Source organism: Lepidothrix coronata, unplaced genomic scaffold (genome assembly GCF_001604755.1).
Source record: "Lepidothrix coronata isolate B3197 unplaced genomic scaffold, Lepidothrix_coronata-1.0 Scaffold1, whole genome shotgun sequence".
Taxonomy (NCBI): Eukaryota; Metazoa; Chordata; class Aves; order Passeriformes; family Pipridae; genus Lepidothrix; species Lepidothrix coronata.
Window position 1 is genome coordinate 9275386 of NW_016690181.1, and position 133983 is coordinate 9409368.

A 133983-nucleotide genomic window follows, 5' to 3' on the forward strand; every position below is an offset into this window, starting at 1 on the left:
GTGATCCCTTGCACACGTGGTGTTGTAAAAGATATGTGTAATCTTCTGTGTCATGAGATCAAAAAGACTGTGTCTACATGGAGATATCTCGTTCACTTTAGCAGCCTGAAATGTGAGAGTGATAGGCCCACGCAGAGAGAGAAGCTGAATATAATCGTGGAGTTGAATGACTGTTGTAGTATCATATGTGACAGGTTTTGGAAGGAAGCTCTTTGAGGATAGCAAAGATATGTTTATCTTGTATTTTGAATAATGCTGTTTCCCACAGACAATCTTGAAAATTATAAGGAGAACTGTAAGCTTTTCATTTACTGACATTGTCTCATGCATAATGTAAGGAGAAAAAAAGATGAACCATATTAGCAAGCCTTCAGCTTTCATAACTTTCAGATGTAACTTTAATGAGATAAAATGAATATTCATCTTGAAACAAACTGATTTAACACTTTCTGGTCTTTAAGGACACTTATGCTGTCATATTTCCAGTAGTTACATTCAGTTGACTTTTTTTAGCATGAGGAGAGGTTTGCAGCATCTTATTATAATGTTTTTTGTTTTTATTTATTTAGGCTTTAGAGTAAAAAACCTGAGTTGAACACCAATGAACATTCTGAACATTGTAATAAGATGCACAAAATACATATATCAGCTGCTTCTAATAAAACAAAGCTTTACTGCTGTTTGCTGCAAACCTCTCTCCATGAGAGGCACATATAAAATAAGAATGTATGTCAATAAAGTATTATGACATAAATATAAAAAAAAATCTGCTAGAAACAATTTATACATAATACAAATATGCTTACAAGAACTTTCTTATAGCCATTCCATAACAGAATATATTGATTTGCATAATTTCATTTAGCACACTTGTCATATCATAAGCAATTTTATTAACATGCTTTGATTTTCTATGATAGTTTAAATATCTATTAATGTTTTTAATGTCTTCATCTAAGTAAGCATATATTTTTATTGTTCAGAGGAGAAACTTTTGGATAGGCACAACACAGAAGTTGATTAAATGTCAAGCATTCTAAGAGGTGGTGCAAACGTGTAACCTTCCTATTTGGTCCTGTGTTTTACTACAACAAAAAAGGACTATAAGAAGATTTAAAAACCTCTGAGTGAGAACACATCAGTTCTTTGAAAAATTTGTGTTGTTTACTGAGGATTAGATCATACACATTATGTTTAATGTTTTGATCAAGTGTTTTGTTTGAGGGGATAAGTTAAAAATTCTGGTTTAGGACATAGCTGAGATAACTTGTTGCAACAGAGGGGTCCCCCAGGTAAGCAGACTACTAAATATTGCACTTGTTACGGAGTATAGAGGGGTACTGTTGTCCTGAACCGAGTTCTTTCACCCACTGTGCAAGAAGCCGATCCACGCACAGAGCCGAGGTGTTTGATTTATTTACAGTTCTGCACAGAAAGGGGAGCTAGGTGGCAAATCCACAAAGCTACACACAGGGCACACAAAAGCAGGTATACTTACAGGGTTACAGCCTTAGGCTATTTGCATATCTCGGTTAAGTCAATGGGCTAAGTTGCTCTTGGCTCATCCTTCCCTCACTTCAATTTGCAGACATTATGTCCCAAGGAGTCATGGCACGTGCTCGGTGAGTAGTGGTCTTCTTGTGGTCAGGGAGTGCCTGAGTGAGGAGTGTGTTTTTTACTATTATAATGAGCAAAAGTTCATTGCTAGGGTAAGTTTTCACCACAGAAGCTGTCAGAACTGTGGGTTTGTTAGCTCATCATTAAACATCCCGGATAAGAAGGGAGTTACTTATTTTTGTTTACGCACCCCACCTCACCCACCCCCCCCAACTCCCATCAAGAACCTAGGCCATCAATTTTGTCTTCTACATGCCTATGGTTATTGTTTCCATTGCTTAACCTCTTTGTTCTTTATCTTGTTATTTGGAACATTGCTCCTGGTACAGCATCTCTCCCTGAAGCGGTTACCTTTAGCTATCCCTTTATTTACAGAAACCTGTGCTGCACTAATGTGAATCATACTGACAGTGCAGTGTAATCACCTATTTCCCATGTGTTTCAGGGATAATGTATGCTGATATACAAAGTGTCACTGGGTGCCGTGATGTCTTAGCTGCTGCATGTGAAATTCAGCATAGATTACATTTTTATTTCTCTGTTAGCAGATCTGCCAAGAGAGAAAAAATAACATGATGAGGAAAACACAGGAATATCTTCCAAATTTTCCACAGAAGTGTTGTCTAGCTGAAGTTCTGAAAATGAAGAAATGAACTTTTTTTCCCAAAGATTGTCTGCCCATGCTTAGTGGTAGTAGTAATTCAAAATTTTTTTAAGAGAAACATATCATATCCCCAAGGGAAACAGCTTCACTTTAACTAACATGAACACTATTTTCCTAGGATCATTTTCTGTTCAGTTGTGCCAACTCTGAAGCAGCATATGACTCGCTACCCTGCTTGAGGAAGTTGTAGACTGTGATGAGGTCTCCCTTCAGACTTGTCTTCTCTAAGCTGAACAAACCAAGTGACCTCAGCCACTCCTCACAACTTTTGCCCTTGAGACTGTTCACTATCTTGGTTGCCCTCCTCTAGACACACTATAATAGTCTGATGTCCTTATAGTGAGGCACCTAAAACTGCACATAGTTTTTCAGGTGGGGTCACAGCAGTGCAGCATAGAGTGAGACAATCAGGTCCCTCAACCACCAAGCTATTCTGTGCTCGATGTACCCCATAACACGGTTGGCCTTTTTGGCTGCCAGTGCACACTGCTGACTTGAATTCAACTTACCTTTGACCCCAGATCTGATTCTGGGGGACTGCTCTCAAGCTTGTCATCCCCCAGTCTGTATAACCTCCATGTCCTGGAGCAGTCATTCCCTTGCAGTCTAAGATGAAGACTAGGGTGATGCAGATTGTCCCCTGCAGCCTATGGAGCATCCCACGCCAGAGCAGATAGCTGTGTCCTGAAGAAACCTGCAGCCTATGGACAGCCCCTGCTGGAGAATTCTCCTGGCAGGAACTGTGTCCCTATGGGATATCCTTGCTGGAACAGCCCATTCCTGCAGGAGTGCACCCCATGGAAAAGCCCTATGTTGAAGAGCATGAGGTAGAAGGACCAGCAGAGACAAAGCATTATCCAATGGGATCTTGTCCTGTATCAAAAATAGCATGGCCAGCAGGACCAGGGAAGTGATCCTTCCCCTGTACTCTGCGTTGGTGAGGCCACACCTTGAGTATTGTGTTCAGTTCTGGGCCCCTCAGTTCAGGAAGGATATCGAGGTGCTGGAGCAGGTCCAGAGAAGAGCAACAAGGCTGGTGAAGGGACTGGAGCATAAGTCCTATGAGGAGAGGTTGAGGGAGCTGGGGTTGTTTAGCCTGGAGAAGAGGAGGCTCAGAGGTGACCTCATCACCGTCTATAAATACCTGAAGGGAAGTTCTAGCCAGGTGGGGGTCGGTCTCTTCTCTCAGGCACTCAGCAATAGGACAAGGGGGCACGGGCTTAAGCTCCGCCAGGGGAAATTTAAGTTGGATATCAGGAGAAAATTCTTTACAGAGAGAGTCATCAGGCATTGGAATGGGCTGCCCAGAGAGGTGGTGGATTCACCATCCCTGGAGATTTTTAAACGCAGATTGGACGTGGCACTGAGTGCCATGATCTAGTAAATGGACTGGATTTGGACCAAGGGTTGGACTCGATGATCTCGGAGGTCTTTTCCAACCCAATCGATTCTATGATTCTATGAATTGTCTGCAACCCACACTCCTCATGCCTCTGCACTGCTGGTGGGGAGAGGAGATAGAAGACTTGAGAGTGAAGTAGAGTCTGGGAAGACAGGAAGGGCAGGGGGAAGGTGTTTTTAGATTTGTTCTTATTTCCCACCATCCTACTCTGATTAATTGACAGCAAATTAAATTAATTTCCTGACATACATTCTGTTTTGCCTGTGATGGTAAGTGATATTCCTGTCCTTATCTCGACCAACAAGCTTTTCATTCTGTTTTTCTCCCTCTGTCTATGAGAAGAGAGAAGGATAGAGAAACTTGGTGTGCACCTGGCAGCCAGCCAAGGACAACCCACCACACTGTTACTGCAAAAAGCCTCATTTCAAAGAGCAAGAGTTTTTGAATAATATATCACTTCTTGTTTTATCTTTCTGTGCATGATTTAAAGAAGTTTTCCACTCATCTCCTCCTGAGTTTCGGGACAGAACAGATACCCTGTTGTCACAAACACTCCAAAACCTCCTTTTTTCTTTCCTATCTTTTCTTAAGCAAACTGCAGTGATCTGTAACAACTTCTCCAAGCAAGCTCCCATAATGTCATTTCAGTCACATCTTTGATAATTTATTAAAAATTTAATCTCATTTACATCCACCCCACACACTAATGATAACACAATTATTAAAGGAAATTGGTAGGATTTTTCTCAGTACCCACTCATAAATTCTTTTCTGCCTTGTTTAGGTTAGTCCTCTTTTGATACTCTTAATGCTGTATTGAAAAGGTTTTTATTGTATTAGTCTGATGAATACAAAAGGAACATCAGAAGAGTTATAACAAAGGAAGACATAACTTTTTAAATTGGTTTCTGTGAACTAGCTATTTCAGAGCATCTCTATTGGGATGACTGTTTCAGGACAATAAGAGCTCTATTAGCATAATGTAACACAATATCCAATTTATTCACTGGACAGAAGAAAAATGTGGCATTTACCTATACAGAATGTGTTTTTATAAAGAAAGAGCTGAACGCACCCACATCTCCTTTAATCTGTCAGAAATCTTGTATCTCGAATGAACTCTGCAGAGCTGTTGTTTGATTTAACCTTTTCCAGGTAGCCTAACGTGAGTATGTATAGGCACAGTGAGGAATAACATTTATGTTAAAGGAGAAGCCACTGCTTGAGCATTGTCCCACCCTTCGAGGAGTCACACACACACCACCACAGACTATAACTTCTGGGACCAGAGTCCCTTTGCAGTGGACAGCTCCATTGAGCCAGGGGTGCCTCTTTCAACTCCTTGCTCACGCATTCACTCTCTGGTGCACTTCCTCCTTCTACAGATTTGACCCTGGGTTCCCAGCAGCAGAATCTCAGGCACTGGATTTATAAAAATAAATAATTTAATAGTGTGGTACAGCAGCAGATCAGCTTGAGCTGAGTGCCTCTATAGAGGGATCCAGAACAAAGAATCTCTGGCAACTGTTATACCCTTACAACTTATGTATCCCCCCCCAAGCACTTGTATGCACTTCTTGGTCAAATGGTATTTTTTGGTCTGGGTTCTTCTAAACCTTATTGGAATTTTTTCTCTCTGTTCATGCAGGCAGGTCATTCACTGTCCTTATCTTGCCAGGTTGCAGCTTCTGATGATGGTTATAGCTCTTGTTTGTGCTTCTGGTGCACCTGCTCGCTGGTAGAGCATGGGAAAGTAAAAGAGCCCTAGACTCAGGATAAACATTACTTATCAACAACCAAAATATAAGTGTGTTGTCAGTATCCTTCTCATACTAAAGACAAAACACAGCACTATACCAGCAAGCAGAAAAATTACTAACAAAATTAACTCTATGCCAGCTGAAAAAAAAATCTATGTGTGAGTTCACGGTTTGCAACCTAAGGTTTGACCAAATTCAGCTACTCATGCTGACAAAGTTAAGCAAATGAGGTACTAAATCACATTGTATTACAAATCTATGTAACTCATTTTACTTAAAACTTTCTTATGCTAAACATTTATTATCTCTCAACCTGTGGGCAGCTCCATCCATTTAGTTTCCACGTTCATCTGTTCACCCTACCCTTGCTGTTTCCTGTCATACAGCTGTTTGAAAATAAATAATTTTGCAACATGACAAGACTGAAGATTTTACCCACTCTGATAGTGTCTACATATGCTAGGAAAGAAATCATCTTATTTAACAAGACAAGGGATATATAAACTGGTTGTCAATAATACCAAAGGGCTGAACTTAGTGGGCCAAGTAGTTTGTGTTTTCTACCATCCCTGAAAGTAACTTCATGCTGTGAAATTCTGCATTCTCATTGTCCAGTACTAATGTCTGACTCTGCCTTGGTTTATCTAAAAGCTGTTTATTTTTGCTGCAGATGGTTCTGGTGAGAACTAGAGGGCCCTGTTCCAAGAAGCAGTCATGGAGATCAAATTCAAGTGTTGGACGCCCCACAGGCAGTCTAGTTTCTCCCTGTTCACATGCTTAAAGGCCACTGCATTTTTACCTCTTTTACAGGAAGAGGTACCGTAAACCTTAGAGTGGTTAAAACCAAGATCTTTAAATGGGTCAATGAGGTTAGAAGGGAAGAAACAAAGTTACATAATGATAATTACAGCTTTAGAAAGAAAAAACTATTGAAGACAAACAGCATATGTGAGCCCTTTTTAAGGAGAAAAGGGAAAAAAAGAAAGCCTTGAGACAAAGTAAATTAAATGCTGTCCTGTTACATATGAGAATCTCTTTGTACCAAGCCAAAAGAAAATTGCTGTGGGGCAAGGTAGTGTGATTTATTTATTTTTTCCACTGACTTGCTACCTTCTGAAGAGATGAGAAGCATAAAAGTCACATCTTTGCATAGTCTGTTTTTTCAGACTAAATGAACTCCCACATGAATGGACAGCAATTTATGAGTTGAGTCCTTTTGGTGAAGAGTGCATGAAGAGCATTCATTAACTGTGAATTAGACAGCTAGAAGATGAATGAACTATTACTCACATGATTCAATCATGTAAGTATTACAGACAATTGATGCAATCATCTTCTTCATTTGGTCAAGGAGAAAAGGCCTAATTCTGATACTTTTAGTGGAGCTAATGTCTAGTTGTGGAAGTAGTGCCTTGACTTTACATGGGATGGTTTAAAAGTCTGGACTCAGAAGTGACATGGTAAAACTTAAATTCATACTTTTCACTTTGTTCCACACAGCCTATGTAGAACACTGTGTGCTGTAAAGTCTGCCATGGCAAGCAGCGTTCAAGTGGAACATGAAAAGAATTACAGAGTGAAATTCCCATATGGTTGCTTCCATTGATGTGAAATAAATTTTAAATAGCATTGCAATACTGTTCTTCAAGTATCAGCTTATAGTAAGTAAAACCTAGTAATAAAATTGCTTGCTTACATAATAATTGCTGAGTGGCATGATTAGAAATGAAGTGTCACTTTGCATGTGACATAGCCTTTATTCTGCCTGAATATACCACACCTCCATTTTCTGGAAATTCTTTTACTTCATGCTTTAACTTTAACACCAATATGTTCTTTGGAGCCCACAGACATATGTAATGTTGTAAAAACATGCTTCTGATGATTTATATGATTGATCAGACAATTGACTTATTCCCAGGACTGATAGCTGTCTCCAAGCCCAAGTATCCAAATTTATGACTCTCTAAATTTTCCTTATAGGAAATAAATATATATTAATAAATAAATATAAATATATATCTATTTTATATATACTGGATTTTTTCTTGTGCTTTTAAGCACTGAAGATATGCCTTTTTTCTCTTGTGACCACTCAGATTACACGATTTTAGCATTTATTATGAAAGGATGAAATTCTCAAATTGTCATATGACTTCAGAACACAAATCTTTAAACAGACTTCTAGAGACAACAAAACTAATGATAGCATCCAAAGATCTGGAAAAACTGATGAATCAAAGGGTGCTACTTAATACTATATCACTTGGATGAGTAAATATAACAGGTGTAAAACTGATGGATTGGTTCTCCCTCAAATGAAAGAAAGTGGTGAAGGGCCTTGATGAGAAGCCATACAAGGAACAGCTGAGGTTACTTGGTCTGTTCAGCCTGGAGAAGAGGAGCCTGAGGGGAGACCTCACTGCACTCTTCAGTATTCTCACGAGGGAAGATGAGTGACAGGCACTGAGGTTTGCCCTCTGGGGACCAGTGGCAGCATTTAAGGGAATGGCATGAAATTGTGTCAGGGGAGGGTTAGGCTGGATATTATAAAAAGGTTCTTCACCCAGAGGGTGGTTGGGCACTGGAACAGGCTCCCCAGAGAAGCAAGTCACAGCACCAAGCCTGACAGAGTTCAAGAGGAATTTGGACAATGCTTTCAGGTACATGGTGTGGTTCTCGTGGTGGTCCCATGTAGGGCCAGGAGTCAGACTTCAGTGATCTTTCTGTTACCCTTCCAACTCAGGATATTCTATGATTCTATGAAAATAATTTTGCATTAATGATGTCACTCAATGACAATTAATTTCTCTTTTCTTTTGATGGTTTGCACTAGAAACTAGAATGAAATCTTATAGTCAGGAACAATAAGATTTTAAACTGACCTTTCAAAGAAACCCACCTTTAAATAGGCAATTGTCACAAAAGTAACTGGCACTTACAGGTGCAAGTTGTTGCAACCATGTCAATAATGATCACAGTCACTTGGGATAACACAGATATTGTTATCAGAAATAATTTGTTAACAGGAATCATTTTTATTTTCCCTACATAATTTGTTGTTCTGTATTTAAGCTGGTGTTCTGACTAGCTAGATATTATAACTCTCTCAAATAACTAAAATTAAAGGAAATATTCTCATGCAGTCACTCGATGACAGATTTACAAGAAATCTTCTTTTCAAGGTGAGACTATCACTAACAGAAAAATATACTTCAAAAGCTGCCCTATTACTTCTCAACACAATTGTTTTCCAAAGAGGGGACTATTGATGTGGTTTAACTCCAGCCAGCCACCAAGTCCCACACAGCTGCTACCTCACTTCCCCACCAGTGGGATCAGAGAGAGAATCAGAAAAGTAAAAGTGAGAAAAATCATGGGCTGAGAAAAAGACAGTTTAATAAGGAAAGCAAAAGCTGCACACACAAGCAAGACAAAATAAGAAATTAATTCACTGCTTCCCATGGGCAGGCAGGTGTTCATCCATGTCCAGGAGAGCAGGGCCCCATCACACATAATGGTGACTTGGGAATTCAAATGCTGTCATTCTAAACATCCCCCCTTTCTTCCTTCTTCCCCTACTTCACATGCTGAGCATGATGTCCTGTGGTCTGCAATATCCCTTTGGTCAGTTTGGGTCACCTGTCCCAGCTGTGTCTTCTCTCAGTGTCCCATGCATTTCCTGCCCCCCTGCCAGCATGGCAGTACGAGAAGCAGAAAAGGCCTTGGCTCTGTGTAAACCCTGCTCAGCAATAACAAAAAACATCTCTGTATTATCAACCATGAGTTCAGCACAAATCCAAAACACAACTCGATACCAGCCACTGTGAAGAAAACTAACTCTACCTCAGCACAAATCAGGACAGCTATAATCTTCCCTGTTTATAATGCAAAAATTATGAGGGTTTTTTCCTGCATTATTTCTCACTGAAGCATTGGTGAAGTACCCAGACAACCACTGCACGACTCTTGTGGGTTTTATTACCTAACTTTACTTCAACGATGTTCTTAATTTTTGCCATGCTAACACAGTGTTCTATTAGAGGTTTTCACTTCCTTATTTCTAAAGGCATTATTGTTCTTTGTAATTACAATTCTTAGTAAATCAGATATCTGTATAGAGTTAAACCTGTTCTGCTAAACACAGCTGAGCTTTTCCAAGAAGAGCACTATTACCACCTTGTGGTTATTTAGGCCATCTATTACACCCAGAAGAATAGTGCTCCAGTACACTGCAGCCTTCTAAATTGTCAGCCTTCTCTGCTTTATCCTTTGCTTCCACCTGGATGCACAAAAATTAGAGAATTAAAACGTCAAGAACAAACAGCTCCAACATCCAAAAAAAAAAAATCCGGAAGGGTTGTGAGAGAGGGCATAGTAACTCTCTTGAAACATATCAGTTTAGTAACAGCAAAGGGAAAAATTATTCCCATGTCCGTGGTCAATAAAATAAGTGCTTGGAAGAAAAGGCGGGAAGGAAATTTCAGCTCTGCATCCAGAAATGTTTTCTAATAGTAAAGGACAGTGAACTACTCACTGACTAGTTTCTTGGAGGGGTTGTGGAGACTTTAATACTGGAGGTATTAAAAACAAGCACTCTTCTGACATAGTTTATGAGCAGCTGATCTAGTAGTGAACTAGGGAATAATTTAAATGACCTCTTGCATTTTTTTCCTGTCCACCAAATTTATGACCTGGGAAAAGAAGTCCCTCTGTGAGAAATTCCAGGAATTTCCTTGGTAAATTGGTTGACCTGACTGTTGTTTATTTATTTATGTTGGGAAAGGATATGATGATTGAATAATTTCTTGTCATGCATGAATTGGCTTCTGAATAAAAGCAAGTTTTGTTTAGATTTTTTCCATAGATTTCTTCTGTCTCTTTTTGTGTATAAATCAGTAAAGCTACATCTACCAAAGCTATGAGAAAGAGTTCCAGAAGCCATTTTCTTGCTTGTATTAGAAGTCACCACAGAAATCATCTCTTAACACCACTTTAGTAACTGCACTATATATCTCTCTCTAACACGAGCTTAAGTCCCTGCTGATATACATTTACTTCCAAATACTGCCATTTAAAGGCTATATCTAGATTTGTCATTTGAAAGAATAACCAGGAACTACGGGTATGACATCTACTTCTGTCACTTTCCAAAATCTTGGCAGTACAGTGTAGCTTCCAATTTCAGTTAATGGGGCTTGTCTCTGTTGAGAATAAAACCCCAAAGAAACGCATAATCCAGGTAACAACATGAAGTCATCCTGTTTAACAAACATCTGCTCCTACATTATCTCTCAAAGATGACTTTTCAACTGGTGTAAATCCATGTTGCTTCCCAGAAATCAACAAAATGTTTAAGTTTGTATAATTCCACCTTCAGCATTCTAATTTAGTAGCAGTAAGCTACCAAGCATATGTTTCTATTCTATCAAGCTTCTTTACAGTTCACATTTCCAGATTTGGAAAGGCAACAAAACCCATGGAGTCATCAAAACTTGTAAAGCTCTGTCCGTTGCAATGCTATTCAGATGTTTTTGCAATTTATGCCTGAATTACCACCCTAATTGCTAATATTGCTTCAGAACTGGCACAACTGAACAGAAAATAAGCCTAAGAATATAATGTATCTGTCCCCTCTGGTTGTGATTTTGCTGGGAAATGGCAGTAGGGAGCTCAGAAGGAAAGTGTCATAATACCAGGTAATGAAGAAAGATTGTGCATACAGGGCTTTCTGGCTTTTGTCAGAACATATACATATATTCAGTGTTCATCTTTTTTTTTATCCTTTCCTTCTTCTAAAGGAGGGTCCTTCCTGCTGCAAGCCATAGTTTTAGAGGTTTATGTGATTATAGAATTATTAATCTTAACCTGAAGTGAAGGTTCTGCAAAATTTTTTTCCCAGACTGGACAGCATAAGGGTAAGATTTTCAGAAGGTGATGCAAGTCTCAATTTCTAGCACAGTTTTAAGTGTTATGGTGCCAAAGTCTCATAATATTTCAGAGGAGGTTCAGGTGATGTCTGCATCATCCAGTCAAGCTTCTCTCAGGTGTGGGGACCCAGGCACTGCCACAGCACAAGCACACTTGACTGACCTGCCAGTGCAGGGTGTTCTGTGCTGTATGGCCCATGTTACACACTGGCTCAGAGCTTGTAATTACTTTGCTGTGGAGCTACCTTGACATTTTCCTAGCAGTTCTTTTAGCCTTGAGATGTTGGTGAGTTCATTTTATTTGCTGGCTAACATCACATTTGTGCTGAGAAATATGTAAACCAATAATAACAAATACAAAACTTTGATAGCATAAGTTAGTAGTGTTCTCCAGGCTTTCACCTATAAAGGGAATTTATTTTGGCATCCTGAGACTGATAAAGTTGGATTTATAAGAGCACATAAGTTCTTGCTTTAGAAATGGTTCATATTGCATATAAATAATTAAATTTTCAAATCTTGTTGGCAATTCAACACCCAACTTCCTCACATGGTCCCATAAATCCAGTCAAGTGTGTTTCTGCATCTCAGAATTAATTAACACCTCAAAAAAAGTCCTCAAATCACTTTTCAAAATAAGGGATTAAAATCCGTTATTGCTTTGATTCTTCTGAAAAATATATCTCAAGTCTGTCAACAGATTTGATTCCACTGCAAATTCACAAAAGGTAATGTGGTAAAAAATATTAGGTGTTTTTCCCCACAAAGGAAAGTATCTTTTCTATCTGACTGAGGTAAAGAATAATCACTAGAAGGAAAAAATACGTTACATCTTCCCTTTATCTGGTTAACAATATCTGGTTTATCAGCACTGTCACATACATTAATTATTTGTAACTAGTATGTTTTATGATAATAGATAGCTAGGGTGGAGAGAAGAATATCAAAATTATGATTAACATGAAACTATTATGTCTAATTAAACAGATGTTTGAGGGCTGTGGTGAACAATAAAATACTGTCTATAATGTACACTGTAAAAGGAATGCAGACAGAATGGTCTAAAAGGAAAAGAAATTTAAATATTCTGGGAAAAAAAGGTGTTACATAGTTTGAACTACATAAAATGAAATAAAATTTCACAGATATGGGGGTGCTTCTAAATAATACACAGATAGAGTATCATTTCTTTACTGGCTAGAATTAGTAGATGGTTCCAAAGGCACCAAGTGACAGAAGGAATTAATAAACACCATGCTTTGCAGCAGATGGGAAGGACGAGTATTGTTTATGGAATAAGGATGATTATAGCTTTTACTTCTGAAATTATTTTTTGCATACGATCTGGTATTTGTTAATTTGTTTTAATAATGTTTCTCCACTGAATAAGGTCCAATCTTAACTGATATAATAAAGTGTACTTTTAAGGTTAACGGTACCACTACACTTAGTTTCACAGGTCAGGATTTGGGCCTCAGATGTTGTGTTTGATGAGCTGTGTTTTAAAACTGTGACTAAGTAGGTAACCAGCATGAAAGCTAAGCAGGCACACTTTGCAAAACTGTGTTTCAAAAAGTGGTACAAAAATGTGACATTAGCTGTAAAAACATGGTTATTTTTCCTGTCTGCTTCTACTGGTTCTCTGAGTCTCAGGGCCTGGGTTAATTCTGCTTGATTTGAAGAAGGAAATCAAAATGCCTAATTTAAAAGGTTGCTCTGTTTTCAGAGCCAGCACTCACACCGTAGATAGAAGAGAGGAGATTCAGATCTTCTCTTTGCAGAACTGCCCTCTTCAGTTCCAGTGCCTAGAGTGCCTGTGAAAAGTCCTAGAAGTTACTCAATATAAGTGTCCCTAAACACTGGTTTGCAGAAGGGGTGCTTAAAACTCTCACACAAATCTTCGGAGATTATGCTGAGTAGGGGTTTAATGGCTGCAGGGAACAGGAGATGTGAAAACCATCAGATAACTAATGATTCCTAAAACTACTATCTTTTAGATTAGAAGCCCAAGAAGAATAGGATAACCTTATCAAATTGCAGAAGGAGCTTGGCGAAGCACAGCGTGATTCCCCTATACTGTCATCTGAATAAATAGCAAGCAAAGAATACTCATTCTGAAAATACGACATAGGAACTCATACTGATGTAAATAGTCAGAGCATCAGTTTTAAATCTCATCAAGAAATGCTACCTCTAATATTGATAAATGTAAATAGTAGCCATAATGTTCATAAATCCGATCAATAATTTTCTAATAAAATGATTTTTAACGGAATAGAATAATTTCAAGGAAATATATTATCTCATTAACATTTTGAAGGGGGAGTTATAGAAGCAATCCATTCTGAATTAATCATGTGTTTATGTGTGATACCTAGTCAACATTTATATTAGAAACTGTAAAAAAGAAAAAAAATGCAATCCAAATGGTAACAGATGTTTTAGATTTCCCCTCAGACAGACATTCCATATGAGACTCATGTCTCCCAGCACTCAGGATGTATGATTTATGTATACTTAATTAGCAGGAAATCGGTGGAGATCAATTAAATTAGAAATACACAAGTTGAATCCCAAGGGAATTTGATAAAGTTTTGGAGAATAATGTAGTGCTTTACAAGCAAGGAGATAAAATAGTTCTCATCTGCATCTTAACTCTGACTTTTTAAAGCTCATTTCTGGGAGGTTTGAGCGTGGCATTTGCACTGACAAATGTCCAGTGCTCTGAGGTATTAAAAATCTTCACAAATTGACATTTGTATACCCAGCTACTGAATCTGAGTAGTAGAGTGATCTGCGAGTCAGTTTTCTATGGTTGGCTGATGCTCTGTCCTCACAAAATTAACTATCAGAATTATTATTTGCATTTATTTAAAAATAAGTGATAGAACACAAAATAGTGACGGAACTACTGCACTGTTAAAGTACTTTGTGAATTGGTGAAAAATCATTTGTTCTGCTAATAAAACTCAGCTCTAAACTTTCTTTCAACCCTCATATCTGCCTTAGACATCTCCTGAGGTAATTTGCATTTTGGACACATTGCAAAGTACTCCTGGTGTCCATTTCTAAGCTGTTGCAAATTTGTGTCATATTCTGAAATAATGTGAGAATACTTTTGCCATTTTTTCTGGGAGTTATTAATGAGTCTTTACACATACTATCTCATATCTCCTTGTCTTTTTTGAAATATAAAAGAACAGCTAAAGCCATGTTGGAGTCTCTTGTAAACTAACTCCCACCAAGCTTCTCTATGTTAGGAAGTTGGTGCATTAGTCAGGCAAAAGGGGCTGTAGTTTGAACCATGGTAACATTAAACCTGAAAGAAGGATTATGTCAACCCCAGTATCAAGCCCCCTCAAACATCCTCAGTAATCTGAGTCCTATCTAATTTTTCTATGCTAATGTTGCAGTCTGACCTTTACATGAGTAGACAGGTGGGAAAATACATGTGCCCTGTCAGGTTCCTAATGACTTCCTAATCTGAACAGACTGTTCAATGCCAGCTGTGCCACCAGAAATTCCCTCTTTGATGCTGAACTGATTTGCATTTAAACAAGTTGTAATGAGACTACCTGACAGGTGAAACGCTGTATAAAAATATACCTTTTTTTACTTTGTTATGGGTACTATTCAGAATTCACTTTACCTGCAGAATTTTTAGCCAAAAATATGCGATTTCCAAATTTCTTTTGTAAGCTGGCATCAAATGTTATGCAGCTGAAGAAGCCCTGTTTAATTAATCCCTGGATCAAGTTGTAAGGGTCGTTTTATAACTCTGTGCACAAGAGTCCAAAATTTGTTCTAAGAAACAATTTAATTAGACTTTTTGAGCAGTAGATCTTGGAGGACTTTTCTTCCATGAATGTGACTGTTTCCTTTCAGAGCATATGGCCTCCACAAAGTCCTGTGCCTGTCAGTGCCGCAATTTCATCATGAGATCTACGGAAAAGACCTTTTTTTTCTGGATGTGGGGTTTAAAAATTACTTGATCATTTTATCATCATTTATCATTTAATCATTAAATCTTGGGTTACAGGAATAAGTGAATTTGCTAAGCACTTCTAGCACAACATTTAAGACTCATCTCTCATCTGTTTAGTCTCTCTGTGTATGGAAATGATTGTAAAAATATTTGTCCGTTTTCTCTATAGTTTTCCTGGTTGTACAGTGGTTTTTAATTTGTAGTGAGCTGCCCAGAACTGCTGCTGGTGTCAAAGATGGGAATGGTATAATTTCATTATGATTCCTAACATTCCTTTTGCCTTTCTAACCACTGTTGAGGTTTAAAATAGCGTTTTTATAGGACTGTGTGCAATGGATCTTTTTCCAGACACAATTTAGTAGCATCAGTATGCGCAGGTAAAATTAGAATTGTTTTTCTCTGCGTATATAATTTTCTTGCATCAGCATTTAATCTCATCTTCCATTTTATTGTCCAGTCATTCAGCATCACGCAAGCCTTCTGTTCATTGTCAGAGTTAAATTTGCATGATGGGTAATTTCATAGCACTGGCAAACATTACAACAAAGTTTTACTCTGTATTTTTTTAATTTGGCTTTTGTCTTTAGTGTGCACGTATGTGTTTGAGCTAATCCTACAGAAAAGTGGGACATAATGTATGCAAAGGAGCAAAGAAATTACACAATTAGATGGAAATTATTAGGGATTTTAATTATTATTTTCTACTAAAACATCTTTTTATTGTCTATTTGCCCCATTGAAACTGATTGCTTCCAAATTATGGTTTAAGGGCCATTTTTTATGAGGTGTTTGTCCAAGAGGTTGATTAAAGAGATGTCATTCCAAATATTTGCAGAACTTACGTCTGAGATGAAGTGACGTAAGACATACTTTAAATAAAATGAATGTGTGGCTGTTTACTTTGGCTGAATGCCAGGTTAATAAAACAATAACATTACTGAAATTGTGTAATTGATCCAGAAGAATGCCTCTTTATTGTTTTTTTTCCCTTTGTTTTTGCAAAGATAAGATATGTTAGAGGGTGAAGAAACAAGCTGAAAATTTTACCTGTCTCTGTATATTGGAATATTACCAATATGTGTTTGAATGCAGAAATTAAGTGAAAGTATGTGGACTGCTTTTGGTTAAGTCGGTAATAATATTCTGGTTTCTATAGCATTTTCATATAACAGTGCAGCACAGTGCAAAAGCTTGTGGGCCTCCCTGCTTAGACAGTGCTGTAAATCTTCCTGCTCCCATGAGTTTTTCATTATTTCAAATAATCTCAAATTTCAGAATTTCAAATAAACATTCTAACAGGACCATTCCAACTCTAATGAGCTGACAGTATGGTAATTTTATTAAAGTAATAACTGTTTTCTACTTTTATTCTATTATTTCTAATTTCTTATCCTATTTCAAAAGAAAAGAAATTCAATGCTAATGTGATGTTCCTTTTATTTGATCATAGATTGGGGTGCTCTGCCATAGAAAGATGGCTTGATACTGAGTTCTTCAAATAGATACTGGGTTTTACAGTCAATCAAAGTCCATGGAAGTCAATGAAAATAATGGTCTTGATTTTAGTGAACTCTGCTTCAAGGTTACGGTAGGAAATATGGACATTACTAGTGAAAACGAAAGTTTGGACTTACTGAACTGTATTAATGTACAGAGGTTAAATTTCACTCTATCCTTATTTGACATTTTTGGAAGCCCATAAATTTACCAAATAACGTTGGACTAGCAGCATACATACACTTTGTACAGCAGCACTGTACACTTTTATTACTCTTATAAAAACAAAAAGTGTAATCCAGTGTAACATTGTTGGAAGGGCTTGCTCAGAAGCTCTCTGGATCTGATGAAAAGTGTAGTTTGCACACTTTGGAAAGTGAACATCAGATATGAGATCAGAGGCTGAGTTATTATCAGAGGAAGAGCAAAGCCTGACAAGGTGGGATAGCCATCCAGGTTCAAACTAGACACTAGTGGATTGGCATTTAGAATGTATTTTGCTACGCTAAGAGTGAAAGATGATAAGGTAATAAAGGTCTGCAATATTTCTGTCAGTCGGTGCACTCCAGTGCACTTCAGCATTTTGAAAGGATGATATTTCATTGCACCTTGCAGAGAGGGAAAGTCACCTGAATGTGAAAAACCTTTCCATGGTTCTGTATCCTCTCAAACCTTTCTTCAGTCTTAATATGACATTTATTGTGTACAGGCCTAGCATTCTGGTCCATCAAAGCACTTTTGTGTGGCTTAAGCATGGATTCAAGTGCTTTGCTAGACTCAGAATAAAGCATCTCATAAAATAATTTTTTAATCTTGGAGCAGACAGAAGCATTTCTTCATTAAGGAGTACAGACCCAGTATTCTTGATGCAGGAATCCTACACATATGATTTGTATAAACTTGTACAGAACAGTTAAATTTGTATTGCATCAAGGTATGCTTCAGTCAATGGGCTGGTGTATCACAGGTGAATAATATGGAATTTCTTATGAACATGAGTTTATTTCACGTCTGTGAAAACATGAACGGGAAGTAATGCTTCTTGAAGTACAGAAGTACAGACAGATCTGTGACCTAAAAAGATTCTGCATGGCAGCACCTTGAAGTCATTCTTTTTGTGTTATCTAAAGTACCCAATATATAGTATTTATGTTTTATTTTGCTCTAATATTGCAGAGTATTGGTGCAGTGTAATCTTACAATTTAACCTGGGCTTTGTATATGGTACATTGTGTGCTGGTAGATACTTAATTTTAAAATGAAACAATTTAGTTGCTCTTATTTTTATTTTATCATTTACCTACAGAAAAATTTTACCAAGGCAAAATTATACACTATAACATTGCAGGAGAAGGGGGGAAAAAAAAGCAAAAAAAATTCAACAAACAAACCAGAGGGGAGAATGCCATTTACCATTTATCAGATTAATGCAAACAATACTTCTCAACGTCAGCTCATTTCCATCTTTTGTTTAGAATTCAGTCTAAATTTACACTGCAACAAAATAAAAATACATTCTTCAAGACTGGTTTGTTTCCTCTGGTGTAGGTAGCTTGTCAAGTGCTCCCAACTCTGCAAAAAATTTTAAAAAAAGTTAATTAGCACATATTTATCCTAGCAATTAAGTAATGAAATCCAGTTACAGTAGTATACATTTTTATTACATTTTTGTGCTCTCAACTATAAGAGCAAAATCTTTGAACTTTTCATATTTTAATTCATAAACTCTTGGGTTTTTTCTTTTGAATGTTAATAATATCTTCCTGTTTTAATTTCACCTGTTCTAGAAACAGCAGTGACAGAACAACAATTAAATTATACCTGTTTTATTATGTCAATTGATATTGCTGGATCCCAGTATCTCGAAATATTTAATACTATTTAATTATGGCTGCCATCCTACAGACTGCTCTGTATGGAAGCATTTAAAGCTGGAGGGAAAAATTTTCAAGAAAAAGCGCTGAAGGCCACTTTTAGATCTTGTCAAGATATTTCTTAGCAGTTAAAATATTGCCTTTAGCTTGCAGGTTAAAATTTATGTCTAATCTAACTAACTATTCCCTGAATCTGAATCCTATGAGTGCAAGTTTTCCCCCCACCAAGGAACACTCTAAACCAATATACTTACTGTAGTAAAGTTTCATTTGAGAAAAAATGTTAAAGCATCTCTACCATTAAAAAAATATGTTTTTTACCTGCTAAATCTACAGTTCTGATTTTGTATGAGTTTGTACTAAACCTTGCCAATAAATATTGTTAATATAATGCAATAACACTTTGTGTCTTCTGAAACCTGGGAACATAAGAACTATCTCATGGAAAAGCCATTTTATATGATCTGAAGATTCTTTTTTTTTTTAGTAAGGACAGATAATACCACCATCTTTTCTGAATAAAAGCAGGTGTTTGTCATTACTATCCTAAACAGGGAACCTTGTTTGCTCATTCATTGCAGGGAAGAAGTAACTTGTATTTCTGTGAGATGCATTTTTTTTTCTTGTCCAATTTAGCAGCTTTTTGCCTACTCAGAGCTCATGTGCTTGAGCTCTACTTGTTTTACAACCTTTTTGTTGTGTTCAGATATTGATTTTACTTCCTAGGCTCACAGAGTAGAGTAACAGAATGTTTGGGGCTCTTTCTGCACAGTGGCACAAGAAACAAGCTACTGCATTGTCCACAGTAAACATACAGGCTAATAATCTACTTTACATATATATATATATTTATATATGAATTATTTCAGGCCCTTATTACTAACCATAAAGAGGTTTTGTTTCCGATACAAATTTGATGCAAAAAATACTGGGTTCATACTTTCAGTAAGGAGAATTATTTTGCCTGGGTAGCTACAAATAATTCAGACAACAATGCCAAAAACTGATCCTAGATATGCAAAAAATGAACAGATCTCTTGAAAGTCTCTTTTAATAATGAAATTAAAACACATATGTAACACACAGTTCCACAGCATACACTTGCCCCAAAAATTGCTTATAATTTGTTGTACACAAAAGTAAGAATACAGAAGTTACTGATTTATTGAATTGGTCAACTTTCTGAGACAGAAAAATGCTCAGACATTTTCATTAGAATAATTGTTTTCTACCCATTTTCTTTGCAACTATATATCATATTTGTATACATTTTGCAGACAATTTTAGAAGCCCTGAAGAGGTTTTTGAAAGCTAAAAGTTGTGTATGTTTGCATTTTTTTAAAGCAAAACTAATGAAAACTCAGAAACATACAAGTTTCTTCTTCACTGAATTCTATAATAAAGTTACCATTCTTACAGAATCAGCTGCAAGCCCAACATTACAATTCTTGTCACAATTTTGAGACTTTACAGATATTTTACTAGCAGCATTTTGAGCTATTTGCCAACGTTCATCTTAGTGTTGTTGCAATTTTATGATACACCTTTATTGTGGAATACATGCAAAAAGGGAGAGGTATTTCTTGTGCCACTAACAAGCGACCGAATGGTATAAGAATTCTGCTACATCAGATATTCATTGACCTGTAGTTTTGCATACTAGCTGTGTGTGTTCCCAAGGTGCTGTTCAAAATCTTGCACACTCAAATCTGCAGCAGACTGGTACACTCAGGGATACTCTTGTGTTCTCAGTACCAGAAGCTGTGAAAGGTTAAAGGGCATTCACTAACCTTTAAGATGCAAGTAAGTCAAAAATTCGATTACTGTACGCATAATGTTTTCATCAGACAGTGGTCTTCCAAGATTCCCTATAAAACAAGTTGGTTGTCACTTAGTGTTACATGGTATGAAGATACATTTTATGTGACATCTCAGCTAAGTTTGTAAGTACTCTGAAAATAAGCTACCTGAAATGCCTTCTTCCTTAAAATCTTTAATGGAAAACCTCATTTCAGGGAAGAGTGAAGCCCCTTTAAGGGTGGTAACTGCACTTCTCAGAATCAAAATTGCCCAGCTCCATATGCCATTGCTGCATATCAGCTGCTTTGACACCTTAATGGTCACAGTGTTCAGAGTTCTGATGCAGAAAAGTTTTCCTCAGTCCTCAACTCTCTCGTGTCCACTAACCTGAGACTGAAGGGATAAGGTTAAATTTAATTGACAAATTCGTCACCTTCACAAAACAGTTAAAAGTTCTTCACATAGCCTGATTTTGTTCCAAATAAGCCTCTTGAGTGATATAGAAGTGATTTGTAGCCCAAAAGCTGGGCCTGGGTGTCTTTCTAAAAGCCCAGAGAGGTATGTTTTTACACAGGTATCTAAACCAATATACTCGTCTCTGATCTAGTGAAAATAGGCCTTTTGATGCTATTTTAATGGCCTAATGGAGTCCTGGGAGCTTGTTATTGCACTTTAGGAGGCTGAGAAGGATGCTTTCTGTATCTGTTAATGCAGAAAAAAAAAAAAAAAAAAAAAAAGAGAGGGAGAGGGGGGAAGGGAAGACATCTTGCTTTTTTCCAACCGGATGGAGAATTGTCCTGTATTAGAGAACAAATGGCAAGTAATTGCCCCAAGATTTTTAGTTCTCTGCATAGAGATGGGTGCCAGTACCAACAGCCCATTATCACATCACTGACAATACTGTCCTACCAGATAGAAGGCAGATGGAGCTCTGCAAAACAAATTAAAAAAACATTGATGAGAGTTGAAGGGACACAAAAGTTTTTGGTATCTTGAGAATAAGCATTTGAGAATGTATTTAACGTGCTTGCAGCTAGAAGTCTTGTCTTCCAGTCTTTGAACTGACACAAAGATGTTGCTATTATTTACATTAGTAATACTTGCATTATTTGAATTTTTCCTTAACTTTTTTCCCCCACCTAATCTGTTATAGAATTTTGTTATGGTTATTATATTAGTCACTTTCTGACCCAAATTTTATTACCAATGTGATATTCATTGGATAAATATTTTTCTTAAGTGGCTTGGGCATATTGTACTTGTGTATTTCTCTATACTCTGTGACTGACCTTATTTCTGTATAAAATAAGTTAAATAAGTAAAAAAAAAAAATTATGATCTTGTAATTTGAAGATTTGACTAATTATGCTCATTGAAGGCTGTTTTGTAGTGATCTTTTATTTTTCTGGACCTAGTGTTAAGTCCCTAATACAGCTTGCAAGTTCTTCTAGGTTATCTGGAGAGCTTACGAATTTTGCAGCATTCCTTCAGGGAGAGAGCACAGTCCTTTGCATTAATTCTTTTACAGCAATAATGTGTGTATATTGCCATTTTAAAGTGCCTATGTAAATAATCAGAAAAAATTAACTAAAAAAAAAAAAAAAATCTTCCTTTTCAATTAAAATAAGATTCTGACTACCTTTTGCCTTTTTTTTGTTTGTTTTTGTATTTAAATCTCCTTTGGGTAGGAACTCTGTAATAAACTTCAGCTTCAAAGAAAACTTTTCATAAGAGAAAAGCATGAGGTTCATAGCAGAGGCAGCAATATGAGTTTCCAGTCTAATCCTGACATGTTTGGTTGGGTTTACCTGTAATTGTGGAGGCACAACAGTATCTGGCAAAAGAGTTCCATAAATCTAAGAGTTCATATTCCTGCAAAGGATCCAATATATCCACTAATGGCAACATGTTGCAATGCGAACTCCATTGTTAGATTACAACCACCTTCCTTTCACATTGTTTCTGACTGGCAAAATATTATTTTTACACCAGCGTTTGAAAAAGTGGGTGCTTCCTCTTTTTTTTTTTTTTTCCTTAAAAACAAACAAACAAACAAAAAAAAACAAAACCAAAACAAAACAAACAAAGCACAGCACCAAAAAACCACCACACACAAAACCACACTATGTAACTATGTACCAGAACTAAAAAGTCATTCAGAAAATGGAAACAACTAAGAAATGTATTGATGTTACTCTTTTCTTTAGAAAGTAAGTAAGTCTATGAGATAGCAATCAAGTATATTACCTATATTTATGAAGTTATTTAGTGTTAACTACACTTGCATTGTGCTGGGTATATTTAAAATAGCCTCCAAAAGCTCTGTCCTCCCCCACTAGTGCAGTGATGAATGCAATAGTACTCAAGTAAGTACTGTGGTCACTCTTTAACAGTCTAAAGATGAGATTCATACCAGCTCACTTTAGATGTTTGCAGCAGGTTTAGTTTCTCCTCAGGAGAAAGAAATAGGCTTTTCTAGAAGTTTCTGCAACTTATCCTGAAATAGGTGTTTAAAATAAAGCTAAAAATTGTCAGCTTCTCTTCATAAAGGAAATCTAGACATACATTAGAGGCCTGGCTTTGTATGAAAAATCCAGAACTAAGCTGCATCCTTTTCATTGATATTTACTAAATTCTGACACATGCAATATCAAAACATTATGTTGACTTGACTTCAGTTGCAACCAGATCCTCAGTCTTTTGTGATGATAATCCACTTTGCTTAAACAGTGGAAATATTGAGACTTTATATTTTTTTGAGCTTTTGTTACTGAAAAATGCCTTTGTCAACTCACTTCTTTGCTGAGAAAAAAAAACCCTTGAGTGTCTAAGGTGACATTTGAAATACTTATTTGAACATATGAAAAGAAAAAAAAAGATTTTTTCAAAGCAATATGACCTATCATACCTTTAAAGCAACAATATTATCTAAGTGCCTAGGAAAACGCACCATGTTTTAAACTATGACCATACAAAGAACACACCAAATGGCCAAAAGTCACTTTTCTTCCTTTCACGTGTTTATTGGGATTTCTGTTAAAGTGCAGGAATAGCCTTGTATCTAGGTAGTCAGTTAATAGTAAATAAATTGCAAATCATTAAAAACAAATCAACAATAGTGGCTTTCAGATTTTTGTTACCTGCTTTAATATCCTCATCAAGCTGTATTTCACGTTTACCAGTGAAACCATGCTTATCATTAAAAGATCTGTGGTTATCTACTGCATCTGATAAATTAAAAAACAAAACAAAAAAAAAATCAGAGGAGTTAATTGACTTAACAACCGCTTTTATTACATTTTTTGCTTTTCATGAATTTCAGTGAAAAGATCATGATGGGCAGTTTTGATGTACAAAATTACAGAGAAGCAGTTAATGTGTCATTAAATAAAATAACCTTTCTTGTAAATTTGTTCTTATGATTTATCTTGTTTACAGACCCAGACCTGTGCTACATACTTGCTGAAGCTATTACTGAATTTAGAAGAAGTTGTAAAGAAAATGTAAGCCTGTACATCTGCATGTAAACTGGGAAGTTGCTTTTACTATTCTCTCCCTTATCTGTAAGAAAATGTTGCTGATGAGTTTGCTCAAAAGAAAACTGCAGGTAGTTTACATGAATAACCTTCAGAAACTATCTTACATGCCCCTGGTGCCTCTTCTCTCCCCCTTGCAATGGGCATTTCCTTTATCAGTAAAAGCTGATCAATACGACCTGAAACAAAGGATGATTCCTATTATCCAGTCTTAGATAAATGGCACTTAGATAAATGGCACATTTCCCCGCAGTATTTTTTTCCCATTTGCTTAGACCTGCTTCGAAGTAAATATACTTCCAGACATTTACAGTACCAGTTAATATATTTAAGATGCATAAAGCTTTTCTTTTTTTTTTAGGTATCCTTAGGGTTAGCTGAAGAGAATGAAGAAAGTCATAGTAAGTGTCCGTAGTATTTGTCTATGTATTACTGAGACTGAAGATAGAGAAACATTGGTAATGACTGTTATTACATTGACAAGAACAGGTAAAAAGATAAATATTTGAGACTAGCCCTGCATTACTTTTCTTATAATCTGCATTTGTAATCCAGTGTTCCTGTATTTTGAACACTTTTATCTTAATTTTTCACAGTCATAAGTTTGCATGTTATTGTTTTATTTTATCGTGCTTTAATTAAAAAAAAAAATGTAGTATAATAAAGCCAAGTGGTGAAACAATTTTAGAAAAGATTTAAAGGTGAAATCTGAAATACATAGGAAAGTGCCAAATGTCACATCTTGTCATTCTTCCCTTGACATAAGATGATATAAGATGATACAAGATTTTGTAACACTTCCTGTGGTGAAGAATTTGTCATATGAAAATTACAGTCCAGAAGCACAGAGTGAGCACAAATGTTTCTGGACATAAAGCCTCAGGTCACGACTCTGCTTTAGAAAAGAACAGCTGTTGTTTAAGACAATTCTATCATAGGCATGTAACAAGCATCTAAACAAATATTTTCCCAAATGAGTTTCTTCATCCTTGAAGGTTTAGACAAAATTGCTGTACACAGAAAAGTGAATAGCACACTACAGGAAACAGATTATAAGAAAAACCCCACAACTTTTGCATTTTGATATAAAGAAAAAAAGAGTGCCTTACTTACGTGGCCCGAGTAAATAACCAGCACTATTCAAAGTCCAACCCCTTTTTTCTTTTGCCTTAAAAAAAAAAAAGCAAGTATGTTATTACATGACCTACACAGTGTCAAATGTCAAAAGGACATTCTGTTAGCAGAGTCTTCCAAAGGCTCAAAATCAAGAAAAAATTGTAAAAAAAAAAAAAAGTAAAACAAACAAAAAAGCCAAACATATTGAAGTAAATATTAATGGTGAACTCTTGCCCCCTCCCCATCTAAGTCTACAGTTTTGCTATTGACATCCATGTCTATATGAAGATATGAACTCAGTATGAAGATTTCACACCATGTAAGTGAAACTGCAAATCAGACTTCAGAGGCAGAAATTTTGCCTTTATGCTTCAAGTTTTTATTACCATCTTAACAGACAGCAACGCTTTCTTTTAATTGCTTAGATTTACATGACAGCCTCTTTATAAAAAGAACCCCTATGTACAACCACCTTTTCTGAGTCAGATGGGATGTCCATTCAATTTTGGTCTACAAACTAGACACCCTTTTATTCATAGTATTTACTACAAGGGAGCTAGTACTTAAAATCTCCAAATTCTTAGCTAAGAAAACACCTAGTTTATAGCCAAACGGGTTTGAGTGCTGCATCTTTTGCAACTGCTGTCTAAATACAGCGTATATACCTGGGAGGTTTATAGCTACTTTGGCACCTGAGACACGGATACTTACTGAGAAAACCAGCCCAAATGTTTCCGAGAGGGTGGCACCAAGGATTAAAGACAGAAACAGGAAACTAGCGCACCTCTGCATCTGGAAAGAAACCGCACGAGGGTAAACGCTCTGCCTTCCCCAGCGCACAGGAGACTCCTCGCCGCGGGTAGGAAGTGCGGGTGAACCTTCCTGGCTCTGGTTACCCAGGCTCGGCACCCAAATTCCCACTGGGAGAAGGGTCGAGAGGGGAGTACCTTGAGCTGGGGCGCGGCGCTCTGCCTCTCGCAGTGCTCTTCCTGACGTGTCCCACGGCGGGCACTCACTGCATGGCCACAGCCCGAGTGCGAAGCTGCGCCCACGCTCCGCTCCCGACGCCCTTTATGGGCTGCGGCACCGCCGCGCCGGGGGAGCCAGAGCCGCCCACTCCCCGCTCCCCCGCCTCCCCCGGGTCATTTCCCCCTCGCCACCCACTGCATTAGGAAGGGCAGAAATTACAGCAATCCAATTAGAGGTACTTGGAAGCACGACGCAGGCTGCCGGGAGCTGACAGCGCGGACAATTATCTCTTGTTACCGCGGATTTGGGAAGGCTGGTGGGCAGCGAGGGGAGCTCTGAGCTGGGCAGGGAGAGGGGTCAGATCTGGGTAGCCTGGCCTGCGCCTGTCGCCCGCTGCAGCTGCTCGAGGGCTCGGGAGTGGAGGGGGGTGAAGAAAGTGTAAAGTGAATACAAATCGCTTTACAGATCACTTTAAAGTGATCACAGACAGGTACAGGAGCAGCGCTAAATACAAATGCCTGCGTGTGATGCTGGTGAGCAAGATTCACCGTGTTTGGGGTTTGCGTTTGGGAATACTGAGGACTTCAAGCAGTTTTGCCCTGCTTGCGATCCCCGGAGCTCCCTGTGGTCCAGGCCACTCGTGGCCTCTGAAAATCCCTTTGACTCATGCCCCGTGCTCTAGCATCAGAATAAAAGGAACTGCCAAAACTCTTACTGTAGTTCCTTGTTGCTCTCTTATCTGAGATTGCACTTTTTTAAGATTATATGAGAAAGGCTAGGGATTCAGCTCTCTCCAGTGATTAGACTAGCCCTGGCCTGTTAATTTACAACCAGTGGAGTTTCACCAATTTGCTTATCTTAGTTGTAGTTACAGCTGGCATTGAGATGTGCAAAATTGAATTACAAGACAGAGATTCCAATATTAGTTCCTTTTTTTCCCCCCAGCCAAATTGTATTTGCTCTACAACAAATTAGTTTATTCACTAAAAGTCCCTCAAATTCATCTTTGAGTAAGAAGAGCGTCACAGATGTTGCATAGAATAAGTTATACTTACAGTTCCTTTTTCTGAAGCTCCTTTTACAAAGTGTATACATGAATTTGAATGTGGAGCCAAGACAGCTATTGAACAATGCAATACACTTATCATTCACCACTTTAAAAGCAAACTTCTTTTTACTTCAGTGTAGCATAATATTCATAATCCAAGCAAGAAGCAGAAGCTGTGTCTTTTATTTCTATTTCCTACCCTCTTTTGTCAGGTGCAGTAGAGTTATAATAGTCTAGCCTCGTCTTTGGGTGTCTGATCAAAAACTGCTTGGATAAAGTCTATTTTATGCAATTCTTAAATGTTAATGGAGCTAAATGGGGAAGCTCAACTTCGTAGATTTTATTTGATACTTTTTATCATTTGCTAAGGACATTCAGCCATTACATGATCTTCACAATTCAGATTAGATAGATCTGGAAAATAACAATATGATTTTTGCAAAGTGTTCTTTACCTTATCAAAAGTGCACTTTTGTCTGAAATTCTCTAGCTTTCAGCTGTTAACTCCCACAAGGTAATTTTTGAAACTTGAAGCTTCTTTGTGAGACAAAATGTTTTCTTGTGTTATTTGAATAAAACCCCAGAAGTTATATGAAAAGATGTCAAATTTTACATTCAAACAGTGTTACAAAAACGTGTTAATTCTCTTATCTTTGACTACAGTTTTGTGCTTCGTGTCCTGTAAAAGGTATTTGAAACAATTTATTTGAACCTGCGGGTTTTATTCTGATTTTTCACCACAGTACTTGCACCTTCCTGTGAAATTACAGAGTAAAATGATCTCTTTATCTCCAATAGAGTCAGATGCAAAATAAAACCTCTCTGTATACTGAAAGGCTTAATCCATCACTTGCCCATCATACTTTTTGTCTAAATGTATCTTTATGCTAGTGTCGATTAAATAATTTTATCACTCATTCCTACAATTGATGTTCTCATTCCCTCAATTTTCCTTGTCAAGAATGCTATTAGTCTTTTTTTATTCCATAGGAATTTTAAATCTCACTATTCAGACAAAAGCATTAGTCTGAAGCCTGCCTCTTCTAGCTTAGCTTGACAAATGGCCACCTCTGTGACTACACAGTTTGTTTTTATTGAGGAGACCCTTCAATGTACTAGTTCTTCCACTGATTTATTTCTTGTTTGGTTAATTGCAAAAGCTTAATGCAATTTGCAGTACCTGTTAGGTTATGCCCAGTCCTTCCAGAGATTCACTGTCATATAAACTCTCAATGAAGCTTATCTAAAATTTACTCAAGCCAATAGAACAATAAACATTGATAACAAAACTGTCTCTGATGTCTCTAAATTGATACAGGAAAGACAGGAGTACCATTGCTTGTCTCACACAACATGTACTCTCTACATGTAACTGTATATACATGATTGTAACTGCATTTCAAAATTAAAAAAAAATCAACAGTGGAAAATACTGGTTTCAGCCAGAGACAAAAACTTTGAATTTTTAAGGAAAATATAATATGGATTAAGTAAGTGACCATATTGAAACATTGGACTTGGGAAATAAAACAATTTCCTTTTTGTCATTGGAGATTTTATTTTGAGAACAAACAATAAATCCTAATGATTTTACCACGCATTTAATGGTAAAAAATTCTCCTTTATACAATTGCTGAGGTAGGATGTCCCATTTAAATTTACATTAACAAAAAACATAAACTATCCAGAATGGCTACCTTGTATAGTATTCAGGAAAAACACTGAATAAAAGTGGATTTTGCATTATATTTTCAAAGGGTCTGGTGTTGCAGTGGCTCTCTTCACTGTTAAGCTTATTGAGAGATAATGAATGAAGCAGGAAAAGTGTGTCTGCTATTTCTGTTTTGAAGTTATATAGCCAGGTTTGTTTTCACCAACTCACCAATGAATAATAAACCCAAATATTAGAAACTACTGCAGTCACAGTGATGTCCATCTGCACAAAAGATGAGTCAGATTTTTTCTACTTCCCAGGCAACATCAAGTGTGACTGTATGGTTCAAGACCTTTTTCCAGTATGTACATGAAACCTCTAACATAACATGAACAATGGCAATGGATTCTAGGCTTGGGAGATAAGTTACCAGAAAAATTTGTCTCCCCTACACTGGAGTAATTCCAATGAAATACCAACATTACAGAAGGTAAGGGCTTTATTGGAGGAGTGTCATCATCTAGCTAACTAGAAATGATTCTTTGCAGAAGTTTGAAGATGTCTATCTTTGAATCCTATTCAATATTTACCAGTGATCACTAACACATAGTGACACCAATAATTTTGTTACTGTCTTTTCTGCATTGGAAACAATTTTAGCTTTTTGAGATCAGTGTTTGAACCCTGAATACAGAAATTTATCAAAACTGAGCATGGGAGAACACAAATGCAGGACTTTCTGTGGCTAAATCTGAGTGGGAAAGGCACAAATGTCTTTCTAACAGAGCATGGACGCTGACAGATCTGAATATCCAAAAGCAACAAGGCATTCCAGTTGCCACCAAGGCTGTGAATTGCTTCACTGATGTAAAGATTTAATGCCATTTTGGTGGTAAATGAGGGTATTGTCACAAAGCCGAAAAGTTATTTAAAGGGATTTTTTCTGTTCAACAACATTACACCACTCCTCAGTATTTGCATCTCAGCCTCTCATTGTCAGCCTAAGCAGAGATAAGTTGAAGATGATACTGTTTGCATTTATCTGAAGATGACATAGAACTTCAATATGCAACTATAATTTTGAAAGTAGTTTGCTCTTTAAGTCTTCAAGAAACCTCTTGATTATGTTTTCCCTCATATGTATAGAACTACTTTTTTCTTTAATGGATGTAGAGCAGAGAACATGTTGTTGTGTTTGGGGGGCTTTTTTAAAAATAAATGTAGTAATAAGAAAAGGGTCATTTCCTTCATCCTTCCAAATCCTTTGCTATTGTTTTTTCCCATTTTCCCATTTTGTAGTTTCTATGAAATGTAGGCAATTTTCACTGAGTGAATCTGTTGCACCTTTTACCACCTCAGTGTCAAATAGAACTAAATCTTATAGATACCTTCTCAATTAAAGGCTGTTTTCTGTTCTGAATTACACTGATATCAGCCAATAATTTCCTATTATTACATCGATCAGTGTGCTGCCAGATCTATTATTCACAAATATATATAATTGCATCAAAAGCGTGACTATCATGTATTAGATCATTTCGTGTTTTTTAAAGATGATTTTTGGTTCAAGAAGCATGGTGATTTTAGACTAAATGTGTATATATATGAAAAAGAAACCACAGAATAAAAACTTCAGGGAAAAATTCTGGAATTTAATTACTGTAAACATCAATAATATTGTGAGAAATAAGAAAAAAGCCCACTTAATCTTGATGCCTGCTCCATAAAACTTACAGGAGAATAATGTATCCATTTGGTTAAAATTAGCCAGTAGGTTCAAACCTATCAAGGACAGATTTCTAGCCAGCACAAAGACATAAGCTTCATTTCCTAAAGAAGTCACAGGCTCTCTTGATGACACTGTATATGCAAAAAGAAATGAGAATTTGAAATATTATAAGAAACACCATTTTCAAGGGTTTCCAGTACTAACAGTGGTAGATCAATAGATTGCACACCCTACTACCATTCCTAGCCTGTGTCTCCCCAGAACACTTCTATTTGAGCAAAGTGGTTCTGTGCAGAAGCCTCACTGAAACTCCAGAAACCCACTGCTTCAGCTATTTTCTTTGTAGGCCAAATAGAAGGATGGTACAGAGCCATTGCCCCTCTCAGAAGTAAACACAGGATCTCAACTCTGTAAGAGGCTGAGTTAGGCTCTCAGCTCCTGCTAATATTAGAGCTCAGCCTCTTTGGAGGCAGTAAATCTGTCTGAGTCCTGCAACAGCTGGGAACCTCTGACTCAAAGGGCAGATTCAGGATTTATAGTTGCAGAGGCTCCTTTACCAAGTTCTGAATTCCAAAGCTTACCTGAAGGAAGTTGGTTCTTGGCTAAGGTTTCCATTTAATTCCTCACTCACCAGTGACCCTCCTTTGAACAGTAAATTCAGTGGAAGCTCACTCCTAACTTTTCTCAGTAAAATTAATGCCTACCCCACTGATGAAAATCATGCGAGCAACTACTAAGGTCACCAAAAGTTGAGAAGCTCTTCTTATTTAAAGGCAACAAAGATCTGAAGCAGCTTGTCTGCGCCTCTTGCTCAATGTGAAACCATGTGCCTATTATCATTTTAGTTACTGAGGTACCTATGTGAATAGCTCTGTGCAGATGCATCAAACCAATATGATTTTTTCCATCACGTGAAATAATCTCTTATATTTTGTGCATTTTAATGTTAAACAACCTGAAGATTCACTGCTTTTAAAAAATCTTGTCTATGTTAAAAATTGTATTCGTTACTTATTTGAAAACAATATCATCATGATTCAATTAGAATTTCTGTAGTGGCTTTGAAAGCTCTTATAATGTGCTTAAAAAGCATAATGCAAAAGGTTCCTATTATTAAATTGTAGTTTTGCATTTAAATCACAATGAAAACAACATTCTGCAAATATTGAAATATTTGTATGGGACTTTATTTCAGCATCACTAGATGAGTTAATTCTGCAAAATATAAATAATTACCACACATTTTCTTAAACTGTATTTTAGACTGGAAATTAAAATGGATTAACCAACACAGGGTGAGGCAGTTCCTACAGAAAGGCACACAGGAAGGGCTGTGCACACTGCCAGTTATTGGGTTGCTGCCTGCTCTGCTCAACCACAGGTTTAAGCTGCAAGCTCATGGTCACCCCAGCTCGCTGCTGGCTGTGCAAGCCTACCCAGCAGTTTGAGGTCTCCAGGTAATTAGAAGGGTTATTAGGCAATGCTTTGCAGTTGTCAGAAGCATGGTGGTCGAGACCAGGCAGGGACTGCACTACTGCAGCAGACAGCAATCAGCTACCTAGGTCAGACTAGTCTGGAAGGAGTGAAGGGCAGCCACCCAGACAGATCTTTGCTTCGTATAAGAGGAGCTGCTGTCCAGGTGAAGGGCTGCAAAGATTGCACCTCTCCTCCTGGGGGGGAAGGGTGGAAGCAAAAGCTGTGCTCCAGTGGAGTCCCTCAGGAAGGAGGTGTAGGAACGCAAAAAGAAGTTAACAGGCTGTACGGTGTGAGGGAGTGGGAACCAGAGTATTATTTGAAACTTTGGAAGAAGAAATAGTAGTGCTCTTTGGCACTGACATCTAAGGACTACCAGACAAACAGTTTCCACACTGAATAAGCAATACTTTGGAGAATGAGGCCCCATGGTCTTTGGTGCCCCGTAGGAACAAGCTACCACTTCACACTCCTTCCTCGTATGTACCAAGCAACAACAGACATGAAGCCTTGGTGGTGGACAATGACAATGAGCAAGAGTCACAGGGAGAAATGGCACCAGCAGCACACATGAGAAGCTGCAAAAGGAAGCAGCGAGTGCGTGACTGCTGAGAGGCACAGAGGCTCCCATCTGTCAGCCTGCTAAACAGGGAGGAGCTGTTTGCTGCTTGCCAGGAGCCAAGACACAGAATATCACAGAGAGACTGCCACAAAGGCTTTAAAGCACAGACTGCTCTCCACTGCTTCTTTTCTGTGTGGGCACCAATGATAAAGCAAAACCTGGGCAAGATTAATCAGAACTTCAGAGCCCTGGGGGCACAAGTGAAGCAGACAGGTGCCCAAGGGATCTTCTCCTCTGTCCTGCCAGTCAGAGACGGGGTGCAGGCAAAGGTCTACACATCATGCAGATCAACAACTTGTTTCAACACCAAAAAGGGCTTTGGTTTCTATGATCACAAGACATTCTTTGATGAATACAACCTATTGGAGAGAGAGAATCCATCTCTCTAGAAAAGGGAGACGAATCTTTGTTAGCAGGTTGGCTGCTTAAGTGAATCACAATTTAAACTAATGAACTTGCAGGATTGTGTCCACAGCTGTGACACTTGCACGTTCATAATCATGTTGGATGTCTGCACCTACCAGGGTAGTGAGAAATACTCCCTCAGCTATCTCTAAGTACAAAAACCCTAAGACCAGCCATCTCAAGTGAATGTATACCACTGCACACAGTCTGGGTAATAAACAGGAGAAACTGAAGCTCCATGCTCAGTCAGAGTTATGATGTCATGGGAATCACAGAAATTTTGTGGGAAAAGTCAAATGACAAAGACCACAATGGATGGCTGCAAACTCTTTCAGAAAAATAGGAAAGGAAGAAGAAGAGGTGGCGTTGCACTTTCTATAAAATAGAAATGTGAGTGTATGGTACTGAGGTATGGAGACCACAAAAATTCTATAGAATGCCTTTGGATCAAAATTAGAGGGATTGTCATCAAAGAGAATCTTAATTAGGTAGCCTCCCAATCAGGATGATGAGTCAAATGAAAGCTTACTTTGTCTGCCTAAGGTAGTGATGGGCCAACAAATTCTGGTCCTCATGGCTGGCTTCAATTACCTGAATATTTGTTGGGAAAACAAATGGTGGTGCACAAGTCACCCACTGGGTTCCTGGAATGCACTGGGGACTCCTTAGTGGTGGACATGCCAACTGAGAACAGTGCATTGCTACATTTACTGCTCACAAACCAGGAAGTTTTACTTGACAGCTTAACTACTCGTGGTAGCCTTGAATACAGTGATCATAACATTGTGAAGTGTTGAGCACATGAAAATTCAGTAGTAGGATAAAGACCCTGGATTTTAGGAGAGCCAACGTCAATACTCTCTGAGCCAAGCTGTGAGGGATTTCATTGGAAGCATCCATGAAGGGGAAAGGAGCTTGGAGTTCTTTAAGAAGACAAGGAGCAAAAAGTATAAGCTGTGCTGGGAGAAGTTTCATTTTGATACAAGAAAGAAATTTTTTATGGTGAAAACAATCAATATCCCAGAGCCTTAGTGGAGTCCCTATCACTGAAGTCAAGTGGTCAGGATGCTAGATAATAGATGATTTTTTGAGATCCCTTCCAACCTGGACTAAATTAAAACAAGTGAGTCATCAAATTATATGTACTAAAATGAAGATCCCTAAGAAAACAGGTCAGTGCTTTCAGGGCTTTTACTTTTTAACAGGACACAATGCCAACTGCTTCATTAACAAGGATGTTGCAACATTATAATACAAAAAGCCTCACAAGTAAGGATTTCAGACATAAAACACATTCACAGTTATGCAAAAAAGAGCTTTAAAATGATACTTAGATATCGAATATTTTCAAAAAATATTTTTATATTACATTCATTTAAATGTAAAAAGAAAATAGCATGTTAAAAGATAGATATTGAGCTACAAAATACAATTTTGTAGCTTGGTTGTTACTGGGTTTTATTTTATTAAAGGACAAAATAGAATTAGCATGATGATATTACACAGCCTTCATTATCCTACTATAAATGCACCCAATTAGTCTTTTTCTGCTTTGATAAGAGATAACCCATTCCATCTTACAGGCTTACCGTGTAATTTGAAAACGGGTTAGGGAAATTTTGGTGAAAAAGCCCTTCTTGTTGTCCTTGACATTCCCTACGAGGTTTAATTCCAAGTGGACTTTAGCTTTCCTCATCACATCCCTGCATACTCTGACAACCTTCCCATATTCCTCCCAAATAGCCTGTCTCTTTTTCCACATTCTGTAAACTTCCTTCTTCCTTTCAAGTTTTGCGAGAAACTCCTTATTCATCCATGCACATCTCCTGCCCTCCTTTGCTTGATTTCTTATTCATAGGGAAGCATCAATCTTCAGCTTGGAGGAGGTGATGCTTGAGCATCACTTGGAGCAGCTCACTTGGACCCCTCTACCTTCTATATCCTTAACCCATGGGATTGCTCCAAGTAGGTCCTTGAGGGGGCCACAGTTAGCTGTCCTGAAGTCAAGGGTTGTAATCCCACTTATCTCCCAGCTTCCTCCATGCCGTATCCTGTACTCCACCATTTCATGGTCACTGCAGCCAAGGCTGCCCCCAGCCTTCACATGGCTAATGACTGGACTTGATGATCTTGAAAGGCTCTTCCAACCTTAGTGATTCCATGATTTTATGATTCTGTGTTTCCCCAACCAGTCCTCCTTTGTCAGTACAAAGTCCAGCAACACACCTCTCTGCGTTGGCTCCTCCACCACATGTGTCAAAGCATTGTCATCAGTGCTCTGCAGGACCTTCCTGGGCTTCTGTGTGCCCATCTGAGCTGTTCTTCCAGCAGAGGTCAGGCTGATTTTAAGTCCCCCATGAGAACCAGGCCCTGTGACTGTGAGACTCCTTCCAGCTGATTGTAAAAGTCTTCATTGACTTCTCCTGATGAGGTGGCCTGTAGCAAACACCCACAGCAGTGTCACCCACATTGGCCTGACCCTGAATTCTTACCCATAAACTCTTCACTCGTTCTTCACCCACCCCTAGACAGAGCTCAATACATCCCTGTTGCTCTCTCACATAAAGAGCAGCTCCACCACCTCCCCTTGCTGGCCTGTCTTTCCTAAAAAGTAGGTAGCCATCCACGACACCATTCCAGTCATGACAGCTATCCCACCATGTCTGTAACTCCAATGTTACACATGGATCTATAATTCCACCTGTTTATTCTCCACAATGTTGGTGTTGGTGTACAGGTGTTTCAGAGAGGTAATTGATCCTGCAGGTTTCCCGGGGGGGGGGGGGGTGCAAGAGGATCCACCACAGCCATAGGCACCCTTGTGATGGTTTGCCTTCTGGATCTCATCTTGGGAGGCAGATAAGAAACATTTGTCATTTCTCTGGTTGGCCTGTCTTATTCCCAGTTGAGTGTGACGTAGTGAGTGTTGCACTTTGGACTTTGCCCTTCATTTAAAGCCTGCTCACAGAGTTGGCCAGCCTCTGCCAAAGAAAGATCCCCTGGCCTCTTTTAGACAGCTGGATCCCATCCCTTCTGAACAGACTATAGTCATTGAAGAATGTCCTGTTGTCACAAAATCCAAAACCGTCATGAAGTCACAAAGCTGTAATATGTCTATTTTTTGCATTAAATGTCTATTTTTGGCTTCACTCTTTCCTCTGATGGGTAAAATGGAGAAAAAGACAACTTAGGCACCAATACTTTTCACTTGTCCCACCAGTGCCTTATAGTCTTCCTTGATGGGAATCAAAAATGTCAAAGATGTCATGCACAAGATAGGTTAAATAATATCCCTGTGTAACAGTGTTTTATTGATGAAAAGGGAAAGTTTATGAACAATTAAAAGACAGAGAAAAGTTTACATGCTGTTTGCATGCAGACTTTTGCATTGTAAAGTGCCTAGTGTTTCTATCAGCTGCAGAGGGAGACCATGCTTTTAATTTAGAACAGGATTTAGAGGATGTTTCCAGTTTAAGTGCATTTTGAGGCAATAAGAGAAGGCCGAAGGTTTCTTGGAAAGCTTTGACTCCAGTCAAATCCATTGATGGCTGCTGAAGCTTTGACATGTAGCTCACCTGTAGGGATCTAAATTAATGGCAAATAATTCCAATCATTATGATAATTTTTCGAACAATAAAAAAATGTCAGAAAACAGTGATCAATTTTTATCAGTGCTTAATGAGGGTTGAAGAAGGTAGTGCTGGATTAACCTGCAAGAAAAAATGTTGAGGTTAGTTATTAGGAAAAATTTTCTAACTGTACAGTTAGAAAAAGAATGTCATAAGAAATATAATGGTAGAGGAATTACGTGCAGGCTTCTCTAGAGAACAGGTTTGGTGAATGTGTCTAAAAATGTGGGAGAAAAAGCTTAAAATGAAGCATCCCATCAATCATAAGGCATAATCTGCAGTAAACCGTGTTTCATTACCTTTAATAATAGCTGAAAGACTGAATTTCTTTTTCTTTTCATGTACTCATACAGTAATTAAATTGGAAAAATCCTCTAGAGGTCATGTAGTTTAGCCTTGGGCTGGTAGCACATCTAACTAGATCTGGTTCCTTAACCAGCTGAGGTCTGAATATCTCCAAAGCTGGATATATTCCCCCACCTCTGTGGGGCCCTGCTCCCATGTTTGCCTATCTTCAAGGTGATTTTTGTCTCTTCCTGTTATCTAGTTGGAATATCCTGTGTTGGAACTTGTGTCTGCTGCCTTTCATCCTACCATTGTGCATATCTTAAACTGGGTACAGCTGTAGAACAGAGAAAAATATAACTGTTGCTAGTACTTTCTGTGACTCAGAGTTTGTATGAAACAGAGCACATAGCCTTCATTAAACTCCTATTTTCCTAAGGGGAACATAAAAAAAAAAATCACAATTTTTGTATAATCAAGATGTTGCAAAAACAATAACCATTGGGATTTTTTTGTCTTAACTGAAACCTGAATCTGGATGATAAGAAGCCCTTTGATTTAACTCTTGGGTACTCTTGAGTACTTGAGCTCATTTGAATGTTAGCAATTATTTTTTCCCAGTGTAACAAAAAGTAAAATTTAAAAGGTCACCAAAAGCAAGGCACTATTAAAAACTATCTGTTTACAGACATTGGTCGTGGTTTACCAGAAGTCTCACTGCTTTGTGCACAGCTCAATTATCTGTATTAGCAACTTAGATTATTTTTTTTGTTTTTTGCTTATCATCACTAATAAAATTACAGGAGGTATACTTTAAACCCCTGCTAATGATATATTTAATGGGAAGAAATTATCTTTTTTTTCTAAACTTCTCTTCACTGGAGTCGATCTATTGTTCTCTTCAACACAGAATATTGACAATCTCTTTTACTTACAACACTAATCCACCTACCTGTTTAAAAAAAAAATTCCACGTGTTGTTTTTCTTTCCGAGAAATGTTGTTTTCTTACCATCAACCCATGCATCATGAAGATGACCCCAGACTATCGGGAGCACAGACCGTGAGGGTATAAAAGCCCGGGGATTCCTTCTCTTGGGGTCCCTCCCCAGAGGCAGCAGCTCAATCTACTTGAGCTGTTTCTGTGTTACTGTGCCACAATTAAATTACTTGAAGGAATAGGTGTCTGGGACTCTGCTGTGGGAAAATCAGGGCTGAGCCAGTGAGGGAAACTTGTCTGACTGTGAGTGTGGGGTGTGCAGGGAGTCAAGCGGGGCACCCATGGGGTCACTGGAGCTGCCCGATGTGAAGGGACTTCAGTCCCAGCAGTGAAAGTCTGGGGTGGTGGAGTGTGGCTGACAGTGGGTGGTCAGACAAGGAAGTTTTCCTAACAGAGCAACCCAGTTGGATAATCATAGAAACTTGGGAGTTTACTGTACTTGAGGGATAAAATACACAAAGTACTTGCACCCTGCTTTGGATCAGGGACATTTAGAATGGCTGGTTAAAGTTCATGTTTTGGGGCAGTCCTTTTATAACGACCATGCTAAGTCATGGATTTGTCTCAGTACATTTCCTGCATTTTCCTAATGAAGTTGCATGAAAATAAAGAAAAGCTTCCTTTTTAGGTCACAGAAAAGTATTGATATTGCATGTATTATTAAAAACCTTCCAGTGTCCTTTTATCTTCTAAACTTAATGGCTTATTCTGTTCAAGATAACATTTGTAGGTTGTGGTTGACACATTGTGCACCTGATTCCATACAGCCCCTCTTTCTCTAGGCTTTTACTTTTCACTCCACTTTATTAACTTTTCTTCTAATTGTTTTGGTCAGATAGGTTATATAAGTGACTGCTGTAAGTATCTGAGGTTTAAGAAGCAGTAAAAAAGTCAAGATAAATGTTGAGATCATGTTGAGATTTTTTTTTACACATTGTTCAGAAAATTATCCCTGTGACTGTTTTTTTTTCCTTTTTCAAATTCTCCAAAAGAAGTATTGACTATGATAACAGACCAGATTTTTTTTTTTTTTTGCTAACTGTAATAGTCTCAAAAGTTTGTATAGGTAACTAGGTGGATTAAATTCCATAATTCCACAAACTTTCTATATTTAAAACTGCTAGATTTTCTCTCTTGGCTATCCTCAAACTAGGCAATGAAAAAAGGCCCTTGAAAAAAGGGTGTTCAGCCAAAGAGTTATGAAGGACTATATTTATGAGAAGGCACAACTTCTCTGACCTTTAAGTCTCAATAGATGTGTTTTAACAGGTGATACAGTTCACTGTCACTCTTTAAAGATTAGATTTCTCCCAAGATATGGGAGTGACCCGGTCTTTAAAGGATTCTTGTTAAAATTGTTTAAACGATAAGAACAGAAAAAGCAATGCTTTATAGAGGAAGGTATTTCTGGAATTTTTCACACCGATATGTAAGTTCAGTCATGAGAAGAACAACTGTTTGTCCAGATTGTTGAATACATTATTGTGTTTATTCAAAGGAATGTCTTCTGATTTTATGATTATTTAAATTCTGAAATAGAAAGGTATTTCTGTTAAAAAGTGCTGTAGGAGCACAATGCACTCTTTGTGTTGCAATTAAAGTTTGTAAGAACTAATTCTAATACAGATAAATGGGTCAAAATACAACAGGAATCTACTAAAATATGTCTTCCAAACTCACATATGATGTCTATAAAACATAGTAAAAAAGGTAAGTGTTTTGCCTTAATAGTGGATAATTTCAACAAAAAATATTTTTAAATATTTGGCATAAATGTTGTCAAATTGGCAAATATATTCTATTGTTCACAAAACATGAACGGTGTGGGCACCAGTACTGCACACCTTGACCAAGGAGGAGGAATGAAAAACATGAACACATTTCTGTGACTGGAAAGAACCAAAGTGGTAGAATGGTGTTGAGCATTTGGTTTCCATTGGCATTTTGGGTCTGGTTTCTCAAATTCTCTCTCCTTACTACAAAATAACAATTATTTTTACAGATAAGAGAGAGAGAAATGGCCTGTAAAATAATTGTTACTAACCATCGTTTGGAAGATATGGAAATCACCTGTTGCATTTAAGATTCAGTAAGGCAAGCTTTGTTTCTAGCAAAAAATTCAACCTGCTGGGCTATCACAAGGCTATTCCTTAAAGATCAGATTCCAGAGACTGCGTAGCTACTTGAAACTTGAGGTAGAGAGAGTTAGGAATGTGCTGCTCCAAATTTCAGGTTTTTCCAAATTCAAATTTTTTAATCCCATGCCCAGCAATTATCTAATTTTGGAGATGTCTGGACTGTTTTTATCCTTAAGTTACCTTACCTTGTTGAATTTGATGGCTTTGCCAGTTCACGTCTTCTTCACAGCTTGTGAAAACAGAACTTTTGGGAAGCTAAGCTTGTACTAGGTTTTTGGATGTCCATGGAGCTGTGTTTTGTTCGGAAAAGCACAACACTGTGGGTACTACCAGTTTCATTAGCAAGAGAAGATAGTTTAAAATTATTGATCATACAGCTCATACTCCTACAATTAACAATTTTTTTTGCTTATTGAGATTATTTTTTGGGGAGCATTTGCTTTTTCAATACAATTAGTAACAATTTTCACTTGCTTACAATTGTTTATTGTGATTTTTCTGTTCTCAAAATAGTGCCCTTATACATTCTTGTTTCTATGAGGCATATGGTTGAAATAGAGTTCTTTCAGGAGCACTTTCTTTTTTCCTCAACACCTTTATTCTTAATTGTCATCACAGATTTATCCATTTTCAGAGAATCTCATGTCTAATAGCTGTTTGCTGAGTTTTTTTGTTTGTTTCGGTTTGGTTTGGTTTTCTTGTCTAACTTGAATTTTTTGCAAATAGGATCTTGTTCTGATGAGACAGTTTGCAGCTTCTGAAGCAGAGGAGAGGTGGTTGCTGTTGCTTTAAGCTGGACATGGCCAACCTACAGAACACTTCCTGAAGAGATGGCTACCTTTGGAGTTACTTGGGGATTTTTTGGTTTTACATGAGAGAAAGAAATATTTATTTTATTTGTCAAGTAGAGAAAATCATTACTTGGTTGAACACTTCTGCAGGATTGTAAAGTTTAGAAGTACTGTTATATGGGTATATTTTAATCAAGTTTCACCTCTTTATTATCAGTGTAAGAAGGCCATCAAAAGGTTTTGGGATTCATGTTTTTGCAGAGTTTGAACCAGCAGTTCATTTTTTATTTATTCTGCTTATACATGTGAACAGGAAAAAATATTGAATTTAGTACTTTGCAACTCCTGTATCACTCCTGTATGTTGTAACTCAGAGTAAAATGATTACCATCTAAGTCTACAATATTATATTAATTTGCAATAAAACTAAAATAAGAACACTTCATAACTCTTTTGGAACTGTTATTTCAAGCTATTTATAGTTTCAAGAAGACATCATTGCACATTTCTTGATGGCTGTATTCAGAACCTAACATTGCATTTTTCAGAAAGGGAGTTTCACACCATCTACCTTCAGGTGTGTAAGTACCTACATTAGGGATCTGTGAGGTCTCAAGAGAATGATTCTGAATATTTTTCAGCAATTTCACACTCTCTGCTGAAAATGTGAGCGGGTAAGAACTTGTGTTAAGAGTCTTAGATTATAAAGGTAGATAGTGTGAATGCCTGTTTATTTAAAAAAAATACATTTGCCCATGTTACTTAGAAGCCTTTAAAAATAGATTTAATTTTTTTACTAAAGTAAAGGTTTGTTCTTCAGAACTTCAGCTGCAAATGCCTGATTTTATAGGCCAATCTTCACTGTAAGATTTTACTTCTTCTGTTTTTACAAAGGATAGGAAAATGTTCATTTTTCACCCAAAAATTTAATTCTCTAAATGTACAAATGCTGAGGTAAAACAAATGGGTAGTTTTTCTTCAGATTATTTCAATGGTTAGAAACTTCCCTGTGTGTTTATTTTTTATTTATTTCTTTCCTTCTTTCAGCACAGCAGTTCAGTTATTACTGAAAATTTACAGGCTCCATTTTTCCTAAATAACTGAATAAAGCAAATTAAATGAACCAAAAAAAACCCCTAAAAAATAACAGAAATACGCCTGTCAGACAGCTAGCTTACTAGTTTTCTTGTAAAAGTGAATAATATTTATCAAATAAGCTTTGTATACACTGAAAAAAACCCAAGAAGTATTATAAACTGGGAAAACACCTATGGCCGTTTTTATAATATATCTACAGAAATTTCATAAAGGTTTCTGTAATAAACACTTGTATCAATGTAGACTTTGCTAGCATGATAAAAATAGGAATAATAATACTTATTCTGTTTCCAGTTGGTTTTCCTTTATATGTCCTGGATATCATTAATATGTCTTTGCAAAAAGAATTAATATCAGTAGCTGCAGAATCTGGCCTGACACACATGTCAACAAATAAATGAAATACTACGGATGGTCTAAAGATTTGCCTCCACTATTGGATAAAGATACACACACATGCATAAAATAGACCCTTGCTTGTCCATCTGTCCTTTGCTAACCTTAATGGCTTTTTCTAGTCCTTGAAAGTTAGTAAACACAGAAGCTTAAAAGGAAGTGTTTCATAATCAAAGTCCTAATAAAATATTGAAGAACTACACATTTTGACTTCAGCTGCAAGATTATATTCTATGGCTAGAAAAGTGCTTTCCCAACTGGAGCTTTTAAATTACTGAGGATTTTAAAGATTGTATCTGGTATTTTGAATTAGGAACAACAAGTAGCTGAGGAAAGGTAGATTAGGATAGGGTAAGAAGGGGAAAAGTTGTCTTTTTACTTGCAAACATCTCTCCAGGCTAAAGAAAAATACATTTAAAATTTTTCTTTGTTAAGACACATGGAAAAAATGGTGGCAACATTTATTTTGCCTACCTACTTTTATGCAAATGCAATGAGCTAGTCAGTTATCTTAGCACCACTAGAGCTGAGAGACCTCTTCAGCATGGCCATTGGAACTCAGTGCAAATACATTTAACTATAGAGAACTGTGTACTTTAGGATGAGATATATAATTTTCTGAATTCCACTGGCTAGTTGTCTTTCAAATGTAATCATCATGGCGAGGCTTCGCGAACGAAGATTTGGGAAGGCTCTATCCACATTTGCTACAGGCACGTCTTTCAAATGTAATGACACCTTGAACAACTAGTTCTTTTGTAAATACCTACATACATTGTGGACATGGAAAGTTAGTTACTTACTGAGTGGTGAAAACAACATGCCAAATCTAATTACTTAATGCAAAATGAGAATATAATGCTTGTTTTTAAGGGCAGGTCTTTGGTGCTTCATCAGCTTTCAAATGTCTACTCTGACTTACTGTCACCTTTATAGGTGTACTGGTTTTGTCTGGAATATATTTAATTTCCTTCACCGCAGCTTGTATGGTTGATACATCAGTGTTTCAGCTATTGCTGAATAGTGTCTGCACAGCATCAAGGCTTTCTCCATTTCCCCTGGGAGAGTATGAGAAGTCAGGAGAGGACCCATCCAGGATAGCAGTCCCCAGCTTCAATACATGTTCAGTGTATTTCAGTATTAATATTTGGCTGGTGTGGCAGACTGTCTGCTCTGACTTCCTCAATGACTTTGTCAGAAAGTTTGTTTAGTTCATGTAAATGTAGCCTCCTTTCAAAAATTTGTGCTAGTTACTGATATTCTGGACCCTTGTAAACAGAATTAGTACAGCAGTAAACTGTGATAAGAAATACACTCTATGTTTTTGAAGTAGGCATTTATTCTCACTGATAAATTCAAGACTGAGGTGAAATTGGACTTCAGCTGAATGTGGAGAAATAAGATAAAATAAGAAATCTGAAAAGAATGTTGTCACAATTAATCTTATAATCTTTCAAGGTTTTTGTATTAACATTTAAGCAGTATCTTTGAGTCCCATTGGCAAATAGCTGGCTGAAACTTGTTGAAATCCTTCATATTTTAAGAGCTAAACTTGGAGCATAAGTGGCTAGAAGATTTCATTGTATGCTGTGGGGAAACAATACAAATGCTTTTGCTGCCTTATTTAGCAGCAGACAGCTCCAGAGTCTATTGGAGAAATTCCTTTGACCTTGCTGCAAGGTAAAAATGAGGCACCCACTTTTCCTTTGCTTCCCTCAGATAAACCTAGATGTCTCAGTTTTGAATTAGGTCACTCCAGCTTTCCACTGGGAAAAATAAACAGTTAAAGAGGAGGAATGGAATGGAAGAACGATCACTGTCTCATCTGTTAAGTGTCTTGGGTGTCTTTGATATGACACTACGTGTGATCATGCTTTCCTTACTTTATTCATTTACAATGCAAGTGAACTGAATATGCAACAATAAGGAATACCTTTGCAAAGTGATTGTGAAGAATATTACTGTTGATATTCTCTGTTACAGAATTCAACATGAAGAAAACTGGCTTGTTAGCAAAAAAAATAAACAACTAACCATGAAGCTGAAAAAACTCATTTTGTGTTGTCTTAAGGTTTCATTTAATTGTTTCTATTTATGAATGTGGTGCCAAATTTCAAATTATCCTTGTTAAAATGTGATATTTTCCTTTTTTGCTTGTAACGAAGGTAAGAAAAAGTCAGCAAATGAAAAAAAAATGCTGGAAGATTGTGCATGAAAGAGCACAACACATATTAGAGCTAGTTTCTTTTATTGCAAGGGTCCTATAGATACTGTGTGCATAATACTAGTATTTACTGCAGTTTTTGAAAACTAAGAAAAAAACCCTTTGAAGTGGCAGTTCTCTTTTTTTCTCACATGAACCCAAGATATTAGAAATAGCTAGATAATTTTCTTTTCCATGATTTCTGTCACCACAGAGATCTTGCTCTTTAAAGTGCATCACATTTTTCTGTCAGCTTTCACTGTATGGCCTACAGTTAGAAAATGACATTCATAGTTTATATAAATGAAATTTACTCATTTTGTGTATATTTATGGTTAGCTTGCTTATTTTATTAGCATTTTATTCCTGCATTAACTCCTATTTGAAAAATATATGTGATATTTAGGGAAATTTTAATGCTTTGAAAGACATTTCAATATATAGAGTTGTCTAAAATATTTTTTATTAGACTTTTGTAAACTAAGACCTTTGAAATGCAGTTGGTGTCAACCATGAAGCCTTGTGAGTCATTCTGGGCTATTAAGAAGCAGACTCATCTTTCCTCAAGACAGCATTTTTAAAACAAAGTACTAATTCATAGCATATTCAGAAAATATTAAATAGCAAAATAGTCCTCTCATCTGCAAAATAATCCCACTGTAAGCAATGTGATTACATTTGTTTTTGTGCACTTCCATGTATCCTTGTCATTCTGTTTTCTAGATACCGTTTTACTGCTCTGTCTGATTCATTGGTTATTCTCCATATTGAATTTTGCTGAAATAGTTCTCAACCTTTGCCTTTTTCTTCCCTTTTGTTTTTTCTGAACCTCTCCCTCTCCACTCCACTACCCCACCCGCCAATGAAACTTCAAAGAGCTTCAGGGAACTGAGCAGGGCTTAGCTTAAGAATGTATTAACACTGGTTAGGGGTGTGGGGTATAGAAATCTTGTCCCAGTCACACATCAGTTCTTTTTGAATAAGTATTACCTTTACACCAAATGCAGTATAGGGAGGTGTTAACCTCCAACCCTCCTCATTAAGCAGTGTTTAAACAGATTTTAAAAAATAGATCCCTAAATTTAGGGTTCTAACTCTGTATTTGGAAACCTTAATATATTATTTGATTACCTGTGAAATATTATGTCTTTGTAAATTTGTGCTGCTTATTCTTTGTGGTTCCATGTTTAGTTCGGATCAGACTAAAAAGTCCAAACTGTCAACCTATATCCAACCTTATTTAGGAAACATCTCCAAGCAGTTTTACCGTGTAACACTCAATGAGCGTTTCTAATTCATGTAATTTAAAACTGTTACAGTCAGATTTAAGCAAAACCATCAGATTAGTGTTCCTCCCCTAAATATTACTTTGGAAGGAAATCCATCATAACATCTCCTGTTCTTCCTCACTTTCCCCTCCCTCATAGATTTTTAAGAAGACAAATCAGGAAGGGATTCAGTTCCCCTATGTGTTGGGGTGCTGGAGTGTGTCCAAAGAAGAGCAAGGGAGCTGGTGACGGGTCTGGAACCCAAGTCTTATGAGGAGTGTCTGAGAGGACTAGGATTTTTCAACCTGAAGAAAAGGTGGCTCAGGGGAGACCTTATTCTCTCTACAACTACCTGAACAGAGTTTGTAGCAAGGTGGGGCTCAGCCTGTAGCCAGGAGGGGTCCTCTCAGGTAACAAGTGACAGGGTGAGAGGAAATGGCCTCAAGTTGCGCCAGAGGAGGTTTAGATTGGATACTAGAAAAAATGTCTCCACTGAAAGAGTGGTCAGACATTGGAGCAAGCTGGCAGCTGGGCTTTGATTCTGAGTGACAACCAATGAAACATTAAGCAACAGAAATGCAAAGCCAAGTGACACTTTAAGTCTGGTCACGTTCAGTAAGAACTACCACCATTACAGGTTCACAAATAGTACGAGACACTACAAGTCTGGTCACACCCAATGAACTATCGTGGCTGGACTAGAAAGTTCAGTCATGGTCAATGACTCTCATACCCAGATACAAAACAGCATCATTTATTGAGCAAAGAGATGCAGGTTCTTACTGGATTGTCAATGATAAATACACTGCCCACAGAAGCACACGTGGATACTTAAAATATGGATAATGCAGCTGGCAACAAATACATTAAATTGCAAGATGACTATATAGCGCTAAAAGTACAATCACAACACATGCCAGCACTCTAAATTTCCCAAGGAAGCACTCTGCGTAGCTGAGTGTTCAGGTCTTACCCAATAGGCATCCCTATGAGGGGAGGAGATAGGTACAACCTGTCAGCTGTCCCAGGATACAAAGGCAGAATCTCCTCTGAACTCCCTCCCCACTTATGCTATGTTTGTATGTTTTCTCTGAGGGAGGGAAAATGGTAAAGTTTCAGTTGATGTAGTTTCATGTTTAGGTGGAGCTTGGGTACCTTTAGTCACTAGCATATATAGAGGCATGAAAACTAATACATATTTTCCTGTTAATGAAGCAAAGCTCAGCTTTCAGTAACTGAAAGCTGAGCTTTGCTTCATTAACACCACTTCCCTGGGCAGCTGTGGGCAAAATACTGAAAAACAGAGTTCAGCAAGAGGGAGTGCATGTGTTGGCCACAGTTCATCAGGGACAAACTGTCTGCACACCTCAGGAGCAGAAACACTGAGGGAGCTTGGGGTACCACTCCAAGGGAGACATGAAACGAAGAATGGAGCAGCACTCTGGTGTTGTGGTCATGCTCTGTTGCAAGCAATGCAGTTAATGGGAACTAAGGCGAAGGTATTTTGCCCACAGCCACCCAGGGAAGTGGTGGAAACACCATCTGTGGAAACATTAAAAAAATGTGTGAATGTGGCAGTTGGGGACATGGTTTATTGGTGCTGGGTAAACAGTTGGACCTGGAAATCTCAGGGGTCTTTTCCAATCTTAACAATTCTGTGTTATAAATTGCATTCACTGGTGTTGCTTTTTCAACTATGACATTCTCAGTGATGCAGCATATGCATAAAACCACATAATATCATAGTATATCTTTGTTAGGCTACCAACAACCACATGTGAGTAGAAACTGCACAGGAAAATTGGGATAAACTATAACTACTCAAACTGGCCCCTGAACACAACACAGAAATCTGTGGTGTATTCATGTGATGAGTATTATGAGATGTTGATGAGTGCAGGCACACAGAACAGCTCATCTGGGAATCCAGACACATGAGCTACTCCTCTTTAAGCGTCTGCTCACTGCTTATCCACCCCTAGCAAGCATTCAAGCTGTAGCCTTTTCACCTTGCAGTGAGTGTTGGGTATGAAGCTACACCACTCCATGTACCTTGAACACACACACTGTGCAGGCTATATGGTCCTGAGTTCCCTCCAGTCATTCAGCTGTGTGGCAGCCTTTCCCTTAAAACTGCTGTTACCCTACACCTGTCATTTTTTGCTGGATATATTTCCTTTTCCTCAATTTTTCATTTGTTCTTTTGCTTGGTTTTTCCATTATTTATAAGTCTTCAAAGTTTCCCTGTTGTGGACATATTCCTATTATAGAGGTTCATTTTTACTCTTCATATTGAAAAAGTGAGGATTGGGATCCAGGTCCCCTTCAGGTGCTGTAAATCCCAGAAAATTAAAATGTCTTTGGTACAGATGAAGAAATACCTTTTTTAGCAATATCTTGGGATGTAAAGGTCAACAATCTTGGCACCAGTACTGAACCGTCCTTCATTTTTATCTGAGTGAATTCCTGCAATTTATAATCCAAAATGGGCTGACATTCCTCATGGCTATGACTTATAAGAGGCAGTATTTTCCATCCACATTAGCCTGTAATAGATACTACCAGTCAAGGTGATGGTTTATGACAAGATCTTGCTCTGCATTTTCCATGAGTAAGCTTCATCACAAAAAAACATCTACAGTCTTGGTACTGTTCCATGATGAATGTCTGCCATTTGGGTACATAAAAAGTAACAGATGACAGCTTTAAGGATTAGCTTTGTTATCTCCAGTCCCCAACATTGTTGTACCTATTCCCAGACCTGATCACACAGAAATCTGGAAATGCAATTGTTCCATCCTCAGTGTCATTCATTCATTTCATGGCATGCCTGTTGGGTGGCTTATGCAATTAGAGAAAATGCTTGTGGCTCTGATCCTGAGTTACTTCTTGTATCCCATGATGAATAACTGCCCAGTGAAGGATCAGCTGTGATCATTTCCTTTCTATTGATGGCTTAAAGGGTAGATCCTTTAGGCTGAGAATCATCTGATTAGTCTAATGGTTTATAACAAAGGGTAGCAGCATACACAGTCTGAGTGCTCTACCAGCAAAGTTCTTCTGTGAACACAGGTATATCATCAGAGTTAAATGTTCATCCAAGTGTAATAAAACCATTGACATTACTGAAAAGAAACTTGGGCTGGCAAATTCAGTTTTGTCAGAAGTCAGTGGAAATTCTGAGTTGCAGATGTCCCGGGACTGAAAGCAGACATGGAGCTGATGCAGTGGAAAACACAGTCTGAATGTATGCTCTCATTTTAAGGACAATTCACAGGAGGTTTGTGGACACAGACCACAGGAAAACCAAAGCATAAGTCACCCAACCTTCCTTTATGCAACATTGTACTTAGAATCATAGAATCACTCAGGTAGGAAAAAGTGTCCAAGATCACACAGTCCAGCCATTAACCCAGCACATCCATGTTCCCTGCTAAACCAGGTCACCAACTGCCACGTTCACACATTTTTTGAACACTTCCAGGGATGGTGATTTCACCACTTCCATGCAGAAGGAGACAGTGGGTCCTGAGGAGTTCCTCCACATCACTGCAGGATGAAAGCGACACACACAATCACAGAATGGTTTGGGTTGGAAGGGACCTTTAATAAACACATTGCTCCAACCCCCCAGTCATGGGCATGGACATCTCCCACTAGATCAGATGGAGCTCAAAGCTCCATCCAGACTGACACTTCCACATCTCAGTGCAACGTTTCCCAGTGTCTCACTAGCCTTACCTGGTTTATGCCACCAAGGGCAAGCCAGCTTATTAGCCTTGCTGGCCTGTACTAACTTACTCTGTTTTCATCCCACAGCAGGAATTCACCAGCAGCCTGCATATAGCAGAGTCCACAGCTGATTATGAGACGTGCCTGTGCCACAGAAGCCCACACAGCATAAGCCACAGGCTCACTACTTTCTTTAGCAGTACTGCTTCTACAAGAACTGTTGATGAACAGAAGAATAACAACAGCACAGAAGTCAACATCTGCTAAGGACTTTCTTTAAGACCTCTCAAAATTCAGCTTTGAACAGTGAAAATATCTTGTCCAAAACAGGATTTGTAACAGAAGGTTTTAAAGAAAAATTGCAAATAGTTATTGTAAAACATGGAGAATATTATTTCCGATTCAAGCTCAAAATATCTACAGATGTAAATATAGGAGAGGTAAGTTTTGTCTTGAATCTGTTACTTTTCAAATTAAGAACTATAAATTTCTGAGATATTATAAAGTCTTAAGAGAAAACTACAAAAGGGAAAAAAAAATATTATTTTGAATTCTTGTTTCTAAAACGTCAACATGATTTTCATTTCTGTAATAGTTTTGTGAACCAGTGTGGTGGTGCAAATGCAATCAGCTCATAGTGCAGCTCTGTTTCATTTGCTATAGCGATTCTGAGTAACGTAATTGCAAGATGACTCTTTTTGCATTTTGCTAATGAAATTGTGCATACTCCACCCGTTGAAGATTGTAGTCTGATATGCAAATTTTTACCTACGTCACAGACCAACAAACATATCTTCATATGACATAAAAAGGAGAAAATAAGTTTCTTGTGCAGATTAGAGTCTCGGGTTTTTTTGTTTCCTAGATACCTTTAGCCTTATTTTTGCTGTACTCTTTCACAAGATTTCTTTTTGCATTGCTACCACCTAATGGTCATAATGTCTTGCCTTATCTCTAATGGTAGTAATTTTGTCTCACTCATGTCCAGCTTTCAGACAGAAATCATACAATAGCTTTTGTCTTTTTATCAAAAAATAAAATAGTAGTAAAATACTAAAATTACTGCCAGACTTTATCACTCATTTTTTCTATTTGCATGGTAAAGTCTTTTCTCCTCAGTGTTCCTGAATTTCTCATGATAAAGAGGTTTGTGATTAATTTGCAGATAGAATAACCCTTTTCTAAATGCATGCTACTCAATAAATGAACAAGCTGCTTACAGTAATTAAAGTAATGTCATGCTGTGTTCAAATTGCTTGTGCTAATAAAGCTAATTGGCAACAGCAAGCATTAACTGTGATTAGTCATATGCATCTAATGTCATCACCAGTGCCTATAATTTTCTACACAGAGGGAATTTCACATCTGTTTTAAATCACTTGTCTGTTGTCTGCATCGGTGTTCTTTCCAATATTATTGAATCAAAGATTGTTTTACTACAATAGATGATAAAAAGTTGATTTTCTTTTTTCAAACAAAGAACTGCATAGTAGAGAACAAGATATGAAGCATTTCCAATTCACTTATTCTAAAATAAGTACCTGATTTCAGTTAAATTAACAAATCTGCATTTTCCATCATTTGCATATAGTCTGATATTCCCTTCTACAGAACCTAGATTATTTGCAACAGAACATTCATTTACCCAATTTAGACTGCACACTGTATTTCCCAATAAAATGGATGAGTCAAAAGATCCATTTCGTATTTGTTTTGGAAATTTGCAAGGAATCATTATCAGGAAGAGAAGCTTTTGCACCATAAACAAACTCTTAGCTGTAAGTAGAACAATATTTATTTGTTCTATCAACCCAAAAAGGTAAAGGTTAAATTAACAAGGATCAGGGGGCTGAAAATGAAGCATTAGAGACCAAAATTTAACCAATAATTCTTACAAGTGACATTTACTGGACCCCTCCAATTCACATAGCTTTCTAAGTTCTCTGTCCAAATGGGTACATTTTCCTAAAAACACAAAGTGTTCTCAAGTTCTTCAGCTGAGGTTTTTACCTATGCTGAATGGAGTAACTCTTTCATGTGTTAATATGTTTGCTACAGTTTTCAGTTTGCTTTATCCAGCTGCTTCGATTTACTGATCTATGTTCAGTTGATGTTTGGCCTTATGGCTCACAGCTTCATTGACTGTGTAAAAATGTAGAGCTATCACATAACTGCAGGATCAGTAAAGGCAAACAAACCAACTTACACAAAGAGATGTCTTGATAAAAATAAAAAGGGAACATTCACTCCTTGAATAGCTCTGGTGAACTCTTTTTTTTTTTTTTTAACAGCAACTTATCTTACTTTTTCTACTTCAGATTTCAGGTTTATAGCCATTACTCAAAATGTTCCCGAGCTGATTGCAAGTTCTTTTCTTTTTATCCCATTTCAGAGTATGTTCAGGTCATGACTTTTTTTCATCATTCGTCATTTTCTAAGACTAAGTTCCAGATATACTCATAAATATCCTCATAATTTGGGAATTTGACATGATACTACTCATATGCATTATATGCACCACTATGTTCCGACTCAATAGTTAATATGTTGGTAATATCAGTACTCTCACTCTTTCACATGGGAGTCTTAAGTTTCACAAACTAGCTTATTTGTAAAATAAGTTAATCAGGAGCCTGATCCTTACCATATCATATCAAAACATCAAATTCTTTATCAGCTTCAATTTCTTGGGTTGTTTCTGCTCAGATAGACCACAAATGGTTTAATTTTGTTGGGTTTTTTGAGAGATCCAGTATAAATCAAAGATCTGAAATCACATCTAGAAGTGCAGGTATTAACTTCCATATTATCAGATGACAACATAAACCTCATGGTATCTTGTTCAAAAGATCTGAGTGACTTGTTTGTGAGCTCAGAGGACAGTTATCATATGGCTCACTTTTACCTATGCTTCTAAATTACAGAAAGTATTATTTAAGTTTTAAATGGCTTAGTTAGCAGTCTTCCCATTGCTGAGAAGCCAAAGTGGACCTGTCCTGATTTTGGCTGGGATAGAGTTAATTTTCTTCGTAGCAGCTGATACTGTGCTGTGTTTTGGATTTAGGATGAGAACACTGTTGAGGACACTCTGATATGTTAGTTGCTTCTAAGTCCTGCTCACTCTAAATCAAGGACTTTTCAGTTTCTCATGTTCTGCCAGTGAATGAGGAAATGCACAAAATGCTGGGTGGGAGCATGAGGCCAGGACAGCTGATCCAAACTGGCCAAAGGGATGTTCCCTACCACAGAACATCAGGCTCAGTATATAAACTGGGGGACGGGATTGGCATCGGTCAGCAAGGGCTGAGTAATTGTGCTGTGCATCACTTGTGTTTCTTGGGAGTTTTTTTCCTCTCTCTCTCTTTTTCCTTGTCATTAGAGTTATTATTATTGTTGTTATTATTATTATTAACTTTATTTCAATTATTAACTGTTCTTATCTCAACCCATGAGTTTTACTTTTCTTTTTCTGATTCTCCTCCCCATCCCCCCTGGGGTCAATGGGGAAGTGAGCAAGCAGCTCCATGGTACTTAATTGCTATCTGGGGTTAAACCATGACAAGTCCAAACAGACTCTGGAGATTTTTCATTTTTGACAGCTTAGATATCTTGACAAGTTCCCAATGCCTTTGTAATGGCAGCAGAACTTGTATTTTAGGAAATAGTCATCCTGTTTCTTGGGCACATAAAATCAGTAATCTATCTCTGTGAAATCTCTAAAAAAATGCCCCAAGCTTTTACTGGTGAATACCCAAGAGTACTCTGTATTTGGTTTTAGAGCTCGTCATCATCATTAAAAAAGAGTTCACTCTTTCTATCCAACATGGTCAACTCAGATATTTACAAACCCTGTCCAGGGTGCACAGTTAGGGCTCCTAGTCTTGTGGATGACTGGGCATATAAGCTTAAAGAGAATGTTTTTCAACTGAAGATGTCAGGACCCAGGTTTAGATGCTCTTTGAAGTCAGTTACAGAAATGTACTACAATTGAAAAGAGACAGAGTGCGTATGATCAAATATGATGCAACCACAAAAAAATCCAATATTGAGACTGATTAAGAAGAGAAAACATTCAGTTTGTAACCAAAGGAGAGATGGCAACGACAGGAAAAAGTATAAGTTGCTTATGTTTGCTCTCAGGGGTTTTGGGTGGATACTCTCCATCAGTTAATGTAGTAATGTACTTGTTGTAATCTGCCTTCAGGAGGGTCACACAAGGAAGAAGTCCTCTGACTTCAGTGCTGCCTATACAGAGCAGAATGGAGAGTAACTGGTTTTGTTACAAGATGATAAATGCTACTTTGTACTACAGGAGTGAAAAACCATAAAAATAGGGTCTATTTTCATGTTAATAACAAGCAAGCATAGATTGTACTAAGGAATAAAATTAGAAAGTAAGTAGATAAATGTGATCTTTTTGGCAAACATGAAAAGTAGTGCCTCACAACTCTGAGATTCAGTATTACAAATGGGGCTGTGCCCTGTAAAGCCAATCCTAACAACAGAAATGGAACACACTTTTAAATTCAGATTTTTTAAATTACTGCTCAGAATTGTTATGCATCTGAGGCACTTGATTTGTTTGGTACTACTTTAAGATGTCATAGGACAGTTACTTAATTCCTTATAACTTTTCTAGTCACTGCTTCTCTGCTTCTTCACATTATCCTTCTCAGTTGGAATGCTTTATGGTTCTTGCCCTCACTATCCTACAAAGGTGCTTACCAGTTTAACAGGTAAGCAGAGCAGTAAGGGGCAAGTTAACCTGGCTGAGAAAGAAATGCAACACACTGCTACTTATGTAATTGCTGTTCAGTGTCAAAGAACATCACCCAAATTTTATTTGTATTTAATGTTCTTCTGACTAGTAAGCAAGAAATCTGAAAGTATAACTCTGAAGGTGACCTTTCCCTGGCATTCCGCAACACAGACACTAAGTCACTCTGTCACAAGGATGGAGGAATGGGAGTAAGGAGTATTCTAGGGAAAGAAAAGCCAAACTGTTTTTGTTAAAGGACTATCTATATAGTTCAGTTTTAGTTAATGAAATTACATGGTTACATGTGCCAGCTATTTCCCTAGGCTTTCTTGCTCTCACTGAAGAGGCAGATTCCTCTAGAGTATCACTTAAGATTTACCTAGCACAGCTCAGGAATGCTGCCTTCTCAAATATAAAAAACAATTAAGTCACTTCTTTCAGACTAAATAAATATGAGAAGGTACTAACAGATGGGTACAGGCAATCCAGCTTTTAGATGCTAAAAATGCAAGTTAGTCTTACACAGACTAATAAGGCTAGACTTAATGCCAACAATACAATACCAGTCAATTACAGAAAGTGTTATCCTGGTCATTGTTAAAATGTGTTTTCTGCAGCAAATGTTTCACCAATAAGAAAGTGCCCAGTTCTGACTAAATCTCAGTTTAATGACTTGTTAGACATTTTTAAGTGCATGGGGAGCATTACAAATTCCCTGGCAGTATTTCAGCACTACAGCCAAGACTGATGATTTTTTTTTTATTATGGAGTTAGTCTGCAGTAGTATGATGATTCTGGTGTACTTCATTAAGAATTTTAAAACTTTTCTTGTAAGATAAAATTGTCCAGCTTTTCCTTCCTTATTCTTTTCTTCCTTATTCTTTCTACTCAGTCAGATTTATGTTAGTGATTGCAGTGTGGTAAATGTGCAACTGAGGAGTTATACTGCGCTGTTTATTGTGTGTGCTCAAACTGTGCAAAAAGGGCATTTTATCCCTCTACTAGTTTTGAAAGGGGAGCTATGCCTTGTAATATCACATTAACAGCTGTCTGAGAACATGCCACTACTGCTGATTCTCTGAAGTTGTAAACAGTTGTAAAACTTGATTAAAATAACAAAAGCTTTAATCTCAAACCCATTTAAGCATTCATATTTTTATTTAACAGCTGTAATCTGTTACAAATAAGTTTGTATCTTTTAACTAAACAAATGTCTTCCTTTAAAGATAGTGACAGTAGTAAAATATATTATAGGAAATGCTTTAAAATCTTTTAAGCCCCTATAAAGTGGGTAGAAATGCATAGTGGGGAAAAAAATTACATGGATGGGGTGAGTGGTCATGTTTTCCCTTCTGATTATGATGCAACTTGGCTGTGCAGCTCAGAAGGTTCTGAAGTGTTGCCTTCTACTATCAAAGCCAATTGAACTTTGCTAAGGCTCAACTTCTGCAGGGCATGAGGACCTTGCAAATAAAGTCTCATGGACAGACATAGGGACTGGAAATTTGGGGACTTGGCTGCCCCTTCAGTGTTGTGCATCATCTTGAGCAAGATTCTTCTCACTGCCCAGGACAGCACTGTTCTCTTGCAGCAAGACAGGCCCTTTTGCAATCTTAGAACAGGTAGGCTTCACTGTCCCAGAGAGGAAAAATAAATCTTATTTGGGTTTTTACCGTTTGGTCAGTTCTCGAGAAGTGAGCAAGGAAGGGAGCAGGGGGCCAGTGGTGGTGGGGGGAGGAGAACTAGAACAAAAATTTAGGCATCGATGTTCTGGAATTATGCTGTAATAAGTTAAACTGAGCTATTCACACAGCATGTGACAGACTCAGAGTTCAAGCCGATCTAGCACACTCAAGTGGGTTAGAGAGGGTAAAAGCAAAACAAACAAACAAACAAACAAACAAACAAAAACACCAACCAAAAACATAAAACACCACAACCAAATACACCAAGGGAAACTAGGCTACAAGAAGTTTGGATCTAAAAGCTCAGCATTAGATGAGTTTTGGGGTGCTAAACGACTTCAGAACCAGTGCTTTGAAGTTATTTATATTTCACATTACTACTAGAAATAAACGAAGCTGTTCTGATCTAGTTCCTTGTTGTGGCCAACAAAACAATTAAAACTGCAGTATGCTAAGTGATACCCAAAGAAAAGCTAAGTAAGTGTGGTTAATCATACTGTAGATGTGGTGATTTACTTAATCTTTGTTTTTTCAAAAATCTGATTTGCAGTACTGGTACCTACTAAGCTAAGACAGAAGATGTAAAATCTTTTTTCTGCATCATTTAACTCTTCAGATATGGGGAAAGTTTTTTTTATTTCAGTTAGATCTATTGCCTTGATTTATATAATATGTGGCATTTCTGAATTTTACACCTTTATCAGTTACAAACGAGACTACTAAATCAGTGTGCTTTTTTGATTGCCTCTAGTAAGTTACTTTATCCACATTTATTAAAAGCTGTCAACTAATATAACTAACATTCACCAGTAAGAGGCCAATTACTGTAAAAAAGCAATAGCAGTAGGAATGAAGTGAAATTCTAGTCTTTGTTACACAGATTTGCAGAGGTGTTTTTAATTACCTCTTACAGCTTTAGACATATGTGCTTTTACTTATCAGCCTTCATCTCTATTTAACTTCTAACTTCTATGAAAAAGGAACTTTTACTTAATAAACACCTATGTCTTGAGTATGTGATTTTTGCAGTTCATTCTATCTTTGCACAGTCCCAAATCTTAGTTCTATGAAATCTTCCATAAGACATCAAGAGAGACTGCCAAATGCAAGGCTGGCAGGATTCTTAATGCATAGCAAGCAAGAGCTTCTTGTACTGTAAAATAATTCAAAAGCTTCAAGCATTTATCTGTCACCCTGTTTGTTAATGTCATCTCTTGACCATAGGAAAAAAAAAATCTCATCTCTAGCACTGTTACGTTTCCTTTATTTCTGAAAGAAATTATCCTGATAAAGAACTTGGACAAAAAGGATGGAGGCCACTTAAAATGAAGAGTATTAGGCAGTATTGATATAGATTGTGCTCCCTCATCGCTTCTTAGAGTAAGAGTGGTTTGTTTCAAAGTTCAAGTACTACACTGCAGTACAGTTACTGCAGTATTTCATTGATTCCACCCTCAGCCACTACAGAAGCTGCTGTGGCAGCAGTAAGGCAGAGTGATCCTTACACATATATTCAGCAAGCTGAAGGTCTAATAAACGCATGTCAGCTTAGCAGTAAGCCTTGTTCCCTTTATTTCTACTCAACAGAAAAGCTGTAGCTAATAGAAAAGCTTATGCTTATTTTTGAGTTTCTAAGACATTCTTAGATGTTTGTAGCGCACATCAAGGCCATACATTGCTTATAAAAAAAGTTATTCTTGCACCATTACCCTTTGTGCTCCGAGGTCAAAAAAGCTTTTCTGTTATGAAATCATATAGTGATTCATACAGTGAAGATTGTCAAAAGTGGCAGTATTCAAGGAGAGAAATACTAGTCTAGATCAAAACTCGAGCAAATCAGAAGTCCAGAGGCCATATTAAGTCCTACAGTCAGATAAGAGCCTGTGGAATACCTTGAAAATACACATGGTTGGGTGTTATGGTAGTCTCAAAAATGATCTTTAAAATTAACTAATTACTTTTTCAAACATGCAGTATTGTCAGTCATATCTTTTATGTGTAAATGAAGACTAACTCCACAGTCCTCCTAACAAGTCTAGACAGAGGAATGTTTCTTAAGACAACTGATGTTAATAGAAAACTAATAACCTTATAATTTTTGTCTAGCAGCTTCAATCATTTGAGCTTCTGAATCTTCACATTCTAAAGGGTCAGATTTCAGTATGTAATACTCAGTCCACACCATCAGTATAAATTCTGACTTCATATTAACAAACTTCATATTCAGAGGATTCCATCATGTGTATTTGCTTCTTCTATTGCAACTCACAACTTAAATCCTTTCCCCTCATGAATAACCTGACACAGCCATCATGGCCATGAAACTATGGAAAGAATTGTCCCAGGAGCACAAGGCCATTCAGAGGTTCTTGTTTACAGCAGTCCACTGGAAAGACTTAACCTTCTTCTAGCTCACTGAAGTGCTGCAGTGACTAAGAAGAAATTAAGAGCTTGCTTAAGAACTTCCAATTGCCTTCCCCTGCCTTCAAAGCTTAATTTCATCATTTACCTGCTTTCTTTCAAGCCAGTATTCTGATACTTGCAAGTGATTATTTTTCATCTACCCATAACCTTTTTGCATATTTGTGAACATGAAGAATTTCTTGCTCCTAATAAATATGTTCCAGTGTAACTAGGTAATCTAGTTTCTATACACTACCCCAACATCGCTTTCTTTATTCCTTTCCAAACACTTGGCACAAAAACGCATTTGGAAGTAGCAGCTACTCCTCTCACTGAAGGAACAGGTTAGTCATTTAGCACATAGTCCATATTTCCTCATATGACAGAAAAGGATGTTGGAGAATAGCTCAAATGGAAGAGCACCAAGCACCCACATGTGCAAATCACAGCTGAACATAACCACTGACCTGAGCCTAGTTTTACAATGGAAGTCCTTTTCTGAGTCACTCCATTCCAGATCACAACTGAAGACTCCCACTTGGATATACCTTACCATACAAAGAACACTCCCTTCAGAGCTGGGTCATCTGCAAAACCCTTTCTGTGCAGGTGCAGCCTGTTCAGGTGACACTGGGATGGCTGGCGACAGGTCCTGCATGCACATCTATAGTCACTGTTCTCCGAACTTAATGCAAAAACAAGGGCAACTTGCTCCTCCAGCAGAGACCAGGAAGCTCCTAAAGAATAACAGGTAACCACTCAGGTGAATTTATTTCCTTTGGACTGTTTTCTGGATGCATTAGGCCACTCCTTAGAGCAGCTGAAGGCTTGTTCCACCACAGCCAAGAGACCCTACCTTTCTCAACCAGGGTGTTACAATGGTTTACACTTGGGCAACACCAGATGCAAAGCTGCAGTCAACCTGTGAGTGTTCTCGATGACAGTACTGGTGACAGTTGCTGAAGCAGATGGACCTCACCACTTTATCAGAAAGAATTTAATGTAGTATGCAGAACAGATTAACGGCACCAGTACAAGCTTACACTTTGGTTTATGTTTTTGGGTGGACTGGACAGCAGTGATTCAATGATGACAAATATAAATTCTTGCCTGGGAAGCCATAAACATGTTAGCAAAAAGGCTTGATATATCAAGTAGCTGGACTATGAGAAAATCAGAGAAATCATCTGACAAAAGCTAAGTTTGCCTCAGAAACCAAAGGCAAACTGGTTTCCATCAAGATACACTCACCCTGGCCAGAGGCCACTGACAAGTGTCTACACTTGCAGAGACAGGAGCCTGAAATGCTTCAGAATGGGCTGTACCATAAGCAAAAGTATCTCTTTCTTCTTCCTGATATTCTACAATTCAGTGCACTGAGGAAAAGCCCCACAGGCACTGCAGCTAGCCATGTTAAGAGAATATATCCTATACACTGATATGTATGCACACAGGTGGGAATCCATATAATTTATAATTTAGTTAAAGATTGTGTTAAGTGCTTGGACACAGCAACCACTATGAATTACACATGAATCATGTAACTAACACTTGAAACAATTTAGTTATTAGGAAGTCACCCACCCAGACGCGCGGTACCAGCATTCAAAAGAAAAGTGGCACACTTCCTCAGCCCTTCTAGCTTTTCAAGCTACTTCATTCTGAAGGGACTACAGAGAAACAACAGCACCCCACAGTCCCATGAATATCTTGCAGTTCCTGATCACTACCTTTTCTCATCAATATGCACTCTCTCAACATGGCTCACTCCAAAGCAGAGCCCTGCTCACCTGAAAGCGCACATCAGGATAGTTTAGCACTGACTACAGAAGAACGACCCTTTTTAACAAGTACAGCATTAAGAACAACTATTTCTATAAAGATATAGGAGGAAAGGTGCTGTGGAGAACTCCCAACAACAAAAGTAACAAGGTCGCTTGAGTTTTAGCAGAATCAATTGGCTTATCTTTGCAAACTTGTGCCTCTGTCTGATAAAATAACCAGTAGAAGACAGTCAACTCTTTGTATCTTTCATTGGAAAATATTGCAAAGAAGGATTTTCCCAACACTTAATTCTGTTTGGTGTAAGGAAAAGCAGGTTTTATTTGGAATGTATGCAGTGTCCTGGCAAAAGAACCAGGTTAGTGTATTACCCAAGGTGAAACTGTGACAACCTTAGACAGCTAATTGGTGCAAAGAAGAGGGGAATGGAAGCACCCCACCAGTTAAAAAAGATAGGAAGAGTAGCAAACAGTGGAGTTCAAAACCAGACCCAACAGATACGTAACAGGTCCTGATTCCATCTGGAAAAATGAAGTATGCCTCCCTTTAGAATAAATCATCAATCTACCTAATTATCATCCACAGATCAAAGCAATGAGACAAACAGATAAACCTTCCCTGTGCAAATGGGCAAGCTGAACCTCATGAGACACGAGTGACAAAATCTACTCAGCCACAGTTAGGCAAGATTTAGTTTTCTTACTCTGGATGGCTGTATGCCAACAGACAATCATGGCCTAAATTACAGTCTTCAGAATTCATGTTTTGAGACACAGGGAACACAGATCACAGGAAAGCATTCACATCACACACAGCTCTGAGATTCAGAACGAGAAGGGAGAATGCCCCTTCTGAAGAACGCCCTAGAATCTGAATTACAGCATTTAAGCAATGGCCAGAAAGATAAACTAAAGGGAATCCTACCTCATTTTGTAAGGTACTTACTGATTTAGAGAAGATAAAAGGATGCAAGAAGTTCCCCTCTCCAATCAAAAAAACGCAAACACTAAGGCCAGACTCGTCTAACACAGACATTCTGAAAGATACTACTAGCAAAACAGAAGGTAAAGTTCAGGTCTCGTTATTGCTTCAGCTCGTGGCAGAAGAATAAGCAGCACAGATTTCCCTGCAATATCATCAGGAGAAGTGTGATTACACACAAGTCATTAACCAAGACTAAACACAGGGTAAAGCACACGCTTGGAACAATTTGAAACAAACAGCCAAGCAAGGTCTGAGCAAGTCCAAAAAATTTTGTGCACTGTCCTAGCTAAAGCAGACAGGAAGCTACCTCTGTTTTTACGCTGAGCATATATTGTTTTTAAATTTTATTGCCTTAGTCTCCCTCCATGCTGTAACCATATATATTCAAACCATAATGGAACAGAAGGATGCCAAATCCTTACCTGTTAGCAAGTAAAATGCAAAACCTAAAAGATAAACATTAAAAACATTACCAAAAAAGGCATGTTGCTGCTGCAATAACTGCTATTTTCCATCATGGTTTGGGAAACAATCAAGACACTTTTATAATGAAACTCAAAACACTTATACTACACTCGAGAGAGCACTATTTATTCTGAGACAGTCAGAAGTGATTAAGTCTATTAATAGAGCCAGTTATATACAGTAAATACTTCCTGATATAACTGTATAAGACGTATGTCACAAAACAAAATAATCTCCAAGGATATTAATGCTAATTTAAACAGGAAGGTAAGTTTATAATGAATGACAGCAACAACCTGATTCATCTTCCTCACAAATCTTTTATAACTCCTCAGTGGATTTCACACACAAAGAATGAATGTCACAGTAAGTTTCCACAGAAGTATGTGGATGACAATACAGAACTCACTGTTTTCAAGAGGTAGATACAAGGCTCAATTGGTGCAAAAATGTAGACTTCACTCAAGAGCATGGTCACACTGGATTGCATGTGCAATGACATAATGAAATTGTTTTAACTACCCTGCTGTCTTTTCAGTGACTGCCTGTCAACTCACTGAACGGGGGAATGCTTGCTTAATTAATAGCAATGCTAGTCTAGATGATGGCTTATGCTTTTACTTAAATAGAATAATCTTGCTATAAATCTAGTACAGGGCTTACACTTAAAAATAATGCTTAGCTGGTCAAGAAGGCATGATTCATCCACTCTGGCAGGTGTGAAGAGACAATGAGCTACTGCATATATTACTGGTCTAGCCACTTTCAAAACACACTCCTGCTTGAGTGGAAGTCTTTTACCAGAGAGGTCCTGAGGGTTAAATCCACTGCCCTTTGATATCAACTGACATCACTATTCCTCAGTTTTAAGTGACTGCGCTTTCAGCCATTTTGAAGAGCACTGTGGAATGTGGCAGTGTCCAAGCCCTTCAAAATAAACTTAATTCACATCAACTGCTGCTAAATACACTGTAGGAACTCAAACCTGTATGAAGGTATTACACTTTAGTCCATGTTGCAAATGCACTAAAATACCTTTACATAAAGAAGACTCAAATTCCATTGCATGCAAGTCAAACTTGATTAAACAGGTTGGGTAACAGCCTTTCAGAAGGATTCCAGTACGCTCAAACATCCGTAAGGCCACGTGAGCAGCATATCAACAGCAGCATTGATAAAAGATGGCAAAAGGGTGCATGTGTATGTACACACACCCACAAATCCCCCCCCCCGCCAAACACACCTCCAAAGCTTTCCCTTCATGTTCAGGATTCCTTGTACAACCAATACAGTTAGTGGGTAAAACGCACCCTACACCTCCTCAAAACAAGCTCACACTACATCAAATCTCACCTCCCACGGAAGCTGTTAAAATAAACAATAAATGCAACAGTAAGGAAGAACCCTCAAATCAGCTTTAGGTAAGCCAGCCTAGTTTGTCTCTAATGCACCCTTTAGTTAGACAGCAAACTACAATGAAGGGTGAATTCCACTCACCACTTCCCACATCTCCACTCAACTCATATTACTCATCAGAAATGGAGTGGAACACAAAATATTCCTCTTTTTCAATTTTTGAGCTCAGTATGAACTGGATAGTGGACTGGTATGACAGCTGACTAACAGAAGGACAAACACTAGAAGACAACTGCAGGAAACAGGGCTGAAATACAATTTCAACTACTGTGTTCTCCAGTTTTCATGGCTAGGTAGAGCTAGATAAATCAACTTGTTAGCAAGGGACAAATAGCTCCATTGGAAAGTACAGAAGTTTTACTCCTTAAAAGCATCAAACTTACATCAACCAACCTGTTGCTAGCCTGTATTTGGCATTTCCACTTGACTGCAATTGATGTGTTGAAGTGAGCAGTTTTGTTTCCTAAACTGCTTGTTCAGTAACAGATCAGAAGGTGACAACAGGACAGCTGCCAACCTTAGAGCTAACATACAAAATGATTTTGGTCAAGCTGATCTGGAAGTAATTCCGAACTGAAGAAGAAACAACTTAGAAACTAACTGGATTCCATCAATAAAGTACAGATAAAAGGGCAACCATAGCTACCAAGTCCACCTATGATAATGTGGGGTTTGGCCCTCAATTTTCACACAAGTGATCAGTTTGTAAGAATTTCCAACGACGAGTGCACTGAACTTTGCAGAAAATCCAAGCGAGAAAGCAATAAGGGCAATGACATACATGTGGGTTTTTTTATTTCTGTATGCAATGTAATGTTTAGGCACGTTGCTTGGGACGCCTTCTAAAATAAATCATTGGCCATCGTTTAGAGTATCATTTTGGCTTTAAATACTGGTCAGGAAAACAAATGATGTAAAAAATAAATGAATATTACAGAAACAAAAATGGATTTGCATCTAAAAGTGCAGGAGTATTTTAACCCTTTCACCAGACAATGTGGCAATATACAGTATATTGCTTCTGTTTGTTTGAGAAGGCTGTTGGAATTTTACACTGACATAGAAAATTATAAATTACACAGAATTAGTTTCCATAATCACTATATATATACACAAACCAGCTGTGAAAAAACTGGTTTAGAACATACAAATGAAAGCCTCACACAGATCAGTACAGTGAAATTAACAATTAACATGCTCTGCTGCCAAAATTTGTATTAAAAACACTATTTACTTTTAAAATGCATGTACTGTAATTACATTAGCAGCACGGGCATTTCATTTACTTGACTTGTCTAAAAGGATTATAGCGTTTTAAATACGCAGATTGTTCTGAAATGTTCCATTGTATAATGCTTGGTATTGAAACTAAATCTTGGTGAACTGTTTAAAAGGCAGGTGAACCACTTAAACACAACAAGCCATGTGCACTCCAAATATTCTAGTGTTTCACCTGTAAGGTATTGTTTCAAGCAAACTAGACTTAACAGAACATATGGCTTTACAGTAACATCAATTTGTCAACTAAGCTGTTGCAATAAATACTTAAAATCTCTACCAATAGACTTACATTTTTTGATCTGTTTTGAACAATACAGAAAACAATTACCAATTAAAAAACCTGTTGTAAAATGTTGAACACCAAAAAATTCTTATTTAAATCACTTTTGTAAGCTAAAACAACCAAAATAACATTTATAGGGCATTTCAGTTTCAGAAAAAACATGAATTTTCTTTTTCTTTTTTACAAGGTGAAAAATGTAAGAAAACTGCTAAATACTTTGGTCACACTAATCGTCAAATAGTTATGTCTCAAATACATTAGATTTTTGTATTCACTTTTTTTATAAAACTATTCTTACAGCCATTTTAACTATAGTAACACTACTGTCATTACATGGGTAGCAAGATCTTATTTCACAGGCCCCCCGTTATTTAGAACAATACAATATAAACATACGCAAAAATTATTGGTATTTTTCAATGTGCAATATTTTTACACTTATGAATTTCTGTACAATGTCTTAAAATCTAGAATATAAATGTTGCTGGTCCTGATTCCTTGCGAAATTAGTGCAGCAGTGACTGGCTTCAACAGGGTCTAGATGAAATCCTCAAGAAATACTTAAACACCTGGACATCAGTTCTTCCTCTTCAGCCAAGGTAGCAGACATCACATATCATACAGGGCCATTAACGGATGCCTCTCCTAAATGGGTGTGTTGATCAGTCCTAAGAGGCCAAAAAATGATGTAAGTATACAAGACAGGTTCAAAACAAATTCAGGCAGATACAATAAAAACGAAACCAAAAAGCAATCCCAGATCATGTGTAGCATAACTCATGAACTGAAGAGAGGAAACATGTGCTAATAACATCCTAATCCCATTTATCTTCTGCAGTCCAGCATTTCTGGAGTCTTTATTGCCTAATTAAGCACAGCACTCAATTAACCGAGCACACCACTGAAGTGTTTGATCTTCATTAACAGGGATACAAAGTAATCTCTAGAGAGGAGATATCTCTGAGAGAATCACTAATAAAAAGCACATTTCTGATACTTATCCAAATCTTATTCTGTAGGGCAAAATGTGATACCAGGAGTATTTAAGGTTGCACTGGAAAGTAAGCAGCTAAGACTAAAAACTGCTTTAGTTACTAATCTAATCTACAAACATCCATTTTACAAACACTTTGAATGTCAGTCCATTAGGACGAAAAGTTCAGGAAGTATGAAGGAAAAAAAGGAGCAAACCCACAAAAGTGAAAACAATAACAGTATATATATTTCTAGATAAAGAAGTTTATTAGTGTAAACATGGGCTCAATTGCTCTGGACTAGCACAAAGATCAAATCAGTGTATGAGAACATTAAAAATATGCAAGCAACAAAGGCAAAAAATTTTAACTTTCATTCAGTGCAAGTCTACGGAATACATTTGAAGATTCCCTAAAAGAATGCAAATAGTGCTTGAAACTACAGAGGAGAAAAGTTACCTGTAACTCCTGTTCTCTGATGGTGGACATCACAGAGAAGCCACTCTGGGGTCCGTGCTCTACATGCACGTGACCAGCAGGAGCCCCCTAGCTAAGTCTTTGGCTGCTAAGCTATAAAAACACTTTTTAAAAAACATATGTACACATTAGAGAAGAGACAGCACTAGACAAAATCAAACACTTTAGAGAAACCTGGAAGGTAAGAAATAAGTGCTGCATGGACAGGAAGTGTGACAGTCTGCATGGCAGTCACTGGTCCATGACAGTAAGGGCTCCTAGCAGAGATTACTCTTGCCAGCCACCAGCCAGAGACCTAGCTAGGGGACGCCTTCCACTAGTCATACATACATGGAGCCCCAAAAGCACAACTGTGTTTGATATTTATATTGTGCTTACGAGGATCTACTGCGACAGCCACCTTTAGAGAAAGTACTGAGCTTTGCTGAAGCCAGCTGGATTCAATGAAAGGGGTTCCTTGAGACTTCCTGCAAGCCAAAAGCAATCCAACAAACTGCTAGCTCTGAGAGCCCTCTGTTGGTTTAGACAGGCATCTTTGCTTAAAAGGCAAAATCACCTAGTACCCAAAGACTTCTTCCCTATAATTTAATACTTATCAGCATTAAAAAGTAGTCTTGATAAAGACAGTACCTCCAGAAGAGGCTGTGAAAGAATTTTCCGGTTTCCCACTTTAAGTATACAGGGTTGGGTTTTTTTCTGATTAGAATTCACTTCTTGATCAAGTTCAAGATTTATGCAGAGCAGAAAGTTAGTAGAAAGGAGCTAGTTACATACTAGCTCACAAACAAGTCTATAAAAACAGAATCTAAATTTTTCAAACATGCTTACATCTTTTTTTAGTCTGCATACAGTATAATCAGAACATGTAGTAGAGTTCTGCATATCAATTCACTACTCTAACTTGATAACATTGTCACAAAACATAATTGTGGATATTTACGACTCCTTGCAAGACAAATACATTTTGATGACTCAAGAGTCTTAGAATCAACAGAAAATATAACTTGTGAGAATTTAATAAAATAGATGCAAGCGTACATTTAGACTGAGCTAAACTCAATCTCTTTAGACCAATCCTATTAGAAAAAACAAACAAACTGCTATTTAGAGGATTGAAAGTATCCTTGAATGCAGTTACCTCTGTTCTGGACTGCTGTTAGTAGGCTGAAGAGCTGAAGGGACCTCTTCTGCAACCTCTGTATTCTCTTCTACTACATATTTACAAGAAGGATCCTGCGAGGTAGACAATTTTCCTTCCTCACTTAAAGAAAAAAGAAAAAAAAGTTATTTAATTTGTTTACTTTTTAAGTTTACTTATAGGGAATTTCAGGCAACAGGAGAAAACAGAGACGGGTCTGTATTTCACATGCAAATGGATTTTAAGTTATGATTGCAACATGAAGGTCAAGCACATGGCTCTAGACTTTACAAACACCTAATGATGCACTGGTGTTTACATCCATTAAAATTTGACTGGATAAAAGGGCAGGGAATACAGTGATTGCAAATAAGATCAGAAAGGAAATAAGGAATGTGTGTGATGCCTGAAGTGATAACAAATCACAGTCACGATCCTTTACTATACATACCGATAGGATTTCAACACTCTGAAGCCAGAAGTATGCAAAAATGGAAGAAAGTATAAAAGAAATTCAAGATTCCCTCAGAAACTGGCATTAATAAAATCTGTCCATGAAACACATCAGCAGAATTATTACCATCTTACATCTTAAACTCCCTAGTAACTCCACAGTGAATACGATATATGGGTTACATGGTACTAAGACTGCAGCCCAATCTATTTCACAAATTTCCTCTTGGAGACAAAAATCAAAGTTCGGTGAAAAAGCAGTACACTCACACTATATAAGACATTACCATGTAACCAGGCAGCCTCAAAAGTCATTAGCAAACAAATCTTCTGTTTTGCCTCAAAACCAAAGCTTTTCTGCCTCTCTATTCCACCCTCTTCCACCGCAGTCACACCATTATGAGTGCACTAAAATAGAAATTTGACCATATATACCTGCAAGAGATAGTTATAAAGTAGCTCTGAAGTAGACACAAACATCAATCTTATACCTCTGTGACAACAAATCTATTTATGCAAGAAATGCCAATCTCCTCTGCTGGTTTTCCTCCTATTCTCACAGTTTTCCATGGATCCTTTAAATTTCAATGAATCCTTCCCTTTCCTCCTTCTACCTGCAGAGCCTGCAAAAATACTGTCTTTTGTATTGCAATATCTCATCAAATTTCCCCATCTAATCTTCCCATCTCATTTGCCTTGATACTCTTTGTATTAATTCCAAACAAAATACTTGTCACCATCACAAGGGGAGTCCTAATTTTTTTATTTTCTAAAGAGGTAGTCTCTTCTAGCATTCTTCCTTCTCATTCTCTATTCTGAACTAAGTTCACAAATCACATTTTTGTCCTTTGCAGCTTTCCACAAATTAACTACTGTGCTTATAATGCTCCTCCTCCCCTCAACATTGACTTCAACATCATAAATTTTCTACTGACAGAAATCTAGATGAAGCTGAAGTCTGGAAGCATCCACTTTGCAAGGTAAACAGGCCAGAATAGGACCTCCTCTCGCTACTCTAATTGTCCCTTAATCTAGACTTTTTCCTAGCAAGGTGATTTAAAAAAGAGCCACTTGAGCACTGACTCAGTATGAGGCCACACTTCTCTATCAGAGTAGAACAGTCTCTATAGTTTAGACCTCATCTTTGAGCCTCCTTCTACGTTTCTTTAACATTTCCTTTCCAAATCAAGATCCCAGAGTCCCCATTGCTAGAAGTTTTCAAGATGCAATTGGACAGAGTGCCAGATAATATTATCTGGGCTCCCCTTCCCACCCAGATAATCTTTCAAGGTCCCTTCTGACCTGGGTAATTTTATAATATCGCCTCCCTTTGCACCTTTATGTCCTTTTAACTATGGTTCAAGCAGATAATTCCATGAAGGTAGGCAGGAACTGCCACCACATACTGCCTCCTTATGTTACTTTTTGCATCAGTATAAGAAGTCACAGAACTTCAAAGTGCACATGAGCTAAAGCAGTTTAAGGAGAAGTTTAAAGACACCATGGATAACTAAATCAAATTGAAAACATCTAAGAGTGAAGACCATATAAAAACACTCTCCAAAAGACAGAATAAACTGGAGAGCAGATGCATAATTTACTAAATCAGCAAGGCATGTCACATCAGTCTGTGCGCTGTCCCAATACTTCTCTAAACTGTTTCGGTTCAATTCCTCTATCAATGCCATTTGATTTATAAGGACTGTACAGTTAAAAATGCTCCCTCCTCTATACTGAAAAACATCAGAATTTAAGTCAATCAGACAATCAAAGGGATGGAAGCAAGAGTGACTGAAAGCTGCTATGTTTCAAGTTCTATTCATTTTGGATGGTTCAGGAATTATCTACTATCACTAGCAGGACAAAGTAAAATTAATTTAATTGACAGGCAGTGCTAAGGACTAACACTGGAAAAGCTTTTTCTACTGAAATCAACTGAGTTTAGTGGTTTTTTTAAGCAACTTCCAAGACATATAGACAATTTCTTTTCAATATTTAAAGCTAGAATAGGGACAGATACTAGGAAGCTATTCTAACAATGAGAAGAGGGTTGCAGGCCAAAATGCTAGTACTATGTTCCAATTTGTTAAGATCAGGGTGGAGGCAGGACATACCAGCTTCAATTAATGAAGGCAAAATTTTTGCAGGTCAGACTGTTTGTAGTCTGTTTCCCTACATAAATATTTGCTACTAAATAAAAAACATTTGATCACTAAATCTAAGATCACAAGATCTTAGTAGATGGGATTAAGTAGACAAAACTGAAATGTGCTTTATTCTCGTAAAAGGATCAAAATGTTGATATATATAATATAGAATTTAACCATATTGTAAGACAGTTATTCTTAAATCACGCACTTCGTATCAGAAGACACTAAAATTAAGGAGTTTCTCTTCTGGTTATTCTAGAATTCCATGTGTCGTTGTAGCCCAGAACAGATTTAACACCTCGTGCATACCACCAACAGTGATCACCCCAAGTGTCTGACAAGCTGCTCTCAAGAGCAGTGCCTGGCTGGCCTTCCACTTCTGTCCTCCATCCTTCTGGATGAGAAGAATGAAATTCCAATCCAAATCTAAGAGTTCTGTGCAAAATTTAAAAAGCTTCGTTTTGATGTGCAATTAACCGTATGTTAAAAGAACTGTATAGGAAAATTGCACAATAATGTGCACCAGGGTCAAAAGTTGATTCAGTCTTCCACTAATAACCTGCCACTGAAACTAAGGCTTGATAAGTGAAGTCGTATGTTACAGTAACTAAGTAGAAGTAAAATTTCAAAACAATTATATTGAATAGTTTCTAGTTAAAGCCTCAGGAATTATCACTTAAAAGAACTCTTTTTAATGACAGTATTCCATCAACAGTGTCTACTTTACAAGGTGGGAAGACAATAAATAGGTATTGTTACCTTTTGAAAACAGCCGTTTCAGTTTTAGCATCTACAGTTAGGCTCAGTGTCTCCTTCATGCTGCCATTCATGACTGTTTCTGTTACCTTATCTGCATTTTCTACATCATCCTCTCCATCTGAGCTGGCCTCCATAGCAACACTTCCTGGGGCTAGAAGTAAAAACAGAAGTAATTTAGTACATGGTTGGTTATGTTTGTATTTCATGAGCAAGCATATAAGCCAATATAACCAGAACAATATTTTTGCAGTTTTGTACACTTCTTGAATTCTTCCTTGCAGAGAGAGTCACCTTTTTTTGCAAGTGCCACACAGATGATATAGAGAGCTCATAAGTACTACTTACAGATGGCTTAAGAAAAAGCCACAGTCTGTTACTTCTTTTTTCATTTTACAGGCCACTTAGTGATTTAGACTGACAATTACTACAAGTTTGCCTAAACAAGACTTAAATAGGATTACAGTGAAGAATTATGTTTCTGTACAGCCAAATTCACAACTCAAGTCCACACAGTTTAAATTTGACACTAGTTTCTGAGTGCAGACAAGCCTTTGGGAAGTCCAGTCTCCATGAACTTATCTGCACTTCTTGCTCTGTCTGTTAGTGATATACATAAAAAAAGTTCATTAAAATATTTTTGTCCTTTAACCAGTTCATACATGTAGAGTAAAAAATCAGTGCGTGCATAATGAACGTGGCTTGGAAAGGAATGAGTAGGAAGGAGAAATCTGAACACACTGAGGCTACTGGCCTGTTGTAACATTGGACAAGACTGGAAGCTACCACTCTTCTTGGGCATCAGCTCAGCTAAGCACTGATGAGAGGATTCTCTAACACTTGGTTTCTGCAAGGCTTTTCTGTTCATGATGTGCAGGCTTTTCAGAGGTAACAGTAACACTGGCTCACGCTTTGAATTGGAAACTATTGTAAATAGTTCAGAAATTTTTTGAAAAGTCATTTTCATTACCTGGCAGAACAGCAGCAGAACCAAAAAAGAGGTCTCTGGAAATCTAAAATTTTAAAGTTCAGGAAGATCTTTCTCAGGTACAACTCCTACAATCAAGCATTTGTGAATGCAGTATACTTACTCTCTAGCTGTGTTGCAAGAGCAGTTACATTTGCACTCAAGGGATCACCTGGATCTGTGTTTGTTTCCATTTCCACAGGAGAATTACTTCTTAAGGAATCTTTTGAGCTTCAAATACAGTAAAAAAAGCTTTAGAAACATTTCTGAACAGCAGAACGAAGTGTTCTTAAAACAGTATTAGTTCTCTATCAAAGCTCACTATAAAGTTCACTAGACCCCTAGCAAAACCTAAAGACAGCAAGTTCGTAGGAGTCTTGGAAAGACATGCTAAACAGAAGTTCAGTATTGCAAAATCCAGCAGGATTGAGCTGAGGATGTTTGATGGTCATTTTATTCTGACTTGTTTGATTTGGTTAGTTTTCTAAATGCACTCTTCGCAACTTGAAAGATGGTTCTCTGAGACTGCCAATGTAGTCATCATCCACTACAAAAGTGATTTCACCACTTAATTGTACATGCAGTATAGCTACAAGTTTTTCATTCTGAAGAAACTCAAAAGACAAGATTTGGCCACTTGAAAAACTTCTCACCATTTACAGAATAATGGCTTTTCTATCCAGTAATGTGGCAACACCAAGTCTTCATTTCTAAACCCTTAATTTGGTTATCAATTTACCCGCCTCAAGCATGAAACAATGCACTGTTTCACATTGAAAAAAAGTCAAACTTTTATATCTGAGCTGTTTTAATGCCCAGAGAGAAAAACCAAAAGCCAGATGTATAAAAGTAAAGTCTTTTGATTCGAGAAGGAATCAGTTCTTGATTGCTAATATTTGGCAACTCAAGATTTACATCTATGTGATTAGGTACATACACAAGACTTCAGTTACTTTCTGTGTAGAGTCCCATCAAAGACAGAACAGCGTTATCTCAAGTGTTCTCAAAATAGTGCAGAACTGCCTAACCTAGTTATTAGAGCTGCACAACTACATGAGTTGCCAAAACAAACAAACAAAAAAACCAGAAAACCCCTAACAAACCAAACAAAAAACCCAACCTATTTGTTTTATAACATCCATAGAACGAAATCATCATAGACATTTTGTGACCTTTACATTCAACAGTTCACGTTCAACCCTTCACTGAGTTCAGTCTACACTAAAAAATAAGCAATTAAAAATATTACAGTCCAAATTTTGGTCAGAAACCAATATTAAAGGACACAAATGTTCATAAAACCCCTTTAAAACAATGACATTAGTATCCACTCGTTCTAGAAAAGCCTGCAATGAAGTAGATCATACAAAGATACGCTGTTAGAACACATGGGACCGTTTGGACACTTTCCATACACTTCGTATTCCACCAGAACTTCACTAACACAGGCTGGTGTAGAGATGGACACCCCAAGGAAACCAAACTTACTCTGAATAACTAACTTTCTTACCTCAAAGAGGATGTGAAGTCAGAAAATGAAGCCCAGCCAGTTTCTTTTGCTGGCATAGGTGCTTCAGTACTCCACACACCAGACCCAACAGAATCCAGACTGGCAGCATGTGCAGTCTCCATGGGTACATCAAAGTTCGCTGACCAGTTAGGTGCTGAAAAACCACCAAGAAGTTCATTAGGAAAAAAATTTAAATAAAGAACATGAATGCACATATGCCTAACACACTGATTCTCTCTATGCACATTCCAAAAAGAGAAAGCAAAATTCCTAACGAGACTTCAAAGCACATGCAGAAAAATCTTCTATATCCTGTTAAAAAATGGATGTATTCCCTAAAAGGAAAATTCTGCTAGTAAGGCAGAATTTTAAGATCAGTAACTCAAGAGTACTCTGCCAAAAAAAGGCTATGTCTATCTGAAGAACAAAACTAATAAATCATACTAGATCACAAGTATAATTCCACTTTATTCTTTAAATTAGCATCAACATTTGTTAACAGTTTTCAGAACTTATTTCTATAATAATGAAAATCTTAAGAGTTTTCATCCCTTTTTCAATTTCTTTAAATAATTTCTCATGCACTAACACCACTGCTAAGTTTCAGAAAAGTTTAAGGCTTTTTACAACTTAAAATATTTATTGGTATTCTAAATTTTGGAGTAATTGTGACTTAATAGCATCTAATTTAGGATAGGTCAATTCAAAATACTTCACCTACCCAAGGGAAACATGTTTTTCATTAACACTTACATACAAAAAAACAGGCTGAAAAGGAAGCTCTGACTAGCAATTAGAAATTCCAACCCAGGCAGATATGGGAGGAGACCCACATGGATCAAAACTTGTTTGACACACAGATGCCAACGACACCAATCTGACAAAAGAAAAGAAAACCCTTAACTTTTCCTTCTATTTTAATTTAATTCCTTACAGTCTAGATAAACACAGGGCTTTTACCTATAGACATTGCCAATTTAACTAAAGCCAGTTTAATCTTGACTTGAATGTGAAAACTTTTCAACCAATTACATCAGTTAAGATTTCACATGATAGTCTCCTGATGCGCACCGTTTGTTCGCACATGAAAACAGAACAATGCAAATTCACTTAGCTTCTGTAGGAAGTCTTTCAAAAGAGCATTGTTAGATGAAAAGTTGGTCTGAAAGGCTTCCAGTAAAAATACCATCTTTCAGGTTTGGAGATTAACAACCTATTAGTTTTGCAGGCATTCAATATTTATAACTGAGTACAGTTAGTCCTTCCCTTTCTGATACTCCTCCTTTTTTTCCCCTCTTGAAGAGTGATAATATGAATTTTAGAAACAAAAAGTAATTCAAGACGTGTAAGGAATTCGAACTTCCCAACATTTGCATGCTCTGTTGTGAGTGGAAAAGACTACTTTAAGACAGTTGGAATAAAAACAGTAAACGAGAAAAATCCTACAACATCAGTCTGCTAGATCTAACAATTTCCTATAACCAAAGCAGTAGGGAAAAAAGCTACGTACGTTCACTTAAGTCTACTTCCATTTTGTCTTCTGTATTGGTGTGCGACTCAAACAAGTCTTGTTTCGTTCCATCCTCTTCTTCAGAATCTGTACTTTCTTCACTGTCTGTACTGCCCGAACTTCAAAGACAAAGAGATAGTTTAAATTTTGCTTTTAGTGTCAGACCCTGGGCACTAAGAAATACTGGAGAATTTGAGGCTAAAAAGAATTACAACAACCATTATTTCTGATAGATAACTGAGATATAATTTTTACATATTAGTACTCCCCTCATTTTTCTCTCAAAAAACCAAGGTTTAAGGTTTTTCACTTGATCAGGTGAAGAGGCTTTCAGCAGATACTGAGGGAGGCTGCAAAGCCCTGAGCTTTGGGGACTAGATGCTCCTTCCCCTCAGTGCATCTTCCTATGTCCACAACCACACTGGTACTGTAGATAAGACAGCGAGGTGTACAAAGGCAGATGGGCTGCCTTGTCCAAGGCAAGAATGGCTGAGCAGGTTTAAAGCAGAGGGAAAGAATAAGCAGCAGGAAAAAAACCCCGAAAAACCCAAAACAACAAACTACAAAAGTTAAAGTGCATCTTCTGCAAATTATGGCTGGAAAATAAAACACTAGAACCATTACCCCATAAAATGGAAATGCTGGACAATCTGTACTAACAGCCAGTCTGAACCAGAGGACAGGTACATTATTACAGGCTCACTATACTGCTACTTGGATGAAAAACACATTTCTTACCTGGAACGCCTCTGGGACTCTGGTGTAAAGGCAATATGTTTTTCTTCCCAAATGTCTTCTTCATCAGAGCCACCATCATCAAACTGCTGTATCCGTTCCTTACAGCATGCCTCAAACAAGGCTATATTGCCCTAAATATAGCAAAAGTATAAAATACATATTTATGATTGATCATTTTACTTACATTAGTAAACATCTTGAAAATATATGACTATTCCGAAGACAATCTTAAACAGTTCTCTAAAAGCAGCAGAAAACCAGAATGTCTTAATAATTTAAAGCTTCTCAAAAAAATATCCAGTGCTGCTTGTTTTACTTGGTTACTAACAAGCTGAGTGAACCAAAGAACAGCTGGGAGTTTCCATCATGTTTAAGAACGGGATAGATCAATGACACCAAAGACCTTTCCAGATAACCTGACCACCAAGTATTCCAGCTTTATTTTCTGTAGGTGATGTCATTTCAGCTCAACCAACAAATAATATCTAGGTTTAGAGTCTCTATTCTTACTTTCCTGTCATTACAATCTCACTGGAAGATTGAAATAGCTTCTAGTCATAAAACACAAGTGTGCAATATGCACAAATTAGATCAAAGCCTGGTCTCAAACTCAGCCATACAAATTTAGAAGCAATTCTGCTTAATACTGACCACAAAGAACAATAACAGTGCCTTCCAATTAGAAAATCTCATGATACAAGAATAAGGTAGGGTAATTATTTTCCAACAATTACACATAAAAGGAGTAAATATAACCACCACCAAAACTTTGAGGTCCCACATAAGTCTAAGCCAGTAATTTTTCTGACAGTACTGGAAACACATACTTACACTTTCATTTGTATTGAGGGTAAAGTTGATGTCCGAGACCCGATCAAAAGAAACACTACAAGAAAAAAGCAGATGTATTCAATAAAACAAGATTTTCTATTATGACATGAAAACATTTCTCTTTGGTTTCTTATTTTCCAATAATCTAAAGACCAAAGACAGTAGTTTCCAACACAAAACAGTCAAATTTCACATGAAGGAGGCCTTGCATTCATGAGATTTTTCTAACTGTAAAATATTTTAAACAGAAGCACAAAACAATGTTACCTCTACGCTACAGTTAACCATAGAGATGCAACAAGTCTAAACAAGTATAACTGAAATTACATACACAAATCTCAAATACAGTACTGTTATGCACTGGAAAAAGCCTAGACCTAAAAAATGCCTAACCTGACTATGGTCTACCATGATACAGCTCAAAGTCCTGCAAATATCTGCATTAGCAGTTCTTACATATTCTAACTGATTTCACCGCTCTATCTAAGGACCTTCTCAACTGGAAGGGGCAAAATAAAAAATGTAATACCAAGTTCTGTTTCCTAACAAAAAGGTATTTTTCAACCAATCACTGAAATATTTTTCCAAACATAAGACTACATCTTCACTTATTAAGCTATCAATCACTTTCACTAAAGTAAATAAAAAAACGTCTGACTAAAAATTATGTTAGGCAACCTAAATCTCTAGGGGACGCAAAAAGAAATAGAGGAGGAAAAGATACAAAACATTACCAGACTTGCAGAAGAGCCAATACATTCTTTGCCTAGCCACATACAGCAGTGCATTCAGCAGAGCATGTTACTACTCTTCCTCTAATCTTCAATGCATTACATAGTAAGGAGAAAAGTAAGTGGTCTAAAGGAACCTAAGTTTCAAGTGTGATTGAATTACTATGCAAGCTACCATCTGAATTATTGTGCAACAGTATGCAGGTAACTTAAAGTGTAATTGATTCTTGCAAAAAAGGCATAACTTTAAAATAACTTTTTCTACAGCTTAATTCAAGTCATGAGTATATAACAGTGTATCTATCACAAATCTCAAGAGACCTCCTTACACAAGCAGTCATCTTTCTACCAACACAAGAGACTTCCAAGGGTATGAACTGAAAGGAATTCCAACTCCTAGCTTTGCCAAAATCCACTTGCTTCTAAAAAAGTTAAGGAGTACCCTGAGTTACTTCCTCTACCATTGTATCTTAATCTATAATCTCAGCATATTATGTGGTGTAAAAAAGCAGCAATGCTTCTTAGATGGCACATACAACCTTTAGTTAGCCACCACTTACTCAACATGTCTTACAGAAGAGCATTGAGATTATTATAAAAATACCCTTCTAAAAACCATCTTGAAGTAATGCTTTTTACTGTTATCTGCATGTTCTTGCATCCCAAACCAAGAGGTATTACAACAATCACAACTGACTCTACTATCAGCAAGAACGTCCATTGTTCACTTTTCCCTTTCTGGTATCAGTTTGCTTAGAACTGAAGAAAGATACCAGTTTTTTTGGGGGGTGTTTTTTGTTGTGTGCTGGTTTTTGCTTCGCTTGTTTGGGGTTTTTTTAACCTGACTAAGACTGTTCTCATTTCCTCATCTTTTACCATATTTGTAGAAGTAAGTCTTAACTGCCTTGACCTTATAAACAAAGGTAGATTTACAATGTCCTTCCTTACTGTCCCCTAAAGTATTCAGAGACATGTTGTTCCTGTAATTTTTTCCAGGAAAACTTAAAAGTAGAGATATTCATCTGGTCCGGTACATAGATTCAGCAAGGGAAAAAAAAAACCACTTTGAGACACAGAGAAAGTGAAAATGCCCCAAAGCAATGCCAGGTCAATGCAGAGCCACAGCTTCCAAAAGCAGAGTTATAATTTAGTTTTTTATTCCCAAGCACTGTGTTCTCAATGTTGACACAACTAGGACATCAGAAAGGAAGATAAGCTGTTACTTTCCTCTGTAAACTGTTCAGAGATGCTTCCATCAATGCACACGGATGGTACAAAAAGACAGGACTGACTGGTAACTGCCTCACATCAGTAAATGCTTCTGTTCACCATCAGCAAAACCACAGCCAAAAACACAGTAAGAAAGAAAATTCACAAGACTATAGCCAAAGCCAGTATAATGTTATACTCACTTGCCGATGTCATCTTGATCAGCAAACTTCTCATCGTTGAAGCCAAACTGGTCAATAAAATTGGACGTCATTTGTTGCATCTGATAATCAGAAAAGGCCTGGCAACCCCAGGACCAACGACAGTGATATAATGATTCTAATAATATTCTAAAATCTATTTGCCCATTTTGCTCCAAAGAAATAAAAGTCTATCTAAACTAAACATAAAAGGACAGGAGAAGGATTTGTCTTAACCTTTAAATTTTGAATGGCAACATCAACTACAACTCTTCTTACATTTACTGACTTGAAAGCCAGTCTAATAGCAGCTTTCAATAAAAAAGTTAAATCTGTAGTTTAATCATATTAATCAGCACCTTTCCAAATGCACCCCGAAGAAACAGTGAAACAACACAGCATACTCTATAATAAAGAAAAAGCTGTCTTTGTTCAAAATAACATGAAGTTATAAGTAGCAAGAACCCAAAAAGTAGATTATATATAGATACTAAAGCACAGTTCCTTATTTATCATGTAGTTCACTAGCAGTATTAGTCTCAGGCACACATACCAGCAGCACCTATTAAATATCTAGAAGACCTAAACCACTGAATATTTTCCATCTCAATGCAGCGTCACTGACACAACCGTACACTTTTTTTTTTAAATAAAGATGCCAGTGTCAACTGCCAAGAGATAGGAATATACACATTAAGGTACATGAGGCCATCTTCTCCTATCCATAACAATAGTTTGTCTCTTATTTCCCAGGACTATAAATTACAAATTATTACACATTCTCTAGGGACTTTTCATAATGTTATTTCCATGTGTAAAGACAGTCAATGCTAAGATATTCTAGGGAATAAAGCTGTCATGTCATCGCTCAGCTACTTGTCCCAGTAACTGAAGGGACACAGTATGGTGGCAAAGTTGAATACAGTGAATATAAAAATAAAACAAAAGAACAGTCAGAAACCCCCAAGTTTAGATTAAGGCATTATGAAAACTGAAGGAAAAAGAAAATATATATAAAAGGAGGAGGTATACAGCAAGACAAACTTGAAAGAAGCAGCACTGGACCATCTGCATTTCTCCAGTTTAACTACCTGGAACTGCTGGGATTGCCTAGGCACAGCAGGTCACTAAGGGGATGCATGAAAAGCACAGAGATATTAGAAGATCTTACTTTCTCACTAAAGCTGCTACAGATAGCACCCAACTTATCAAGTTTTTATTCAGGTGCACCTTACATGTACAAAAGCACTTAATTAGATAAAAATGCATCAGATTTTAAAGCTTGAGCCACCACCCACAATTCAAACTTAGACAAGCAATTACTTATTATAAAAACTATAGAAGATGCATACAATACTAAAGCCAGTCCTAGACTAGGCAGTTACTACACAGCTGTCAGTGTGAGCTGAAAGATTTATTAGTAACCCAGCCAAGGAACGTGTTCCACCTAAGGGATCTATTGGCAATCTTGTGCCACATGGCTCCCACTCTTTCACCATCAGTGAAAGAATTCAGAGATGCATATTATGAGTTCAGTAAGACACAGTTGTGTGCACGCACACATGTCATTTATCTTAAACTTTCTAGATTTATACTTGCTGGCAAGATAAATACAAGTTCCTTTGCTTTTTTAAAAACACCTTAATTTACTTGTACAGAAAGAGCAACTTAAACTGTTAAAAGAATTCAACTCACCTGCTGCAAGGAAGAATCCTGTGAGAAGCCAGTTTCCTTAAAGTCAATTTCATCATCGCTGGAGGAGTGGATGTGGCAGGTAGTGACCTACACAAAGAAAGGGGCTCACTTGGACAGCGTATGACAGACACTCAGCTACACTCACACCATCTGGCTGAATCTGCAGTTCCGTATCAAAACAAGAAACTGAACTATTGATTTTTACCAACTGTAATACCACATAAAACAGACCCTGAAATATCTCCATGGCATTATCACATACATGAAGCCAAAGATTCTGACTACTTCAAAATGACTATTTAACATAAAAAAGCCAGTCTTACAGCTGACAGTTATCTAAAACTAAATGAGACAAAGCCTGAACCTTGTCTTCGGAGTTGATGCCACAGTAGCCACTGTTTTAAACAACAGTAATGAAAGAAAATATGTCATATCATCAAAAAAAATATAACTAGTGGGAATAGTTTGTTGGGTGACACTGCTAGTTAAGCAACATGTTCTTAGAAGTACTCATTTTCAATCAGAACAGCACTCCAAAAGTAGTTTTAGGCTGGGACAGCAATTAACTGAAGTAACAGTAGCAGCAGCTGACCTTTAAGACACACTCTATGAGGGATAACTAGTAAAAAGCAAATCTACAGAAGACAAAGTTTATACTGCACTATAATAAACTGCATTATTTTTCACACTCCTAGAATTTCATGCTACAGATTCTCAAGTGATGTCAGGTGGCTCACGGATTCTTCTTATTTCTTTTAAATACAAGTCTATTCAAAAAAGATAATACAAGTCTATTCAAAGGGAGTACTGAAACACATATAAAGCTTCATACGAGACAAGTCTGTATACTTCAAGGCACTTATATAGCATTCCATACCACGACATGAGCTGCCCTAGATACTGCCACCCTCATGTGGAACATTTTGAGAGGACAAAAGTTAATACACTATCCCTTCTACAATCACAACTTACAAATCCAAGTAAGAAGCTGTTTATTTAGTATTAGTTACTACTAATGAACATTTTCATCTCCAGTAAAAATCTTGCCCTTACTGCTGTAAAAGAAGCAAGCTCAGGACTCTTGGCTAGACAGTACTTTCTCCTCAAAAATCTCCCTTTGGCAATCAAGGGGACATAAGAGCTTAGATTATAGAATCATAGAATGCTAAGGGTTGGAATGGACCTTAAAGATCATTTGGTCCCAACTCCCCTGACAGGTTATTTATTGAAGAATAAATATGAAAAGAAACTAACATTACTCCACTCTAATAACTAAATGGTAGAATGATGCCAGGGAAAGGAGTGGGAATGTTCACTTGCAAAGTGCAGCAGGTAACTCTTGGAGCTCCTCACTGTTCAGCCCAGTCACTTTGTAACACTAACACAGCACCAGTACTTCCCACAAATAATTCATTCTTATGCATGACTTTTTTTGCTTCATTTCCTGGTAACGCTGAGAAGGATTTCCTTAAGTGAAAGGAACTACATGGCAATTCTTCAGGCAAACATGAACAGTTTGTCCTGGAGACTGTTACTTTTAGGCTTGGGCAGGTATATTTTCCTCACCTAGTCTTTAGGTATACCTCAGAAACTTTCAGTACCATGAGTAATACTGGAAGGATGCCACAGAGACACATGGAAAGTTACACAAAGTCTCTAGTACAAACCTAGCATTACAAGCTGTATGTCATTCCTTACTGTACCAGCATCATTAATGCACCTTGTCTAAACTGAAAATCAACATTTACTCTATATTTGTTTAATCTTCAGCTAGGTAAGTGTAAGTAGGAAAGCCTAGGGAAATACTGCTACCTTCTACCAGAAGGACAATTAGCACTGAAAAAACAAAAGTAAACTTCCTGTAAATTCTGCAAAGTGTTTTGGAGAAACTCTGAGACAGTTCTGCATGCTCACTTCTAAGTCTGCAATTACTGTTGTTACAGAAAATGTAACAAGAACTTGTCTGAAAGACAGTAAAACCTAAAGAGGGAGAAAGGGAGTAAAACTGATAAAGTGTTGATAGATTTTCAATATAACAACTGAAAAAGAATAGTTTCATGACTGCAGAAGCAGTTCATTATACATGGAACCCCAGATGACATACCTTGTTCCATTATAGTGAAATAGCTCTCGCTAATCACCAAGTAACCGAAGCACTGAGTACTCACAAGATCAGTTATTTCCAGAGCATTCACACAGCCAACTCAGTGACATATTTTTTAGTTAACCTTACACTATAAGGCTATGTCAGAGCATTGTAAATTCAGTCAGTTGACTGAAGATCAAGTTGAACAGTAAATCAAAGTTCTATCATTCAGGTCAGGAATCAGTGTCTGATATATTTTGCTCAACGTCTTGCTTACCACAGAAAAACTCTGAACCAAGTAAAGAAGTCCACTCATCTACCCAACAATAAGTATAAGCCTAATTCATAGAAAATTAAGAAATGTGTGGTTAAAATCTTGCTCTGGGGACATTGAAAAAATCTGCACTTTACATCAAGTGTATGATTTTTCAGGTATAAACATTAGTTCTGCTAAGTTGCTGTTTGAACCTGAAAAGGATATTTTCATCAACTTGCAGAAGAGCTTGAACTCTCAGACATACCAAATTGTCCAGGTTTATTTGTCTATGGACAAACCCATAGAGACCAAATCACAGATCGAAAGTATGGGGGACAGTAGGGAACAGTATGACTGGGAAGAAATACTGTGGAACTGTGCTTTCAGGATACACTAAAACAATAACCATACTTAAACTTCACTCGGCCAAACAATAAGCTGAGTTTCTATGAGATGTGTCTTTTTATATCTCCTACACATTGTACTGTCCATTACTGATTATCTTTGAACTAAATGCTAATCCTAGGTTCATGGGAATCAATCACACAAGCAGAAACAAAGCCTGACTTCAGAAATTCCAAGACCAAGTTTTCCAGATGGCATTTCAGACAAAAGAAATTGTTTTAATGCTTTGTATTTCTATTATACTGAAAATTGTGGAGTTTGGAAATAAGTTTTCAATTAAGTTTTACTGTTGTTACACCAAGTACATCTAAGCAAATGATTACAAATCTCAAGAGCTCATTAGTGTTATTTATTGTAAATCAGCCTAAAATTCTTCTTCTTCACATAATCCTTCTCTTGGTCTTGACCAAGTAGTTTCCAAACAGAGAAAAATAACAATAATCTACAAGCACTGTGCATTTCTTCGCATTCACAGGATCAAGAAAAATTGCTTTATGTACATCATTTGGTCCTGTCCACAAGTGGCACAGTTTCAGATGAATTTTCTATTGCTTCTACTGAGACCTGCTAGCATTATGCTCCAGTTACTATATTGAAATAGCAAATATAACAAACTATTAGTTTTATAGCCCAATTAATTTAGGACCAGCATAAGTTAATTAATGAAGGCACATGGAATGCACTGCATTCATGGAGAAGTCAGGTATATTAAAATTCAAGGATTGATCTGTTGACATTGGAAACAGCCTCTGCTTATTAAAGTCTCCAAGTGACTACTCTTAAACTGTATGTTTAACATGACTACACAAAACCTCTTCATACCTCTACTTAAGTTTAGCACTTTTCTAAAAGTGTAATCACTACAGCTGCATGCAGAAGGAATGTGGCAGGTGCACAGGAGTATGCAAAGCTATGTGACTTAAGCAAAGTCAGTAACATGCAGTGGAACACAGGTAGTGTTTTCCCATTAAACTTACATAAGGTCATTTACATCCTGTAGATAAAGCAATTAACACTAGCTCCTACACTTTTAGTTTGTACTCTTCAAGCAGACAGGAGCTTTCAAGGACACTAACTTGAAGCTGTAAAGAAGTCCTCATTCTTGGAGATTGTCAGGGATTAGCTATTACAAAGTAAACTTCTGCATTATTCCCATACAAAATATTAATGATATGGCTTTAGTTGAAAAGTATACTAAAGAATTATCAGTTCCATAGCTCAGCAACTAGATAGATTTCTCATAAGTACATAGTATTTTGGAAGACTGACCATGCTGTTGACAAAAAGAAACCGGAGCCCAAGTAAAGTAGCAGCAATTTTCCTACTTTATCCATCACTACTTACCAGGTCCACTGTATTCCTCTTGTTAGTTTCTCCTAAAGAGCTTGTGCAGAATGTCTCCCATCGCTCTCTGACATCTTCTGGAAGCTCTAGCACAGGAAACAAAAAACCCCAAACCAATTTGATACTATCAACAATGAAGCAACACTTAATTTTCAAATGTTTTCTTCCGCTCTACCGAAAATACTCGTAAGAACAGATACATCCTCCTAAATCCATAAAGATTACTCCACCTAGCAAACAAGTCCAAATCAAGCAGGTCAGCATCTCTTTGCATCTACTTCAGGGACCTTTGATACCATTTGAAAAAAAAAAAACAAACAAACTTAAGCATATGCTTCAGGACAGCTGGTTTTAAATTGAATGTTTCAGAAGTAATCAATCTTTTCTTATTTTATCCAATAGTTACCTTTTAATTTAAGTTTGATTAATTTCCTCAGCACTTGATAATGAAAGCTATGAAAATAAATGTTAAGACCATTAATCAATACCTTTAATGAGCTGCTGGACTAGTGTACTGTTTGGCCCCTTATCTGTACTATGCACAATGCAGTTTGCTATCCTTGTCAGGTGACCCATGTAGCCATGCCGTCTTCCTCCTTCAGCCCTGCAAGAGACAAAAGGAATTCAACTGCCCACACTCAGAGCAACTGTGCTGCTATATTCTGTTATAAAACACTCTACCAGAGTCAAGATGCCACACATGACTAATAGCACAGGTGTTCTTAAGCTAAAGAGTTGCATTTTAAAACCAAAGGTTCACAAAAATACTCCAGAATTTAAGGTATCAACTGGTGTCACTACCCTGAGCCAGTTTAAGATACTTAACAACCACTTAAAGTACCAAGAAGGAAATGCAAATACTTCAATATTTGTGTGTGTATGTAGAAAGAAAAACCTACAGCACTATCAAAATAATGACAAAATTAGCAACAGATCCACAGTTTTTAGGAAATTTCTGTTGCTGAGAGTATTTTGCAAAACCACAGTACACCAAACATTCCCTCAGAGCTTTGAGCCCATGATCAAAAGGGAAAAGAACTCTTATGTGTGCTTTAGTATTTCAGAGCTTCTTAACATTACATTGAGCATATCAATTTAAGTTAGGACCATTGCTATCCTGAAATTTAGGAACAACATTTACATGTTTACCAAAGATAAAATTACAAAGCTATTTGAATATTTATTTATGACAGAACTGCTTTGCAGAAACAGGAATTACCAATGTTAGAACAGTGCTCTGAATACCTATTATCAGTTGGAACCATTCTACATCTGACCAAATAGCGATAATGAGAGGTCCAACTTGAACTGATTTTCTAGCATTTAGCTGCAAGGCAACCAGACTTCTGCTGCATCAGTTTAAGGTTTTGTGTTTTAAACAAAAACCAAGACAGACCCACTCAACTGGCTAGACAAACCTCCCATGAACTTGACTGAAACCTTTATAAGGTGACGGCAGTTCAGGAGTAGCTTATGTTATGCAAACACAAATCACATGATTTGATTTCCCACCATCACCTAACACATGAGATAACTGAAATTATGTCAATGCAAAATATCATGAATCAAACTATTACACTGTTTACAGGAACACCTTGAGAGAGATTCTTGTCTTTTTCCCTTGACTACACTTAGGTAACAAATACATTCAAAACAAGCAGCACATGATGATGGCAAAGGTTATAATTTCTAATAAAGGATATGCCACAAAGACTGTTTGTATTTGACAAACTGGACTGATTTGTCATTGCCTAGCCAAAAAGTCTGGAATACAATTGTATCTTCTGTTACTACATGCTTACTTGTAGTAACAGAATCAAACAACTTTTTACTACATCAGATTTTTACCAGCAGAAAGAGTCTAACTGCTGATGAAGTTGGCAGTTCTCTATAACCTCAGGAGAATCGATATAAAATAGAAGACATCAGGGAGAGTATGTCTCCTACAGTTACTTAAAGTCACATTGCTTTTTTTTCTATCCTCCTCTTCAGCATCCTTATTTCCAGGTCAGTTACATTAGCCATATATTTACTATCTGATTCACATAAGACAGGAACAGGAATGTTTTGGGAAGTGGAACTGTCTCAAATAACACACTAGTAAACCTGCAGCACTACCCTAGTTAGCTAATTCAGTATGTTGACAAGTCAGAACTAACATCTACTGTTCAATATCTCCTGAGCTGAACTTATGAGCCTTCAGAGAACTGTTTTACCACCTCAGGTGATGACTTGGGATTTTTTCACCTGCTATAAAAAGTGTTTCAGATAACGTTAGCTACTTGAAACTTATATCCTTTTCAATGCATACTTTTAGAAGGTATTCCATTGCTGAGGACTTGACTTGTACTACTTAGGCATCTGAATGTTGCCCAGTATGTCATATCATAAATAATTCTCAATTGCTTACTCAGGAAAAGTATTTCCTGTCCTCTCAAAACTTACAATATGAAAAAAAAAAAACAAACAAACTGCACTTGAACATGGGTAAACTTTAAAGATCATAGCAATATCTTATACATGACAAGAATGACGACTATTGTATTCTCAGATGGTCAGACAGAAAAGTATTAGAATGCTACAAAAAGTATGAGAGAAAGCTTTAATTCAAATACAAACATGTAAGTCATTTCAGAACTGGCCAGGTCACTTCTGAATTGGTTATACCTTCATTTCACAATTCAAGTCTTATGTAGACAATTGCAGGGAATGAGAAAACTAATTACTCACTGTTTCTTCTCATTCATCTCCCACGCTTCAAGTATTCTTTCTATTAATTGGCACTTAAGGAAGAGCTGTCAAAAAAGCAAAATATGCTTAGTTGCAGTAAAATGGAACACTATTATGCATTTACAGTTGATACTAAAGTCCAAAAGACAACTAAACTTATACTTCCATTAGAAGATTTAAAGTTCAGAAGCAACAGTCAGACTGCAGACAGAAACCTAAAAGCTAAACCCATAGTATTTCTACTCCTCTCTGTAAGTGCTGAGTTGTAGTAGCACAAAGCTATTGAAATAACTACTTTAATTCTTAAAAATAGGAGGAATTTCAAGGAAAATAAATAGCTGCAGCTCTGCACATGTGCTCACTTTGGGGCAGCAAAAAATCTACTCTATGGCAGTTTCAGGTTTGACACCCTGAACTGATATTTTAAGTAAAAACAGAAAAATATTCTTGTTTGCTCTATGCATAAAATAAAACTGGGGTATATTTATGTAAAAGTAGCTGCTACAATAGCCTGGAAACAGGAAAATTCAAGAGATTCACAAAAAACACAACTTACATGTTTCAGTAAGAGATTGTCCCCAGTGGAATCCTGATCTGTAATTGTGCCATTGTCCGTGCTTTCAAGAGGACTCGCAAGAATCAATGCAATACAGATTTCTACTTGAGTGTGCAGAAAGTTATTCCATGTATACTTAAAAAACATGTCCTGAAAAACAAATTCACCAAGGTTTATACAAATCAAGATCTTTTCATTAAACATAACTGATTGTCTCACCCCACCAAATCATATGAAATGACTACACTGGAAAAATTCTTTAAGTCCTACACTAAGTATTATAATGCAAGAAAAAATGTTACCTACAAAAACATTAATTCTTGTGCTTGCCATTATCTAAAACCAAGGGATACTATACCAGATCAGAACAAGAACTCAGCTGTAATGGGATTTATTGCAGGTGTCACCAGTAATGCACTTTCAGACTACAAAGACTGGGACAAATGCTGCACCACACTTACACTGCTTCTGCTAGCTACAGGCCAAAAACTCCCAGAGTCAGAAGGGTAATTTATGACCTTAGGAGTCCTTGACAGATTTCTCTTTCTTGAGTTCACTTAACCTTCCTAGCACCTACAGTACCTTTTTATAAATGTGCTCCTCACTTGCATGAGATTCCTTACAAGATACTATCTACCTATTTTGAACCCATCACCTACTAATCTTATTCTTATATTACAGAAAGCTACCTCAGATAATCTAGATGCAGTTTAAGATTAACAAGGCACAAGACAAACACTGAGGTTGAGACACAATAAGCAGCGTTCATCTAGTCATGTTCCTGCTTCTCCCCATTTTTTCTTTTAAACATAGGAAAGATTTTTTCCAAGCTTTATGCTTAGTTATTTTAGACTACTTACAATTACTTTTTTCATTACGTAAAATCTGCAACAGAAAAGTGTGTTCGAACCTCACTGAATTCAGTTTACAAAATAATCTAAGTATAAAAACATACAAGTATTCATAGCATGTATGTTCCCTTAGACAATGGATCCAGGAAAAACTTCGGCTACAATGAAATTAGCTATTTGTACGTAAGTTAGCACCTGCCTGCAAACCCAACTGTGAAAAAAATCTGAGATGAAAACATTTCACTCATACTGTATTAATCAGTGGCAGGAAAAAGGGATTTTGGACTAAAACGATTTGGGGTAGAGGCAGTATTTACACCTTAAGTTTGCAACTGCCTACTTAAAGTTTACATGCTGTTCAGAAACTAGTTTAAGTTCTACATGATTTGCTAGTTATTTTTTAATCAATACAAACACTTGAATTTCTTGGGTGAACCTCAACACAAAGAATACACCTGCTATAGTGGAAGCATAGGTAGGAAGTACTCAAAGTAGATCAGCAAAGAGCAGCGAGTTAACCGAGTTCATTGTGCTTTGAGGTTTGAAGGTGCACAAGCTTCCTTTATAGGACAGTGCTGAGATACCATTTGGTGGGCCATAAATTAAGTGAGGAAAAGGGGTTTTGAGGGAACAACTTAGGTAAAGAATGAAAACAGCAGTGAAGCCTTGAACGTGGCTGAAAACTTGAGAACATACAAGTGAAAATAAGCTTATGAAGAAAATCACTTCATGTACTTATAAAGGTGTAACAAACAAGAACCATTTAACTGATCATAGAAAAACACTGACTTCAGACAGATTAATTTAACAGTAAAATCCAATCTTAAAAGTTCTTAAACCAAGCAATACAAACGTGCTGAAAAGTTAGGTTGGAAGATTTTCTGCAGTGACAGAAAAGTCAGACAAGATCCTAATAGCAATCTATAAAAATAAAGAAGACAGTATTAAGTTCTTACCAGTATTACTCCTATGCTGTTAAGTTCTATGAGCTCCTGATTCACACTGCTTGTATTCGTCTGTAAAAGGCTAGATATTAATCTAATCACGTTTAAACGCGTGTTTCCCACAGGTGGATCCAGTACACCCCAGGTTGTCTTCATGACACTTTTCTGGAAAAGAAACAAGGTACATACATAAAACCCATTAAAATATTTAAAAAAAAAAATCAGCTCATCATTACTACAAACAACTGACGAAGTAGTGCTTAAAAATAAATACAAGTAGTCCTTGAACAACTGTCTTACCTTCACACTGCAAAAAACTATTTTTAATGCCAAACACTATCACTTATTTTAATTCCAAAGACAGGAAGCACTAAAACCAGCCACATGAAAACAATGACTTTGTAAAAGTTATTGTTAACTACACACAGGATCTCAAAGGAGATGAAGTCTACTCAACCCTGAATTAGGAGCTGGTTCCTAAGAAATGATTCCCACTAGTCGATCCCGCTATAGTCTACATTGCTACAATATACACAAAACAGCTAGATGGACAATCTATAAATTTATCATAACGCCTCAGCAACCCTAACTTCATATACTTGAAAATAATTTCATTAAGCAACCAGCATCTCTGGTGTCTTACTCTAAATTTAGCTGGTTAACAAACCAGAAGTGTGGTCACAGTGCCAGCCAGTAAGAAGAATCAGTAGCAAATGTGAAATGAACAGGGGAATTCATAACGAAAATGTCTCCCTATCCTAAGACATAAATACATTTTGACAAGGAGACCAGTACTGCCTACTGTAACCCTGGATGTCATATTGTTGCCTCACTAGCATCAGAAAATGCCACCCTTGCATCAGAAAATGATGACTGACATCCTCTAAGCTCATTTAGTCCACTTCTTAAACCAGGCAAATATCTAAGATTGCTCATTTAACTAGTGTTCAAAATGAGCAACTTCACCAGCTGACTTATTCAAATGCTAAGTCCAACAATCAGAAATTGTTCAAGTATCTTATGTGACCCTGCTTTTACATAATATAGACCTGTACGTTGCCATGTTGTTGCACTAAGTATAAGACAGTTTCTTCGCATTTTATTGCCTCTTTTGCATTCATAAACTGTTTTCATCTTTAACACTACCTTGACTCCCTATCAGGTATTTTCATACACCTCTGGTCTTTACGTGCACTTTGGTCCACAGGTCCCTCTTTATTAAAAACTGGGGCACCCAGTTCAGGGTGCCATGCTCCAGTTGAAATTCTGCCAGTGAAAATGTGAGTGAAAAATACCAATGGATCATAGGTATACCCCCTATTTACACACTTTTTCTCTTTTTCAAGATCAAGACAAATAAAGTTGCTTAAATCAGTTAAAAAGCCCAAGGAATTTAACATGCCTAGAACGCAAAGATGTGTCATGGAGCTGGTCTGCTTGGGTCCTGGGAAAGACTAGAGAATTGTGCAGGCCTAATGTGGGCCACAGCAAAATTCTAAACAACTGAAGCATCCATAGTCTGTGTTTCCTCTCAAGACAGGATTTCCAAACAGAAAACTGGACCCAACTTGAGAATATATATATGTGTGTGTGTGTGTGTGTGTGTGTGTATAGCAAATCTCTTTTGATTGCTTTCAGAAAGAATTAATTCTTCACGACTACTCTGCTAATTAAACAACGTTTATGCTGGAAAAGCAGATCAATTAGCATAATACATTACTGTTCATTATTCTTACTTGTCTGAGTCAAGGTTCACAATAGGCTAGGAAGTAGCCTGAGCACCTGCCTGAAAGCTGTCAGACTAAGCTTTGTTTTTTATTATAATCTGCCTAAAACACAACCACATAGTGACAGTCTTGCTTTAATTAATTCGGTAACACAAAGTTTCACTTACTTTTGGAGGCTCAAGTAGGAGCTCATGGAAGGATGAAAGTCGTGCTTTTATGGCTTCTAAAACACTTTTGTTGACAGAGTATGTGGAATTGCTCATGCCTGGAGGACAGATCTCTGTATGGCCCTCAAATCTAAAACACACACAAGTAGGATCTGATAATTAATATCAAAACAAGTTGTAAAACATCTTTGAGGTATGTAAAAGGATGTGAAAAGAATGAAGAGGTAAACAATGCCAAAACATAGGGTTACACATATAAATTAAGTGTGAGGTAATGGCTGAACAAGATTTTCCCAAACACTAGCCCTAGTATTTTTAAGTTTATTGGCTTGAAATCTCAAAAATAGTTTTGAGATTAAAAATTACAGTTCTATTTGCTCTTCTGAGGCAGATGAATAGCTTCATTTGTCTATCCCAAGCATAAGTTGCACGTACCAGAGAGATCTGTTCAGCAGTTTCTCCAAATGAAGTTGTAACAACATGACAAATAACTTTTTAAGAAGTCAATAATCACTCACTGCACTATACAGAATTACCCTATTCCTTGTATTCCGAAATAAACTGATGAAATGTAGTAAGTCTGATCTGTCAAGTGGCACTTCAATTAACTTTCAGAAAAAACTGCAGAAAGACTAGTCATTTAGTTAAAGCATTGCAAAGCCAACCACAATCACTTGGCTTGTGTTTTTACTCCTGCAGCTACAACAGACACAGAAATGGTTTGGTCACAAGTACATGGAAGACACTTGCTACTGCAGGCATAATTCAAGTGAAAAAGTAACACTTACGTCTGTCGTCTTGTCTCAAGTAAGGTCAATAGTATTTGGATTGCACTGACTATTGCAGATTCATTTTTTTCTTTATGAAAAATATTAGACAGGAGTTGCTCTATGATTTCTTGTCTGAAAAGAAAAGCAATGGCATCAGGTAACGCTACTTTCAGGATACAGTTGTTAGCAGAAGTAGCTACCGTTTGCCCACATAAAATTAATATGGGGATAATACCAAGAAAACCAGTAGCCATTTCAGGCTAGCAGGTATCACTAGGACAATCACTCCCATCCTCAGTGTCTCAATCATATTTTTCAATTCCTTCTACTTATCTAGGTTTTTGATCTAACCAAAAAAGAAAAGAAAAAAAAAAAAGGGAATTTTTCAGTCAGACCAAAAACCTGGTTCAGCTTGCCATAACAGCCACATAAACCTAAACCTATAACAGCAAAAGGGAGAAGGGAGTACAGGAGAATCTTCTCTGGCAGAAACATACACTTAGATTAACTCAGAACAAGTAACAGAACAAAGTCAAAATCTTCCATGTTTAGTCTGCACAGTATCAAGCTGACCTCCACATGTGAGATCCCAATAAATTGGGCAGCACAGAAAATATTTTAATAAGACAACTCCTTCCCCACACCACCACAAGAAAGTCTTCCAGGTGGGGCTCTGCTTCCTTGCCCAGTTATTTCAAATTACAGAAACAGATGATGGGTAGGCAAGAAAATTCACCTGAAAAGCAGCACTTGCCATTTCTGAAGGTTTTCAAGTTCAAAAGTTAAAAACTATTTTTTTACAAAGTGAGAATAAAATCAGAAATTCAAACCAACTTACTTCTCTAAACTTGCCAGCAGTGGATCTGGTTCTGAGCTGTTCTGTACTTGTAACATCTGGTCTCTGCTTAGACGAATAATTTCACAGAGTGACTGTGATGCATTTGAATGCCTCTGAAACAGAAAAACATCACTTTTCACTAGAAGAGTAACAAGGTGCTGGACTGCAATTCTTCAATTAAAAAAGGTGAAAGTTTCAACATTGACAAGAGTCCCTCCTACCTAAAAACCATTCAAGCAGTAGCTTTATGCCATAACTAAACCTTAACAACACAAAAATAACCTTGAGACATGAGCCAAGAATCTACTTCCAGTATTAAGGTGGCAAAACATTAGAGTTGAATCTTCAAACACCAAGTATGCATAAGGCTTTGATATGGATCTCAAAAAGGGGGCAGGGAGGCAAATAAAACCACACACCTTCCCTCAAATGACTGCACAGATATTGAAACCAAATTACTGAAAAAAGCAAGCAGAAAACAGTAAAAGAAAAAGTTCTAATACCATGTTGTAAAGCTGAACAGAGAGACTCAGAGGAGTGTCAGACTAATACTTACATCTTCATCTTGAGATGGGTGTACAATTTCCACAAGCCGCTGGATAATTCGCTCCTCATTAAGCCACTGTAAAAGTGTTTGTGGATGTTAGAATTTTTTCCAAGTGAATGAATTTACAAAATTGAGAGTAGCCTTTTTACAGCTGCCCCAAGTCATACTGTCAATACTTCTAACAATACTTCAGAAAAAAGGGAAAAAGTAAAATTAGTGTTTCTGAGCCACAGTAAAAAAAGAAAGCCTTAGGTATAATTTTAGAATAAACTTTGATGTAAAAAATGTGTTCAGTAAGGCCCAAAACAATCTTAAAATTGCATCTGTCTCTTGTTAAGTTAGATATTAAAGACTGAGGAAGAGACCAGACACTTGGGTTCTAAGTTGTCCACAGCAGCACAGGGGTTCCACTGGAAAAGTACTGCCAGCTCAAAGCATACAAAAAAACCCCACAAATCTAATTTCAGTACATTTAAGAAATAAACTTAGAAACACCAGCAGAAGATAAGCCATTTTACAGTTCACAGGTCAGACAAAAATTCTGAGAATTTTACTTACATTTAGCACTTCTTGCCGGGGCTGTGGAGGTTCTATGCAAGTCAGTAGCCTGAGCAACAAATCCATGATAGCAGAGGTCCCTATGTGCTTAATAATGAGGTCTACAAAATCATGTTTCCTCTTTAAAAAATCCACAATCTGGAAATTAAAAAGTAAGCTTATATTTGCTTCTCTGTATTTTATATGATAAATTACACCAACCACTTAACTTCTCTCTCCTACCAAAGAGGCAAAAAAGATGAGAACTTCTGCCACTTAAAGCTTGCAGTACAAGGCAAGATAAAATAATACATGCGTAGAGAGTAGCAAAACTGGCACAGGGCAGATCCATACTACATGCAGGATGTCCTGGGCCTCCTCTCAAGCCCAACTTGCTGATCACAACCTACTTATAATTCAATGCAGAGTCAGTTTTTCTTTTTGATATGAATTACTCTCATCCCAGCTTAGCGAGCGAAGCTCAGCACAGCAAAGCCTTAATATAATACAAAGACTATCTCAGGTTTGAAAGGCAAGCCATTGCAGCTGTTTGCAGTATTGGGCCACATGAATAGAGTAAAGCAGCATTTCCGAGCAAGGACTCCAAACATTTCTCGCTTTGTTCTATAATAATTCTTCACATCAAGTCAGACTTACTCTCACTGATTCAAGTCATTTACCTTCACCTCTAACAGCAATTAATACAAATATCATCATACCATCACTGAGCTAAGCTAAGCCAAAAGGTAAGCACTCACACACTGATCGTATAAATAGCTCAGGCAAATCTGAATCAAATACATCTTACTCATCCAAGTGTACTGTGATGGTTTCACTCTAGGCCTTCCTGGAGACCAGCTTATAACCAGGAAGGAACTAGGAAGGTGATCACAGAAGTATTCCATGCTATTCCTTTACGTAACTTGAGCTATAAATAAAGCCAGCAGGAGGGACCTCGCTCTCTTCCCTTTCCGGCGAGGTTCGAGAACGGTGGGTCCCTGTCTCGGTCTGGCTCATCTGGAGCTGAGGCCTACAGGGACTGCTGTGTCTGCCACGCGTGAGGGGAGAGTGCTGGGCCATGTCCAACCATCCTGCTTGTTCAAAGGGAAGTGGTGAGATTTTGGCTAGTTCTTCAGTTTGCTGGTTACTGGGTTTTTAGATTGTGTGGACTTGTTTGGTTTTTGCCCTATTTTGTCCTTTTCCCTTCTCCCTCCCCCTCTTCCCTTTTAGGGAGCTATTTAGGATTTCTGGAGTTATAGTATATAATATTCTCATTGTATATATCTCTCTTATATGTAAAATAAATATATTTTTTGCTATAGCTTTGGCTGCTTAAGTCGATTTTTTTTTTCTTCCCTCTCTGGGAAGCAGGTCCTTGTTGTCAAGTTTTGGGGACTTGGCAGGAAGCCAGCTCGAAACTTGCAGATGTACTTTTTAATCCTGTGCACAATAAGAAAGCGTCTTCAGCTAGTCTGGAAGCTGAATGCTCTCTTTTGCCTCTGCTGCTATCCCTCAAACATGCACTGTTAAAGCAGAATAGCACTTGTTAAACTGGGGAGTTCGTAAACAATTACCTGTTCTGGTTTTCTGCTTATAAGAATACTTAACACCTTGCTGAAGAAACTGGCCAGTAGAGGGTTTAGAGGAGATTCATTTAAGAGGAAGCTGTACAGTTTCAGGAGTAAGGATTCTTCTTCTCCCAGCCGATCATTGATCTGTGAGACATCTGATGTAAGCAGCTCACACGATATGTTTGGGTATCTGGGGAAAAGACAAAAATTATCCATCACTCACAATTCAGAACTGTCATACTGCCAGCTCTGACTTCATAATCTAGTAAGGCTTCTGACCAAGTTTTCAAGCAGGGTGGGTCTGCAGCAGAGTCGCAAACTAATACAAGGTAACAAAACTGCACATTCAGCCTACAAGCTCTGTTTCCCTTCAAGAAAGAGATAACTTTGCTCTTCAGTATCAACAGAACACCATTAAGTAAGTGGGGAAAGAAAAGAGCAAGCTTTTATTTTAAGATCTATTATAAACCCAGCTGTTTAAGTACTGATCTCTGATTTCAGAAGCCACTTTTTTTCAAAGAGAAAAAAGTTATCAAGGAGTTAAAGAAGACTGATAGTACTGGACCAACAGTGGGGAAGAAGTGTTTCCCCCTTTCTAATATAACAGGGATTATATTAAAAAGGTCAAAAGGCATATCTTCGGGATTTTCTAATATACATGGCGATTATGTTGAAAGTCAGTAAACTGGTCAAAATCTGACAAAGTCTGCAAAACTAGCTAGCACTGCTTCATGACAGTCAGAAGTACAGTTCAGAACATTGAGTAATTAAACTACAAAGCCATCAACACCAGTAATTTCCTGTATTTGACAGTACTATCACCCACTCACGCTAAGGGTCCTTTTGACAACATAGGCAGCTTAAGGTTTCTAAGTGAAACATGCTTAAATTTCAAACTCTACTAGAAACACTTACAGGAGGCTTGGTTTACCAGAAATGGTGAAGTTCTGCAACTAAAAGTGTATCTTATTTCACATATTTTTTACACACCATTTTAAGAAAAAAAGCAGCTTTCTGCATGGACAACATTAAAATAGGCCAGAGCAGTAGAAGTACTTTCACACAAATTGCCAGACTGACTTTTGAGTTTGAACCTTCTCAGCAAGCCAGCTGAAGTCATGGCCATACTCAGGAAAATATGAGCAATTAGACCTTAAGTAGACTCTTCCAAGGAGTACTACAGGTCTTCCAATAATCATCTTCAAAATGTCTTACCAATCAATAAAACAAAGCTAATCACAGAACCATACTACCCAAAATGGGATTTTCATTCAACTATTTTATTAATCACAACTATAAGATTCTTCATGTGAGTCCTGGTTGGACTTTTTTTTGCATCTCCTTTGGACAGCAATTGGTTTGGAAGCATTTGTGGACAACAAGCTTCCCTTTGAAAAATATGCAAATATTAGAATTATTTATTTAAAAGTTCCATGAAGTCTCTTGAATACAAACTTAATCTACAAGATAGCAGCATTGTACTACACACCAGCACACAGGGATTCGAAACACGCTATCAATTAACTAAGTTAAGTTAGTCCTCTTTCCACCCTCCAAATCTCTCCCATCCCAAAAGTTTTCCTACTTATATCGAATTTTTTCATCCATGTCTTGAGGTGGCTCTTCAATAATAAATGAAACTAAGTCTTCCAAACATTCTGACTTCAGCAGAAACTCTATAAGTTTGCGATTCTGAGCCTTGCACTCTTGCAGAACATCCTCTTCATCCATCAATTCCTTCAGTGTTACATCTTCTCTCTCTAGAAGTGTATCTATGTGCGATGACGAATGGAGATCAAATTTCCAAAACATGCTGGTCTGTATAAGAAGAACAGCAGTACATTAACAATAGCCATTATTCTAACATCCAAAGATAAAGTTAGGCATGGTTTTACTTACACAAAAGGAACATGCTAATTCGTATTAAAGAAAAAATTATAACTTTGGTTTGCAATTTATAGAATTTGCTTTTCCCAATCTTTGTTTTTATCTATGATCTCAGATTCAGAACAACTTGCTCAGCAATTAATAGAGCTGGGAGAAGATAAAGTGGACAGTGCATAACTGCTCTACAGTACCACCCCCACCACTGAAGAAAACACCTACAAAGGAGTAAGCTAAACTTTTAGGCAGCACACATCAAAGTGCAGGAGCTAATTTCAACACTAACTCTCATTGTCCCTGTCTCCACAAACTTGACACAGGAGGAACAAAGGACAATAAAATGTTACACAAACATGTCAAAGGACAGTGGCCCCAACCACTGAAACATTTTAAGAAGCTGTTGACAGAGATGCATAAGGATGTGCAATTTCACTTTTTCCTATAAAATGCTTTGGCATCTCTGTGTTAATTCTGTTTCTCTAAGACACCTTGCAAACAGTTACTACTGAGACAACTGTGCTATCAGAAGAGATTATATCAGTCTACAATATATCCAATAAATTCCTGCTTTCACCTCTCATTAAGCTCAATATAAGCATCTGTTTCATTCCCCTCACGCCCCCAAAAGAGGGCTTTTACATGACACTTGACCTCTGACGCAGGATTAACTGGTCTTTGGTGAATACAGATTTTAAGTGGATTGAAAAGAGATACTAGAAAACAGTAAGAAAAAACTTTCCTGTCCCTACAATTGGAAGCAGCAATTAGCAAGACTTCCAGTATTCAGGCTTAATATTGAAAAGCTTGGTATATTCACTATGGAGAAGTTTTAATTGCTTTTAGGGTTTTCATTGTTGCTTTAACCACTACATACTGATCACATATTACCACCTTATTTCAGAAGTTGTAACACACATAACAGTCCCTAGATTACATAGCTTTATGTTTAAAGATACAGGAGTCAAATAAAATCAACCAGGAAATGTATAGAGATATTCAACTGCAGTATCAGTACTTTTAATTATCTGAGATCTCATGCAAGTATTAAGTGGTTTAGAAGCAGAAAAAAAGTTTGTACTAAAAGTGTTAGTAAACTTACAAGAAGGGTTTAATACACCTGATCTCACAAATTAGCTTAAATCAAATTATACACTTGTTATGAAAAACATCAGCTTGTGGGTATTCAGGCTATACACAAACAAGTAAGCAAGTGAAAGTACTGCATTATTAAAGTCACAGGTTATTTTTTCCTTGGGATTTTTAAACCTCTAGAAAGTAGATCAAATCCCTCCCCTTGCCCCAATTAGTGAAAGTACCATCCTTGTAAGCAACCACTACCAACACTAATTTCAGATGTAAATACCTCTGTAGTGATTAACGCTCATTTCAGTAGTATTCAATGGATTTCTCAGTTACTTATTTAAGAGAAATTCAACAATTGAAAATAGCAACAACAAAAAAAGAGGCATACTACTGCAAACATGTTACTGCGTTATTTCACAAACTGTCTCCCAGGAAAGCTCTTTTAGGGGGTGCTCCCTCAACATGTCAGGTGCCGGCCAGAGATTATTCCATCACTTCTCAACAGGAGCCCAGGTCCCTTGAAATAAGGAAAAATAAACAACATAAACTGTGCCAAAGGGAAATCCAGGAACCCTGAAGAGAATTTTCTTAGGCACTATCACTGGCAGTATTCCAGAATCAGCCTATCACAGTATTAAATGGAAGTTTTAAAACCAAAACACATTACTGCTATTTTTCTCAGAGCCTACTGTTCTACCCTCCCCCCCAAAATCTACAAATTCTGAATTATCATCATCCTTTTTCAAATTTCATTCCCATTAACAGAGCCAGAATTAGGCTTTCTGTCCACAAATTAAAAGTGTGCTCCTCCTAGAATTTCACTACTTACAAATTTACAAAAAACTCCACAGGTCAAACGGGTTGTGTTACTCCCAATGTTACTTCACTGTCAACATGAGCAGAAAAACTCATTTGGATTTAATGCAAGATACAAAAGGCTACCAAATATGAGATATGCTCAAGATCAGATACTACAACAAGCAAAACAGTCCAGAATAATGTTAAAAACTCTCAGATGTGGAAAGAAAAAATGTGTTAAAGATGGTAAAGCTGTCTCATGCATTTGACTGTCTTTTGTAACTTCAGCTAGTTTTCCATAATCTCTGAAAGTTTCCAGTAAGCAAGACTGACATCCAGTTCATTACACAGTACTTACAAAAGTTTACATCAACTTGCTGATGCACAACTTATGAGAATTCAAGATCCTAAGTAACACCTAATATCCAGAAAAATATTGCTTTGTTTTCTTGGTTAATATTGCGAACAAATTCTTCTCTGAATGAATGCTGAATAACATTCCATGAGTAAACACCTGACTTATATCTGAAAGGAAAACAAGTAGTTCAACAAAGCAAAGAAAGCCTGTCAACTGCTGAGATACAGGTAACTGAAATTCTCACTTGTATTATTTGCTAAAGGGAAGAAATAAAGCTTAGAAACAATCTTTTCAGACCAAAAATTGAGTCGAAGTCTTCTGCCCACTACAAGGGAATAAATAACACCCTGTGTATTTTTAACAGTAACTAGTCAGTGGTTCTTTCTAGAGGTGAAGTGCTTAAATGGCATCTCCACCAGAAACAGTTGGTAACAATTTTATCAGTAAGTTTCTCTGTAGCTTCAAGTGATAATAGCTGTTAAACACCTTCCAGAATATAGACATTCATGTTTTCAAAATACCAGACTAAGACGTGAATTCCACATTTAGTCAGAAAAGCATATGGTTTAATTTTGGACGTCTCCTATACTAAATCTTTCACAAAACAGACTAACAAGTCTTTAAGGCATCCAGAAGTCTTTTCAGTAAATAAGAAAACTAAAGTAAGCTGCTCATTTGAGTTAAACTCTTAAGCATCATATTTAGGTTAAACATGAGAAATATGTGTTACACTGAGTTACTTCTAACTTGGTACCTCATACTTCCACATTGGTAGCTGTAAGCAGACATGGGCATCTAGACCAGTTCAGAAGGAAAACTAGGAGGACATCAGTAGCCAGCTGAAGGCTGTTTTACCTGACAACTATATATACGTTAAAGGCATATACACAGATCTTCTGGTAGGATCCTCACAGATTTTACTGCAATACCCAGTTTCATTTTTCAAGCAAGAGAAGCTTTGAGTGTACCAGTGTCAAGCTGAAAATTTTGTAATATTGAGATATTGTAATATTGTAATATTGAGAAATACTACCTATGGAGTTGTAACAAGAATTGTATTATAAAAAACCCAAACTCAGAACCTAACTGTCATTTTTCTCTGTGTACCACCATATTTTCTCATTGTAGGGTTCAAGTGCACAGATGGGGGGGGAAAATCAGTTACTTTTGCACAAACAAACCTTTCCATGACTGAAACACACCTTAATTGATGTAGCCTACTTCAGCAAAACAGGTTTTTACAAATCCTGTGTAGCAATTATCAAAAGACAACCTAGTTGTTGTATGCAAGAACAACCACCAAAGCAATCCTTGATGCCATCACAGGTTTTAAGACAGTCTTGCATTTCTTAATGATAAAAGCATTTCCAATGCAAACAAGCCCTTGCCTCCTTAAAAACCAAGTAAGTAGGTAGGTTTGAGGAAGGACAAAGTCATGGTGAAGATAATTTACCAATATTTTTCATGATAAAAGCATAAGAATTTATCTTCTAAGACCTTTAAGCACATTAAGAGTTTTATTTTAAACGCCAAGCATGCCCTTCTGCCAGCTTCACATAACCTCAACTAGTTGCTCTCTAGGTCTACTTAGATTCCATTTTTGAGGGTTTTTTTCCTTTCTCCAATCAATGGACCATAATAAGGACACTGTACTAGCACTTATGAAGTGCTTATTTTGACACTGAAAGTGGATCATCTGTCCAAAACAAAACTAAGCATGAATGCATGTCTGAAAAATATTTAGAGCTAAAGAGAATTACCAGTGATCCAAAATGACAAAGACACACCAGTGGCTAATTTTTAAACTGCCTATTGCACCCAGCCAGAGCATCACCCTCTGTAAACTTGCTGTCTTCAACTGCCTGTCCTTTGCAGGCTGGGGCACAATTCCTCATAGCATTAAATAGCCCATCAACTATTAAACAGGAAAATTAAGCACTTAGGCATTTACTGTGGAACTGAGAGCAAATAATGTGAAAAGAGAAAATAGCTGCATTCTAGCTTAAAGATCTGGACCAAAACAATTTTTTTCCATAAAGTAATGATAATTTATAGCAAGACAGTTATGCTGTAATTGAATTTCCCACTTTCCCACTTTATGAATGCAAGAAAATCTTTCCTATATAGCAACACACTTATACTGCTTCTTCTGCATTGAGTTCAAAGGAAAAATAAGGAATTCTTTATCTAATTTATCCTACCAAAATAGTATGGTTTTTAAGTAGTGTGAAGACTCTGCTCTTAACTATTCCTTAGTTTTATTTCTAAATATTTCAAATAATACAACAGAGTCTATACTTACCCAATAACCTATCTGAAATACATTTATTTTCAATCAAAGAAGTCAGGTTTATTGAGTGTTATTAGCTAGAAAGATATAAGTTGTTGTTCAAAGTCCATAGATTTAGTTACAGGACTTTACATTACACCCAGCAATTACAGAAGAATAAAGGCAATTACACAGGAGAATTTTCATGCTACAGTCGCTACAATTCTTAAACAAAATGTAAGATCAATTTGACTTAGAATACAAGTCTCAAGTGAATGCAAAATAAGACGTAGCTGTTTCTTCGGTGTCAGAACAGCCTGTTCATGTCACCAATGTGAGACACAGAAGAAATTAAATTTTGATAAATACTCCATTACTTATATTATTATAAGCCAGTGAAGTTTCAAAGAAACTTTGTGGAGAAAGGAGACAATAAATGGTTTGAAATTATTAGGAATTAAATAGAACAGAAAATACAAACACTTCTACCTCAACAATTTAATACATATTTCTAATACCATGCAATTCCTAGTCCAAGGGCATAGCAAACTAGAAGAGATACCAAAAGGGAAACAAAACGAACAAACAATTCCTTCATGGAAGGCTTGGAGATCTTGTGCAGGCTGGCTGCACCTCTCGCTTCACTGTGGGAGTTCTGGATGCTTCACCCTCTCTCAGCCTGTTGGGCACAGGGGACTGCACAATAGGAGGTTATCAAGGACCCCTGATCCTCCTACAAAACTGCTGCCACTACCTCATCCAATGGACCCCAGACATGGGATAAGAGCAGGCTGGAACTCAGGCACATCAGGGGAGGTAGAGGGCAACCTCTGTGCCCAAGGGGCAGCAGCAGCAGGGAACAGGGGAGCAATCCCACAGAAAAGGGGTCCTAAATCCGCCTAACTCTCCTCCACATTTATGCACACTAGCTGCACTTCTACCTACGTAAGAACATAAATCCACATTTGTGGATGACAAGTTGACCACAAGCCAGCAGTGTGCCCTTGTGGCCAGGAGGTGCATCGGGAGGAGTGTGACCAGCAGGTCGAGGGAGATGATTCTGCCCTGCTACTCAGTCCTAGAAAGGCCATATCTGAAGTGCTGTGTCCAGTTCTGGTCTCCACAGTTCAAGACAGACAAGGAGATACCAGAGAAGGTTCAACAGAGGTTCACAAAGATGATGAAGGGTCTGGAGAATCTCTCTTATGAGGAAAGACTGCGGGAGCGAGGCCTGTTTAGTCTGGAGAAGAAAAGACTGAAAGGGGATCTCATCAATACATATAAATGTCTCAAAGTCAGGTGCCAAGAGGATGGTGCCACTCTTTTCAGTGGTGTCCAGTGACTGAACAAGGCATAACAGTCATAAATTAAAATGCAAGAAGTTCCACTTCAACGTGAGGAAGAACTTTGTACGTTGAGCTGGCAGAGCACTGGAACAGGCTGCCCAGGGAGGTCATGGAGTTTTCCTCTCTGGAAACATTCAAGACCCACCTGGACACGTTCCTACGTCACCTACTCTAAGTGACCTTGCCTTGGCAAAGGGGGTAGACTAGATGATCTCCAGAGGTCCCTTCCAATCCTAACTATTCTGTAATCCTGTGACTTTTTGCTATACACACACACACATATCATGTGCATACACACACATCCCCCTATAATGACCAAACAGCCCCATAATCAATAGCTTTGACATGCTGAAGTATGTAAGTCCAAACTAACATTTACTCAAAGACACCAATCCCCCAAAATTCAAGAGGTCGTAACTGTTCAGAAGTACAAAAATCAGCTGAAATCTACAGTCTGCAGTGAAATTGCAAGAGTAATTTTAGACCAAGCAACAAGTATATCCTTGTCAATTCTTACACTACCTCCAACCACAGGTTAATAAGTGTTAATAAATACAAATCTTAATTATCTGCATTAACTACAAATTAGTAGAGAAGATGAATCATTTTCTAGTAATTCCACATCAATTGCCAAACAATTGCACATTTAAAATATTCATCGGTCACAGAATTCAGTTAGATTTTTCCTTTTCTGAATTCTCCCAATTAGCTTCAAAATGGCAACGAAGGTATCTGTGCACCAAGAAAAGCACACAGTTCCATAATAATATAAAAAGCAAGCTAAACAATGCCCAGCTAACCCGGAAGATACTTTTCCACTGAAACATGCAGTTCAGTACAAAAAATTCAATTGCAGAAGACAGTATTACTGTACTTCAATATAATAACCTATAGTGCTAAACATCACTCATACCTAATATATGTCAGTTCATGAACACATTTGCTTTGAGAGTCTTCCAAAGAAGGCTGGGCAGCAGATATACTTCCTGGCACAAAAGCAAAACACTGTAAAACAAACAGAATATCCACAACAGTGTGTCTAGCCAACCCCTGATTGTCATAGTAAGCCAAAGCAGGGTGGAGAAAGAAGATAGTGCAACAGCAGGGTGGGTTAAAACACAAAGTCAGAACCAGTCAGCTAGGAAGTAGTCTGAAAAAAGCTGCAAGAAAAGGTAAGGAACGGCCACAAAGCCTGAACTGCAGAAGGAACTGCAGCTTAGAAGGTGGTAAATGTGAGCCTACAGAAATCAGGTAAGACTTCAGTGGACACCAGGGACACGAAAAACTTGAAATTTAAGTGGTTTCTGTACGCTTAAGGGTAAAGCCTTATAGATCTATTGCTGTAGGTGAAGTTTAATAGTTTCTTACCTGTTAAACACAAAAGTTTTTAAAAGTTAAAAAATCAGAACGTTTTGTATTCTCTCAGGCTCCTTGCCCATTACAGGGTATCCTGGCAACAGCAAAAAAATCTTTCAATCTACAGTATTAGCAGATTAGCAGGACTGAATTAGCATTGAATTAGATGAAGCAGATTTCTTCCTATAACGACAAAAAAAAATTTTATAATTTAATACTGTTAACACGTTCTATTCAATACTTTGACAACTGCATGAGTGAATACTAAGGATTGTTTTGCACCAAGTACAACACAAACAGAGGAAGGAAACAACTTGCTAGGAAGAAGTGTCAGTTCAGTAGAGCATACACTGAAAACAAATTCAAAAGCAGCTTGTCATCTGAAAGACTTACTTTTAAACCAACTTTAAACATTCCCTTCCAAGAAACTCCACTGCCTCACTGAAATGAAACTGCCTTTATAAATCTGCCCTTGACTGAAATCTAACACAAATCCAGACTTTTTTACAAACTATTAGCAATTTCCCATAACGTGACATCTTCAGATCTAGATCTAAAATACCCATTCCCAGAGCTTTCTGCAGTAACTTTTTTCCTATCCTCATAACTATTCTCTTATATTAACATCTGATTTATCCACAAGCCTGCACAGAAATAAACTAACACGCATTAAGAACGCCAGTTATGTCAGCCTAAGTCTACAAAGAATTCAGCCACTTTCAATTTGAAAACAGGCTAACTTGAAAAAAAACAATACAGACCACATATAGGCTTCCAAAGGAACAACCTGTTCAGCAAAAACAGACATTCAGTCACCCTTTAAGAAAATAAAGCATAAATACTAGCAACTAAGAAGGGTAGCAGAATTAGTAGAATGTTTATTAGGTCAGTGACTACCCAATATTTGGCTGAGAAGCATTTCTATCACAGTTTGTCACAAACGCATCTTCAGCAAAAAAAAAAATCAAAAGCATTTCAAGTATCCTGCCAAAGAGAAGAATGATTTAACTTTACACCTTCCATGTTAAAGATAAGGAGCTGTGTTTTCAAAGCTGGTTTTTGAACTTTGCAGATGATTTAAGAGATGGCCCCTATCAATCTAAAGATCACAGAATCAAAGAACAGTTTGGGTCAGAAAGGACCTTAAATATAATTTCTCAGGCTATTTTAGTAACTAACATACACATGAAGTTTGATGTTACACACTTGCCATAATTCTTTCAAAGGTCACACACATTCTTCATCTGTAGACCTTCAGGTCTGCAGGTCTGATACACCTGCCAACCCCTTGTGAGTCAAGTGATTAAGTAAAGCAGGAAAAGGAAACCAGCTACCTGGACTAAGTTCACTTTACTGAAGTATCCTAGGTCATTATTTCTGCATTTTAAGTGTGTACTTATGTTCAGAAGCAGAGCTCCAAAAACGGAGAGAACATTACTTCCTCAGTTATGTCATGCAGAAACAAAGAAAGAAGCCCATTTAGCTTAATGCACTTTCAGAAGAGTTTACACATTCTTAAGACACTATCCACAGACTTCTATTGTTTGAACTATCCAAATGAAAACCACTTTTATTATTCCCCTTACAAGGATGTCTTTCTGTTATTTCTCTACTCTGCTTTCTGCTTGAAAACTTCAGTGTCTAAATACCATTGTTTAGCACCAAAGTAGCTGACTTCTGAATTCAATACAGTAGGATTACATAGTAAACTAGAAACACTAGTATAATCAAAATTAACAAGATACTTGCAGTGAACATATTATAGCATACTCTGTGAAGGGTGCTCCACTAGAAGCCTGCTCTGGTCAATCAGGACTTTTTCAGTCTGCCTCAGAATCTGCAGGAGTAGAGAGGTTGGTTTAAAGAATGACTTCCACTTAGTGGTACAGATGGTTTATTGGCTCAAACTGTTCCTATCTGCAGGATTAGGTGTTTCATTATGGATAAAGGGGAACAACAAAACAAAACAAAAAAAAACACTAACAAAAAAGCCATGCAGCAATTCTTTCCTTAAAATAATAAGAAAATCATCTGACTGGATGAGGTTCAAGTCTATTTAAATCTGACCTTCCTATATCCAGGAATGGCTTACATTCAGCAATAATTCAGCCACATTAACGTGGCTCTGTCACAGAGAAGTGATGAAGGTATCATAATGGAAGGTATCAAAAATTTAGACCTGAAGGTCATATGCAAAGGCAGGAGGGAAGTATTGTCACATATACATATTACAATCAAACAGAATACTATGAAGACCCATCATTACAACTAGGAACACATCCATGCTTGCATTTATCTCACATACCTAAAAAATAAAGCAGAGCACAGCTACCGAGGGTAGGATCCATCTTCACACAAAATGCAACAGCCTGGTAAAGTCTGTTTTAAGTATTACCTAACAAACTTCATTTACACTCTTTTAGACAGAGAAGTTAACCACTATGTGACCAGCTGCCATAAACAGAACTAAACAAATGTTATTAATGCCGCATGAACTGGGCCATGTCTACTTCTAAAACCATTCCCACACATCTCTACCGGCCCAAACACTGAAACTAGAGAGTTGTCTCTGCTTACAGAAAAAAAATGCAGTATTTCTGCATCCTGGTAAAAAACTGCAAGAACTGCAAGCTACTGAATAGTGCTGCTCTTACAGTAATTCATTGCATGCATTCAAAACAGTAACTTATATAACCTACTATATCTGAAATAAAGTTGTTATATAAGCTTGACAAAACCACTAGCAGAACACCAGCATCTCTTCCAGAACAGTAAAAGCATCTGGACTGCAATTAATAATGGGAAGCAGAGGACACAGTGTGGTTTAGTTCTATCACCTCTTTAGGCCAGAACAAGAGCAAGTAATTATATATAACACTACGCTCAAGTACAAAATAGTAGATTTATTTCCGTTCTTCCACTGCCTTACTGGCCCAGAAAGATCCCCCAGTGAAGTTACAGTCTAGCAGTACAAAACTGTTTAATGTTAAATTTAGGCAGAGCACAGAGAAACATGAATTTAAGACTGCATTGTTCCTTACCACACCTCTCCAAATGTCTGGTGAGAAAAATCAGAGTAACATGCACTCCTTAGAACACTCACATCTTAAGGCTTACTACAGACATTAATCAGGAACATCTCTTCCCAAAAACTTTTAGTTAAGCAACCCTTTGAACAGACGGTCCTCAAAGAAACTTGGCCTGAAAGTGTTGTCCACAACCATGAATTTATAGGGTGGAGGCAGCTGAAGGGTGAGAAATCGGTGCATGTGACCCAGCCTAGAATTCTAGTTTGTGAACTAATGAAGTTTATAGAAAAATCTGCATTATAATCAAGGCAATTTTTAAACACTAAGAAGCATCTCAGGCTAAGACTCAAACTTTGACTGCTTTGGCTATCAGTTCCAAACACCTTGCTCAGAGGACACATTTGTATGCTGAAATGTCACCATCCCCACTCAGAATGAGGATGAGGATTGAAATTCCTCACAGTCTCTCACAGGAGTGCTTTAGGAAGCTAAACTGGCTATGCAAAGCAGCTCTGCTCTACCCCTTGCTGTGCAGTCTCCCTCTGTTGGCTCCCCAACACTGATGAAACTTCTGCCAAGACATTTCCAAGTGAAAAACCTACTTCAGAAGTGACAAATGCAGCTGGTGGAGGAAGAAGGAAAAAAGTTTTTGTGCCACGTCCACAGGCTGAAACAGCTCAAAGGGTCTGTCAATCACCAGGGCCAGTGCAGCCAAAGAAGAGGGAACATACCAGGGCAGTCAGGATCTGATTCTTCCATCTTTGCCTCAAATTGTATGATCTCAAGCCTGCTCAGGATTGCAGAGTAAAAGTTCCTCTGAATACAATAAATAACATGTAAGGTTGAATTTGGACAATTCAACACCAGTTCTATTATTGTCTCAATCACCTGATAACTTGCAAGGGTAAATGAGTCCTGAATTTCTGTACTACTACTCTGGAAATATTAAAAAAAAAAAAACAATAATACTGACTGACTGCTTCAGCAGTAAACTTTAACTTTTTTGTTAGAACATTTAAGAAACAGCTACTGTAACTTAAAGACACAGCCTTACGTTTAGATGCCTGAATTTTACCAGAGGTTCCTTTATAAGCATTTATTCTATTTTGTTCACTAGTATTAGTTCAAAGAGAATATGAATTTGGACTTTTTTTTTCCAAGTTCATCTTCCTTTTCCCCTTGTGGATTAGACTTTGAAAGTTGGAGGCAAATCAAATTCTGAGGCACATGAAAAATACACAGAGGCAGAAAAAAGCTACCTCAGCAATTTCTAACCAGGACACCAGTGTTCTTTCTGTATAGACAGTGCATTCATGTCTGTTATTAGCTTTCTTTTTTTCACGCAAAATCTCAGTCTTGTTAAAAAGAATACTTCAGATCGTTTGCAGTTCAGAAGTGGACCCTATCAATGTCCTGCCTCCTGACACTCCACTCGTATAGCAAGCTACAGCTGCTGCCAGAACTGGAGTGGACTCTTGCATTAAAACAGCAACTTCAAAATTAAAACAAGCAGTTCTTAACTTCTTGCTTGACTCTTCACTTTCATTAAAGGTTTCTGGGACCTGTTGTTCAGGTAACCTGCACTTTCATTTCAGGTTACATGAACTGCACTAGTTAAAGGCTGTGGACAAGATTATCTTCCTGATTTCCCTCATACTAAGGTTCATAGAACCATTGAAGTAACTTTTGGCAGCTGCAAGTTCTCAAGTTCTTTTAATTAGGATATTTAGAAATGAGTCATTAAATGTAATATTACCCGTGATTTCTGTGCTACCATATCCTGCAAAGACTGACAGAACTAATCAACCCACCCTAGATGCATACAGAGGCTAATACTCCCCTACTGACAGTATCATAAACATGCTTTGCTTTTCAAACTGGAAGTTGGAATCCCTAACACTCTGAAGAGTGTGCAGGTCCAACACTATGAAAAGAAAAGCTGAAGATATTACCTCTTTTAAACTTTAATTTAAGCAAGTTAAAATAAATGTTTTGTTTTGATGTACTCTTGGGCAAAGGTTATTAACTTGACTTATCAAAGAGCTTAAGCCCCATCAATACATTTTTCTACAATCCCTTTATTTTCATGTTTATCAATACAATCCCTGGGAAAAAAGTAGAAAAATTATTCCAATATCAAGCAAGAGAAATAACATACAGTAGCAGCACTAGGATTCAAGGAAAGTGATGCTACTTTAGCATACTTGCTTATCTAGATTTTGGGATCTGCATTTAGAAAAATGCTTTCGTGCTACATGGAATTTGCCCTAATTTACTGCTAATGTTATGGCTTCAGCTGAGCCTTTAACCAAGTAAGAACACACTACTTTTCTTCATAGAATATACTCCGTATATTCAGGAACAACAGTCTGTACAACAGTTTCCCCACCGCTGCAGATATCCCGAAGATGAAGGTAAGTACTTAGAAAAATATTTTAATACATACAAAATATCAATTAAGTACTTGATGCCAAGCAGTTGGGTTAATGTATCACTCAAAGACTAAGACAACTGAATAGTGATTCAATATCCTCCACACACATTTTACCACCTTTTTTTGTAATACAAAACGCTACAAAGTACCCTGCCCAATGTTATTTAAACAACAAGCACTAAAAAAGCATGACTAGCTTTACTTTCCTGAGAGGCTCAGCTTACAAAACTAAGAAATACTGCTTTGAATGAGAAGAGTTCTCCAAGTCTCATCTATGTAAGTTTAATGAATGCTTATGATTTTTATTTAGGTATATGCAAAAATATGTTCTAGGAAAGAAATTAGAAACCCAGCAAAATAATGAAATATCACCAGGAAAGCTTTTTGCAGGTAAGTCTGAAGGGGCTATTAAGTTAATACTGCCTTTCTTTCCCACTTCCCAAGCCCCCAGGCAATTTACATTTTGGAGCAAATCACTCCAGTAATCCGAGTTTTGCCATGCTGTGCTTTTACGAACCACACACACAGCAATTACACCACATTTTTCAGGCACAGATGCCTCTGGTGTCTCAATTAAACAGACTTTTCCCTTCACCATGCAAATCTTCTATTTTGATGGACAATACTAGAAAAATTAAGATTGCCTAACAGAATAAGCCACCTTCTTTCAAGCGTAACATTAACCCTACTTTAAGAAAAAAACCCTGAAGTTTCATAAAAAATGCCAAACCTATTGTTTTCTCTATGATCCTCAACATAATCTTTTTTAAATTCTACTTCAATGCCTCTCTCTGGAGCATAAGAGGAGTACATTTGTTTGAGGGCCTTTCAAAATTCTATCATGGTTGCAAGCAGGAAGTCTATCTCAGAGATTTAGCAGCATTTCTTAATAATGCCGTTTCCAAAGGGAGTTTACTTAATTCTAAATTTTTACACTGAAGTGATCATCAGCTGTGCAGTATCATAAGTGCACTAGTATGTACTTGTAAATAGAGTTAAAAAAGTCATTCAAGCAATGTGCCATGGTTAAGGGAAACAATGTTGTTTTGGAATGACTTATTCTGACTGCCTGTTTCCTCTATCATTTCCTTCCCGCCCTTCCAAGAGAGGGCTACCACACAGTAATTTACCACAACACTTTTAGCAGCCATTCCTTCCTACAAGTTCCTTCTCTTAACTACCAATATACCTGCCAACAGTTTTCTCCTGCTGCAAGAAGAGTTTCAACTCTCAACAAGTGTTACTTTATTACCTAAGAAATACTGAACACACAATGTTAAAACTAATCCAAAGGGAAGGCTCAAAACTGTACTGACAGATTATAGTTACAGAAAACTACCGTGATACTTCTGTGCCCTATGCCTACTCAAGGGATTTGAAGAATGAAGTTTCAAAGAAACTAAGCCATTTAAAATGCTGGCTCAGAACTTAAAATAGCATTTATAACAGCATTACATGATAGAGGCCTAAAGAGGAATAGCCTGCTGAGCTGAAAAAACTTAGAAATCAATTTATTTAAGACCTGAACTTAAGTCTTCTATTCTTTTAACTAACACTTAGGGTTCCATATAGACTTTCGTCAAGACAATCTTATTACCATTCCAAAAAGTCAAGTCACTACTGTGGCAAGTGGTACAGAAATTAACTTAGTTTGAAATACTTGAAAGTCTAAGACAAGATTTGATAGGTGGTTTAGTAGCAATTAAAAAAAAAAAAAGGTTTTATCCCCTCTCTAACTCTCTTTATTTACAACTGTCAGTTTGCTTTAAGTTTTGGGGGGATGGATTCTCTGGCTATTGCTTGCAGTTTTTCCTACAATAAAATTGAAATCACTTTTTTATCTGCAAAAACCCACTTAACAGTAAAACACATCTACCATTTTTACTTGCATTCTGCTGCTTAGTAATTCCACTATATAACACCATAGTTACCAATTCACATTTCCAGAGAATACCTTAATCTTCATACTCAACCTTCACTACCTCCAATAAGTTTTTTAAAAAACAGACATTTAGATAACCTATAATCTCGCTTTCTCATGAGAATGAGATCAGTACCATAGATATAAATTTTCTATTACATCTATAAATAACTTTATTCTTGGCGGCATGGGGCTACAACTTCAACATGGGAGGAAACAAAGCAACCCCACTGCATTCTGATCTCCAGCCTTGTGGCTAGGACTGCAAATTAAACTTCAGAATTCTGGAGTCCAGAGGAGGGGAAGGCAGGACCAGTGTATTTCAAAGAAAAACAACTATTGTACAAGTATTAACATCACTGCTCTGTGTTATGCCCTAAAAAGCAGCATGTTTCCTATAACAAAAAACACCTGAGGGTGTTTCCTGTATTAAGATAAATAAATAAATAAACCTATGGGTTTTCCAGACTTTGAGTCTTTTTTCACAGACACCCTCATATGTAAGAGATTCAGAATTATTATTGCTTGCCTTCAATATCCCATCTCTATGATTCCAATCTGCGTAACTAAACTCCCTATTCAGTAGCCAGGGCATTAAGAATTAATTTATATTTTTAACTCACATTTTTTAAAATTATAAACTTGCAATTTTGAAGCAGAGCATCCAAGCCAGGTGTGGCTGGTACTCAGTTCCGCTACGTCAAAGTGCTTTGGGTTTTGTTCTCAAAATAAACAATACTTAAGTACAGCAGGAGAGCATAATGGAACAGACAGCCACAGGAAAAAAAAGTATGTGCCAATCTGTGACTGAAATCATATTAAGACAACTGCACCTGGCACAACTACTGAGCAATCAAAGATTAATGGGTTGAGAAAGAGCAAAATGGCAATTTCAGTCCCCAATCACACATCAGAAAAATTTATAAAAGCTTTTGTGTTATAAGTGACTCCAGAAGAGAGCCTTTGCCCTTAAAGTACAGGTAAGCAGCATGAGAAGACACTTTTAGTTTTTTATGTTGACCATTAAGAAATGCACACCTCTCATTAACGTTACCTTTACCATTTCCTTTATCAAACAAATTTCATCTAAACATTATTCAGTGAACAACTTTTTGCTATTTAAATTTGGCTTGAAGCTGTAATGAAGAGCCCGTCATCAGCATCAAGTACACACAGAGAAGGATCTTTTGATGAATGTTTGGTTATCACAGCCAAGAGGAAGAACTGACTACTTCATAGGTAGCTCACTAACTTCTACAGCTGTCCTTCACAGACAGGAAAGAACACCTAAATGCCATTACCCCTCAGAGTTGCCATGAGCAGTGACAAACTCCTCCTTCATAACCACCAGAAAGAACAGAGAAAGACAAACATGGATGATGGGAAGGAAACCCCTAGGCTGTTGCAACTTCTAAGTGCACTTCCACCTGGACTGTGCTGACCAATATCCACACACAATGGATGTTGGTTTCCTACAGACAGGAGATGGTTACAACATCCTGCCACCACCACAACTTTGTTTTAGCTGTCTCTAAACTCTCCATCCTTTTCCAAGATGTTTGGTAGCAGCAGCTAAACTACTCAAATGTAACCAAGTACCTATTATTTTCTAAAAGAGTTAGCTCCCAGAGTTACTTGGATATCCGGCAAGGCCATCAAGACAGTAACAGAAAAAATAACATGAATTACTCCAGTTCAAGCCAGACCTAAAACTTCCACCTGAGCTCTTTAGATTGGAGACTGGTCAAAGTAGTAAGCACATGCTAAGTAAGAACAGAATATGGAGAGCCCTACTTCTGCATATCACAGAAGGAAAGAGTTTTTTCCACCAAGACCTTACCTATGATTTTAGCCCTTATGTAACTATTAGTAATAAAAACAAACAAACAAAAAAAAACAAACAAAAAACACAGCCAAACAAAAACACCTTCTCTCCTCCCCACCTAGTTTCCACTATACTTACACAGAAAAGCAAATAGCACTGTATTTTTACCATTTCTATAAGAGACTACTCTCTTAGAGTATAGAGGGTATAACTACTCTGCTACAAAGATGCAAAAACCCTCCCAGTGGAGGCTGTGGCTGATACTCCTTTCACAGTGCCAGCAGCACTGAAGTAATATCATTTTGTAGCAAGACAAGCCTTTAGAAATGTCTATTATTCCCTTGTTTTCTTCTCTAATGCAAACGCTCAAACCAGTTACAGTACAATGAAAAAATGCAATCACACCTGTACTGGCATTGCCTACAGCACTACCTGAAGCTTTTAAATGTGCAACACCCAACTGAGGACTAGGGTCTTATGCTTGGCTCTTCTAAAGCAGCATAATGTATGTTTACAGAAAGCATCTTTCTTTCTAATACTAGTTTGAGAAATGATGAGATTCACTCCAAAAAGCTACAGCAGAAGTTAAATTTGTACAACAAAATCTTATTTTATATATTAGGACCCAGTCAGAAATCCTGCCAATGGTCACTCAAGAAGGGAACTTGCCCACTGCATAAGAGGGCCTAGAAATCACTTGTAGTAACTAACAATCTGAATGCTTTTAGCACTGGAATAGCTATACTCTAGAACATATATAATAAACTCAGGAACTACTTTGCACTAAAAAAAAACTTGAAGTTTCCATCCTCCATCCCAACTAGGCCTCATCACCAAACTGGAAACGATGTCGCCATTTCTCAAGCCTCACCCAGAAACTGTCTGGTCATCATAAAAAGGCTTTAGAGTTTTCTTCATGTACAAAAGCACCTTTTGGCACAGCTGACAAGAGGTGGCCTATGGTCTTCCAGTGCTCAATTTCTAGAAGGCACAGTGGACACAGGACAGAGACCACTAGGCCATGTACTCCACCTCCTTCCAGATACACAACTTAAGACTGTGTTCATTCAAAAAGAAATAGTAAGAATGTTACAAGGACACTACTCAACCCCCAAATCTCACTATGGGGCAATTTCTACTTGCGCATACATACATTTTTTACTCAATTCTGCTTTCTTTCATTCACATCTTTAACCAAATCCTCACTTATGCATTTCACAGCTACTCAGTCGTTTTGCCAACACACCTTACAACACATACCACCCCTCCAACAGAGTGTATTACAGCTTCACCACTCCACACAGTTGTACACTGTGGTCCTTTTGGCATTTTTTTCCACTGCTGGCACACAACACATCACACAGATTTGTCATTGAGCATTTCCAGTTTAAGAGGAAAAGATATATCCACATAACAGGATTAGGGGATGACTACATAGACTAACAGCATAAAGACAGAAAAGTCAAAGGGTTAATTGAGAACTTTTTCACCCACTCCAAATCACATATACCACTTCAGACATGGTTCTTGGCACTTCATGAAAGTTACTAAATAAACAAAGGTCATGAAGAGTCTTGTATTTCACACTAACAGATTTTTTTGCCAATATTGTGTGAAGAACTATTCCATAAACAGACAAGGTTATAACAGCTTATACCAAATATCTTCACAATCCTCTCAACTCAGTCTACCCCATTTCCTGAGAAATGTCCCAAACTAGCTCTAGAGCTACATAGAATATCCAAGAGTAGAAAAACATTTTACTTTAGTTGCTTAGTAGCATATAGTTTCTAAAACAGATGCTGGCACACTGACACACTACAAAAACAATTATGCATGCTATGCAGTGCTTTCAACGTGATGTTCATATTCTCTATGTATTTTCTGCATGATCTTTCAGGCTTGCTTCCCACCCTGAAAATACCAGGATCAAATGGGATCATTAGTTTCTGAAGTTTTTTTGCTCTCTTCCTCTAACGTAACAAAATAAGATAACACAAGCAAGATATTATTTCTCATTTACCCCTACTTGTTTTATTATTGTGAAAAGTCTTGCCAAAAACAATGGCTCCACATCTTGCTTTTAGGATAACCCTATCAGACATCTGGTTTTCTAGAATCTGGATGCAAGATACTAACTTGAGATAACACGCAATTCCTAAACCTGGCACATGAGACAGAAGAGCACACAGCAGCCTCAAGGATCACAGACGAAGGTGCTACTACAGAAGACAAATCTAGATGGCAGACAATATGCTTAAGACATCCTACTTTACTACCACAACAAACCACTATGGTCACACCAGCACCTCTTCTGCCCAAGCTGAAAAGCCATAGTTTCCACCATAACTTCCAAAGGCCATAAAATAACCCAGCTATTGGAGAGAAGTGAGTGTACAAGCCTCCTACCTACAAAGATGATGTGTAGGTTCGCTGAAACACTGAAGCTAAAACCATGTCTTATTTCAACACAGTAACACAGAGTAATCTGAACTACCTGCAGAGTTAGGTAAATACTTCAAAGCTTTTTAAGCACTTTGACAAAACAGGACATTAATGGACAGAGAGTGGACCAGACAGTTCTTCAAAGCATTTCTCCCTTCTGACTGTTTCAATCCCATACTGGCTGGTTTTGAGCCAGCTCTCTAACATTTCATAGTACATGCATATCAAGCTTAAACTGAGTAGAGAAGCAAAGCTGTTGAGCCATAACAATGGAGTTTACTCTCTAAACATCTGTTTGTAATAAAACTACATACATGATTTTCTGCTCTAACACTGCTAAATTCAGATTCCATTCTATTAATTCACTTGAATTTTACTCAGAACATGATCTGATTCTCTGAGTGGTATACAGGCTGGACCATCATCTCAGTTAAGTGCAACACAAAAGCATTCTGAAGGAAAAAGTCACTTTTGGTCACTTTAGCAAGTCAATTGAAGTGAGCAGTTTGCAGGCAGTATTGCGCAGAGAAAAACAAACTACTTTGTATCTTTAATTCCATGAGGGAATAACAGCTAGTTGATTTATATTTAAAAGAATCAAAAGCTGGTGCACTTTTAGCAGTTTACATACAAACCTAACTTGCTCGTAAAGAAGCTGTAATGCACTACCCTACTTAAAAGCATTCCTGTTAAACAGGTTGCTTTTCCAGAATTTCTAAACTTCAACTTTCACTTAACTCAATGTTTTCCTTAAGTTCACTGTAAACAGACCTCATCAGCAGTTCTTCTCGCCAAAACAGCCTCCCAGTAGTATTAGAAAACAAATTCCCTTAGTACCTCAGAAGGTGCAGGATTCAATACTGCATATGCATTCTGCTTTTCACACAGAAAGCAAATAAGTGTCACCTATGTTCGAGTCATATCACAGATGAGGAAACAAATCATTTAAGTGAACTTCAACAAGTACCTAAAAATACAGAAGAAAATATGCAGACTGGATAACACATTTGCATGACGTCTCATTAACGATTTACACGTTGAAAGGTAATTCTGTAGTGTTATTTAATATTTGTGTAATAGTCTTGCAAGCCACAGTTAGTCCATGCCTTACTACTGAAAACATAAATAACACAGAGATAAGTAATCAGACTCTTACCAGAATGTCTATTGCACTGAAAATAGACATTGCAGTTCAAATAACTGCAGCAATCTATCTGGAACACTGAAACAGGGACAATTCCCACCTTTCAGCTTTCCAGGAAAAAAAAAAAAAAAAAATCACACAGGTATTTGTGCAACACAAAGACACACTTCACTGTTAGAGTACATTTAGACTCAATCCACTGAAGGAGATTTTAAACCTAAGTAATATCACTAGCAATCACACAATCTTTCATTTCTAAATTGTCAACATCTCACAAGGAATCCTTCCTAAAGCTATCCACCTACTCATAAGTTTTCTCCACTCTTCCACTCAGAATACTTTTTTAAAATAGCAACACACCCATTCAAAGTATCCCACTGTTCTGACTTAAACACCGTTTATGCTGACAGAAATGATCTTTAGCCTCAATTGCATTTATGTCATATAAGACAGAGTCATATGATGCTAGATAGACTATAACACTAATTCCTCTTACACTTTGGAAAGTTCTTAGCAACCAGGGCAAAACAAAACCAGAAAAACTGGCAGGTCCTCGGTGAGATTTTGCCAAACGCATTAAACAGCAGTTAAAGCTCACCCAAACACTGCTACGCTATTTTAAAAATTGTAATTCAAACAAACTGCCCTGTTAAAAAAAAAATCAGAACTCAAAGGTGCCCCCAAACCCCCCCTCGGCGGAGGCCCTCGCGCAGAGGTGCTGGGGCGGGCAGGGCTCCCCCGGCTCGGCCTGGGCCTCCCGCCGCGCCCAAGCCCAGCACCCGCAGCCGCGCCCCGGCCGCTCCGGGCCCGCGGGGCGCGTGCGAGAGGCCGCGCACGACCGACTCCGTGACCCCCACAGGCCCCGGCCTGGCGCCGCCCGAGCGGAGCCCGGAGCCCCCGCACGGCGCTGAGCGGGCGCCAGGCCCGTGCCGCCCCGGAGGAGACGCCACCAGAGCGCCGTCCCGCTGGAAGCGGCGGCGGGGAGATGTCGCCGCCGTCCCGGCCGTACCTCGGCAGCGCGTCCCCCGCCACAGGCCCCGGGTGCCTCCGCTCAGGCGGGAAAACCTCCGCTCGCCACCATCACCGACGCTCCAAGATGGCGGACATGGCGGCTCCGGCGAGCCCTCCTCTGCCTCCGCCCCGCCTGCCAATCACCGCTCCCAGCACCGCCCTCCTCCCCGGACCGCGCCTTTCTATTGGACGCCGTGCTCAATTCGGCCACTCATTGGCCGTCCATGAACGTCAGTCACTCGGCTACGCGGTTGCAACAGGTTCGAATGCGGGCGGGGGCGGGCTCTCGTCTCCCTGTTGGCCAGTCAACGCAAGGGGCGGGCGCACCTCGATTCCCTCCTTCCCGACCTAGCAACAAGGTCACGTCACCCTGACTGATGTCCTCCTCGACCAATAGAAAAAGCCAGTTCCTTTTAAAAATAAACGCGTTCGCCCCAATCCGGGCCCGCGGCGCTCGGAGGCCGCGGTGGGAGGGGCGAGCGCCTGCGGTGGGGCCCGTCCCGCGGCTTCGCCCACCGCGCCCCGCCATTGGCCAGTGCGCAGGGCCCCGCCCCCGGGGCGCGCGCGGGCGCCAAACTGCCTGGCAACAAGGCGGCGGCGACGGCGCGCGGGGGGCCGCGCGGGCACGGGATGGGGGAGGTGGCTCCGGTGCCAGAGCGCCCGCCTGGGGTGCGGGAGGTGCAATTAGCGGGACTTGGCCTTTTCTGAGCTTCCATGCAGCTGCCCGTGAGGCCTCCAACGCCGCCGAAGATCCGGCGGTGTGTGTTTAAGGCGATCAAGTCCAACCGTCAACCAGCACCACCAAACATGTTCACTACTAAACCATGTCACAAAGTGCCACATCCGCACGTTCTTTGAACACTTCTAGGCGATGATGATTCCACCACTTCCCTGGGCAGCCTGTTGTAATTCCTGACCACTCCTTTTCAGTGAAGAAATTTTTCCTAATATCCAATCTAAACCTCCTTCAGCACAACTTCAGACCATTTTCTCCAGTCCTGTGACTTGTTACCTGGGAGAAGAGACCAACCCCCACCTGGCTACACCCTCCTTTCAGGCACTTGTAGAGAGCGATATGGTCCCCCCGACCCTCCTTTTCTCCAGGCTGACCAACTCCAGTTTCCTCAGCCTCTCCTTTTAAGACTTGTGCTCCAGGCCCTTCACCAGCTCCATGGCCCTTCTCTGGACTCGCTCCAGCACCTCAGTGTCTTTCTTGAAGTGAGGGGCCCAAAACTGAAAACAGGATTTGAGGTATGGCCTCACCAGGGCTGAGTACAGGGGCATGGTCACTGTCCTGGTCCTGCTGGCCACCCTATTTCTAACATATAGAATCATAGAATACGCTGAGTTGAAAGAAACCCATCAGGATCACTGAGTCCAACTCCTGGCCCTGTGGAGCACACCACAAGAATCACACCATGTGCCTGAGAATCTTGTCCAAATGCTTCTTGAACTCAGACAAGCTTGGTGCTGCGACCACTTCCCTGGGGAGCCTGTTCCAGTGCCCAACCACCCTCTCTGTGAAAAACCTTTCCCTCATATCTGACCTAAACCAGACCAAAGTGCTCCAAAATGGACATGTGTTAGAGCCAGGACAGGTGTGTTCCTTGTCTTTGACAGGCCTCCTTGGCTGTCCCCCACAGTGCTGCTGCCTGTGGCTGCAGCATTACAGCCTTGCTTGGCCAAACACTGTGGCAAGGTCCTTTACTTGAAAGCTCAGGTGACATATCTGAACAGGCAGCTTCTTGTGCCCCACAATTGGCAAAAAACACCTACAATGCATGTTGAGTGCCCTGTGTCTTAAAGGTATGAACATGTTCTGGACAGCCAGGATACTTTCGGCCTTCCCTCACAAAGCCTCCCCAGTTACCTTTGCCCAAAACCATGGTGAACCAGCCCCCCATGAAGGGGCTGCTGCCCCTTCACCACTCAGGGCAGCCTTCCAGGTTTCAGAATGTCACTGTTGTGATGACAACCATGTCCCTAGAGGAGACCATCCATCTGTGGTCAACAGCACATCGTCCATAGGCGGCAGGTTACCATCAAGTAACTGCCTTGCCTGGTTTCCATGGGTTTTGTCTGGTTTTGATAGGCTTTTGACTGTTTTCTGCTCTGCATGGCTCTTAAGAGCTTGGGGAGGCTGCTGATTGGAGGTGGCACCAGCAAGGCAAGGGCTGTCAACAATGCCAAGGCTGCTGTACTGCTTCCCAGACCCACCTCTGGAAGGGAAGGTGCTGATGAAGGGGGTTCTGCCTGACCCAGCATGGCTGTTCTGCCCTTTATATTGTGCGTGTTTGGGTTTTTTCTTAAAGGGTAGGGTTGGCAGTGGTGTTTTTCTATACAAAATGTCTGCCAGTCTGTGAATTAGGGGAAAGTCACCTAGAGCAAAGGGAGACAACCTGTCTACAAGTTCCAGCTCCCACACCTCCAGTCTTGTCCCCATCTTTTCCCAATATAATAACAGAGCCAGGCAAGCCTGGCTTGTTGTCCTTGTTAATTGACACCATGGACTTACAGAACACTCCTTTTCTCGGAGGCTTGCTCCTTTGAGGCACAGTGAGAGCACGGTGTTAGCAGCTCTTCATCAATGTGTGTAAGCAAGTAGCTGAAGGGGGTATGATGCTGTCGTGGCCCACCAAAGTTAGTTTTCCACTATGGTAATATTTGTCTTGCGGGTTATGCGGGTAGCTGTGCTTTCTGTGAATGCTGGCAGAGACCTCTCTTTTATAATGAGTGTCAATCATGCATGAGGTGATTTTTTTTATTTTAATATTTACATATATTCATTCTGATAGTTACTGGTCATAATATGTTTAAGGAGAGAAACAGAGGAGTGTTGTGGTTAAGGCAAGGATTTATTTATTTATTTAATTACAATGGGGAAAGAAACAACAGCGCTGAAAAGATAGTTTAGTGATAGGATAGTTCTTGCAGGCACCTCATGTAAAAACTGAAGGGTAGTGCTGTGTTTTTTTCATATACCGAAGGAAGGGGAAAACAATACGTTTCTTTGACTTCATTATGGATCAGCACTCTGGGATAAAGGAACTCACTTGTAAATAATGTATCTTCACATCTTTCACGTGCTCATCTGACAAAGTTAATCTCACTATGGCTGCACTTACATCTTACTGCAAATCAATCAGCAGATTTGCTCCCATTAAACAAAGTTATTAGTATTACAAAGAGATATAAATATTGAGGATGGTGCTGCAGAAAGCAAAATCTTTTTAATCAGAGGAACAGTGAGCCAAGCTAGAAATGTGCTTAAATCTTGGTCTACAAGAGTAGGATGTTAATGGGAGCCTGTCTCTACAAAAAAAATCTTGTTTTTTGGACAAAGGGATGATATAATTGGTAAAGCTGTGTGCTTATCTATGTCTGTGTGTAAGGATTGAATTTTGCCTGCATATCAGAGGGAGTCCACATCTTCTCCTTCACAATGGTATTCTATTCAAGAATGTAAAAGATATAGGCTGCTTGGTGTTCCTCTAAATACAGAAAAATAGGTTAAGTTACTTGCTTCTAAGGAAAAGGTGACTATCAGATTTACAATAGCTGCGAACAGGCTAACAGGGCCTGGCCTTTGTGCTTTGTCCAGGCAGTTACGCAGCAAAAACTCTTGCCAGCTGCTCAGGTGCTTGGTTTCATAATGCCCATTGCATAAAAGGCTGGCCCAAGTGTCAACTTTTGTTTTCCTAAGTCCTTCGTACCAGTTGACCAAGCTTTGGCTTCTATGCTCCCTGTAGGTATTACTGGTTTTCCCAAAGATTGAGTTGCAGCATGCTTATCCTACTTAGAGCTATCCTGGCACATGTTCCCCTTCAGAAGTATATGTATGGCACATCCTTACTTCACAAAACCTCTGTGAACAGAAACCCTCCCCAAGCTGTGAGCCCAGTGGGTTGCTTCCAGTAGAAGGAGATTGTTGGCTGCTAGCTCAGACACATGATCATCTTATTCTGCCTGAATAAGTTAGTGGAGCTGCAGCAATTATAGATACATGTGATCTTAATGTGTCACAAACACATGGTAAAAACTCAGCAGCATGAAATATACTTGCTGATGCACAGAGCTACACAGTTAGGTGTAAAACTTCTTTTTTGTTTTCATTTTCACTCAAGCAGATTTATTTAGTAAAATGTACAAAAAAATTATCCTCAAAACAATCAACATGAAATGGGACATTGTTTCTTTATTCGTTATTTCAGCTGGTGCTCAGTCCAGAAAGGTCTCCAGACTGTATTTATTCCACATTTATTTTAGATGTCTCCTTTTTGTTTTCTTTCCTTTCACTGTGTCTGCTTTTGTGGGGGAGTTTTGTTTATGTCATGCCACTTGCATGTTCTAGCAGTGATTAACTGAACTAACTACAACAAATGGATATTTCACAATATAAAGTGTATAGAGGCAGTTCTGGTTGTGTTGTCATTGTAAATGACAGTCTGTAGGAAAAACACTGGTAATTGTGTGCAGAGAGTTAACAGAAAAAAAAGGTTCTAAATAATGGATAAATGAGTGTATAATGTTAAATGGCATTCTCAGTACAAGCAGGTAGGTTGTTAACAGGGTGATGAGATTATTACCTTTAGCAAGCACCAGAGACAGTATCTGGAGGGGGGATTAATAGTTTGAGTGTAGAACAGCTACAACAGTAAAATAGTTAAATACCTAGTATAGTTTCTGTAAAGCTTGCCTTCACAACTCAGTAGCGTTAAACTGTGTGACTGTTGACATGCCCTGTATCCTGAGCAAATGTGCCCTGATGGTAAGGGATGCATCTCAACTCAGAAGGGGCAGGATAATATTTGCACCGGCACGTATCTGATTTTCAAGGATCTTATAACTGCCATCACAATTCTGGAAAGGTTTAGGACATCACAGGCACTGTTTTTATCTTGTAGAGTTCCTGTCAATATATTTCTAAATCTTGATTTTGTGTAATTATTTTTTAAAACTACAGCTGTCCAAGTGATACTACCATTACCACATAAGTTGTTAATGCCAGGACACTACTACCTCAAGACAGAAAGACTTCATGTCTACAAGTAGGATCTCAAAGCACTACTGAACATGAGGGGAAATGAGGTTGTGTGACTTGCTCAATGTCACACAGTAAGCTGAACCAGATGCAAAATAGTGAAATCCCAGTCCTTTATCCCTGGGACTTGTGTGCAAATCTGAAGACCTCCACACTATTCTTATACTTGTGATTAGACAGATCAGAAACAAAACCCTAGCCTGCTTTGGGTGGCTGTAGTATTTTATTGCTGGCAGGGAAACTCTTAGTCACGGTCTGTACCTGAACTTGATAGCGTTTTACTAAATGGGCTCTTGCTAATATTGCAAATGTCAGTATCTTAATTTGTGATGGCTGCTGCCTGGGGCACTTCCAGAGACAGCCGTTTTTTGATGGATTCCACTAATCACTCGAGTGAGACACTTCCTCAGCATAAAGTAATATAGGCAAATAAAAAAAGTAATCAGCCAGCTCAGTCACCATAGCTCCATCACAAAATGCTGAGTGTATTTTCTCACTGTGCACCATTAACCCCTCAGCCAGAGCTGCTGCTACCTCCAGAAGCTAGTAGGGTCTGGTGGGCCCCACTGCACAGATACAAAGAGGGTCATTTGTTAGGGGTTGCTGTGACTCAGCAGCTCTGCCACACCTTCGAGAACAAGCTTGTCTTCCCAAGCAGTGGCACAGACTGCCAAGCCAGCTCATCCCGTGGTTCTGCAATTGCTAAATGTGACAGCAGAGAAGGGGAGGCAGGACTGCACTCTTCCAGCAGCATTTCACCACTGTCTGCTGCTGCTCCTATGTAGCCATAATGTCAGACCATGAGCACGTGGGGTGTGTTTCTGCATCAGCTCTCTCTACACACGTGTTATCTTCCCTTTGTCCCTCCAGGGCAGGAGGGACCTATCTGAGGGACAGATAACCAGCTTGGTAGTGCTGCTAAGGGTTATCTTCTCCCAGTTTGCCCAGCTTGCAGACTTGGGTTTCCTTGCAGGCACAGGGAAGCACTAGTGCCTGCAAGACAATGAGAGCACCTGAACACAAGTCTGATGCTGGACATCCCCACTGCTGATATCTGGTATTTGATCACCTCAAGCATCAAATGAAGTCAAAGCCTATGCTGGTTGAGGTTCAGTCTTCTGAGCACTGACAAGTTACATGGAGGAAACAGACACAGAAGAAGTGGGACAGTTGGGTGCCTTGCACCAAAGAGTCCTCATCTGTGTTAACACTGAATGAATATTTGTAGAGTAAGCCAAGACAAAAACACCTCTGGTTTAAACATAACCCTTACAAAACCCTTTATTCCTCCTGTAGTTCAGGAGAGAATAAAGCCTTCTAAAGAATTTTAATGATTTAGTGTTTAGCCCAACATCTTATTAAAATTGTGAAAACTAAGTAGCTTTAAGAAGAGAGAAGGAGCATTTCTAAACAATGACTTCATGGTTATGCTTCTGAGGGTGAACATGGATGTTTGGCTGCACCAGACCCACAAGTTAATCCATTTAGTTGAAACAAAATGTTCAAATTCAGTTTTCTAATCTCATTTCAAGCATTGATCCTATTAGCATTTCTAAGGCAAAGCTGCTGGGGAGTAGGATAGGACCTCCATACCATCTCTGTGGCCCTGCAGGAAAGAGCACAGGCATGGAGGAAAGCTCTGTCATCAATCCATTTTATTTGCATTTGAGTGCTTTGCCATCCCCCTTACACCACCATGGGAAGGCTTATATCAGTATTGGTCATTGTCTTCTCTCCTCACGTTTTCTCCCACCTACGCAACACTACCAATCATATTATATCCCCTGGGAGCAAAAAGCAGACCAAACTTGCTAGCTTTGGTGACCTGCCAGCAAAGTGCACAGTGTTGGCCCAGCATGCAGATGGGTGGCCAGGAGAGTGGGGTGGCAGCACAAAAAGCTGTGCCAACCCCAACCCTCTTGGTAGGATGGCTCTCACTTTTTCTGAGAGGATGCTGAAGGCTGGCAAGGTGTGTCAGCAGTATGGGCGAACACTGATTTCTTCCCATCCATTTTCTACAAGAGTAGAGGAAACGTGAGATACCGGTGAGAACATGATCAAAAGCTGTTTGTGTAGCACTAGGCAATTGGACATAATTAGCTGGAAACTCTGGGTACCTTATTATGTGGTAAAATGGGTGCAAAAATGGAAGACTAATGATCCTAAACTTTAGGTCCTGGTGCTACCACTGATGCCACGTATATGTAGGGTGATTTCCCTTAAGCCTTTGGGTTATTTTGTCCAGATAAAAGGGTTGGATGTTTACAGTTTATCTCCCATCCAAACATAACACTTAAAAATTATGGGGAACAATGGAAGAGCTGGCTACATCAATTATTAACATCAGAAGCAAATTATGCTGTAATAATAAAACAGGTTGTGTACTGTAAGCAGAAGAAATAATGTATATTTTCCATCAAGCATCTGAGGCTAAAACCCAAGTCTAGGGATAAAGATGAGCAGAACTTAATTTAGTATCCGTTAAACACTCACCAAACAAAAGCAGCACCCAGAGCAGATACAGAGAAGTTGCCTTCAATGGCTACAGCACTGCTCATCTTTCTTTGGTCCTAACTGACCCAACAGGAGGCTGGCAGCACATTCCTACCCTAGGAGAGCTTGTAATCTGGTGGTTATAGGTACATTTGAGAGGTGCAGGTTGAAATTCCTGTGGCGAAAGAAGGGAATGGGAGCTTGGTATCCTGCAGCCTCATTAAGGCTGTTTTATAGCAGGGGCACCCATTTGCATTTATTTTCCCTCTGGCTGTGCTTCAAAAGAAAACATACCCAAGAACTCTTGAGCTGGGGAGAGTCCAGTATCCTGGAAGTATGCCTGGGACTTGGGATGCTGACCAAACTGAACTCCTGGGGACTCAGGCCAAGTAATAGAGAGTTTCTGCATCATGACTCAAGTGTCAGCTGTTCAGCCCTCTCAGAGCCCTCACAGGGATTTTTGACACCTTAAAGCTTACAGAACAGCTGAGCAGGAGGATTGCAGATTGCAATTTTAGACTACAGTGTCTTAATCCCATTTCAAGTAGTTAAAATCTTTTGATATACATACTAATATGACAGAGGAGAAAGGAGAGAAGAAAGCAGCTAGTCAAGTAGTTAAATACAGATGCTGGGAGAGAGGGAGTGTTCATTTTTCTTTTGCTTCATTAGATGTGCAGCAGGTAATGTTTTTGTTATGTAGTTACCTATTAAAAAAAAAAGTAACACTGAGTTCAGCAGTAGTGCTAATTACCAGCATAACCACATGACCACTCCAGTCTAATGATAGTCCTAAACCCATGTTATCTTTTAATAGCTAAGCTGATTAAACTAGCACAGAGGAAAAACAAGTTAGAGAAATTACCTTCATGGTACTTTTCCTAGGAAAATTAGGGTCCTTCCAAAGAATGCAAAGTGCATATATCGTGTAATTTCCCAACCAGCCAAGATACGGCTGCCTAGTAACTGCTGAGCTTCTGAAACGGTGGCGTGGGACTAAAAGAGGTGGTAGAAACAGGCTGGATTACCCAGGCAAACCGGTGAACACAGGGTCATCTAATCGGTGCATGTCAGAGGCAGCAGTCACATCTTATTTTTACTTTAAGCTTTTCCTTTCTCTTCTCTTTCTTCTCCTCCCATTCCACCATGGAAAAGGTGTGACATCTCTCAAATTGGTCAAGATGAAAGCTTGTACATAGTATAAGTACTGCAACCTTGAAATACAGAGCCAAACTTTGGTTTTAACTCATTGTTCCGCTACGTAGGAAGGAACAAAGGAAAGAGATGTTTCCCTGTTTCAAGGCCAGAAAGGACCACTATGATCAACTAACCCATCTTTTGATAACTAAAATAACTAAATGAGAAAAGGAAAAACAAGGTGGAGAAGTTACCTTCACAGTACTTCTAGGACAATGAAGATGCTTTCTTTATCTCAGCCTCATTCTCTTCCTATGTATCCTTACCTACTGCCCTCATGGTACGGTACATGTATGCAAAGATGAGGAGTGATCACCAAAGGGATCAGTCTCCTAAAAAGTCTAAGTGATTGCAATTAACTCTGCAGGTAGTTTCCATCTCTGAGATACGAAATGCCTTGCAGAGATCTCCTGACCCCACCCCTTCCCCCAAGTCTGGGGTTTAAGAAGCTGATTTAAATCCTATGCTTGAGGCTTTCATTTGACAGCTTCTTTCCAAAGAGTAATTTCACTGTTGATGTGAAAGAAATAGAAGGACATCAATGAGTAAGAGTTTTGAAATTGGGCTTGGAACATGCTATATCAGAGAGCTCTGAAGAGTGCCTGATAACTGCTCTGTGATACTCCCAAACAAATAAAAACCCCACCCATGTGTTTTCTGCGGCATTTAAAATATTTCAGAAGCTTCTCATTAACACTTTCAAAATTTTGTGAAAATTAAGAAATATTCTGTTTTCTGAACAAGTTGCCCATTTTTTTCCGACCTGAAAGATCTTTTGTGTTGCAGTGAGTCCAACAGTTTGGTGGTAATACGGTGTCAGGAGAGATTGCTATGTGCTTTGGCTGCTTTTATGTCAATCAGCCTTTGTCCTCAAATTAATTTTTTTCTGAATAAAAAAGAGACTGTAAACGTTGAATGACTCTACCCTGACCTGGCTGGAGAAACTCACCTACCTTTCTGTATCTCCTCTCCTTCTCATCCCATCTGTCCTGACCCCCAGCAGTAGCCCCCCAGCATTGGATTTGGTTCCTGAGAAGTGTATGTGATTGCAATTAAATGATCATATAATTTCAACATCTGAGGTAGGGAATGCCTTGCAGAGACCACCTGACCTGCTTCAGTGACACTATTTAAACTTTTTATATTAAGAGAGACACAGGCATACTGAGGACCACAACCTCTGAAGTATTTGCAAGGATCTGTCTTCCAAGGACTCATAAAGTCATCAGCAGGAGTTAGTATTCAGTCTTGAGAGTCTAGGCTTAAATAATGTGCATAAGGCTCCTGCTGAGAAAAACGTGGAATTAAGTTCACATCCGTTTGAGACTCCTACCTTGGTAATAAGAGAAATAATGCTTTTATTGTGTGTTTTTCATTTCACTATTTTTCTTCATTATCTTCTCCTCTTATTTGACTGTATATATGTATATGCAGGTAAAAATACTTTTTTTTTGGACGATCATAATTAATAGCTGTGTATGGTGTGCTAGAGGAGCCACATGTGTACTTGGAGGATTTCTGTCAGGCTTCCAAGGCAATTCCTTGCTGTATTACTTGTCTTTGTTTGTGCATTGGTGTAGTGTCGATTTTCAAGTCACCCCCCAGGCAGAAATAGGTGACCTACTTTTCAATCCTGGACATCTGCTAACTGTAGCCCGTCCCCCACTCTGTCCTTTAACCCCTTCTTTCCTCCTTCCTTCTATGCAGACCATATGTTGTCTTCCAGGGACTTGTGGCTGTCCTGCAGACTGCTTTAGGACCGTGGGGACTGCTCTGCAGCAACAGGCAGATAATCCAGGAGGCAGTGCTGAAGTGGGACTACACACAGGATATCAAAGGGGGTTGCAGTTCTGCTCTGTGCTACACAAGGTCATCTCAGTAGTATCCCAAAAGCCATCTGGGCCCAGGTACCAGTTGGAAAGTCCTGGAACACCTCACTGCCTCCTCACAGCTACCTAACCACTTCAGGGCTGACCAAAAGTTAAAGCGTGCTGTAGTCTCTGTGTTCAGAATTTTCCCTTTCACAGAGGCAGTGCCTCCTCCCAGAGCCCTCCTCTGTTATCACTACACTTACGAAGCAGACCTTGGGTGTTGCCTTGTAATCTGCTTCAACAGCGGTTTCTCCTGTCCTGGCTAGGCCCTTCCTTGCCCTGTGTTAGATACATTCAGCTGGAGGCAGCAGTGGTGTTTGCTTGCATTGTGACTTTTTCAGACAGTGCCAATTACATGCTTTGGCTCTGGATGGTATAGTGGTAATCTGTAAGGTTGTCCAGGCTCTGGCCTTGCTGCTCCATGGCATTTGCAGATTTGCAGGTCAATAGTGACAAAGGATGAGGAAAAGGCTGAGGTACTTAATGCCTTCTTTGCCTCAATTTAATAACAAGACCAGTTGTTCTCCAAGTACCCAGCTCTTTGAGCTCAAAGACAGAGATGGGGAGCAAAATGAAGCCCCCATAACCCAGGAGGAAATGGTCAGTACCCTGCTACACCACTTAGACATACAGAAGTCTATGGGGCCCCAATGGAATTCACCCACGGGTACCAAAGGAGCTAGTGGAAGAGTTTGCCAAGCCACTTTCAGTCATTTGTCAGTGGTCCTGACTAACCAAGGACCAAGTGGTCCTGACAACCCTCTCACTTCACTGGAGGTTAGCAAATGTAACAGCCATCCTACAGGAAGTGTTGGAAGGAGGATCTGGTGAACTGTAAGCCTGTCAGTCTGACCTTGGTGCCAGAGAATGTCATGGAGCAGATCACCTTGAGTGCCATCACACAGCACAAGCAGGACAACCTGGGGATCAGGCCCAGCTATCAGGGGTTTAGGAAAGGCAGCTGCTGCTTGACCAACCTGATCTCCCCTTATGACCCAGTGACCCACTTTAGTGGATGAGGGAAAGGCTGTGGATGCTGTCTACCACGATTTTAGTAAAGCTTTTGACACCATTTCCTACAGCATTCTCCTGGAGAAACTGGCTGCTCATGGCTTGGACGGGTGCACTGTTTGATAACCAAAAAACTGGCTGAATGGCTGGGCCCAGAAAGTGGTGGTGAATGGAGTTACATCCAGTTGGTGGCCAGTCACTAGTGCTGCTCCCCAGGACTCAGTGCTGGGGCCAGTCCTGCTTAGTATCTTTATCAGTTATCTGGATGAGGGGATCAAGGGCACCCTCACTCAATTTGCAGACAACACCAAGTTGAGTGGGAGTGTTGATCTGCTGGAGGGTAGCAAGGCTCTGCAGAGGGATCTGAACAGGCTGGATCCATGGGATGAAGCTGATGGTACGCGGTTCAAGGTGAAGTGCTGGGTCCTGCCCTTGGGTCACAACAAGCCCATGTAATGCTACAGGCTTGGGGAAAAGTGGCTGAAAAGCTGTCCACTGAAAAGTGTCCAGGTGTGCCCAGATGTCCAAGAGGGCCAATGGCATCCTGGCTTGTAACAGAAATGGTGTGGCCAGCAGGATGGTCCTCTACCTGCACTTAGCACTGGTGAGGCCACACTTTGAATCCTGTTGTGGTTTTGGGGCCCTCACTACAAGACAGACATTGAGGTGCTGGAGTGAGTCCAGAGAACGGCAACAAAGCTGGAGAAGGGTCTGGAGCAAAAGTATTATGAAGAACAGCTGAGGGAGCTGGAGTTATTTAGCTTGGAGAAAAGGATGCTTATGCGGATCTTATCAGCTTAGAGTGGTTGTCACAAGGTAGGGATGGTGTCTTCTCCCAGGTAACAAGTGACAGGATAAGAGGAAATAGCTTCAAGTTGCAAGAGGGGAGCTTTAGACTGGATATTAAGAAAAATTTCTTCACTGAGAGGGTGGTCAGGCATTGGAACAAGCTGCCTGGGGAAGTGGTGGAGTCATCATCCCTGGAAGTGTTTAAAAGGCATGTGGATGGGGCAATTTGGGATATGGTTTAGTGGTGAACATGATGGTTCTAGGCCAGTGGTTAGAGTCTATTATCTTGGAGGTCTTTTCCAACCTTAATGATTCTGATTCTGAGAGCGTAGTGTTGCAGGGTGATTCTTGCACACTGGCAAAGAGCAGACTCTAACCTGTCGTACTCAGGACCTTTGACTGGTTTTGCAATGCAAATATTTTTCTAGTTTTGTTAGTTTATGCACTGGCTTTATTGACTATATGTCTCCCTTCCGACAAACAGCAGGGGGCATGTTTTAATCAAGAATATAATTGCTCTGTCAGACTCTGGGGAGCAGGGGAAGATGCACGGTGATTGGGAAAGAAATAATGCAGTAGGGATGCCTTTCACTAATTTTTTATCATAACTCCAAGCTGCCACCAAAAAGATCAGTTCTCACTGGACAGTCCTACCTCTTCTTGCTAGTTATGGTCCAACATGAGGGGATGTGTAGCATTTCCCCTTGCAGCAGCACAGATGAATGTGCTCAGCTACCTCAGCTTGTCGGATGGAGTGAGAATGTGCCCATGCTGACACACTGCTGTTGCACTTTAGACTTTTGGTGAAGTTTAATGGTGAAAGCTTACATACAGAAGGAGTTAACAACAGGGGCCAGGAGCAGACACTGAGTTCTAACTACTTACATGCTCTCATTTAAGTAAAAAGTTGCTGCATTCCCGTATGCCTTATGTACAGGGTATGAGTTCACAGACATTTCAAACTTCTGATTTCCCATGCAAGGAGGAGGAAGTCTTCAGTTATTTCATTAATTAGAAAAAGAAAGGCCACCCAAAGCAAATCCCTTCCCTCTGGAAGAAGAAACAAACTAGTGCCAGAAATTTGATCTCATTCTTGTTGAAATAAACTCTGGACTTACGCAACTGATAAACAGCGCAATCTGGAGCAGGCTTTGCCTGAACAGTTTATTTTCAAGCACCCAGCTCTGAGTCTAGCTCTTTCCAGCTCTGCCAGCTCCTGCAGCAGCCTTGGGACTTTACAGAATCCTACTTCTGTCTGTGAGGCCTGATCTGCCCATGAAGGGAGCCTTCGTCACGACAGGAGGTTCAGCACAGCCTGTGGCATGGAGCAAAGCTCAAAGAAGGGACAGTACAAAAGTGTTGAACAGGGGAATAAATGTACATTTTCTACATGGGAATCTGGCTTGACTTGAGATATATGCAGGAGTTGATTTCAACTGGATGGAGTCAAGCACAGTTAGTTAATTCCCCAAGATTCCCTAGCACTCACATCTAAGCATATGTAGAAATTATATATCTAGAGAGAGACAATATGTGGAGCAATTTTATATACATAACTTCAAAAAAGAGACAGTGTAGAAGTGAGGGACAGGGAAGCAAACGTATATGTATGTGTACAGACAGATAGCTATCTATTAAACAACACCAAAGGATCTGTAGTCAGAACTGTTTAACACCAAGCAAAATATGCATCATTTCTGGGTGTTTTTCTGTTTAAAGTAAACTGCAAAACATGGGCTGCTCCAGGCCAAAAGATCAGGCTGCCTGTGGGCAGGTTGGGTACAGGCATATTTCCTATTAGAGACAAGCAAAATGAACAGTCTTTATGAGAGAAATTATTTCCACCTGCTTTCAAACAGCACTCAGTCAGCAAACAAAAGTAGCTCCAAGTGTCTGCATTTACTCTATGGTTCATGAGAAGAAGAGAGGGAAAGACAGACAGTTTAATAATTCCCTTTACTGTGATGCTTCTTCCTGGCAATGCTAAATCCTCTGCATGCCCCTGCCACATGCAGGTGTCTCTGCAAACAAGTGCTATAAGGACATTCTTTCCCCCCCCCCCAAAGATCATTTGTTCCTTCTGGGAATTTGCCTCTTCCTGATTCTCATCTCTGGATTTCCGTTATCTTCCATGTTTCTCTCCAAAGAAGAAAGTGCACATATAAACAGTAACTTAGTTCTGAAAATCTGCATAAGTCTCATGATATTAGCGCTGAAATCAGGCACCAAACAAACTGCTGCCTTGTAGAGATGTTGCTTCCACTAGCAAAAAAAGAGGGGGTTGCTGTTACATTTTCTAGGGCTGAGGAAAGTTAGCAAAGCAGCAAAATGTTTACTGCCATGTATTTCCAGAGTAGGGCTTTATTCTATAATAAGAATCTCACTCTGAGAAGAGCTACACTCGCCATCAGCGTTTACTCTATGAAATCTAATGCAGGGATGAAGAGAGATAGGGCAGTTCCCCATTGAAAAGGGCAGCTCTGAAACTGAGTTTCCTTTGGGAAATGAAGTCTGGTGAACAGCTCTTCACAGCAGATGACTGTGCCACCTTGTGGCTTTGCTTAGTGCTAAGCTCTGAAGTATTTATATTTTAACATGGATGTTTCCCCATAAACATCACGTGTGGCCAGAAGGACTAGGGCAGTGATTGTCTGTCCCTGTACTGGGCACTTACCTCGAATCCCATGTTCAGTTTTGGGCCCCTTACTACAAGAAAGGCACTGAGGTGCTGGAGCGTCCAGAGAAAGGCAACAGAGCTGGTGAAGGATGCAGAGCACAAATCTTCCGAGGAGCGGCTGAGAAAGCTGGGGTTGTATGCTGTATGTGAACAAGCTCAGGAAACATTTTTTCAAGGAACTGGATAGCACTCTGTGACACATAGGTCCTCTGACTGCTTGCATACCTTCTCCTAATTTTATGCTTCAGTATTTCCTGGATGCCAGAACTGCAGAGCAAAGGGGTAATGAGGATTAGAGCTCATGAGATGCTCACATCTCCATCAGGATTCCTTGTCAGCCTTCCTGTAAGGGTTAGGATTAATATTCGGGTTGAGAAATGTAAAACACCTGGCCTTCAGTTTATTGTTGGCTCCTGTGGCATAATCAAGGAAAGATTTATCTGAATGGGAGCTACCTTTTTTTTTTTTTTTTTTTAAGATCAGTTCTCAGCATTTAGGTTAGTATAGGGCCAGGGAATCTGTAAAGTTTTGAGAGACCAGATGCTTGCCACCATCAGTTAGCACTCTTCCCGGCTTCAAGATCCTACTGAATCAACAATAAGTTTATTATTTCAATCTCTAAACCTTATCATTTCCCTGTAATTATAGGCAAAGG

At 38.4% G+C, this 133983-nt stretch overlaps 2 protein-coding genes across 11 annotated transcripts; both read right to left on the reverse strand.

Moving 5' to 3' along the window:
• Window positions 1–18253: 18253 nt before the first annotated feature.
• Window positions 18254–26239, reverse strand: GAL (galanin and GMAP prepropeptide). 2 transcript variants are annotated; one of them, XM_017807158.1, is made up of 7 exons: window positions 26129–26239; window positions 25893–25973; window positions 25179–25233; window positions 24173–24244; window positions 23670–23756; window positions 20520–20597; window positions 18254–18427 (listed from the first exon to the last, which is right to left on the reverse strand). In XM_017807158.1, exons 2-7 carry the CDS (start codon window positions 25971–25973, stop codon window positions 18375–18377), a joined length of 426 nt encoding a protein of 141 aa, XP_017662647.1. In that variant the 5' UTR covers window positions 26129–26239; the 3' UTR covers window positions 18254–18374. The 2 variants fall into 2 exon arrangements, with proteins under 2 accessions (XP_017662647.1, XP_017662640.1); XM_017807151.1 differs by lacking the exon at window positions 24173–24244.
• A 35564-nt stretch (window positions 26240–61803) lies between these two features.
• PPP6R3 (protein phosphatase 6 regulatory subunit 3) lies at window positions 61804–118726 on the reverse strand. Of its 9 annotated transcripts, none has more exons than XM_017810149.1 (25): window positions 118248–118726; window positions 98702–98830; window positions 96932–97164; window positions 95350–95536; window positions 93797–93934; window positions 93248–93313; window positions 92692–92804; window positions 91872–91985; window positions 91084–91213; window positions 89202–89354; window positions 87395–87544; window positions 86839–86903; window positions 84597–84712; window positions 84109–84194; window positions 80018–80104; window positions 78326–78423; window positions 76183–76237; window positions 75352–75482; window positions 74614–74732; window positions 73104–73257; window positions 71718–71824; window positions 70630–70780; window positions 67719–67736; window positions 67268–67390; window positions 64941–65346 (listed from the first exon to the last, which is right to left on the reverse strand). In XM_017810149.1, the coding sequence occupies exons 2-25, from the start codon at window positions 98711–98713 to the stop codon at window positions 65295–65297; spliced, it is 2658 nt and encodes an 885-aa protein (XP_017665638.1). In that variant the 5' UTR covers window positions 98714–98830; window positions 118248–118726; the 3' UTR covers window positions 64941–65294. The 9 variants fall into 9 exon arrangements, with proteins under 9 accessions (XP_017665692.1, XP_017665646.1, XP_017665683.1 ...); XM_017810185.1 differs by lacking the exon at window positions 98702–98830 and adding an exon at window positions 104453–104623; XM_017810203.1 differs by lacking the exons at window positions 67719–67736; window positions 98702–98830 and adding an exon at window positions 104453–104623 and having other exon boundaries at window positions 61804–65346; window positions 118248–118723.
• Between the last annotated feature and the right edge of the window lie 15257 nt (window positions 118727–133983).

Excerpts from the sequence above, each read along its gene's own strand:
- PPP6R3 (XM_017810157.1), bottom strand. Across the intron at positions 87,545-89,201 it reads ACAGCATAGGAGTAATACTG|GACATGTTTTTTAAGTATAC; the intron begins GTAAGAACTTAA and ends TTTGTTTTTCAG. Across the intron at positions 71,825-73,103 it reads GACTTCACATCCTCTTTGAG|CTCAAAAGATTCCTTAAGAA; the intron begins GTAAGAAAGTTA and ends CTGTATTTGAAG.
- GAL (XM_017807158.1), bottom strand. The coding sequence starts at position 25,973 with ATGCAGAGGTGCGCTAGTTTCCTGTTTCTGTCTTTAATCCTTGGTGCC. Across the intron at positions 20,598-23,669 it reads TGATGAGGATATTAAAGCAG|GGAATCTTGGAAGACCACTG; the intron begins GTAACAAAAATC and ends CTTGTTTTATAG. Across the intron at positions 18,428-20,519 it reads GACTTACTTGCATCTTAAAG|AGTTGGGAGCACTTGACAAG; the intron begins GTTAGTGAATGC and ends AATTTTTTGCAG.